The sequence below is a fragment of the Anas acuta genome, chromosome 2 (assembly GCF_963932015.1).
Source record: "Anas acuta chromosome 2, bAnaAcu1.1, whole genome shotgun sequence".
Taxonomy (NCBI): Eukaryota; Metazoa; Chordata; class Aves; order Anseriformes; family Anatidae; genus Anas; species Anas acuta.
The window spans coordinates 89,696,755-89,805,490 of NC_088980.1; the positions used below are offsets into that span (position 1 = coordinate 89,696,755).

Sequence of the window (108,736 nt, forward strand, 5' to 3'; positions counted from 1 at the left end):
TCCTCAGCTCATCAATCAAATAATATTCAGAGGAAGTACTGGTCACAAACATACTCCACCATAACTGGTAAAACAGTCACATTTACAGTATTTGTGGTTTGTGTGTTTGTTTGTTTTTAAGTGGATTAAGCAGTAACAAGCAAAGAACAACTAAGTAGTAAGACTGATCAAGACCATATATGCATCTGAATGTTTCCTTTAGCTGATTTTTCCTTGCACAAAAAAAAAAAAAAAAAAAAAAAAAAAAAAAAAAAAAAAAAAAAAGCACTAAGATTCCTGCCAATAACAAACAACATAGAGGAGCATGGGCATCATGGAAAGTAAAATGGGGAAGATAAACAGAAATTGTTTTATATCAACTCTCACATTTCAGTTCTTCTTAGGAAGCACAACAATCCCCCAGAAAGCAGAAGGTGAGGGTTTTCGTAACATTTAACTGTTTTCTGAAGTGTGGTACCTAGACAAGAAGTACGGTACAGTGGTGAAAAAAAAATAAACCATGAAGCTGGTAGCAGCTAGATAGTTCAACAGACCTGGCAAAGATTTGAGTTCAGCCAAAGCTCAGAGGGACTTAACACAATACTGGAGGCTGCTGGGTCTCCAGCCAGCACGTGGCAGCAGCACGGAGCTCCCTGCTCTCCCTGGTCCTGCATTTCTGAGGCAGCCACTGCACTTTCCTGCATTGGTTCGTGGTCTTTCACACATCTGAGAGGATGTACTTTTAAAATGTTTACAGCTACTGAAGTAGTATTACAGGACTAATAAATACCATTTGTTCCTTCCAATGATTTTCCTTAAATTTCTGTGTTCAGGACAGCAGCTGCAAGGCAGAGTGGCTATTATATTTTTTTTTTTTTTCTTGAGGAGCAAAAGAACTGAATATCTCTGCAATTACTTAAGTCCCCATCACTAGTGTTTTACATTAATTTCAGTCCATCTTAGCCACACTCAGATTTGTCATCTCCTTTCAGCACAAGAACAAGGTGTGCCCCATTTGCTGAGGAGGGAGCACACCAGCAGCGAGAAGGGGAGCAAGATGCCACGGTGGGATCAGCCATTTCATCCCCCTGAGCCCAGCCGACTCTGACCAAGGCCTCATGGCGGGTCTCAGGAGGTGAGGCCTGAGGAGCAGTGCTGCTTTTCTTCCCCCAGGGCTTCTCTGCAGGCTGGCAATCCTTCCCTGCAAGCTTCTGTGTTTGCTCCTGATAGCTGTGAGGGAAATCTGAGCAGGTGGGGCCGCTTACGGAGAGCTAGGGTATCAGCAATTTTCTGTCCTTGTGGATCAGGAAACTTTCCAAGGCCAAACCACCAGAAAGGCCATGAGCACAACTCATATCAGCCACAGAGGAACATGCCAAAAAAAGCCACATCCCCTTCATGGTGGTTGGGTTTGCAGTCTTAAAAACAGCTACCAGGCCTGGAAGGTGGCAGCAGTGCTGCCTGGATGGACCAGAAAGCATCCTGCTAAGGCCCATAAATCTGGGGAGGGAGAGCAGGTTCCTCCCTCCCAGCTCTAGGGCCCTAGCTGACCTCCCTCCCCACTCAAAAAGCCTTGGCATGAAGTCCCCTCTCCCCCACACGGCACTGTACTGCAGGTGTCTCCTTTGCTGTTATTCTCAATATTAGTTCCTCATATTAGGCCACCACATGAAACACCAAATGAGATCGTAAAAAGCAGCCATGTGTGTGCAGCACAGCTAAAGGTCACTGCTGCATGCGAATTCACTTTTTAAAAATAATTAATTGAACAACAGCCTGACATTTACCCTGCGAGGGGATTTTTGAGGGTTTGCTTGCTGAAGCCTGATGCTCGCAGGCTGCAATGTTTACTGCTGGGGGAGCGGAGGATCATTGTTATTCTAGAGCAAATAAAAGAAAACTGATCAAATTCAACTCTGAGTAAAGGGGAAAAAAACAACACTATAGGCAAACCTTGCACTGGATTCACTCAGCTTTGTTCTTTTCCCCCCTCTGTGTTTCACAGTACTAGCGACTGCCATTAAAACTGAACAAACATTTCCAATGCAAAAAGTAATTTCAGTTTGCATAAATCTTTCTTCAGAGCTAAAGCTTCAAACACCTTTTCCTACCTTAAAAAAATATTAATTAATGTTAGTTGCAGGAACATGGAGTCTAGATAATGGTCAGGCAGTTTTTTTTCAAGGATATAGAGAAAGGAGAAGTAGAAAAAAGGAAATTGTGTTCTCCTTCTTCTTTTTAATTGGTATCTCAGTTGTAAGTGTCTCATTTCTCTGTTTCACAGGTAGGTTGAGCTGGGTTGGCTTAATCAGTGTCAGCTGTGAGGTGCCAACAACCTAAAATGATTCTTTCCACATACTTGGTTTCTGCATGCCCATGGGCCACCAATTTCCAGCTGACTATGTGTGCCATTTCAAGCCCTGGGAGGAGCTGGCTACAGGCTCATTATCAGTGATGTAGAACACAGCAGTTGTTCACTCAGAATTTTGTTCAAGACAATGTTCATTAAGTATTTTGTCTCGCAGGGAAGCTAAAATGTGAATTTTCGTTGTGGACTTGGGCCAGACTCCATTTTCAAAGCCTCTGAAATGTGAATGGTGAGTGCATCAGAGCATCTCATCTTCTAAACAGCTTTTGGTATATTAAAAAAAAAAAAAAAAAAAAAAAAAGGAAAAAAAAAAGAAAAAAAGAAAAAAATAATCCTCCAGCCCCACAACAACCCAATTTCTTTAGTAAACTCTGGTGTGGAGCCTTGCATGGTGCTGCTTGGAAACCCACACACATCCCCTCTACTGGACCCTCCTTACCCATGTACTTACTGGCACTCCATGGGACTCCAGGAGGCAAGCCAAGTAGGGTTTCCCTTTAAAAAAGCTGTGCTGACTGCTTCCCACAGGCTGTGTTTATATCTATGTGCCCAATGATCTTCTTTACTATCAACTCTACCATCTTACCACTGCTGGGAGTCAGACCCACCAGGCTGTAGTTCCCAGGATGCCCTCTAAAACCTCTTTTATTGAGGGAGCTTACAACAGGGATTTCAACTCTCCTGTAAAGAAAGAAGCTCTTCATGTACAATGATACTGATTTTAAGTTTTGGCAATGAAAATCTCAGTTCTGGGGTATGTTCTTTTAGTCATCACCAAGTCTGTGATTCTCAGCATTGTAGCAACTGTAAGCAAAAGCTTTATTTTAATTCATGTACCATATATCTTGCCCAATCACCTGCTGTTTGTTGGATAACACACAGTTTTAAAGGAAATTCATACATAGACTACCACATTGTAGCAATTGGCATTAGAGTATGTATGTAGAGAAAACAACTTCTCCCAAGTGCCAATATATAGCGTTTTTCTTTAAACAGCATATGATATATTTGACATATTTGCATAATTAGCTTTTGTATGATTCATCGCATGAGTTTTAACTTCAGTCTGCTTTGTGAAGACACATCAATACACACAGTGTCTTACTACAGACTGTGCAATGCAAAGATACCAATACCAGGGCTGGAAAGTCTCGTTTGGGTATCATATGGTTACCAGGGAAGTCAGGGGTACTACTGGGACAGGGTGGTCCCTGCAGACATGAGATCTACTGGAAAATTGACCTTATTAGTTTGCAGCTAGCTCCAAAATTAATGGTGCAGCTCTTATTGCAGCCTAACAGGCCAAGTTTTAGAAGCAGGTAGATTTGCAAATGTATTGCAAGTGCTTTTAGGTCAGTTATTTTTAAAAAAATCATCCTGTTTTCTTAAAGATTCATTATGGACTGGCATGCCAGATGTGGCCTGGGACCTCTTGTATATCTTGACTTTGGATCCCTGTTCCTTTGCCTGATGGCCAGAGTCATTTGTGCTCAGCCTCTGTGCAGGTGACAAACTTGGGTGCAGTCCCCAGTCATCAGGGCTGGGGACCTTCACAGGACATTTGCTTCTCAAGCATGGCTGAGGCACTGGCATAGCTGGCAAGTTTCTCAGCCTTCAGAACTAAGATTTTGCAATCCCCTTATCTACATACTTCATCGGCAGAGCTCCTCTTGTTTATAGACTTGGATCCATCAAGTCAAGACAAGTTTACTGCCACGCATTTCTTACCGCTGGTTGTTCTGGTGGTGCTGTTTTGAACGCCAGCTGGCTGCTTTGACTGTGTCTTAGCTCAGCAGAACAAAACGCGGTGCTGATGTCCTGGTGCTTGAAAGGGCTGCACAGACCTCCTGTACAAGGGAGCTTCCAGGCTTCCTGCAGATGGTGGTGCTGACCACAGTGGTCAGACACAGCATGGGAAGCGGCACATCCCTCCCTCTATCTCAGCAGGGGAGATTGTGCTGATTACCTTCACCAGATTTCCAGATGTAATGATCCACAACAAAGCCTCCTAAAGAAAGAGAGCTCACCTGAAACTGGGAAAAAGGCTCTGGTATGAAAACAGATGAAGGGCTGGGAAGGAAAGGGTAAGTCTTTGCTGTCAGTTTTGAAGACAGAGAAAAGTCAGCAGAGAGGTTTCCCAGGAATCGGTGCTGAAAGTAGTCATAGACAACATCTTTCTCAAAAAAGGGAGCAAATAGTGGGACAGCCACCTTTTCACACAATATCGAGCTCCTTTTTCATTTGTCGATGCCAAAAAATTCAGAAGGACCCAAATAGAACTGAGCAGGCAGAAAGGCACCAGGTGAGCTTTGGTGCCAATTTAAACCAGGAAACACATCTAGGGAAAAATTAGCCTACCTGTGTCTACGTGATGCGAAACTTGGAAGAGGCAGTTACAATTCAGGAAAGATCTTAGAGTCATCACTGATAGCTCTCAGAAACTGCCAGATCAGCATGCAGAAGCAGGCAAAAAGAAAATATTAACACGCACTGAGCATCATCGTCAGGAAGGGTAATGGGAACAAGACAGAAAGGACCATTTTGCCACTACTTAAGAAGCTGACAATCTACGCCTTGAAAATGGTGTGTTGGCTTGTGTCTCTGCATCTCAAGAAGGACATAGTGAAATTAAAGAAAGCTACAGAGAAGGACAGCTAAAGTGATCAAGAGGACAGTGCGGCTGATCTATGAGAAGAGATTGTAAGAGACAGTGGCTCTTGAGCTTTCAGAGGATAAGGCTGAAGGATATCACATAACATGATCCTGATACCATGACATAATATCACAAAGGTGTTGGTCGTGCTGAATGCCAAACTGTTGTTCATCAGATCCTACGCTGCAAGGACTAGGGAATGCTCAAGTAAACTGGCTGGAAATCAGGTTAAAAATGTAAAAGAAAACAATTCCTTACATAGTAGGTAGTAAACTTCTGGGACTTGCTGCCATGGGAGACTGTGGATGTTGAAAGTATCCATAGGTTACTTACCTTAAACAAATTCACAAATAATCCAAAAATGAATTATGGTAGGACTCAACAAAGCTGTATTTGGATAATTTTGATGAATGTGATTGTGGATGCTGGAGAAGTGGTATGGACCAGCACAAATAGCAGGGCTTGTGTAATCTCCTTAAACATTACCTCCACTGATGGATGCAGACTGATGGATCAGTGGCATTGAATGTTCTGGGTGTTTCTCTTGTTCCTTGTTCTTATTCCGGATACCAAAATACCAGAGGACAAAGGACAAATGTAAGGTCTCCTATAAGGAACTGGACTCATTGGCAATTGAGTATCTGAAGACAAGTAGATTAAACTCTGGTAAGGAGGCTTACTTTCAGGCTCAATAACTTTTACAGTTTTGACTGGATAATCCAGTTCCCTCATTCACAGCACAGTGGGGGTCTCATCATATCATCTTAGGCAAAATTTGAGTGCAAATACTACTACCTACTGCTTACCAAAATGCAAGAAATATGTTGTTAACACTCCACAATGCCATTAATTGTGAGTGAATACTGCAAAGCAGCACGTTTTTCTGTCAACATCTTGAAGGTACAATGTCTTGGCCTTCACATTTTAAGATGGGTACAGGCAAAACAAACTCATCATCCAGGAAACAGCCATAAATAAACTGGGATTCCTTCAGCTGCATCAAGGTCTATCTGAGCTTGTTGTTCTCTCAATTTAGAAGATTGCTTGGGTGTGTACTGTAAGGACATTCTCAAGGTCAATGTTCTCGTTTGTAAGAATCTGTAATATATGCACCTTTATATCCACCTTTATATCACATTTTTTTAAAGAATGGGAAATCTAGACTACAATAAAAAAAAAGCTTGTGTGCTCAGTTCATCCAGGAAAACCCCAGGTCATGTTATAGCTTATTTACCTGGTTCGAGTTGAGCCTGTCACAAAGAATGAACGAATATGAAGGATGGGGCCATCCACGATGGTTTACTATATGTTTCCTAGGCAATTTTTAGTTGGAAGGATAGTACTAGTCATAGTAAACAGCCTAAATCATGCTCTGTATATCAGCCTGTGTTGTCAAAGATAACATACAAGGAAAAGTGATGCTTGCAACTAGTGGTGAGACAGAAGTCCCAGGATACTGACTGGAAGAGAGGTGTCTGGCCACTGAGAAATACCACCAGTAAAACCTCAAAGAACTTCTTGGTAACACAAATCAAAAGGACCAGGGTAAGTTATTCTCTGCTCACCAAGGTGTCTCACTCTGGTACCTGATGGGCCACTTTGAGCCTTCTGTAATTCACAGTAGTTACCTGGAAACTCCTGACTTCAATTTTGCTATCCCAGAGCCTGTAGGGGTTGCAGGTATAAACGATACGTGCTGGTCTGTAATTTGTCACCAACATATATGTATTGGTGAGAAGATCTGTGAGGAAGCTTGAAGGAAGCACGTAAGCACTGTATCTCAAGAATCAGAACTAAAATTATAAGTTTACTCCACTTATAAAGCTTGTTTCTAATTGCAACACAAATAAACAGAAATAAACACCTCCACGATCCTGTTAAATTGACTGTCCCAGTTAACATCTTGTGCCATCAAATCTGTTTAGATTCCTACAGATCAACTTTCTTTTAGAGCGGTAGCGATAACAATAGTTACTTCACAGTTATCTGACATGGTAATCACAGGTACTGAATACACGTAAAATCGTATTGATGTTTAGTTCCAGAAGCAATAACCTTTCACAAAGACACCTTTTACTCCATTTGAACTTGTGACTTCTGAAAAAAAAAAAAAAACAAAAAAAACTGTTTGCTTCATTCCAACAACCTTCTTTGCACAAGTTAATTAGCGTTAATGATTGTCTAACAAAACACCTCACCTCCATCCCACAATGATGCATTTGTGTGGGAGCAATATCGTGATTCCTCTTTAAGCTTCAAATTACACAAACTCCCCTTTACTCAGCCGCCAAAATATTTTCTGAGGAATTTCTTCAGAGATGAATGAACAGGTCAAAACAGGCTGCTGTCCAATGCTATCCGAGTTAAACCCTTCTGTACATTCTTACCTAGAAACCTAGGCAGAAAAGATCTGTTTGTATCATCACGGCTGTTTGATGTGGTTGTGCACTACAGCATCCTTAACACACTTTCTATTTCAAAGCCTCAGAAGCCGTGAGGCTGAGCTGCAACCTCCTGCTCCTTTGATGGAAATTTGGATCTACGGGTTTTGTTTGTGGCCAAAAGAGTATGAATTGTTAAATTAAAAAATAAATAAATAAATAATACATCTATAGCAACAGATATTTTCCATCTACAAACCAAGAGTCTTTTCATCATTTCACTTTCTTGAACAGATTAGCTCTGATTAACAACCTTTTTTAGCAGCCTGTATTAGCACATCACCCTCTGGAGAAACAGGACCCTTCCGAAACAAATTCTGGACTATTTGAGCTGAGAAAAGTCAAAATGCACTAATCCTGCATTAAACACTCACTTTCATCCATAAGCACATGGGGACATTTGGCTAGTGTAAATATCCACATGAGATACGAACACCAAATTACCTCCAGTGTGATGCACAGTGCTGGTTCAGAAAACATGCTGGTTTGTTTAAACAACACTGACCTCAGAGCATGGCAACTGCTCTCAAGGATGTCCATCCTTTTTTCTATTTCCACAAGCATTTTTTTGCCAGTCTGTTAAGCTTCCTTTCTCCCTTTATGCCTCTTGCCCTCTAAAGGACTTGCCCAAATACCTGGACAGGCTACATATCAGTGTGCCAGGAAAAGAAAATCCCCAAACAAGGCGAAGAATTTGCAAAATGCAGAAAAAGGCCTTGGAGAGGAGGGTAAAAGGAAGACCATGCAAAGAAGTGCCATTTTCCCTCAATAACTTACTGTTACCAACATTCAAAGAACAAAACTCATGGAGATTCGTGGATGCTGTCCAAGGAAGAGGATGGGAGAAAAGATGTGGTGGTTGAACGTTGTCTAAACAGATCCATGCTGACAGCCACATACATTCACACACACGGTCTGCACCAGGCAGATGATGTGTATTTGAGACAACTACATGCTTCACCTGCTGGCATGTGTTGACGTGCATACCCTCCTACTCACCTTCATGGAGGCGATATAACCCAAACTGCCTTTTAATAAAACAACTCCGCTCTCATAAAGCTATTGATAACCTTCAGTGCTCTTATTATTCAAAACCTGTGCCATCTCTGGACACGTTCATTTAACGGGAGGCCAGAGCTGATTGTGAAGCAACTTCATTCTCTTCATGTCAAGCCAAGATGCCTTATCTAGTTAAAAGATGATCTACCTCCAGAACTAGCCATCTGATTTCATTAAGACTTCTGAAAGCATTTAATTAAGGATTCATCCTCTTTCCACATTCCTGTGATCACAAAATATTGAAGACACCAGGTGATTCTCTCCTTTTAATTTTGTCCCCCGTAGCTTTCAACAACTGCTCGCTGAGCTGGCAGTCTTTCTGCTGGGTAATACCATAACCATGGCAATGCAATGTATGACAAGTGCACTTGTCTCTGGCACGTAACCAGAAGGAGAAACTGCAGCTCCAGGGCTTTGGGGCACAATAAATAGGAAAAGGCCATCCAGGACTAGTGCCTACCTCCAACAGGCAGCATTTCTTCTGAGGCTTTGAGAGTGATGTAAAGGAGGTAATTGGAGGAAAGGCAGCAATCAAAGGAAAGATTTGATTTTGGCTCAATGTAGTGAACATCTGAACACAAACCTATAGACAAAGAGAACAAACACAGAGAAACTAATATCCAGATGACACCTGATTTAATCCAGTAGTTTGCTTTTCCGATTTTTAAGGGCTACTTATAAATCTGACAAAGCTAACACCATTTCTGACTTAGCATTAATTCAAGAGAAACAGAAAAAAAACAAAACAAAACAAAACATGAGTTACAAGGTCCAGGACAAGGAAAAAATTAAGCCTGCAGGCTATCCCTTAGCCTTCACTCCAGGATGCTCTCACCTCCAGATTCCTTATACCCCACCAAAAAATTGTGTGGCAGCAGCTGCAAATTCCAGGGCAGGGTGAAGGGGAATAAGGGCAGGGTGAAGGCATTGGAGCAAGAAGGTTCCCAGAGCCGTTTAATGACAGGGACTACCTATGGAGTCTACCAAGAGACACACAGTTGTCCCTTGGTAAGGCAAATCAGTTATTGCCCAGTTGCACACAATCTTAAAGCGGAGATCAGGGAACACACATAGGACTTCAACACTGGAAAAAAAAAAAAAAAAAAAAAAAAAAAAAAAAGCCTGTTAATTTATGAAATCTTTCATTGTTGCTGGACCCCAGAGGACCTGCCAAACTCCCTCACCTTTTACTTCTCAGTGTCTGTGCAAAATATAGCAGATACATATATATATATAAATAGTGATATTTCAGAGCTCACCACTGACATCACACCGTCTTAACCTAAACTTTGCAAAATGAGGTTCCTGCCCCATATTCCTCAATGTACAACAGACCAAAATGTACCGACTCATTATCTTCTTGAGAAAACATAGATGTACTTGGCCAAAAAACAACAAAATCCATCAAACTTGGTATATGCTCTGGATATAAAGGTCTGTGCTGGGTGAGTCGGCCACACAATCAGAGGGCTGCTCGCTCCTCAGCCTCACTGCTGGATCTGCAGTGCCCAACCACTGACCACGGAGGACAGCTGGCTCCTCAGAGCAGCACACCTCACTCTGCCCAACGCATAAAAAGTCAGTGCTAAAACCTACAGCTGAGTCAACTATGCACACAGCATTGGTTAGCAAAGGAAACTGGCAAAGTAAATGGTGACAAGATTATGCTTGATCCATTTGCATGCATGCGTGTTCACTTGCATGTGTGTAAAGAGCAACCAAACACAGCTCCCGTTTAATCAGGGCAACAGATACAAGTGGACTAACAAGGGTTGCAACTAAACGTGTCAAATGCATTCAGTTAATAGAACAATCTGCCAGTTTGGATATACTTCATTTTACAGGCTATTAATCTACACCCTTATAATAACCCTATTTGCAAACATACAGTTCCCATCAATAAATATGAAGAGTGATTCAATTTTCTTTTTCTGCACGAAAAAGATGTTCCATGTGATACTAATCCATCTGTAAAAATACTCACCATTCACACCATATAGACACACATTATATTATTTTTTAATGTGTTTTATATATATATACACATACAAATGCTATATATATATATATATAATATGCACACAGAAAAAGCTTATACTACGTGTCCTCAAGCTGTTCACCATCACAATTACTCTTCAGGCTTTCCTGTGCACAAAATAACAGCTTCGTAACTCACACAAGAGACACTTTTCCAAGCACTTTGTGCCCCATGCTGTTCTCAAACATCAGACACTAACAAGAGCTGATGACAGGAACAGCTTGGGCTTGGACACCCTGGGAAAAATGAAGGAGTTGAATGTCCCTCTGGTGTCGGGTCCCTCTGGAACAGAAGTGTTTAAGCAGGGTTTCACCCCATATGAAACGAGAACATGCTAGCAACAAGGAAGGGCCTAATTTGGCCAAGCAAATGACATTCTTTTGTGTATGTGGGGCATTTGACCACTGTCAGATGGCTTGGGGAAAAGAATATGATAGGAAGGAAGTCTCCACAAGGAGAAGATGAGAAGAACAATGTTATGTTGAGTTTGTGACTGGTCTGGGGCTGATCTTTACCAGCCTCCCTGAAACTGCCAGGGCCTGGAAAGCAACGAGGCTGCAGCAGGAGCATCCTCCAGGAGGATGTGTTTATCCCTTGGTAGCTTGATTAAATTTTTGGAGGCTGCTCACGACCCCAAATGAAACTTAGGCTCCAGTGCTGCAATCAGGGCTGTCTGCCTCCAAAATCCTGCATCAGGAAGTCGTGCTGAGCTTAAAACAAGTCAAGCAAGCTACAGTGAGCTCCACAGGTCAAGACAATTTTACCATATGGAGGGGGGGGAGGGAAGAATAAAAAAAAAAAAAAAAGTGCATGCAAAGGCTTACTTCATTTTTTGGCAAATGCAGAGTGGACAGAAATGATCGTCTCAAGCCCTGCTAGCTAAGGGGAATTGACAATCTGTCCGTAGCCTGCTGCAAAGAAATATGAAAAGCAAGTAAGATTAACTTTCAGTTGGACACTGTTACACAATTACGAGTTGGATGCCAGAAACAACACTAGTAAGTTGCGGGGGGAAGTTTCAAGCACTGAAAATTTATCAGGGAGCCCAGGGTTTATTGTCAGGAGTCTGTCCTGTAAAAGGAGAAAGGAAACTTGACACGGTGCTGAGTGAACCACCATGAACATTAACAAAGCAGAAAATATCTGTAACTGTGCTTGGGAAAACAGTACCTTATCTTTACTGGCTTAAAGTAAGGATAGGAATGCTTGCTCATCAAGGCAAAAAGGAAGCCAAACGCCAAGTGCTTGAAGATAGAGGCCCCAAATACCTGATCGAGTTACAAAACGACGGCTACAAAATTGCATCTTACAAAGCTTTACCCTCCAAGTATTTCCCTACTAGGATGACCACTTGACTCAGTTAAAGACGTTGGAAAGCACAAGCAGTGACAATCAGCACCTCCGGAAAGAGCCAGAACACACAAAAACCAAGGCAAGTTTCATATGACAGGAACTGCATTAAATAACGAGGCAGCAACTGATAATGTGTGTTAGGCTAAACCGTGTTTGGTACAGCTAAATTTGGAGTGGATCTACGATATAACTCTGGTTTCTGGTAAGCAGAGCACTTTCAGATGAAGGTCTGTGGTGGCCGTGATGCTGGAAGCTGATACAAGAGGAAATGAGGTTTTATGGATATGTGAGAGGTAGATAAAACCTCATGGAAAGCTCTCTGATTTTTGGCTCTGGGTCCTGCCTCCGTTTTCCTGCACTGGAGATATCGGTAGCTTCAGACAGCGGTCAGCACATGAGCTTGCCACCCCAGAGAGGCAGTGAGAGGGAGCACCGTCCCCAGCTTATTTGAACACAGATGGTAGATTTAAATTCGTGGTCAGGAGCTTTTGTCGTACCACAGCAGCCTGCAGGGCTGGGTTTAGCTGGGAAGAGATGGGTGTGCTATGGGAACACTGTCCTGGGGAGCCTTGGCACCTGCTTCAGGGCCCTGAGATAACAGCGCTGTTTGCATTTCACCTCTGCATCGTACACTGCTGTCTCCACTGTAATAAAATATGGGAAATAGGGCAAGGGAGGAGAAAAGAGTCAGCAAGCGCATCCTGCCTGTTAGAAAAAGACAACTCCCTCACCAAATCCCTCATGCACAACCATCGATAGCCCGATGACAGCACTGCCTGACAGTGGGAGGCTCACGGGGAGCACACTGCTGGTATCAGCATAACACCAACAGATGAAGAAGCTAAGCAAAAGCACTGCTCGTAAACACAGGAACAAAAATGCGAGTTCATGTGGTAGCTGGTGCTAAGACCTCTTCTGGGAAGTTAGCTACTCTGAGTGGCTTGCGACCAAATACCCCAAGCACTCCCATAAGTCTTCTCTCTCTTTCTCTCTCTTTTTAAAATATTAGACATCCAGGCTTGCTTTAAAAAAAAATCCAGTAAGAGCACAGCCATTACACTCTAGATTATTTCCATATGAAAGCTTAATTTCAAACAGATGATGGTCGTTATGTGAAGCAAACAAGGGTAAAAATCCTGAGTAATGGACTCTGAAATCTAATTATTTTAAACAACCTACTTAAATAACAGCTAGCCTACTAAATCCACACATGTGAGCTTAAGGAAGGGAAGGATGAAGGCTGAACACTCACACTCCTCAGTGCGGTGGTCACACTGCCACATCCAATGCACTGGGGGCACGTGCTCTGCTCCTCACCTCTCCCGTGTGAACTTTGGCATCATACAAACGTAGGTCAGGAACTTCTTGCAACAAAAGCCATACTGAACTTAAAAAGTCCAAGTCATGATCTGGAACAGCTCCTCCTGTCTCAGCTCCTTGGCACAAATGCACCACTGACAAATGATAGCATTTACAGCCATTTAGTCTTAGCTTACGACTTCGTAGCAGTATTATTATTTCTGGGTTAGCAGTGAACCGTGCTACTTTATTCAAATCCTTCTCCCTCTCTCTCAAAATATATTCAGCATTCTTGGTTCATCAGAAATAACTGGAAACGTACTTGCCTTCAGCTCAGAGACACAAAAGGTCACGTCAATTTTAGGCCAGTTCCTGATGTACAGAAGACCAACAGTGATGCTTCTAATTTACTTATCCACACAAGCAGAGGAGAGACTGCTTGACTGCTCATCCACAGCACAAATTAAACCTGGAACCAGCTCCGCTCTTTAAATTAGGGCACTTGCCAGGCAAAATCTGCAAACTAGCTAAAAGTCAAAATTGCCATCTTGGAAGTTTTGTGTTCTCAATCAAAACACGGGGCCAGTTGCAGGCTGGTTTTGTGTAGCCAGATGCAAAGGTTTTGGTGTCACCTGGACAGCTGCAAGCTTGAAAGACCTGCTTCCTCATTGTTTGTATTCCTCTGCTTTTTGGACAGGGAATGGAGCTGAGTTCTTTGGACGACGCCGGTCCCGTACTCACCCCAGCACTTTAAGGCAGCTATGACAATGTTGACAGGACGACTGGTAGTTGCTTCTAAGCCAACAAGATCCTAAAATTTCATATCACAGAACTTACAATGTTATTAGGCACAGGAAAGAGGCTGTAATTTCTTGTGTATGTTTTTATGGCTGCCTCTGGCCTCGCATGGTTGTACTCACAGTAACAGATGCACCTGGCTACAACGACAAAAAAAAAAAAAAAAAGGGGGGGGAAGCCAAAAATCTCTCCAACACAACCCCTTCCAACCTGTTTAAAACTGTAAAATAGTTTTCTCTGAGATGGGACCACTTGTTGCTATGCAGAAGGTTTCGCTTGCGGTGCCCAGGAGTTTTCAGAAAGGTTTTCATTATACAGAGAAAAATAGAGTGTGCATCTTGGGAGAGACCCACATTTCTCTTAGGAAACTGCTAGAGACAGGGGTTTGACTGGTCCACGTTGGCCAATTTTTGAGTTTGCTCTTTACAGGCACTATTAGCTGGACAAAAAGTATGCTGCTGGTCATCAGTGAGATCACTATCACCCTCACGAGCACCAAACCAAAAGGGCACTTTTTTTTTTTTTTTCACTTGAAACTCTCTCAAGGCACATAACACCCCATCTGTATCCAGTGCTGGCCTTGACCTACCGCCCCTTTGCTGCAAGCTGTTGCTTTGGGAAGCAACATGTGCCACAGGCAGGCACAGCAGAGCCAGCTCACACCAAGAAGGAGCAGCCACGTGGCACGTGCAGGACTCCTGTGGTGGATACACGACGCTTGTTGCTGCAGCAAGGAGGAAAGGTGGGGAGCCCACGTAGGGGATGCATGGCCAGCGTAGGTGAGGTTTAGAAATGCAATGGTGCCACTGGTTCCTGGCTGGAAGTCAGAAGGAGAGGGTGGGCGGCTGCTCCGATTTGCTGAGTGCAAACCACATGAAGCAACCGTCTGTAATGGCGCAAACAGCAGGAGGCAGAATTGCCGGAGTAATTACAAGTGAGGAAAGCGCAGAGCAGTGGAAGAGCAGCAGGACACCACACCTGCTTACCTCCTGCTCTGCCCTGGGATTAATCCTCTGATGTAACCACAGAGCTACATTTTTGGCATTCAAGACAAGGGGGGAAGGGAGGAGCGGGAAGAAAAGACATGTTGCAATGCCCACAAAACTGGGCTGGACCCAAAAAGGAAAAAGTTCAGTTGTCATCATCTTCAAAATGCTTTGCTGATTCTGTACAAAATGAAGTGTTACATATTCTTCTTTAAGGGTAAACATTTCTAAATACTCAGCCATAAAGGCCTTTTTTTTTTTTTTTCTTTTAAAAAGCTGCTCTATGTATTTTTTTTCTTCCCATGCTAGATATTCATGCTGACAGCTGCAGAATCCTGACTAGCTAGGATTTCTGTCCAGATCAGTGGAGACATTTAAGACTAAACAGTGTCTCAAGACTCTCTTCTTCCCATACCTGTACCTTCCCTTCCTACACACTGTTTTTCCTTTGACTGTTAAGCAAACCTACTAACCCACTCTATGCATGAGGGGAAAAGGGATTTTATATTGGTAAACTCCATCAAGAGGAAGAAGAGCACTAGAGAAAGATGGCTTTGGGGGACATTTTCTCTTCTGCTGATGAAAATCAACTAGGAATGAGCAATGACCATAGCTGCTCTGGAGCAAATCCCTTTAGGAAATAAATGAAATACCATAACTTCAGTTCTGGAGCTTGTGTGCTTTGACCCTACTGGTACACACTCCCAGCATTGGTGTGTCCACCTCTATGAGGATAACCCACAGACACAAATGATGCCATGGGAGTGGCAAGGAGTCACAAGGAGCAAATCTTCAGTGGGATGTCTCTTCAGTTCACAGTGTTTCCTGCTCATTTCCAGTTGTCATCGTGTCCTCTCAGGACAATTACCTACCCTGGTGCCTGCAGGAGTACTCTGGGGCCCAGATGCCTGGGCTAGGCTCAGCAGCAGCCCAAAGCAAAAGTGTCCTGTGTGTGTGGCAACAACACAGAGCTGGTCTTTTTCACTGAGCGGATTATTGCTCACAGGGGTGACAGGCTTTACTTGCCTGTAAGCAGCATGTGAGCTCAGTACCCTGTTTCAGAGGAAGTGTTCAAAAGCAATAGGTTTAAGTTTAGATTAAACCTGTAAAGACAAACCTTCTTCCAGTAGTGATTCACATATGCCTTTTTTGGCTCTCCTACCTTAAAGGAAAAATAATTTGTCTTTCCTAGGACTTGGATATATCTATTGTAAGTAGCCAACAGAATGAATCCTAGGGAAGTGTAACTTGCCCCTGTGCTGAGCCTAAATATTTCCAATTTAGGGTAGTAGCATATACAACAAGAAGTGGTTAAGAAGATATTCTGTCTTGGGCTTTAAAAGAAAAAATCCTGCTTTCAGTAAGAAGAGAAACATAAAAACTAGTCTTTGAGAAATCCAGAGAAGCAACATATTTTATTGTTCATCAAGTATTTTCCTCTCCCCTAACTGTGACAAGTTGACAAGTTTTTAAAACATGATCTGGTCACTAGCAGGGCTGGTTTTTTTTGGCTGGCCTTTTTTTTTTTTTTTTTTTTTTTTTTTTTTTTTTTTGTGTGCCAGCAAGGAACAAGTCTGTTCTAAGTCATATTTACCCTATTACCTTTCGATCCAAGCCCCATCAGGTAGAACACGAGCTCCTATTCCTTCTCTCCTTGATTATATACAGCTGTCTTAAATCCATTTTAGCTAGTTAACATTCCAAGTCCAGGCACATCCTAAAAGAAACTGAGCAGAAATTTACAATCATCAAGCTACATCACAGGATGCAGGAACAATCACTTCATTAGCCTTTTGCAACAGCTTCATTTTCAATAAGCTTCATGCTCTGAATAATCAAAATGCTCAGAAGTCAAGGCTCACTTCATCAGTCTAAAAAAAAAAAAAAAGGAAAATCATACACAAGTTTGCATTAAAGTGAGATTACCTCTAACTGGAGTTACCCAAGTGGCATAGCCTATGTTAGATTTACATCCTGTTTGTACATACACCAGTTCTTTATTTCTAGTATCCATAGTGGGGAAAATAACTTTCACTCTTTGTATTTGTGGTGCAGATGTGACTAGAATCATAGAATCACAGAATATCCTGAGTTGGAAGGGAGCGACAAAGATCATCAAGCCATCAAGCCTGGTTTCACACAGGAATACCCAAAAACCAAACCCAACATCTGAGAGCGTTGCCCAACCACTTCCTGAACTCTGGTAGACCTGGTGCCATGACCACATACCCGGGGAGCCTGTCCCAGTGCCCAATCACCCTCTGGTGATTTGGCACCTTTCCCTAACCCCCAGCCTGACCCTCCCCTGTCCCAGCTCCATGCCGTTCCCTCAGGTCCTGTCGCTGTCCCCAGAGAGCAGAGCTCAGCGCCTGCCCCTCCGCTCCCCTCGTGAGGGAGCTGCAGGCCGCCATGAGGCCTCCCCTCAGCCTGCTCTGCTCGGGGCTGAGCAAACCCAGGGGGCCTCAGCTGCTCCTCAAACACCTTGCCCTCTAGGCCCTTCACTGTCTTTGTAGCACCATCTAAGATCCCTCTGAGCCACTTTGCTGATAATCACAAAACGTAAGGACTCTTATGGAAATGGAAGGACGCAAGGAACACCAGCGCACACATCTGGAGTAATTCCAGTTCTGGGTTTCTAACTGCTCTGTTATCAAAAGAGAGATGTACGGAATCATCTAGTGACTGTGTTAACACAAAGCGCTCCATGCCAATAAATTGCTTGTAGGAGGGTTTCTTCTCACAAACAGCAACTTCACAAATTCCTTACTTCCAGGTGCTGTAGTAGCCCTAGGTGCTCACATCATCTGCATGGAAGTGACAGGAAGGCTTCAGCTGTAGTGAAAACTCTGCAGAGGAGGGGGATACTTCTCACTCTCAAAACAACCAGGGGTGTGTACACCAAGGTGATCATTCCCTTAGCCTTTTCAGTTGATATTACTACCTTGGATGGGATCGTTTAAAGAGTTATATACCATTGGCAAAGACAAAACCAAAGTGGTAACACTGAAGCACAACTTCCAAGGTGGGCGGTTTAATGAAAAACCCAGGCACCTTTATCTCAAAATTATATTACTCAAATTATTACAGTAAGAAACGTAAGCTGTATTTTTATCTTCTCTACCTTTCTGGCAGAATTTGTCATTTTTATAAACAACTTCACAGACAAGTCACATCAAGGAATGGGTAGGATTCACCTAAATTCCTTGTGAAGCTTTAGTATTATGGAATGTGAACATAGCAAAGGATAGAGAAACAAAGCAAGCAAACAAACCCCCTTATAGCACCGATCTCCATGAAACTGAAGGACAAAGCAGTTCCTACAGCTTTAACAAGCAACATTAAGGACTGTAGCAGCAACAGTCTGAGAATCATACAGAGATGCACACTGTATCATCCTTTTTTCCCCATTGATGAGAGCATCCTGCAGGAGGAAGAGACGTACACCACTAAAAGAGCTGTCTTGCACCTGTGCCCAAGATCAAGCCCAAGAGAATTGCTAGGCACAGTGCACATGGTTTTCCACTAAGAAGTCTGGGAAAAGGGACATCACTGAACAGCTCTGAGAGAGCTATAAGGGCTATCAATACACTCTCCACCAAATCACATTGATTTTTAGTAGCGCCAGCATTCCTGTGAGTCTAGTTCTGTCACCTCTTCAGCAAATGCAGGGAAGTTGGACATCATTCTTCCTGGTCCTACAACCAGAATCACATCTAATGAACCTCTTATAAATTTCCCACACATCACCAACAGGATTAAAACTAATGTGTCTTCTTGATGTCCAACTCAAGCAATTAACAAGCATGCCCCTATTTCTGGGAGAAAGCCCATTCTTCTTACACGATATATGGGAACTTGAACCCAATCAGCCCACACGCCAGGATATTCAGAGCACAAAGTAAATGAACCACGAACAAATTTAAGGCTCCATGCATCAGTATCATCGGTCAATTGCTTCTGCACACAGAGCATTTTGCTGTCTTTTGGCTGTTATACCAGCTGGGTAGATTGCAGTCAGCTGCGTGTAACATCCCAGAATATACTGATGAAGAACTGTGCAAAAGCCATCACCTGTTCACCATTTGGAACAATGCAGACTCTCCTCTGCCTTCATTAATCTATGAACTGGTTCTCCTCTTTGCTATGAAGCAAACGCTTCACATGGGAGCATCTTTAACTAGCTACCCAGTCAAACATGGGACAGAGGCTCTCACTTTACCAAGTACTAAACCAGTTCAACCACAAAAGGTAACATTTGGTCATCTATTTGTGACCTTCAAAATGAAATCTTCCAGCCAAGCTATCACAAGCCAGGTCTGCAAACCTCAGGCCTCTGTCCTGGGATGAGGCAAAGGTGGGCACTGCCACATGCCCACGAATTGTTGCATGGTGGCAGCACAGTGGTGGCAGCAGCAGAGAGGCACTTGTAGGCAGGCAGCTTCCAACACCAATTACAGAGGAGACTGGGAGTGCTGGAGTGATCTGGCAGCTCTACGATCCACTCTGAGCCACTCTGAGTTCTCTCATTACAGTCCTGAGAAAGAAAAAAAAAAATAAAAATCCCTTCTTTATTGAAAAAGGGTAGTGGGTAGATTTTGGGGACCCTAAGGAAAATAATGGATTTTATTTATTTTTTATTATTTTTTTTAAGTGATATCAGGGATTACTTAAGATCAACCCTAACATTTTTCACAAATCTGTGTGAACCAAATGAGTGAATTGGATTACATAGATTACATCCAAATAGCATTTACACGTCCATGAGACTGGAAGATCACAGATCCAGAGGAATGAAGCTCCAGAGAACCACAGCTTATTTTAGGGGACAGATCTTGACACATTCAAGACGTGCAGTGGGCAAGCCCTTAGCCAGAAACAAAACAGACTTTAGGAGCCTGGTGTTTTACAAAACCCATGAATCAGACTAAAATATTACTATTTCCTTCAAGAGGTGTTTCAGCACAGTGGCACAGGGCCAAAATGCATTTTTCAAGGCAAGAAACCCACACAGAAAAGTGGAAATGTCATACAATGACTCCTAGCAGCCCAAAACCATGAAAAGGAGCTAGAACAATGAAGCATTTCAACTCAACAGGGACTTGGCTGAGCAGGCTTGAGATGGCACTGACTCCATCGTATGCACCAAGCATGACAGGCAGGGCCAAGCATGCCTGCAACAGATAATGCAGAAGTAAACCAGCCTCTTGAGTGATAGGAAGCCCACTCTCCTGCTTTGGGACTGTATTAAATACAGGGACTTCAGTATTAAATAGCTGAGCTGGTTTGGTGTCCTTTCTCTAAACTACTTCACATAAATATGCACCAGTCTGCAATTAAATAATTCTTTGCTTTTTCTTTTAGTAATTCACATTCAAGATCACAAAAAAAAGCCTAGACCAGATCAGAAGAATGATTGGCTTTGACTACAAAGGGTAATTTTTGAGAGCTGCTCCATTCAAGCAAGCCATAAATATGGTTAGTACAGAATTGGTTCCTGTGGTTTTCAGCATCTGGGAAGGAGAGAGAAAATTTGGGGTTTTAAGATTCATCTCTTGTTCATTCACCATATTAATACAGCCACATCTGAATGGAATTACTTGTGCAACTTGATCTCACTGTCTCAGGGATACATTTCTTTCATTGATTTAATTTCATTTCACATAGGGAGAGATTCTCTGCTTGGTAATGGAAATGACACTTTCCATTCCCACCACTTCCCTGACTTGAAAGGCTACAGGAGTTGTGATGAGTTCATCAGCATTCAACAGGTCATCAGTTACCATATCACAGCAGTTAACCTGTTGTGACAACTGTTATATCCTGAGATCCTAGACCCTAGAATATTTACCATCAGAACAGGTCATTTGAGCTGTGTCCATCCAACTGGCATAGAGCACTTTGCTAGTCTATCACATGGTTAGCTTCTTGAAAGCTAAGACGACCAAAAAGATCCATTAGAGACCCAGATGCCCCAATTAATCAATTCACGTACATCAAAACCATGACAAAAAACAGCAGCTAGAAAATTCCTCCCATTTTCGCAGAATTTGAAACACAATTTCTGTTCTGAAACAACCCAGATCTCCCCATTATGCAGCCAAGGCAACTACAAAGCTTGTTCTCAAATTCCTTGGTCTGAATATTTCCAGTTCTGAAGTTGCCACACCAGTGAGGACTGGGCTTCCTTCCCACTTCCCGTGGACTGGACGCAAACCCAACAGTTTTTCTTGGACCACTTAACAGCATAGGTGCCTTTCTTTGCCAAAATTAAGGTTTATTTCTAGAGGAAAAACTTATTTCTAGAGTTTAGAGGAAGCAGTGGTGGAGTTTCTTAAAAGAAAAACAATGGTTTAATCTCATTTCTATCAGTAGTTCACTTCCAGTATGCAAACCATCCATGGCCAAGTGGTTCTTGCCCAGAACCAGGGAAGTGACATAGCACACAGTATCTGAACAGTAAAGATTCATGAATAATTTGAATCATGAATTTGGGCTAGATCTGAAGCTAAAGTTGGATTCTTATAGAAAAAAGTTAGGTTGTTTTTTCTTCGCCCTCTCCTCCCCAGAGCTCTTATGAGGAAAAAAAAAAAAAAAAAAACAACGTCCCTGAAGTGGGTCCATGAATTAGTGAGTAAAGAAAAGGAAGTAGGTACTCATTTTCGTTAGAAGTTATTTGAGAAATTAGCCTGCAACGAAAAATACTGTGTGTGAAGAGATGAAGTCATTTCATAGAAGAAATGGAGCCACACTAACTGGTTGGGTAGGACAACTAGCTGGTCTTCCAGGTTTAAAGACGTAGAGAAGATTAGTTTGAAGTCCCTCTGTTTTGTTAAAAGCAGCACTCTTCAGGGGTCAATACTAGGGTCAATACCATTTAACACCTTCACTAGTGACCAAGGCAGTGGCATGGAATACACCTCCAATAAATTTGTAGATAACAACAAACTTGGGGAAAGAGTAGGAAAAATATGCTCAAGGCCAAGGTTGTCACTTAGAGATCTCAACAAGTTTGAAAAATGCCCTGATAAACTTCCTGAAATTTAACAAAAGCATGTGCAATGTCCTGTGTCCGTAATAAATCCCATGCAGCTTCAGAGGCTGGCTACAAAGTCGTTCTTCAGAGAAGTACCTGAGGGTGCAAGGGTTAAAAAATAAACCAAAGTGATACTGAGTTCTCAGAAATGAACAGTGTAACGATAAGAAGCAACAGAAATTGCAGGACAGGAGATTCCCATCAGGTATCAGGGAAAAATCTTCACCATTAGCGATGTTGAATATAAACAGGTGGGCCAGAAGCAACCTGCTCCAACTTTGAAGTCAATTTTACACAGGTGTTTGGACCAGATGACCTGCAGAGGCCCACTCCAACCACAGGTATGAGTTTCAGAGACAAGTAACAGTGGGCTCATCAGAAATCCATTAGTTAACCAGTATCGTTTAGTACTGAAGAAGTCAACATTATTTAAGATACCAAAGCTAGGTGATTAGACAGCATTGCAAGGAAATAAAGTAAAAATCTATAAATTCACCTTAATGCAAAATGGGACAATGAATTAACTCTACAGTCTAGTGTTACAAGTGGAATATTCAGAAGCCTAAAATACCACTATCACTTCATGGAAACATTTACTTAATGCACTGTCCGAGAGCATAATGGATTACAGAAATAGTGTACATCTTTAATGGCAATATATATAGCACCTTCAATGCCATCACCTAATCTCTTAAAAAACACACAAAACACTTGGAGAAAGGTGTTAATAAGGAGACAGAACTCCACGAGGTGAAATCAAGAAGTTTTGTTTGAAGAAAATACGAAGAAATAGAAAACAGAGAATGAAGAGAATACGAAGAAATAGAAAATATGAGTATCACCAAGGTTATTTGAAACTCGAAAAGACAACCATCCACTGGGGGGGAGATGATGCATTTAAGTCAGAATGAAAGGAAATACTTGTCCTTTATGAGATGCTTTAGAGGCAGAGACAAGGAAACCAGTCACAATTATTTCAGGGGCAGGTTACCATCTATATCCTGAAATGATGCTATGGCAATTATTTGGTTTATTGTCAGAAGGAGCAGCTTGCTTTCATCTCAAAGGTTGCTTTTGACATGGACTAGCACCGCCTTGCTGAACGGCTCAGCATGGTAAGGACCAGTTGATATGGCATGAATTGTATGCAGAATGCAACAGTGTAGTGAGTTAGATTTTCATCTCTATGTCTGCACTTTGAGTCTCAAGATAACTTATTAGCTCTTGTTCCCTTTTTGTTTCCCATATTATTTTTTAAACATATATAAATGCTGTTTTATTATTCAAAAGGACTGCACAACACATGTATAACCTTCACAGAATGCCAGTTATGTTTGGCCAAACAGTTCTCAATTATCAGGGTATTTAAGGGTCAGACATAAACCTAGCGACCTATTTGCCTGAAGATACTTATAAGTAATATTGTTATAGGCCTGAAAATCAACAGCACTCTGAGGATGACCATTTTAACCTCACATATTCCCGTCGGACCCTAAGTCTCTAGTATTACAATTGAAGTTAAATGAGATATGAGGTAGCCAAAGTTATTAAAAACAAAAATATTCGGTGGCTGTTAAAAATTTCCAGCATTTTTTTCCCACCACATTAACAATTCTTCCATGCTTTCAAATTAAGAAAGTTGAGCAACTATTTCGCAGTAAAAGTTATGAAGGATACTTGCCTCTCCTTACCTGGAAGGGGAAATACATCAGAAGAACACTGCCAAGGGTTTGCTCATCCCTGTGAATGAATTACATTACTTGAACAAATACAGGAACAAAGAAGCATTCTTCAGAGAGAGAATTCGAATGATTATCTTGCTTTTGCAGCTAGCTTGTAACAGAGAGTCTTTCTTTTGTTAACGATGTATGTCTCAGATTTTGTCCCCTGCTGTGATGATATGAAAAGTGACTGTTAAGCCCTTTTGTATAGTACGACCATAAAAATAAAGCCACTGAAATACAACTTAATTTCAGCCTGGAAAAACTGGCAGAATGAGGCAACTTTGGCTGACAAAAACATTCACAGCCGTATGTACATGCAGATAACTATTTTGTGACTTCCAGTATCTGAACATATTGAATACAATCTAATAAGATCTGGCACAGCACAGCTATCCAAAGGTCATACCGTAATATGCAATACATTTCAACTCAGTTAAAAGGCACTGGTGTTCCTCAATAAATGTCTTCCAAGAGCCAAATGAGAAAAGATGGAGAACAGAACACGATCTTTACAGCATACATCGAAACGTACACTAAACGCACCAAGGGCAGTACAGAAAAAGCAAAAAATAATAATTTACTGATTCTCTCCAACATCTGGCTACTGATCTTTTCACTCACTCTGTATTTGCTGTCAATGTCAAATAAGACATCAGTGGTCTTTTTTTCCTTCCATATTTGATTTCAACAAAGCCATTGTAATTGCAGAGGTGCTAGAGACCAGAGTGGAAAATCTGCCAGAAATTACCCATGTCCCTAATAACACAGGTACGTAATGCAGTAAGAACAAACACAATGCTACTTTTCAGAACAGGTTAAATACAAACAGAAGCACAGAAACATTCAGGTTGGAAAAGGCCTCTAAGATCATCTAGTTCAACCTTAAATACTTAAAGAGGTTCTAAAACTTCCCACAGGCCATTTCCTAGGCACAACCAGCCACTCACTAGTCAGCCCCACCATGGGCCTGGCAGAGCCAAGTGCTTTGAAGCAAGCGCCCAGAGGCTGCAGGTGCGCTCCAGCTGGCTGCTTCCCTCCCTGTGTTCAGCAGGGAAGCATCAGGAGGGTATAGGCTGGAAAGCAGGACTGCTCTTTCAGCTTTCCAAACATGACAGCTTGATACATGGGCTTTTTGTTGTGCAATGATTTTTTATCACAGTATTATTAACCAACACATGACTTGTTGAATTAATGAGGGTCATTTGGAACCTCTTTTCTAGCAATGTTTTTTAAAAGGGATGTGTTTTGAGCTTGGGAAATTGTTTCTGAACAAATACATAACCTCGTTTTTACACCCCTCCCATGCTCACCCCCCCAGGCTTCTTTGGTAAGATAAACTAAACTGAAATCCACAACATCACACACTAATAACACAGCAGAAGACTGCAAACAGTATTTTGGTGGGCTGTCATGCAGTCTCAGCTGAACACAAATTGTACTTCAGAAGCAGTATAAAACCATGAGGGACGACAGAGAATTTAAGGAGCAAGAAAAAGGGTCAGCTACAAGTCAGCTACCCATCCCATCCTCTTCACCAAAGGAATAAGTCCCCTCATACAACCATTACGACAGAATTTTTTGTTTTAGTCCTCTGGGCGCAGTTCAATATCTTTCTAATAACCGTACCATGCAATTACTTTCATAAATCTTCTTCTAGCTCATGACATTTGCACAGCTTTCCAAAAAGGAATTTATGAAAAATACCTATATATCTCGATGATTACCTGATTAGCTCCACATCATCTCACCCTATGGATAGATGTATCAATACAACAAAAAAAAACTGCTTTAAAAAAAAAAAAATCCCCTGCTTTGCATATGAAAACTCCTGTGTACTGCTGCAGAAATAACGGAGATAACACTGCCTAAAGCAATTTGGAGTAGCTTGGAGTAGCAAATATAAACTGGCAGTAACAGTCAAACATAATTCCACACAACTTTTGCAGGAGTCTAGATTTAATTTGCTTTACAGGACAGTTGGCCAAACAATGACATTTATCATAAAAATATCCTCTCCATTAAGTAAATCTCATTTTTCTTTCCAAAAGAAAATTCAGCATATACTCTGAGCATTCAGTAGCTCATTTTCAACATCAGCCCACACAGATTTTTCTTAACAAAACAAAACAATCCAGCTTAAAAAAATGCAGACCAATGTAATGACACAGTCATATTGCTTTTGGCTATGTTAACTTTAAAAAACATGCCAATTTAGCTATCTTTCTTTAGGTTTTATTAGAAAAAAGCAGCAGATCAACATTACAATTCAGAGTCTAATCTAAATATGCACTTGACAATGAAGCACATCTGAATATGGAGTGAAAAAGGATTCCAGAAAACCTTCAGTTTTGCCAATCTCCTGCTACCCAGATCATCCTATCTTTTCTTCTGGCTTTCTGATGACTGAAATCAAACAAGGAACAAAAGATTTATTGCTATGAAAACAAAACCATAGTACAGTAGTATGAGTTCTGGGTGCTAAGCATATTCTGTCAAGTTAACTTAAGAATTTCAAAATGTACTTAAATCTTTTGTTTGGCCATGAAAGTCCATAAGCTGACTGACCCAGGTATAAACTGAAATGTCAGGTCTGGACAAAAAGAGTTAGACAGCATGTTAACCTCCAGTTTTCAGACAGTAATAAAAAGATACAATTCCAACAGCCAAGAAATTAAAATAAAAAAACGTTGATCTGACATTCAAGAGCTAAGTTTATTCTTACGCTCATTTTATTTGCACCCAAAATAATTTTAGACCCACCAGGAAAAAAAATAGTATTTATGGACTATCACACAATTGAAAAAGAGAAACAATTGTGTTTTGACTTGGTTATTTTTCCCCCACTGAGGTATAAAATCTACATATAAATTTGATACTTCACTATAACAAATTGTACTTCTCGTAGTTCTGATTTAGTTTCCATTAAACCCTGTTTACTTTTTCCTTTTTAAACCACATAATTCTTATTTCATGTTATTGAATCCATTTTCCAGCTCTCTGTTTATTTGTGGATCTATATTTAGTAGCCTGGTTACCACTACTAACCAGGAAAAAAAAAAAAATCAGTCTTGGAACTTTCTTCATCTCAACAGCACTTTCAGCAGAGCTTACTGATGTGCAAGCAAACTACAATGATATGCAGCTCTTCAGAAAGAGTATTTCATTGATTATGTTTCCACTGTCCCAATGTTCTCTGAATTATTTGCTGGAAGAAACTCGTTCAATCCTGTAAACATCAGTGGGCGCAGTTTCACTAGTATGTGTGGTAGTTTCACATCCTTATACAGGAAGGCTGCTTCACAGCTACTGAAAAGCTGCAGGAGTTCTAACAGCTGATGAACTGTGGATTCTGCAGAGAAGTTTCCTTCTGTTGCTACTTTAACAGTGTAGCCAAAATATTAGCGGAGGTAGCCCAGTCAATCCTTTCTTTTCTTCAGAACCTCTCAGAATATTTCTGGAAGGGTGACATTGCGAAGTAGCCACTGCTGGGAGCGGCTGCCGTTGCAGTCTCTGATGCTGGGTACCTGGCTGTCCTCTTCGGTGGCTTTGTCCAGGCACTGGTTACTGTTCACATGCAACAGGGTTAATTTCTGGAAGGCAAAATAAAAAGAAATGAGTTTCAGGCAGAAGATAACCTTTTATTAATAGCTGTTATAATTCCTCTGTAAGCAAATGGGAACTAGACAAGACCCCCTTGGTTATCAGCTCCAGATCCCCATTCTAAAGAGTACGTAAATATGTTGTTCTGTACTGTGGGTACTAAACACACTAAGCTTCACAAAAAACAGAATGCCCTGAACCTTTTAAATGACATACTTTCTTAAGCAATATCCACTATTTCATAAATAGGACTGCACTGCTGGGGATTTTCAAGGAGTTTGCAATTAAAGTCTGTTAAGATGTACAACTTTGATTACTAGTTACAAAAGTAGTTTTCAAGAGATCAGAATGAATTCAACTCATGTTGAACCTTTTTTTCCTTAGTCAGGGACAAAACTAACCTAAAATTATGTTCTTTTAGAACGATGTTCCTTTTAAAAACATGTATGTGTACAAGTGTACATGTACGTACAAAATGCATATAAAGATGGATACATATCTTTTCCAGTATCTCCTGATCTTCCTTATGCAACCTTCCATACATGACCCCATCTACCTCAGTGCTGTTCTTATGGGAAAGAGGAGGTATTCTGGAAGTTGCATCTCCTGCCACTGTACTCTGTATACTCATTAGTTCATCAGCCTGTGTATGGCACTGGCTGGCATTAGTACTGGTACTGCTTCTCTCTCTCAGCAGCACAGCCAGGACACTGCACTGACAAAAAATGATAAAACATGCCCTATGTGCACAAGCAGCAAGAAGTTTAAAAAAACAGCAGTTCAGTGTGCTGCACTCATGCAGCAGCTGGGGAATGATGGGACCTGGAACACATTTAAGCAGACAAATGACTAACACACAACTTGTTTTTTTTTTCTTTTTTTTTTTTCCCTTGTAGTATAAACACCTCCTGAACAGAGGCAGAAGAAAAAAATATAGACAAATCACCCAACTACATGGGCATGTGTTCTTGTTAAGTATTCTCTAACTTATTTTTGTGCATCATTAGCTAGCTTTCAGTAAAGTTCTGAAGATTATTTTATCAGTGGAAAGCCTAGGTACAAAGAGAGAAAACGCATACAGTCACATTTATGGCTAGGGTTAGGCACAGGAGAAGTTTCTTTTATGGGCTGCAGCAATCTTTGCAAGAGAGACTACTTGGTTCCTTCAGCTGAAGGATACATACTTCTGTATTCTCTGCAGAATCTGACAAGCCCTGCTAGTTTTGTTTGGATCAAAATCTAATCTATAATCTAATAGATAAGTGTTAAAAAGCATTCCCCTCTTGAGACATGGAGAGGGAAAACAAACAAACCAAACAAACAAAAAACCCCACACCCTGACCTGGAACTCCTGGGAAATGCTAGTGATTTTTTATCGAGATACCATCTTCTCCTTCAAAAAAACGAACAATAAAAAACACTTACTCTTGGTATGCGTAGATCACTGCATATAGTAAGTAATATTACTCACCATATTTACTTAAGTCAGGTAAACTGACCACATCAAAAAAGAAGGAATGGTTTCTAAGACTCAAATTTAAGCATTACCATTAACATTTCTACCCGATCACAATACTGTAAAGAGCTTGCAGATCAAACCATTGATCAATGCCCAATGATTTCTAGATCTGGAGTGCAACATTTCAAAATCAGTTTGAATGTTATGGAAAAGATGATGAAAATAAAGCTCTTTGAAGCATCTCTACCTTAAACATACCCAGATTAGAAAAGTAAAACTTTTCTTATGATTTTAGGATGCTGACTTTTTAGTTACAACAGTATTTCTTTTTAATCTTTTGAGACACAAGATATCAGATGCCGGAATTGAAGAAAGAAAATTATTTCACGTATCTACAGGACCAATAAGAGATAGTGCTTGCTAAGGATCTTGTTACAGTGTCACCTTCAAAGAATATTGCACTAGCAGACAGTCCTTCAGAGGATCTGGAAGTGCACTGAAAATATTCTTTTTTTTTTTTTTTTTTTTAAGAGCTCCCCAAAAATTACCTAGTTACTAGGTAATTAAATTGATGCAGATTTCCATCAAGTGACCATGAATTAATGACAGAGGGAACATAATCCTGACTTATTTCCTTGCTTATTCAACTGTCAAATAGTGGTCCCACGAAGGATTTTGTTGCTGTGTAGGCTCGCATAAAAACACAAGCTATCTTATTTTAATGTCACAAGTTATTAGAAGACTTACCACTGGGTCATATTCCCAAAGCTGATTTCCTTTTAGATGATGGCACTTGAGCATTGTTACTGGGCCATTAAGTTTGGAGACATCTAAACACAAATCATCTGTTCGAATTTCTTTGTTGGCAGTATATGAGAAAACCTAGACAGAGAAAGAATGAGAGAAATTGAGAAAAAAAAAAAAGCATTCAACCAAAGAATTCCTAGGAATGGGACAGTGTAGGGGGTTGTAGTGTCAGGAGGCAGGGGGAAAGAAGTGAGGAGTGAGAGTTAAGGGGAATATTTGCACACATTACTTCATTAATAGCCACTGAACTTTTTTATATTTTAGGGGTACAAACACTATCCAAGTTCTTCAAACAAAAGTGATGTTTTCAAACTGCAGACAGGAACAATATGATCCTCAACACAGGTAAACTTTGTATACTGGAAGAGTTAATCAAGAATTAACAAAATGAAAAAACATATGTAAACAAAGCCAGAATTGGCATACAGTCATGCGCATTAAAAACAACATCTCAGGAGGAGGCATGTTGTTTTGTTTTTGTTTAACTAACAATGTGAACCAGCAGGTCTAAACAGGAGATGGTTCCAGAGAATCTACAGGAGGTAAAGTGTGGCTCACCGCGGTCTCCTCTCCTCATTTCATTTTTGACTTTGTAGTTTACCTAAAACATGTTGCAATCAGTCCTCAAAAACTTACAAATGAGAAACCAACTCATGCACTCCCTTTTACGGGCTTCTTCTTCAATAAGGTTTCCCTAAACTTTACTGTTCAAGTAAAATGTAATGATCACTACTGGAAGAACCGAGAAGATGTCCTGATGAGTAGCATTCCAAGTAACTCAATTCATTAACATCATTAAGAAAAGTCACCTGATTTCCACCCATTCCATGACAGTTAAAGATTCCAACTTTCTCATTTTCTTTTCTTGCCATGTTATCCAGACACTGGTTTGTCTCCACGTTTCTTATCTTGGATTGAAAAAGAGCACATCACAAAAAGCTGTTATTGTTAGAAAAGAACTAGGCCCATATCAAACCACACTGGCAACAATTCTCTTTTATACATGCAGGGGTTATTTGAATGAATTGTAAAATGCATGAACGGTACTACAATGAAAAACACACTATCTGAGGCTCAAATTCCCAGGCAACTGTTCAAGCTACTAGGTTAAAGATGTTTCTTTGCTTTCATTTGGGGATCTTCCCATATTGCGGACCCTACTTCCGCAAAGACTCAGCTACAACAGAATGGACACAACTCTGTCTCCAGCCCCAAACTACCAGCAGTTTCAAAACACTCTCCCAGGCACAGTAGGTTTAATTCTCTTTGAAGTCAGGGGAGATTGGGTTCAATTTCCTCACTTCTTGAGTTACAGCCTTAATCCCCATATTACTATACAGTAAACAGCATGAATATCGGTCTGCTGATATCCATGCAGAAGCCTGAACACCTGCCCTGTTTTGTTAAAAATGTTTTTCTTTTACAAACAAACACAGTATAAAATCACCCTACAAGAGGTGAAATATTTGGCTCAGTATGACTTGTAGCAGGGAGTAGGGCCTACTTATTAAGGACAGCATCATCTGTGCTACCTCTACAGTCACTGAAACTAAAGGAAGACAGAAATGTCCAGCAAAGCTTAGGGATCACTGGAATTTGCTGGTCACTGAAGAAGATTCTGGGGGTAAAGTTCAGAGTAATGTTTGATTTGTTTGTTTGTTTGTTTTTTAAACAAAGTCCTTGCTTGATCTGGTCTAGTTTTGTTAAGCAAAACTCTATGTAGAGAAATTTATACACAAAGTTATCCATAACTATGAATTTCTGAAGGACTGCTTCTAAAGGCCTTTTATGTGAAATTTAGCACTGTAATAAAGAAGGGAAAACCTTTCAATTACAGTATTGTATAACAAATTTTGGTCTTCTGTCTGAGAAGCCAGATGTATCATTTTACAGATGATGGGAATATATGTGCAATTTACTTGAACTTTGCTGGAGGTTAACTTGTTTATACTATTCCATTCAGAATACAAACAACTTGCTGTGCAACATACTTTTACAAACAGTAGACAAATATGTAGGGTAAAATCTTACCTCCCCCAGAGAAAAGTAATGGCGTGGAATTTGGGAATCAGGATAAACGTTCTCCAGGTACCAGGAAAAAGGCTTGCACTGGAGCTTGCGTCTCAGTCCAAGTCGTGATGATATGTCCCCATAATCAACTTTAGTAACTCCTAGAGATAAAGAATAAAAAGTTTTATTTAATTGTTAGCAGAGGATTTGTATATAATTCCATTTAATACAAAGGTGATCTGTATAATACATTGCTTGCAATCATCCCTAGACACAACAAAACTTTTTTTTTTTTTTTTTTTTTTTTTAAAATAAGTCTAGCATTATGCTTTTTATACTCACCGTGGACAAGTTGATCAGTACCCCTGACATTTTCTCCTGATAACTATACAAAAGGTTGAATCAGGCCATCTATAGTATACATGACAACTTCTGAGCTATGGCTTGTGAAAGAATATGAATGCAATTGCTTACTTAGTTAGAGGAAAAGGCTGAAACTGTTACATTCACTAACCCCATTCTATCCCCAGTGCCAACTGGAGTGTATATGCACTATGCAGCAATCTCCTTCTATGGAGTAAAAACTGCATTTTAATTTATTTCTCTAAGCCAGATACCACCTGCTGAACCTTTCATCATCCATCTAACTGCATAAAGAAACAGACAAAATGCAGCCATCACACAGGGAACTAAGCATTTAATAATTCAGTGTTTGTTCAATATAACGGCAGCAGTTGCAGGAACTGTGTTCACCATTAGGCCAGTTACATTTTTTGTGGTATTTTGCCTGCCTTTTTATTCTCTTTTGTTCCTTATTTATTGAAGTGCTATATTCTTCCTGGATCTTCCCACCCCTTTATGGTGGTTTTAATTTCTTCCGAACATTAAATGGTTCAAATCCCATCTGGAAATGGGATGTGAAAGATATGCACGACCAGTAGGTATTTTTAATTCACTAGAATTAAGCACTCATTAATATTCCAATAACATTAATTAAAGGTAGGATAATTTCCAGTTTTCAGGCATCACATTTTACTATCCATACTATACTTCAAATCCCATAGGCCAAAGAAATACATTACCACACGCACACATACACAAAACCCAAAAACCACTCAATTTAAATTCCCTCCACAGATAGTTCAGCTGGCCACTACAGCTAAAGACCTGCAGTTACATGCATTTTTCAGAAATCCCTGCACTTAGAGGATGGTAAGTTACTTCTAAAATTGTTCACCTTTTGAAATTGAGTTTGAGGTATTTTGAAGTTGGTATCCTGTGTTATTAAATAGAGCTGCCAGTAGATGGTGTATTTCTACTCAATTAAGACAGATGACTGCATTACTTCAGCTGTTTGTAAATATCAATAAAATCATTTGTAATTTCAATATTCTAGAACAAAAACAAATCCGACTAATATTTTTCTATATTTCTTTAAACTTTTTTGACTTTTGAAAAGCTATTCTGGAGAACTATACTAGTAAGTGAATAAAAGCAAATGAAAGCTTTTCTGTTTTGATAACATATTCAATAACGTGAATAAAAATAAATATACAACAACAACAAAACACACACACTCAAAAAAAAAAAAAAAAAAAGCAAAACCACTACCTTTTCTTCGCCAGAGCAAAGATTTATGTACATCAAAAAGAATGCTCTCTCAAGAAATGATGAAGAGAAAACAGGCTGCCTTGCTGAGCCAACCAGAGCTGAAGCACAGAGTCATGAAAATGAAGCTGATGGATAAAAGTCATCATGCCATCCTTGCAACAACCTTATGGCATTCAAAACTCATTCATCAACAGAATTTGCTACACTGACTTTCAGAAAAAGAAGAAATAGGTTTTGCCATTTTACTGAATGGCATAAGAATTGAAGTCTCAACCATACAGAATTAAATACCAAGTGACACTTAATGTTGTACAAATGTGTTATTCCTTAAAGTAGTTTTAAATGTCACCATGTACAAGAAACGTGCCAGCTGATTTTCACTCCATTACACTGAAATAAAAGGTGTACATTATATCTACTTAACCATTTTGAGCGTGACAGACCTGAAAAAACAAAACCCCTCTGAAGTCATGTCTGCTCCAAACCATATACTGGCACGCAGATTAGAGTTAGCATCAGCTTTGCAGCTGGACTGGAGAGCAGAAAGAGTACAGTTTGACTTAGTGGTGTTCTTTAACAAGGCTAAGTTACTCTGTTTTCCAGGTAAGCAAGTCAATCTCTTCACTGCTTCTGGTACCTTCTCTGTATTACTCAAAAATAGCTTGAGTATCCCTATACTTTTGCACTACACCGTGCAGGCACAGTTACTAATAGGTAACAGTTTGGGGTAGAAATAGAAGCAAACCAGGAAAACTGCAAAACAGAAATCATACAAACATTTAAAGACATTTCTGAAACATTTTCTGCACACAGTAGTAAAAAATGATGTAGGCACTGAAGTCTTAGGTATGTCTTCCAGTGTTTTTATACTTGGTTTTAAAGGTTCAGATAAAATAAATAAATAAATAAATTAGATCAGGTCTTCCTCCCAGGTAGCTATTATGCCAGATTGCACAGGTAGGTATACAACGAGGACAATCATGTCCACCAGTTATTTGTTTTAATACTTGGGTTTTGTTCATGAAAATCAGAAACTGTTTTAACAGCACTGGCTACTGTTGTCCATACTCACCCGCGTTTTTTTCCTCCCCAAAACAAAAACAGCAAAAAATACAAACCCTATTTTAATTACATTAAACACCTGCATCTTCCTGATGATTCTTCTTGTCACATGGCCTGCTGTTTGCTGTGTGACAATTGCATGCGTTTTTTAAGTGCATTTTAAAAAAAAAAAAAAAAAAGTACTCAAAATCCTGATAATGCAAACTCGTATCAAATAAACCCAGCACACCATCACCAATCTTTTGTACAAATTTAAGATTCATCTAAGATTCATCTCAGCTCTTGCTGGTAATGTCACTGTTCTTAAAGAAATCTGGCATGCAGTACCAGGCTATGCTTAACAGCAAAGACCATTACATACTAACGATCAATCAGATCTCTCGGTTATACTTACACTTCTACTCAAAAGTAATCAAATTCTTTAATTTGACAAATGCATACTTCTCGCCCAAGCAGCCATTTCTGCAATTTGGCTACTAAGCATCAGAAGAAATGTTGAGAAGATACTCAATGCTATCACTATTTTCTGAAAAAATTATTCCTCTATTTTTGAGAGATAGTTCTATTAGACTGGGAAGGAACCATTTCAAAATTACTAAATTCTCCACTCTTTTCGCTATTACAGTACAAATAGCCCACTGCTGTCACATGCAAATAATGTCTATCAGTAGAATACTCCTTCAGGGGTTTAATTATTAAATTATTATTTATTAGGCTTCCCAGTGGCCATGTTGCAACAGTTTTACTGTCCTCGAAATTTCCAAAGAGCTGAAGATTTGCTTGCCAAGTTCAGTGTGGCAATATATTTATGCTAAACTGCTTTGAAAAAGGAGAAGCATGATGTTTTCATCATGATTATAAGCCACTCAATCATTTTTCAAAAGCGCTGCATGAAAGCTGTTTCATCCAAAACTGGTCTTCTGTTAAAAAAAAAAATAATCATAGAACTTGTTTTTATTCAGTATTATGACACTCGGTAAGTAATAATCATTAAAATAAATTCAAGCAGTTATGTATTCACATCTCCAGTTAATGCTTACAGGGAGTGCTAGCTGAAACACGACTGTCTGGAATCTCTCCACATATATTTTGAGGATAGGTTTTGCTACATCGCAAGATCAACTACCACTGACTCAGTGCCTTCTCTGTCCTCCCCACCACCCAGAAATAGAAACCTTATCCCAGACTTACCATGCTTGGCTAGAGACGGGCACCTGCGGTGATAAGAACCTAGGCTTACTGATCCAGTTCTCAGGATAACACACCTCTGTCTGTCTCGGTGGTTTTTGCTTAGATAACACTACAGTGCTGTCTGTCTTTTCAGGCCTTCTACCTCTTTGGTTCAGCTCCAGTGCAATCAAAGATACATTCTGGGTAAAACTTTTGATCAACAATATAATTAATTTCCATACACACTAGATGAGGCTCTACCCAAGCTCATTAGAGCTGCTTTTTGGGATGCCTGGAGCGTACCAGCTGGGATAGGAGAGGCTGCTGACTGAGGGCCATGCAGGCTGGCCCAGGAACAGGAGGCTGCACGAAAGAGCTGCAACCCAGACTCACGTGCAGCACGAGGAAACCACAGCGTTTAAAGCATCTTTGCTTCACATTTAGATGGGAGATAGTAGAAAACGCCGCTAGGGTCAGTTTACCATTAATTAGTAGTTATAGGAAGGTGCGGGGGAGGGAGCTGTGGTAAGCCGACCTCATGCTCTGCAGCTGCTGCTGCGGAAAGGGGCAGTTTCCCTTGCTCAGCTTCAGATTCCTGCTGCGCTTCCTGTGCTGACACAGGTGCTCGCTTAACCAGTAGAAGGCCAGCCCAGAGAATAAAACATCCCCAGGAGTTTATCTCAGCTGCTTTGGCTTGATAAATGGACAGTCAACAAGTGAGGGGAGGACCCCAGCCCCTGGCATGACGGGCAGGGTGCTCTCCTTGCAGCAGACTCTTCGATTGACACCATCTCACCTCGGACAATCCCGTCGCAGTATTTTAGACTACAGAAGGAGAGGAAAGAGCTACCCTAAAAATCGTAAAGCAGCGGCAAAGCCTGCAGAACAAGCTAACAGGAGCCAGGCTATTCACCTGCCTGTGCCGGATTCCAGCAGGAAATGGTCTGGGAAACAGCACCCTGCTGAAACACACAACTGTGAGAAAAACTGTAGACTAATGCAGAAAGACGACAGCTAGTGCCATTACCATCGTGGAGAACAGCTGTTGTGTGCAATGAGATCGGTTTGATTTTGGCTGAGCACAACCTGCTGCAAAAATTGCCCTGCCCAGCTTCCTGCTGTACCTATCTATTTCTAAGCAGAACGACGGCTTCTAAAACGCATGAAAGCTTAAAAGAGACAAATAATTCCTACTAGGTTGTACTTATTAGAGGAAAAAAGGATTACAGGCTTACTTTTCAAGAGCGCGGCTTTCCATTTAACTACATTACATCGATAGTAAAACGTCTCTTGAGTTCTTATCAGTCAAACAGTAAGCCATTTTTTTCAGACAATTCAGATTATATGAAGTGGGAAAAGCTACCTGAGAATCTTAGGTTTGCTTTTCCGGACCAATCCCTCTGTAGTTCACTATCTTAGGGGAGCAGAAGAGAAAGGATATAAAGGAGGAAACAAATTTCTTGTTAGCTTGGCTCAATGACGCCTGTCAGTATATTAGCTCCTTCAAAATCCAATTTCCTCATCCATGTCAAGTAAGGAGAAAAAACATGGATGCACGGAGGATTGCCTGTTTTCCTTTCTCATCTGCACCCAGGCTTGCAAACCAGCATCAGCTTAAAAACTCTCACCTTGCTCTTTGCAAGAAGTTGTGACACTGTCACAGTAATACTGAAAGTACACACTGCACTAGTAAAGAGTTTCACAGGCTGCATGCTGTAGTCTGCCAGAGGGTCGCTACACCATCATCCTGCAAGAACTAAACATTTAATTTTTACATTAGAAGTATACTTGGAAAACCACAACATGGCTAAGTGAGTCAATGCAGCAGAGACTCACTGAGCTGGCTCAGAAAGACGTACTGAAAAGTTACAGTGATATTTGCTGTCAACAGGTAAAAATCAGCAGTTTGCACACCTCGTAAGCCTGGAGATACCAGAACGATAACAGTAAGGGATCTGGGGAATTCCCCAAATAATAATTCATTCTAGATAATACCTACTGGCTCTAATGGTTCACATGGATTTGGAGGAAAGAATGAGCAGCACGGAGTATAAGTTCATTCTCAAACAAATATTATAGATAAAACAGAACCACAGTACTAACCATTTTTTTTTCACAGCTCCCAGCAACAAGCCAGTATCAGAATAACCCAACTTATTCAGGTTCTGTATGATCCTATGGTTCTTAAAACACTTGGAAATTCTAGCATCAAACTTTAGCACAGCATCAGTATGGATATGGGTACACAGATGAGACTGTGCGCCAGTTGGCAGGTGCAGATGCTGTAAGAGCAGCTTAGAGCTCTTGGCAAGAAAACATCCATATCCACGAATGTCCAGGCTATTAGCATACAACAACCTATGCAGACGTGCATCTTTCAAAAGGGAAGAGAATGTACAGTGCAATTACAGCTAATTGCTGAAGTTACTTTCCCCGTTTCAACTTTTACTGATTTTCTAAGTGAAATTCTTACGCTCCTTTTCTCCAACAGGAGGATGCATTTATATTCCACAATGCTGCAAACCCATGAAAGCAAGCCCTATCAAAACAGTAATTCTACAAAACGAAAACACTAACTTCCTTTTGTAGCTTATGGTTACCACATGAAATGGGAGCACTACAAAGGTTATATATATATAAAGTAACACAGCCTTACCACCGTGTTGAGTAATTCAGGCTTGTTTTCAAGAGCTTATTTTTATAGTCAGGTGTTCCTAGCTGCTTAGTACATCCAAAAATCTAGCTTGACATGGATCTATAAAGGCAATCTTAGCCAAAAATAATTGCAGCTACTTATATACAACTTACCTCAACCATATATTTATACACGTGATGTTTGAACTCATAATGCTTCATTAATAAAAACACAGGGCGGTAATCATAAACTATTAAGCTTTTGATTTCACCTCAAAGGCTTTGAGTAGTACCAAGATTATTTTTTATTATTATTTAAAAAAAAAAATCTTACATGTCTTAAGTAACGTGTTCTCTTAAGAAAAAAAACAGTATAGAGAAGCATGGTCATTTGTTCTCACGAGTATTCTCAAAACCTGTAATCTAAATTTGACATTGTTCAGACTCATGCTACATGGTATTATAGGTTTTAAATTTCAACATTTATGCAGGTTTAATAAGCAAGTCGTAAGGCAATACTAGTTTTTAGAAGTACTTATTTGAAAAGCAGATTCAGCATATAAAACTACTGCATAGTGTTTGAAGTGGAAAGTCTCTACATATCTCAGGTAGTTATGGGTGTCTGCTGCTCCCCAAAGTTTGTCTCTCGTTTGCTGGCTTTCTAAACAACAAAATATAACGTGTAGAGGAAGGTAATAATTCAGTATTTCCCAGGCTTCCTTTCCTTTACTGAAACTTTCTTTGCACAAAGTTTGAGTTTATGGGAAATCTGCTTTCATATATTCCATTTTCATGTTTTGTTAACATCCATTTTCCAGAAACATCATAAATAACACCACAGTCAAATATATTGGCAACTATCCTATGCTCTGGATAGCGAAGCGCAAACGCTACCAAGCAAATGACGTTAAGTTTTGCCACTCCTGCTACAGCAATTCACTTAAATCATTTCTGATCGATTCAGCCTCGAATGCCTACAACACAGAAGCCAGAGGCCAAACACCAGCACATTATGAGATGCATTCGGATGGCTAGCTTTCAGCACCACAATTGAACTCTTTGACGTTCTACTGAGCTTTAATTCCCTTGCACAGGAAGCTCATTCATAAGTCATGTTCATATTTAAAAAATAAAAAAAAAAAAAAGACTTCAAAGACTTCAGGGCACATCTCTGGTTAGGCTAACAAAATTATTTTTTAATTAAGGTCTTCCTTTTTGTACATCTTACATGAGCTTTGTCTTACAAACTTCAAAGCGATAACATTTTTATCTAAATGCTCATAATACTCATGTTCTTTCCCAGTAGTAATTCTCTTAAATTCTTAATAGATTATTTCTCATAACCAAGGGTTTTCTCACCTGGGGAAATGATATAAAAAAAGTTTTTGAATTCATCCATCCAAACTTCTGCAAGCCGTCTGTTATTTTTGTTGATTATTTGCCCCGTACCTCCTGGAAAAGTGTACGGTGTTGCTTTTCTGAACACATGCCCAACATGTGAACAAGTTACAATTTCCAAAGTGCCACCACACTGCCAAATCTGAAAGTGAAAGAACAGTTACTGCATAGCTGCAAGTGGATAAAAGATAGATATTTAAAATTGTAATTATTTGCTTTTGTTCAAATTGGAGAAATATTAGGTAACGTCTAAAACATATACATACTGCATGGAAGAGGAAAAATAAGTCTGTTTCCTGCTCCACAGGTAAGAATGCTCACAAGTGTGAGTAGGACAGCATAAGAAATAGTTTATCAGGCCTCACAGCATGGAATTACTTTAGAGAACTGGGCAAGCTGACAGCAAAGGAAGGAAAAGGCTCGCATGAATCACAGGGAAGCAACAGGTAGTAATTTGTCCACGCTGTCTACAATAAAATAGAGTCTCCATGTAAAAAGAAGATACATTCTGAAAAATTTTACTTGGAAAGTATTTTCAGTTTTATTTTGGACCTCAGATTCAGAAATGGCAGATTCAGAAACTTTTACAGAAGTGCCTATCTATATACTCTGAGATGACAAGCAAAACAAAAGGAAACAGTTCTATTTGGTAGCAATGAAAGTGAAACAACAGCGGTTAGGTCCACATCCAAATGAAAACATGAAATCACTAAGGTAGAGCACAACGAGAAGAGAATAACAAAGCTGCTGCACTGATGTGCTAAACATCACTGACAATATTATTCTTAACTTATGCTTGCCAAGTGGATTTTCTAAGTGAATTCCTTCTTGAAAAAAAAGCACATGTATTTATTCAGGATGAACACTCTGATTCCATTTCTGTCATAAGCCTTTCAACTGCTCATCATACATTTTTCCTCACTGATGGGTACAGTTTTTGCCCATCTCCACTGGAGGAACTTGACAGAAGCATACCACTAACAGCAAAATGAAAGAACCATGTTGCAGGCATCATATCTGTATTTTGCAGAACTCGAGATGCCCTGAAAGTAATAAAACACTGAACAGAGATGAATTTTTACCTACCCTGAAAGAAATTTCTAAGTTTTCTCCACCCCAAATATCCATTCCAGCATCATATGTTCCAATTTCCTGAAAGTAATCTCTGTCTATTGAAAAAAGACCTCCTGCCATTGTTGGTGTCCTGAAAGAAAGACAAAAAAAAAAAAAAAAAAAATAAGCATCAGTCACTATGAAGACATAATTAAATACATTTCATGCTTACACTGACAAAATGGCTTTTTATTTCTCCAGTAGGTAATTTGTTCCTTCTCAGTAGGTTTCTGTCCAAATTCAGTTACCATTGATGCATTTGCTAGCTCAAAATTTTCCAGAGGAGGAACAGCTAGTGACAGTTGTTCTTGTTTTCTCACTTAGGTTTGACTCTGTATAGAGAAACAGCCCCAGTAAGCTGCTACCGTTCCTGGAAAAGGAGACTTCTGCCTCCAATGATGGTAACTCTCATAAAAGGGAAAAGTTTCTTACAGGAAATTTGTACTTCTGTCAACTACTCTTGAAAAATTACAAAAGGCCGTGAAGTGGCCTGCTTGCTTTCACTATTATTGCTTAACACAAGAAAATTGTACAATCGGAGTTACAACCAGATTTTCTTCACAACTTCCTTACTGGTAGGAAGTAAAGTAAGACTGTGCTAGTTTCTCCTAACTAGCAACACCTAGTTTCTCACAGCAACACCTCCCAAATTCACTTAAAAAAAACAAACAAACAACGAACTACAAATTCATCTGTTGATATAATTTTGTATTTCATGTCTACAAACTGTTTTTCCAACTTTTTTCTTTTTTAATGACCAACCATTTTTCTGAAACACTTTAAGCTTTTCCTGGAAAAATGTAATATATAAGCTAGAGTGGTAACAGTCTTTAACTAAAAACCTGTGCGTTTTTTCCCTAAAATGGATACTGGAAAATAATACTCCTTTAAGCACCATCCTGAGAATGTGCTTAACTTCTTAACCCCTCAATTTCAATCTCCATAATGGAAAAACAAATAAACAATAATACTGAACCACATCCTCACCTTTTTCGTTAGTATCTTTCTTTTCAGAAAGGTAAGGCCAGAAAAATGTACATTTGGGATTGTTAAAGAGTACATATTACAGACAACTTACCTGCGTTTCTCATTATATTCGTTATAACATCTACATGACATGCTAAAATAAATTTGCCTCCCATCCATGCATTTTGAAGACATTAAGTTTATGTATGCACACAGAAATATATATATACACACACGCAAAAAAAATGACTCATATTCAAAATAGTGTTTACTTTCTTAGAACAAAAAATAAAAATGAGGCATGCTTCAGTAAAAATCTGTGCATCCTATAAAAACTAGCAAAGAGCTAGCAGCTAGCTGGTAACTAGCATAACACACAGAAATATTTCCACAGTGACATACTGCTAGCTTCCTTCCCTGTTTCCAGAAGTTACCAGCAACTAATCCATGTAAAATAATCTTTGTGCTATTTCTTCACACAGACCAAAATAATGCTACAATGCAATTCATTAATTACTTATAGACAAGAGTAACCTAGAAAAGACGTGTAAACACCAGGTGAACATTTCACCCAATTTAATCATTACCTAACAGGAAGGGTTCGATCTCCTTTCCGTCGATCCATCTCTCTCTGAGGAACTGGATACCAACGAAAATTCAACTTCCAGTTGAACCCACCATAGGTCATATCAGAACCTGCCATGTATTCAAAGGTGTCATCGCTAATTACGTCGATGATGGGACACACTACTGTTCTCCTAGAAAGAGGAAAGAACCAAATCTTATTAATTCAAGTGTTAGGAAAAAAGAAATAAATGTTATTTTCCATTTTTAACAAGTACAGAGTTTAAAATTTCAAATGCTATCTTTTAACAACCTTACTCAACATGCACTCAGACTGTTACCACAAAAGATATCAAGCTCTATCTTGCTAATTAGAAATAATAAAATGTCTTTTTCTGACCCAATTTTGGCACTACTACTTTTTTTTTTTTAAACAGTATTTGAACTATTATCAGTAATAAATAATCATCCTCCTGCAGATGGAAAATGTGATCATAGCATATCTCAATGTCACGCAGTAATTGAATGTAAAAGAGAAGAGATTTTATTTTCTATTTAAGTGCTCAAAGTAAATTTTTGAAGTAACATTTTGAAATTAAGATGCTGACATTAGCCCAGGGGAAGTACTCCAACATGCCATCAGGACTAAGAGACGATGGCCATCACTAACAAAGTATAGCTGCTGCAGCAAGGAAGAGGTTTCCTTGTTCACTGTCCTGACATCATTAAGGCATATACTCAGAGATAATAATTCTAATCATCTTAAAGACACTTAAATAACTGTCCTCAAGCAGGCTTCCTCTCACGGAAAGCTCAATAAAGATTCAAGGATTGAAACTAAATTCAAAGGTTTTATTTTGTTGGGTTATTTGCAGGAATTGGAACAATAATTTACAGTGTCTGACAAAAAATTCTACTGATGATAACAACTTAAAGGTTACCATTGTGTCTTTGCACAATTCTGTACAGATTCATTAGCTGCAACTTTGTCATAATGTTGCATTTCATAACGTTAGCATGTAAGTGATTTTCACCTATAGCCCCAAGAACAAAACAGATCTGTAACACTGTGCTTAGCAGCCAGCCTACTTAATATACTGCTTATTAACAGACTAGTCTGCAACTACAGAATTACTGCTCAGATATATGACTGTTTTATAAAGCAAACCAATTCTATTTTTTTTTTCTCAAAACTCTGAATACAGTTTCCATCATGCTAACATGGACGTAAGTGTTGTGAGTATAGACTTTAGAAATACAAAGCTATGTTAGTGCAGTGTACGTCAGTGTGAGTCCAGTAACTACTCTTTTTCTAACTTTGGAAAACACAACCTTGAGGACCAAAGTCATATCATAGAAATCCACCCATTGACAAGTAATCCACAACATGAATATATTACAAAATAAAGAAATCACACGGAAAACCTGAAAACAGTAAAATTTGACCGTTCTTGTTTACCTTATTTATTTTTGAGATAAGGGCTCCATTTATTTCTTAAGGATATCTTCCCAATTTCATGAAGGAGATCAGGCAGAAGAGCTCTAATTCCTCAGCTCTTAACCCCATTCTTACTCAGCTCTCTTGTGCATTCTAATATAGGTTTAATTTTAAATTATTTACTTTTTAAAAACTGTACTGACTTAGCCTTTTATCCTTACACCAATGAGAAGTACAGTACTTATCTATCCCTTCAGAAAGTAGATGCCTTCCTTGTAGGCTACATCGTAATACTTAGAAACTTCTCAACAACCTTAAATAAGAAGAACACGGACCAATAGATAATTACCTGTCAGCTTTGATCCTTGCCAGCAGAGGTTCAAGCCAGCCTACCGTACATTCACAATGAGCATCTAAGAAGGTGATGACCTGGCCTTTAGAAGCAGCAGCCCCCTTTAATCTGGCTCTGATCAATCCAGAACGCTGTTCCATTCGAATCACATGAACAGGAACTTTTAATTTTTTCACATAACTCTCCAGTGGTCTTTTCAAAAAGTCTGCAAAGAAGGATCAAATGCGTGGAAACTCTCAGTTACAAAATACAGCTTTTGTGTTTGGTGAGGAGACTTGAATTAAAAGATAATTCCTTGCTTTTCTACCTCTTTCCTCTTTTCTCAGCTAGTTTCCTCTACTGCTTATTCTTCATTTCATACTATGCCCTTTTACACCTCTGTGTTTCTCTTGCTAGAGGAGAAGTTCTTCCTTCTCCTCTACATTTCTTCATTAGGGAAACAAAAATGAAGAGTGTAGGATGCTTACATAGAAACTTGATGAGATAAGACAAGATTTTATTATGGAGTAGATATGACTCTTACTTTCAAAAACCTATGCATAAACATTCTTGGGCATATAATTATCTGCTATGAAAGTAATGATAATGAGCTGACTAGCTGAACAGAATGAATTAACTCCTACAGTAATGTAACTTACAGATAATTTCTTTGCAAGCAGAGTTTAAAACCTGACCAAATCCATTTTTCAATTCTGATTTCTCTACATTTGTCTGGCTAAGATCTTTCTTATTAAGTTATCACTATAACACCCAAAACCAAAAATAGACATAATCAGCTTTATGTAAAATAACACCTGTATCACAAACAAACCTGCTTATTTGATGATCAAGTTAATCAAAGTATGATACCAAAACTAATGACTACCAAATGCCTATACTCATAATTAGTTTCAGTACAAACAGATGACAATTAACAAACTTTCCAATCACTTAGTACGGCCTTCGTCCATCACAAAAAAATGTAACACTAAATGAAGAACAATTGAGAGTGAATGCAACTGACGCAATTGATATTGTGTATGTTTATATAAGCTTGTCACATCAGCTTGTGTAATAACATAGTACAGATTTGAAATCAGTAATCATAAAGGCAAAATAAATACTCTTATAAACACAGCTACTGAATGTATTACACGATACGCTCAAAGCACACAAGAGTTGTACAACAGCGCACAGCCTATAGTAGGATTTAATCTAAGAATAAGTCCCTCTTGCAAGAAAATGTATGACACCACAGGGAAAGAAGCATGGCATGAACTCTTAGTGGCTGTCTTGTAAATCTCAAGAGGCAGAGCTGACCTGAGGGTGATTACCATTCCTTACTATTGCTCTGGTTGAACAAGCTAATTCCCCCCTCATTTTTAACTCTGCATTCTTGGGCTGTCAGTAAAACCCACAGAAATAAGTTGTGACACATCTTGGAAGCTGAACTGTGCTGAAAGAGCCTAACAGTTTGATAGATCTTAAATGTTTGTTTCCAGAGAAACTCAAAACGAGTTAATTTTTGTTGTGCATATTAGCACAGTCACAAACAAATGGTTAGTAGTACAAACCAATTTTCTTGCCTGAAAATTTTGCAGGCCTTCAGGGGTTTAGCAGAGTGCATTTGGTTGACTGAGTCTGCAGCAAATATAGCCTCACCTGTTTATTACACAGCTTTCCAAAGTCCCCTGTTTAAAAGAACTAGCATCATGGTAATGTTTGTAGCTTAATGTGTATGGCCTCCGTGATTGCACTGAATACAAAGGTGAAGCTTTTCTCTCTGTGCTAACCTCACCAAGTCACAGAGATCTACATGTTCCTCTGCACACCTCAGGTGTAGTACTGCATATTTTAAAACAGTCTCGGCTTGAAGATGAATGAGTATGAGCTGTGACATTGGTCCTTGAACACAGTTACATTAACGGAACAATGGTAACATTCTGCCAGGAGGAAGAGAGAGATTTCAGCAATACAACTGCTGTCAATCAAGAACAAGCATGAAAAAAAAATGTTTTAATTACACCACTGGAAGTCATGCTCAACACAATGCATATAAAAGTCTTCAGTCCTACCTACATTTTTTTCTGTAGAGCAGAAGTATTTAATGCTTTTATTAATCCTTTCAAGTACTTCTCAGAAAATTTTCTTTCAAAAGCAATCAGGAAAATGTGTGAAGCGTACTAACTATGGTGGAAATAGGTTTAAGAACAGTCCATGCCCAATTTTTACCCATGTCCATAGAAAGATTATGAACTAGCACCTTGTTCAAAGCAGTTCTGTTAATAAGATCACCCATTTAAACTGATAAGTTTCTTTTAAGGGAAGACTTGTTTTTGTTTGTTTTTCTTTTTTTTTTTTTTTTTTTTTTTGCTTATCAAAAAAGTATTTAGAGTCTTTTAATGCATGTAACAGTTTGGCCTACTAGAAATGCCAGAATTAAGCTTTAGAGATTATTTTCCATGCAAAGCAACTGGCTATATTTATACTAAATCCTATGTTAAATGCTTAAATGAAAAGTTTTATGCATGACAGTGTCAGATGTTTGAAAGTGGCCTTTCAGTGCCAGCTGAGTGTCTAAGTAAGTTTTTAGCATTGCCTCACGCACTTCAGAGAGCAAAATTCTGATAATTCTGATAAAACTTGAAAAAAAAAGAAAAAAGCCTTCTACTTCCATAACAATTCATATATTTTCAGAGAAATAGCTTTCATTTAACTCTTTCTGCTGGTTATTCCTTTCATAAACTTTCAAATACATCCAGTAAAAGTCAAGTAAGCGTGTAAGTTGAAAAATAACTGGACAATTCTATTCCTGAGTCGCACTTGCATTATTAGAAATGAAACATTAAGTTTCAAAGCATTTTTATTAAGCTGCAATAAAATACAGATTTACTATATATAACCATGCAAATACATATATAAGAAATGTGAATTGTTTAGGAAGTCATTACTTTCAGAAACTGAGTTTTATATATATTGTTTTGACATGCATCTGTATAACTAACTTCTTTGGGTATATTCTGTCCTGAAGTGATCTGCCTACCACACTTGGCCATTCGATGCTTGACCTAGTTCGAAGTCCTGACTAATTCTGATTTCTTCCTTTAACCTTCTTTTATGAAGTAGCTAACAGATTAACATTTGAAAACAAAACATGCAAACCTGATCAGTAACTAGAGAAGAAATGTTAGAGTCATGCCTTGTTTCTCCAAAGCTTTTCTTTGCAGTGTAAATAAGTGTGTGATATTATGTAAATTCACTCTTCTAAGAGCATGACACTGGCAGGTACAAAGTGTGCTTCAGGCAGACTGAATGCTTACTTTATTCCAATTAAATCCACTCTGATGCTGGAATTCAAAATACACTACTCAGGCTGAACATTTTATTTTTCTGCAAAAAAAAAAAAGTCTGCTGTTTTAATTCAACACAAACAGAATACTTAAGTAGCATATGCTAAAGCCTTCATATTTTCAGGCATCACACCCTTCAGTTCTGTTTAATGTAAAAGCACGTTTACTGGAAACATAAGTTTTTGGAAAACAAAGCATAAAAAAACAGCTTTCAAGTAACTGATGAAAATAACTACAAGTAAAAGATGCCTGAGTGATCACAGCCTTCAAAACTAAATATAAGAATGCATTCAATAATACCAACAAGAAGAAAATCTAAAATGTTATGGCTTTCAGTTTAGAATACAGCTACCTTAATTTTATTACCTACCTCAAACCAGAAACAGAAAATATATCTTTAAAAAGCCACACATATTTTTAAGTGGACTATAATTCTACTTCATAATGACGACATAACTAGTCCTATGATAAAGCCATTTGATTTTATTTTTAAAAAGAAATTGAAGATTCAAAACATTAGAAATATTTCCCTACATTATTTGAATATTAGCTTATTCTATTTCTAGATCACATTGAAAGCTGACCTGTCACAATTAATCATTAGCGGTGATCTGAATCAACTGCCAAGGACTCTAGAAAAATGAAACAGAGCAGACTTGCAATAAGCTTTGTTTTCCTAGCAAAAAAATAAAAATAAAAATCTGTACACAAAAGCTTACCAATCAAAACAAATGTGCAACCTCTATTTTATTAAGGAAATCTACACCTTTGCAATAACCTGATGTGGGTACTCAGAATCCAAATATCTGCATCTGTGTTAAAAATAGGATTGTTCCCCAGGAACAACTAAGAGAGGTGAGCAGTTTCACATGTATTAGAAGCGAAGAAATCTAGAACTTTTACATAAGGGTTGATTAACTACAAGAAATTGAAGGGCATGGTTGCAAATTTCCCACAAATGAAAACAGTGGAAATTTGACCTTTCTAAAAAAAGCTAATCACAACTCTCATCTCATCCGGAACACATTCATGGGGTACCTTGCCCTTTGCATGGGCATTCCTCTCCTTCCACCAGATTGCAATTGCTTTACAGGCCCCTGCTCCTTTTTCCAAATGGCACTGATATTGGCTAAAGAGGTTAAAGTTAGTATCAGGTGAGAGACCAAGAGTGAGTGTGAGTGAGAAGAAAGGAACATGTGCTAATACAAGTGCAAACACAACCTGAGTGTATGAGCTCCTTAGGTAAACAGTTTGGTCACAGGTCAGTTAACTGGTATGATCTTTCTTTGCTCAGCTCCACAACCAGTTCGACTCTAGAGCTACGTGGCCTGGAATAGGTCAGTCAATATGCTAAGGCATCGTACATACTTAAATAAATGCAACCTGAAGAAGAAACTCATAGTAGAAAGTATATCAGGTAAGAAGTGCCAAACTCCAGCCCATAAATTCTTCCTAATTTATTAAGTTCTTCAGCTAAACATGCACTAAAACCCTCATTAACTATTGCAATCCATGCACCATAATGCTACTCAGACCGTATGACCTGCAATCCAGTGCCTCTTTTCATACATAGATCATTTGGACACGTGTTCAGACAGTCACCCATCTTTTTATAAAGTTGCAATTAACATAATAAGCAGAACATGGATTTTGCAGTATCGGAATCAGAAGCATCAAGCTGAGATGTCAGCATATGGGGTGCAAAACACCTCGAAGTTCTCCAACGAAGGCAGGGGAATTATTGCTGATACAGGTAACAGCCTATAACTGGTGGCTGCCGAGATTTTTCTAGGGGTCTAACATGGAAATTTATTTGAAAACGATGGCTTTAACATATAAATTTAGAAATACTTTCGATAAGAAAGACATAATACCCTCTCATTCCCATATGTTAACACAAGAAAACAATATCCCTCAAGTTACACTTTATAGTCCACCCCGAGAAAAATCAATCAAGAAACAAAACAACTATAAAACAAGATGAACTATCAAGTAACGTCTAGAACATTCGTTTCATTTCTACTATACTGGAATTTACAAAAATAATTGAAAAGCAAAATCTAAATGAAGCTATTGTAAGAAAATCAGCTTCAAGTTTCGTCCATTAATTTCATTAACATATGTAAAGTTCTATTCTGCATGGAGTTTTCAATAGCCAGTGCTGCAGATGAAAAGTGAAATCTCTCATAGCCTAGAAACTGAAATGCAGTTTCCCACGAACCGAAAAATCAAGATTGATCACTCTGAGCACCAAGTTTGATGGTGGTACTGATAGGAAATCTGGGTACGTGTGAAGAATACAATTGTCTTTGCTATTATTCATCCGGTGACTCAAGTTTTCAATGCCCTCCAGCCTTAGGAATGTGTTAAAAGTCCAAATGCAAAACATGGAAGCTGTAAATGGGACAAACCCACTGGAAACCACAAACTCTACAATGCCAACAGAAAAGATAACAGACAGATAAATTTGCATTAGTTTTCAGAGCAGAATGACTCCCCTACAACTGAGAATGGGCATGGCTTATCATCCCTCCACCCCGTCTCACCTCACTATAGTGTTTTGCTGAGCAGAGGTAAGCCCGTAGAAAGCCAGCTTCAATTTTTGAAGTAAAAGGAACTGCAAGCTACAATATCTGTAAGGTATCAACATTTGTCCTTACCTCTTTCACTGGCATCATCGACAAGTACAATTTCTTCCAGCATGTGCCGCGGTGACCGGTTTATCACACTATGAACAGTTCGTAAAAGTGTGCTCCAAGCCTCATTGTGAAAAACAATGACAACACTTGTTGTGGGAAGGTTGTCTGCGTACACCTTTGTTTTACACCTGTAAGCCAAAAAAAAAAATGTATATTTTGTAAAGGTCAAGCCTTCAGTTAGAACTGCAAGTTTGATGTTAACTTCTAAGTAACAACAATAACATTATGCATGCAAAGTGTGACAAAGGAAGAAGTGGTACACAAATTAATATTTACACATTAAAAACCCCTTTATTTATTTATGTCTATACATTTATGTATTCCATCCTATCACTCAGAAAAGAGAACCTTCATACAATAACCGATACTGGAAATGAAAGGGATATCCATACTACTAACACACACAGATGACAGCAAAGTATTTATTTCCTACTACTTATTTCCACTACCTCTATTTTGTGAAGAGTAGCATGTCCAAATGCCAATTCAGGTCACTAATTTAGGCCTGCATTCCCTTAGAGGGCAAGAGGGAAACTCTAGTACTATTACAGGGATAGAAGCGAAAAGGGAGAGAAATACACGAGATGAGAAATGTCAAACTTAAGAAATTATGAAAGAAATAGTAGATATTGAACAAAACGCAAGTGATTCGTAACTAAAAGAGGTAAAGAATTGTGGACACGCTCGCTGTTTGGGAAAAGCCAAGAGTACATGCATGCTACCTATAATACTGGTGACTGAAGTATATTATGTGATTTAATGGGTACATATATATACATATATATATATAACACAAAGAGTGCTTTTTTTCCCTTCCCCTTCTTACACGTTAAGAATGCTATAAAGGTTGATGAAATTAAAGAATTATATTCACGTTGTAAAGTTAGCAAGGGAGACCACACGTTGAACTCTCCTAAAAGCATACACAGGACGTGCAAAACATACACACTCAAGGTAACCTCACATGCAGTCAGTATTTTACACACTGCAACACTACTCTAAGGGATATTTTCAGTATCTCATAGAAAAAAACAATTTGAACATAAAGTGCTTGTAACAATTCTGGAGGCATGATTCTGCTCTACAAAATAACCACACCAATTTGTGGGTTCTTTGCACAGACCTGTTCTCCACGCCTATTCAAAATCAGACAGACACTCAAGATGCGATGCTACTGACTCCTTTAAGATTCAAAGTTAGAGAAGCATACAGATCTCCAACTGAAGGAGCAGCCTGTCAACACAGGATCACAGTATCAGCATCTATTCCCACCCTTTGGAAAAACCGGTGACACCATGAATGTCAGCCAAAAGCAAGCTCCCAGCATTAATATTTTATTTGCTGGATAACTTCGTTAGCCAGAGAGCTCTAAGCAAGAGCAGCTTTCGTAACACACAGGCATTTCAGCTCTGAGGTACTGACAAAACCCCAACGTAAGCCAAGATCCCAGAAAAGATTAATAAGTCCAGGTGTAATTTTGAAAGTATCTGGAAGATCCTCTGTGGAATTACGCTTCCCTTCTGAGAACAGAAACAGCAGTATCTTTGAAACAGCCACTGTCCTCAATATTATACTTGTCTACAATCACCGCCGAATTTAATTATTCATCACACTGAAGTGAGTGTCAAAATCTTTAGAGAAAGCGCTCTCAGATCCCTGTGATTCTCAATTTAATTCATGTATTAAGAAAATTTGTGAAGTACTGGGACAGATAAAGTATTATTTCTTTAGTATCACTTGAGAAGTACAATAGCTTTTGGCAAAGATGCTATAACTTTCAGATGAAAAATTCAATACATAGGACTTTTTTTTTTTTTTTTGTCTTTTTCACTTCTTCACCCTATTTCGCTACTCTAAAACCAAATTCTCAATATTTTATTCCTTCTGCAGCATTGTTCCCTAGACCAGAAAATTAAGTTTCCCATTGTAGACCTTCAGCCTCAGTAGAAATGCAAATCTGCCAGTTGTTCCTGTAGCTTTTGACAGAATATTTGTAGAAAAGTTGAGAGAAATCTGTTGGCTGTTCTCTTTGAAAAAGCATAACAATGTCTCATTCAACAGGACTACCCTCCCGGGGTGGGCACAGGATCTGCCATTGCAATACTAATATTAAATCTCAAATCTTCAGCCTTGCCTAATTTGCTTTTACAGAAGATTTTATTTTACTGAGCTCCAGACCAATGAATTCGTATAATAGAAACTAGCCGAGTGATGAGGCATTACCATGCTAATAAGCCACTCCATCATTTTTTCAGAATAAATGTATTGAAACATTTAAGAGCCATCCTTGAAGGGAAACCTTTTAGCACTAACAGGCCTGAAAGGTGTGGAGGAGGTTTACAAGAACACGCTCTCAGGCAGCCCCATTGCCCGAGAAGTGCAGAAGGCGAACACCCTCGCTGCCCCTATCCTCAGCCAGAGATCAGCCCTTTCTGGATAACACTTTCAGAGTGACCTAGACTGCTTTGTCTACCAATAGTTAAAAAGACTAGCACAGGTGGCAACACAAGCATGTTTCATAAAAACTGGTTTGGAAAAAAATAGTTTAAATAAATTGTGTTTGGGTTAAAGCTATTCTGAGATGATTCATTAACGCGAGTAGGATAAAGGAAAGAAGAAATAGCCTGGCATCTGGTTTTTAATACTTCTTTCGCCCACTTTCCTATATATATGCTTTTTCTATATATTTGTACGTATTTGTATGTATTCAGAACAATTAAAGCCTGCTTTTAATTTTGAAAATATTGTCATACACTGCTTCCCTGCGGGAACATCTTGCTGCAGAACATAAGACAGAAATAGAACAGTTGACACCTGTGATTAGAGCATTAGCCTTCTATGCAAAACTCACATCTTCTCCTTACTAACATTTAAATTAAGAATCCCTTTTGTCTCTCATTTAAAAACAAATTACCCCAGAAAGGGATTACTACAGATTTTAAAGTACAGCGTTAGTTTCAACCAACTGTTAAGCAATATTACTAACCATCAAGGGTGTGACACATAGGGAATGAAACAAGGGAAATCTGAATTTTAATTCACTACTAATACATTACATTCCTTTCGTCAGATCATTCCTCAAATAATTTTAAAATTGAGTGCATAATGTTAGGAAGGCATGCCATCTCCAGCAATTTAATGAAGAATTCAAACAGCAGCTGAGAATGTCTACTTCATATGAAACGCATCCTCCTTTCCTTAATCTATGGCATGCACCATGCAAGCTCCTGGCTAATGCAACTCCATACATTATTTAGGTTGTGGAAACTCCCTCAAAATGCCAGATATTTTAAATGCAAGCAGTGACTTACCGCCGTATCACCCAAAACCACAAAAAGAGTAGGCCAGACTACTACAACATGATCAAGACGAATATCCTGATCAATCTCATTTGTTGACATACACATTCCAACGCTCAAAATAGTAAAGATGTTCTTTATTCCACATCTAGGCTCTTTCTCAGAGCTAGAATCCCCAACTTCAGCTGCACTAGGTCTCATATTCCTCCCCAATGTTTGGTTTGTTGCTCTTGTGTAATTAGTAAAAAGGAGAAAATTTATTAGAAAACAAAATGAGAATTATCCAAGGTCTTTAATGTCCACATCAAAATCAGATTTGAAATAATAACAATAATAATAATAATAAAGCTTACAAGCTACACTTTTGAAAGTTGTTTTTACAAAGAAGCCACAGGACAATACTAGACATGACTCTGCTCTGACCCCTGAAAGATGCATACACATAAGCATTGTTCATTGAACTTTTTGCAATTTTGTGCCATATATTAGAATTCTTTGGTCTGGTCCCTTTTAATTAGTTGGTTACTCTTAGGTCTGTATCTCCTCAAGAGCACAAGGCAGTGCAACAGATCCATCTCCCTCGTTAACTTGAAGTTTAACATACTAAAAGCAAAGGAAGGAAGACAGACCATCGTGCATGTGTGTACAACATTGCTAAAGAGCAAGAATGACAGAGAAATAAAGGTTGTCCCTAACACCCTGTAGCATGATTTCAAAAATTTTAAACCCATTATGCAAGTTTTCATAGTGGAAGACTGAACACAACTATCAGTTGTGTTATTCTTCTCTATTGCCACAACTTTTTGTGAAGGTGTTGAGTCATACATAGATACATGCTTTAGATAGGGAGATGTATCTAAAAAAAATCCTAGAAAATGTTTATTTAATATATTGTGTGTAGCCACTTGATAACAACCTGATACTATTCCAAATGCATCTGAAGAGCTTCTGAATATGCCGCTTTCCTCTTTTCGCTTTCAGTTCAAGCTACAAATAGTCTGCAGGAGACATGACAAAAATAGCCTCAAAGTGCCATCAATTTTATTTGGAAAGAATTGCCTCACTTTAGTTGTTAAATCTCAGAACTTAAAGGCTGTTTTGGCATAATCTTCCAAGGAAAGAAAAGACAAGTCCTATTAATTGAAATAAATTTCCCGTTCCACCTGCCAAAAGAACTTTGGTCAAGGACTAAGTGTCCATCACAACACTTTGAGAAACTGTATAACCCAGGACTACAATTGAAACGTCTACTTGATGGTTAAAAATAACAGCCAACGAGGACATTTCTGTTAAAAAGTATCAATGGTGCAAAGCTTTGGAAGATTTTTGTTTGTTTTAGCTTTTCACTCTATACTAACAAATATTCAGTATACTAAATCTACAGTTTACTAACTTCTAATCCAGCAACAAAAACATCCTCTCAACTCAGAGAAGTATTTGTGTGCTCCATGCCCACTTCTGTGGGATAAAAGGTAAGACAAACAAACAAACAAACACAAAAAAAAAAAAACACAACTTATTTCTACCTTCAATTAAATGTAAAAAGGACTATTCAGAATAGTTCAAGACCTTATAAAATGCAGGTTTTCCACAGTATCCAATCTGCGCCTGTCAGATTACAGACTGAAGCATCTCATCGTTACCTCTTCTCTGATGCCACTGAATAAATGAGGAGAACATACTTCACCACTGGGACAGAAGAAATCTGCTAGAGGATTTTAAACAATCCTTCATTAGCATTCCTAGGAAGATGAAATTCCTCTGATAACTATATCCTGCGCTGCTCAGTGCCTGACCCCAAGATCAACAAGGCCTGTGCTGTCCTAATGCCACCTCTTTCATGTTACTGTTCGGACTTTCACAAATACTTCAAATATTATCTTAGCAATGCAACTCTGCAACCATCTCCTTATGCGATAATGCTTGGCATTTTATCAATACTATAAAATTGGACAATTTATCTAGAAATTATCCCTAAACCTCAAGATTGAGTTCTAAATGTGCTATACTGTCATATCTCAAAAGACAAATATTTACGACATTAGCAATGATCTGCTTGTATACCCTTGAAAGTCATGCCAAATCTTTTCAGAAAGTAATGCAATAAAAAGGAATTTAATATCCTAATTGAACTTATGTGTTTGTGTTTCATAGACTAAAGAACTGCAGCCAAAAAAAAAAGCTACAAACATGGTCTTTTATGGAATCAGTTATGTACTACTATGACGGATTAAGAGGCAATGAAGAAAGCCTCCTTCAGAGAGGCAAAACATTACAGTTTTTGGTCATTTTCTAGACAGATGTCATACCTCTATTCTCATTAGAAATGCATGTTAAATACTACAGGTCAGATCTCTACCTCTTCTGACCTGCCAATATGCTATTCTCCACAGAAGAGCAAAGAGAGGGCAAATAACAACAGAATATATATTTTTTTAAATTTGGAATTGTCAAAAATTAACTAAAAACAAAGAAGGTCATAGACTCAGATGTTACTCAAGCTGCTATTCACTATACCTGGCATCAATTTTATGCCCAGATTTCACCATCTTTCTGTTAGAAAAAGACATGACCAATAAGATAATTTTCAGTAGGTCAGAAACATTAACAGCAGTTAAAACACTTGTGCAATCCTCGTTTTCCAAACCCAGCACACATAACCAGAGCACACTGACGAAGGACAGAGATGGGATGCAAGCAAAAGTATCTGTTGCACACTGAGCAGCCCCTACTAGAGCTCTGAGCAGAGCTCTCACCTGCACTATGCTAAGGCAGCGCCGAAGCATTTTTGAAAGCTGCACTGGAAACAAAAGAGGGAATTAGGGGGAGATGTATTTAGTCATCCTACGGACTTAGTGCAATCTTTTATCTTGCACACTACAAGTAACAGTTATGAATAAAAACTGTGGTTTGAAACCAATTGTCTCTCAGAACTTAAATTTGACAAAAGAACAGAATCGCACAATCATCTGAGTTGGAAAATACCTTCAAGATCACCAAGTCCAACCATCAACCTGGCCTACTAAGTCACTAAACCGTACCCCTTACTGACACGTCCCCAGATCCCTTAAATACCTCCAGGGATGGGGATTCCACCTTATATTCCCTGGGCAGCCCATTCCAATGCCTGACCAAATGGTAAGCCTTATGGTAAAGGTCAAAATTTGCAAACATCTTGTGCTGAAAATCACGTTAGAGCAGAGTTTTTGAGGAAATGCTACACAATACAGCCCCTAGAATAAATCTATTTATTATTACTGCTGCAGTATGAAGAGCATAATCTTTAGTATTGAAATAAACTGGAATCTCTGGGAAGTAAACATCAGTATCCTTAGGCTTTAAAATGCATTTCTTTTCTATTGAGGTTACCAAAGTTAACGACAGATCACTAGAGAAGAAAATATGAGTTCCTGTCATAAAACCCCGGGCTTTAATTAATATCCACCCCATCTTGCTGCAGTGCCATAAAAATATCAACGCTCAGTTGTTTATCGGTCCATTTGCCTTAAGTTATGCTCTGCAACAAGTTAAGGTAACAAAGCTGAGGCACAGCTCTGCACAATGCAAAGAATACCTGCTTAAATCACAGGTGAAAACCGGTTTGAAAAAAGATTCGGCCTCACCCTGAAGCTGCTGATACTGACCTACATTTCCAGCAGAGAATAACACCCCTGCAAGCAGAGGCAGCAGCAGAAGTGCCAAAACACTACAGAGATCGAGAGTCCTGTTTCTGGTAAACAATGACTTAGTCTTTCCTGAATATAAGCAGCAGCCTCATGACATCACCAAAAACAAAGGCATTAATAAATCTGCTTCCAACATAAATTTTACGAATACCCCAAGTCCCCAGACTACAGACAACTGAGTTGGATAAAGGTCTGATTTTTACACAGAGGCAACACAGCTAGAAGGGTTAAAAGAAATCACTATCAGAAGATACCACACCTCTTTTCAACATAGAGTTTGCATATAACCACAGCTTTAACTTGTGGCTGCACAAAGAAAAAGCACTGCAGACAGGCTTGCAACAAATCTTCTCACTTCTCCCGAAGAAAGCTGCTTCTTCCAATTAAATCAGAACAATTTGTTTTAAAATTAGATCGTTAATTTCTGTAATTCATATCACGACTCCAATTAGTCTCTCTTAATAGGTGCCTTGAATGCAGGCAAATCCCTTACTCTTATTTAAGCATTTCTATCCAGCCTGCTTAAGTGTCTGCCTTCAATAGTATTACATAATTTACCTGACATCAAGAGTATGAAATTTTCCTTTCTTCTGATTTCAAAGATTTGGATATAAGAAAGGTCGCATTATCTCATGATTCAAGTAGAAATCTTCTTTAGACCCTGGAAACAAAATCCAAAATGGTCCTTAAAACCATTGTGGTTACAGAATTCAAGCAGAAGTTAATAAAAAGAATTACCTGCAAGTGACTATTTTTTTCTGATCTTGAAGTGACCACAGGAAAGCACTTTTTCAAATAAGAAAAAAAAAAAGAGTTCTGTCCTCAAAGACTGAAATTAAACCTTAAATTCCCTAGCCAAGTTATTTTTTGTACTTAACCTATCCACTGGCATAAAGCTCACAATTGTAATCCACAAATGGAAGACACCTGTAACTATGAATGAGATTGTCAAGTTTGCATAGATAAGCATGCACCTGCATAAATGTGTGTGCATATGTATATGTCTATGGATATAAACAAGAGTTCACACAATGCAAGCACATTTTTAGCATTTTTTTTTAAACTTCATCTAAGAAAAAGATTTATAGGTAATTTGTCCAATTAACTCATTAAGACAATGTGAACAAGAACATTTCCAAATGTTGATTCTGCACTAGGCCAGTAACAAACTAACAGCAACGCAAGAGCCAGATGAAAATTGTCCCTGCTTTGAAAGACAACTGTTAAGTCTTTAATGCCTCACATGCTTTCAGAGTTTCAGCATCACTTTGCTGAAACTTACACAGTTTTTCGACAGATCAGCAGATTTCCTTTGCAGACGCCAGGTTAATTAACAGTCCGGATTTCTAGCTTGTAACAAAACATAGGGCAAGTTTCTGAAGTTTTCCACCACCCATCTTCACAACTTTGCTCTTTTTGATTCCCTTTTATGTCAGTATTACCTGAGTTAAACGAATACCGAAAATTCACAAAGCATATATTTTATGAGCCTACTTAAATCCCCATTTTAATACACATTTTTTAATTTTATTTCCTCCGTGTTCCGCCTAAAAAGGTGGAACTGTAGGCTGCAGCTAAAGCAGTAATCCCCCTTTTCTTCATCACAGCTCCATCCCATCCCCTTCTTTGCAAGGGATCTGGCAACCCTACAGGGGCTGGGCGTGTTGCTGCAGTTTGCTGACCAACAAACACACACGCACACACACCACCCCCGCTGGAGTGCAGGCCTCCATTCAGTCAGTGAATTGTTAGGCCACACAATTGCTGGATCGGTATCAAGAGAAGCAGTGAGAAGACTTCTTTTGGCCACAATCCACGTTTACACCCGATTGTATAGAATATAAAGCTACTCCCTTAGCTCTCCTCCTCAACTGAAATAATTGAAAGAGAGCACACCTTCACAAGCCTCACATAGTCGATTCTCAAACACAAAAAACTTAAATACACGTGACTTCCAAGAACATACTATTGCATGTGTGCCTTTACTAGTTTTACCAGAAATAGGTGTAATCAAATAAACTGTTTTCCTCTCACGATGATTGTGTAAGTTTAAGAACTTGTGTCCTGCTATGAGTCAACTAGAGCAACTTGAAGTATACAGCAAAGCCCTGTAGTCAGGCCAATTCGTGTTTTGAGAAGTTAAAAAACTAAGCACTGGTATATTCTCAAATGTCTGTTTCAGCCTGCAAATCGACAAATTTTTAAAGCATATGTATGAAAACCAGACCGCAGTCTCATAACTGAAAGCATTATATGTTGCATCACACAATAACCAGGACCTGATGCACCCAAAAGCCTAGATCCTATAAGACCTATAGAGGTCTTTCCAGGCAGAGAGATGAAGGACGAGAATTAGCTGTAAGAGTGACTTGCTCAGAAGTGAGCCCAGAATAATTGCTATGAACTCCACAACATTCATGAAAGTTAGATTTAGAAGAGCAGTTTTTAACTACAGTGGAAAAAAAGAGTCAACTTCCTCCAGTTTGTAAAAGTAAAGCTTGAAAGCAGGAACTGAGCAGGGTAGTTTGAGCAAAAACGGCCTTCAATAGTAACTTACTCACTACGTAAGTGTACTAATTAAACATTACGGTCTTAAGGGATCTGCATCTTAATTTTTAAAAATAAATTACTAAAGACAAATTTTGTATGAAAGGGCACTAAGGTGCCCAAAGCTATCCACACTCCTCTCCTTGCTGCTGGTGTGCCTGAGGGAGCCCATCATCTTTCCAGGAAACCTCAAGCTGCACAATATGACACCCTTCTAGCACCGCAGTGTCATCTCCAGGGGGACCAGAGCTTAATGACACTACACAACATCGTTCTGCCCAGCTATGCCTCCACTGCTGCCAGCCTGGACCACTTGTACCTGGAAAAGAAGGGAGTTTTATGGATGCACATTTCTAGAGCAAAGAGGTCAGAATTGGGATTAAACTCTCAAGCCAGGGACACAAGTGTCTCCGTAAAAGCTTTATACACTCCACAAACCTTTAAATAAACGACTACAGGCCTGGAAACCTCAGCCTTAGAACACAGTACTCATTTTTCAGTTTACAAAGCAGCTTCAAAACCACCTCAAACAGAACTGAGACCAAAACCGAGTCACAGGACACACACTGCATGCATCTAACCGCACCGCTTTCCAGCCAGAACACCCATCTAAAGCACGCAGGCACAGCTGAACGCCTGCTTTAGTCATCGCCACCTATTTTAGCTGTTGCCTCCCTAATCTGCAGCAAAACCAAGGCAAGGCTCCGGTGTTCCTCATCACCCATCATTTCGCTCTTTGCTGTCATGTCAAGCCCACAGCTGCGTGATTTCCTGGCAAGTGTGAACCAACTCCCACTTTGATGACTGATTCACAGACCCGAATAAGACATGCTTACAAGAAATATTCTATTAACTTAAAACCAATCTGCCCACCCCAGCTGCTTGTTCCCCCACAACATCCCTCCAGAGGCTGCGGCCCTGCTGGTTACATCAGTTCGTCAAACTAACATGCTCCGGTGCAGAGTCATGGAAATACCCAGGTTAATAAAGATGACTTTTCATTTACCTCCTGCCCCCTTCACCAACTCCTTTAGTTGGGTCAACGAGAAGAATAAGTAGAAAAACGTTCCCTCTTGCAGACATAAGACGACTACTGATTCAGGCATATCTTAATTATCTTATAATTTAATGATTTTATCTATGCGCCTCAGTAATTTGGGGCCAAGTAGTAAAAGTAAATATCAGCCTATTAATATGACTGGGGCGCAGCTCAGCAGAACACAGATTTTAATTTCTGTAGGCATCTGATACCGAGGAGTTCCCTTGAGCTGGCTGAGTGCCTAGACGTTATTAAGGGAGCCCACATTTTCTCTCTTCAAAATGTCTTTGCCAAAACACAAACAAGGTGCCCCCAGTGGGTCCTGTACAGAGATGAAACGATCAACACCCAGACGCAGAATTGCAAGACAGAACACGGAGCCCATTTGGGTACGAGATGCCTCAAGGCACCAGGGGACAGGGCAGGTATAGATATAGGGATATATAGATATATATAAGCCATGCTTGCCTTTGTACACAGTACAGGGGGGCTGGCAGAACTAGAAATTAATGTAAATGCTAATGTAGATTTGTGCAGAAGCTGCTCTCTGGCTGATAGGTTAAGCTGTGCTCTGGCTGATAGGGTACGCCATTAAATTCATACAGTAAATTGGTCGCGGCACACCTAATCTCACCAGCTTTTCAATGATTAACTGTTAGGCAATCCTTTAGAGATTTCTGTATTTCAGAAGAACTGACATGGCCAGAGAATTATAGGACTTGAAATGGTCGCATCTTCCCATATACCACATTAAAGGAAGCAACCCACAAAACCTGTGAATAAGCAAATTACATGAACAGCTCAATTTGAACATATCCCACATTTCCAAAACCTTGATTAAAAGTATTATTAACAGCTGTTCTGTAAGCACACAAATGTGGCAAGGCATGGTTAGAAATTACACTCTTTCCTTCTCCCCGAACTATCTCCGTAATAGCAGGGATATAGACAGAACGAGTTACAGCAGAAGCAACTCCACCAACACAGCAGAAAGCATTCCTAACCATGTAAATGTTCTGATTGAACAGATAAACACTTTTATAAGACAAATACTTTTACAAGACATACATGTAACATCTGTGCATAGTTATAGGTTTCTCAATTCTGGAAGTGGCTAGTGATCTTGAAAAGAAGTATTACACACACACGCGGATTAAGATGCCCTTGCACTGCAAACACAATGTTCCAAACTTTGCTCAAAAAATTTGAACACTCCCCAACTTCTTATCTAGCATGACCTTGTAGAGTACGTGCTGAAAAGATCACAAAAGGAAGAGTTTTGAGGGACCATTTTTCTGTCAAAAGCTACTCACACATCAAGTGAATATTAGCAATTTATGAAAACAGAAAAGTACAGCTCTGTTCTGAGACCTTGCCTACTAAGATTTCACCCTCACACACAAAGTGTTGCAGTAGAGTGTGGGGTTTTTTTTTGACCATCAAAATGTAAAAGGTGAACAAATGACCAGGCAACATGACTAAGTTTATAATGCATATCTTACTGCAAAACACTGTAACTACAGAGCATGGCCAAGCATATAAAAACCACTTTTATAGCTGAACTTGATTTTAAAATTGTAATTTTACTTCTCTGCAAAAGGTTGAATGATGCTTATGTAAGAAGCAGAAGGTACCATATTAGTTTATTCACAATTTCTCTTTCCATTTTTTGTTAATTTGAAATCTAGACTTCAAAACTTACAATCAAGTCACTTCTTTTTAGATCCACATGGAAGGGATTTTTTTCTTCACTTTGTACTTACACTATAAAAATGGTAGAATATATATAAGCAAGTTTTCCAATTTGAATCCTGATAACAGAAGATGTTGCTGAATTTTCTCCTTAATTCCATGGTAGTAATGCTAAAATTGCCAATGTTTAACTTCTAAATTAACCAACTGGTTTTTTATTTCCCCAAAGTTTTGTTAATTCCTTCTATTCTGTTCTTCCAGAAAAAAACAGTAAAACCAAAAACATACTGAAGTCACACCAAACTAGCATTCCAGCTGTGACAAAAATCTCCAGAGAAACTCATGATTTTCCTTGCAGCTAAAATCAGTTTAGAATGTTAACCAGGAGTTCTTAACCAGAGCTAGTTACTGCTTCACAAAGAGACAATGTCTTTTCTGATAAGAGGTGTGATATAAGGCTCATACACCACATATGAAACTGTGTGAACACCAAGAGAGATCCACTGGCAAGTTCAAACCATGATTAGAGCAATAAAGTGACAAAAGAAACGGATATCACCCCCACAAATAAAGAAAGAAAGAAAGAAAAAGCCAGTTTCAAAAGGAGAACCTGCAAGTTCATGCTTTGCATTCTTCCGCTGTACTGAGAAACAGACAATTGATGACCATAAAACCTGACCAATAATATAATTGAAAATCAATTGAAAAGTTAGGTAAGTTCAAACTTAGGAAATCTTATTTAAAAATAGCTTAATTAATAAAATCATCAGTACTACCAGTAACTCGTATGCTACACAGAACCACATTCATTACTATAGGTGAAAGTACATACAACACAGCTATTTATCACCCATTAAAAATGAGAATCAGTTAGAGCTTCAAGTCACTCCCAGTATCACCTTGCAAGGCAGGAAATGATAAACAAATTAATCCAGCAGTTTGGTTTTGTGCACACAGAAGCAAGAGCTGAGCTTCTACAGAAAAAGAGTTTCTCTAGCATCTGATTTTTGCAGAAGACTACAGATAATTGATTGGGAAAATCGTATTTATGAGCTCTATTTACCTTGAGAGTTCCTTTCCTAACTAAGGCAGGTTAGAGGTGGGGGGAAGTCATCAGCTACCCGTAGAGAGTATCCCCAGGAGAGTAAAGCAATCTTAGCTTTATTTAAAACAAGGCTACAATTTTCTTTTTAATTACTCAAATAGCTTTGAAAGAATCAATATTTCAGATGCAAGATCAAAAATAAACCAGATGGATATGAGAAAACATTATAATGCAATCTAAATGAGGCTTTGCACATTTCATTAGGTAAGAAATGTTTAAAGTACTTATTTCTCATCATTAGATCTTTTCAATTTCATATAATGCAGAATTTTAGTCTGCCTCATTAAAAGCAAAGCATGAATTTTTCAAATAAGTCATTTTTTCCTTGAAACACCAAATCTTAAACTAATCTGGTTGAGGGAAAACAAAGTTAGTTTCTATTACCTGAATGGGGTTGATACTTGTAATCAGATTCATACTTAAATAACACTGGAAAAAAACTGGTCTCTGCTGTTCAAACTTATTTTGCAACTAAGTACCATACACACAGGAAATCCTCCTACTTTTCAGTGTTAATATCTTACAGAACTGAAATCTTGGTTTGGATCACTTGTTTGCACCTTCTCCATTACAGCAGAGTATATTTTTAACATAACATAAAGCACTTACCCTTCTAACCGGACATCAGGTAAAGATCTGTTGAGTGCAATCATTTCACTTGCCATTAAGTTAAATTGATTTATTTTAAACATTTCTTTCATTTTTTCTTGCTCCTCTTTTGGAATGACCACAGGCTTCCCCATCTCTCCAGGTCCTTCATGTGGTTTTTGTATGGGTTCTGGAACTAAAAACAAACAAAACACTGGTAGCTACTTTTATATTTCTTTACATTTTTTATTCCACACTGTAGACTGTTCTTGTTTTGAAATGGAGTTGTAAAAACACCAGGTTTTGAAAGTGAAAACAAATCTTTGTGTATGGGAGTTTAACAGATGGAGTTAGATGCAACTCAGAAACCACAATTAATTAAAAAAAAAAAAAAGTAAGGGTTTATGTCAATCTATCAACATATTCTGGAACAACAGACATTTATGGAAGTAAGTATTCAATCTTCAGAGTCTATAACACTTGACATGTTTAAAACATAGAAAATTTAATATCAAACATCTGACCAAGCTGGAAGAAAGGGAGGAGGAGGAAAGGAAACCAAACTTTTAAAATACATTGTTTTATTGTTTTTGTTTGGTTTGTCTTTTTTTTTTTTTCTAATTAAAAAACCACCAACAAACATTTAAAACAACTATTTGTTAATTTTTCTTTTTAAGTATTCATTCACTTTTCTCATGAACTAAAATGCTTTAAATGTTCAAATACTGGATTTGAGATATATTGCTACCTTACAAGTTCAGCACAAGCTTTAATTTAAAAAATAGTAAGTTAAAACCTAAACAGAAGAGCAGGAAATATTTTAAAAATTAAGTCACCCAAGCCATCAGTAATGGGCCTAGCTTGAAATTATCTTCAATTAGTTGCTAGGACAGCACACTAAAATTATACCTTATGCCAAGAGCAAACAAGCATGTAAAGGATAAAAATATAAAAAATAATAAATAAAGTAAAAGCCCAAGGCTTCCATCCTTGCTGAAACACTGAAGAATTGAAATATAAACATGCCAATAGTTAAAACATGCACACACACTAGTGAAACACGTTGCTGGTTTGCATTTAGCATTAATCAGTTAAGCCATAATGTGTTCCATATGAGAAATTTTCAAGTCTCTTAAGCAACTACACTGAAGCAGTAGCATTTAGCAGAGAAAGTCCTCTGACCGCAATGGTGATTTTTTTCTACCATACTCCCTTTGACTGTGAGTTGAGCTATACAGCACTGGAAGTTGCCAGCCATCCAGTTGTACACTGAAAATTGATGGAGTCAGTATGTCCGAGTATATCCTGAGAAGACTGGATTTAGGCATGGGCTTTAACCATGGTCTAACCTGAACAAGCAGCTTGTTTTGTCTTGTTACTTCTTAAGAAAGTACAGGTTTAACTTCATTGCTTCAAAAACATCTAAACTTGCTCATTTGCAATTGTATAAACTTTTAAACTAGAATTTATGCTTTCTTAGGTGGCAATTAAGATAAAATAATATACAATTAGGCAATTAGTTGGACTTAAGTTTATGTACTCAGCTTTTTTATTATGTAAATATTAGGCAATTATGTTGTCATAATTGTATTTTTATTAACTCTACAGAACTTTATTTCCTGTTCAGATGAACCTATATACTGAGTGCTTAACACACCCTGTTAGCTTTTGTTTAATCATTTTAAGTACTGTTACATAAAAATATGTTTTAAAGTACCAACAGTATCGTTCAGCATTCTCAGGAGTGAACCTTATCTTAGCACATCTGTGATTTAGTATTAGAAAAATAAAAATAAAACAAAATCTTGTTTCATTTACACTTTCACTTGTTTCTTAACTTTGACTAAACCAGCACAACTGAGCAGCTAGCTTAACTGAGACCTCTGATCTCTCACATCTGCAGATCTTGCAGTCAGATGCTAATTTAACACTTCAGTGACCTGGATCCAGTCGCACAAATCTGTCAAATTCTTCAGTCCAATTCTTAAGTTTCATTAGCGAATACATACAACTGAACGACACATTTTACCTAAAAATTTTTCCCTTTTCTTTCCCTGGAGAAAAAGCCAGCACCACGGTGTGCAAGCATGGAGATGACTTTCCAAGGAGAGCTCGCCATGGGCTCTTTCATGTTTCTGCATTTACAGTCACCCATTTTCTTACAAAAGCATGCAGTACGTATAAATACAAGCCAGCAACGTTCCCCCACAATGACTAACAGGTGTTGTTAAAAAAAAAATCCAAACTGAAGGGCTCTTTTGTCAGTTAACGATGAAAAAAGCCTTTCCTTCAAAAGAATACAGACACATACTAATGACATACTGCCAACAGACCATTAAGTTTCAGCCATGGTGGAGGGGATGAGCAAAGGCTTAAACCTACGACTAAGTCATCCCACCCTATTCCAGTCATAGATGCCCTCCTGCAGGAGCGAAGTAGCTCCCAGTACACCCCAGACCCACCCCAGCTCCCCTTCCCCTCAGCATCTCCACACGCCCCTCTCACAGCCTGGCAAGGGCCCGTCCCCTTTGGGCTTCGCCTTTTGGGCCCTCATCTCCACATCGGCACCATTTCAACTACCAGCCCTTTGTGTCTCCAGTCACGTAGACCACTACATGGTCTACAGCCACCTTGCAGGTCCCCGTAACCATCTGCACTGACTTTCCACAGACCCGCCAGCCAGCACCCCAGAGCCCAAGGCGATATATCCAGCGACATACAGACACGTTCTCGGTCGCCCTTTGACTCTGACAGACTGAGAAGGAAAGCAGGCAGGGCCCTCTCACTAAATCACCTCAATTCATCTGCTCTTCTGACCAGCAACAACTGCAGTTACCGACAAAAATACCCACGTTCATTTACTGGTTCTTATTTTGAGCAGATTGCAGATTTGAGCATATGACCCAGTATTAGACACATCAGGTGAAGCTCATAATTTAAGATGCTAATATCTTATGCCATCAGTACCAAGGGGAAAGTTTGTTCCTCAATGACAACTTAGAGCGTGTTTTTAAGCCTTATTCAGGAAAATAAACTCTTTCAATTTTCTGCATTAGAAACCTAAGGAAAACATCCTTCTAACTTCTTGAAAGCCTGAGCTGGCCAAAATTATCCTCAAAATCCCCTGCTCCTTCTGAAATATCTAAAGATTAAATTTTCCAACGAAGCAAGCACAGCTTAAAATAAACCTACGCTCTCTTCAGAAGAACTTACTCATATGTTCTGTAGGTTCATTAAATGCCATACAATTCTTCCACAAACTGCTAAAAGAAACTATGTCGTAGGCATAAACAACAAGACTATCAAATTCAGAACACTTCAGTAATTTATGCTGAATCAAGAAAACTAAATCCACTATGGAAATTAATAGGATAAAAAAAAATAGTGAGAAAGTAGATTTTTATAAAAACTTCACAGAAGAAGTAGTTCTAGCATTATTCGAGGATCTTCTAGGCATTGAGTGAGAATAAATCCACTAGACTCTAAGTCAGTAACCTACTGGAACATAAGAGTATCAAAGATCAAGCATGCAAGTAGGTAAAATAGAAGTGTCACAATATCAACTGCAACCACCATTTCCAGCAGACTTATTTCTGCACATAACTTAGTAAAATTTAGTTGTTAAAAAAAAAGAAAAAGAAAAAGAAAAATGAAAAAAAAAAAAAAAAACAAACATTTTTTTCACAAGGCAATCTAAGAAAATACAAAGATATGAAGAACTCTAACATACGAAAGTTAGGGAAAGGCCAGAATGAAGACTTTACTCAACTAAGTAAAATTAACATTGCATAGGTAAAGTCGCTTTAAAAACTGCAGATTTTTCCCTCATCTGATGGATTCCTTTTAATTCACTGGTAGAAAAATATGCTCTGGAATTGTTAGATTCTCAGTGTGTCATCTGGTGCATACTGCTCAAACCTAGCTCAGGATTCACTAGATGTTTAACCTGAAGCCAAGGTATCTTTATTTTACTACTGATGATGGAATACTTACTGGAAGACTTGAATTTATATTATATACATATAGCCCCAATGGATAAACTCATCTGAACTTTCATCATCATCAATATATCAAAAACAAGTCTGATGATATACATCAACTTCAACTGCTGCTGGTCAACAGACAGAAAAAATCCTGTTTGCATGACAACTCTAAAGAACCCTGGTAAAATTTATATGCTTAGCATCACATAGAAACTGTGTGTGAATCCAAGATGTGGATCAATTCCTTAAAAACACAGTATCAGTCTTGTTCTCAAGAAAATTTCCCAACTTCCCAAAGCAATGACTGAGTTCCGAAAAAGGACATGCTTTCTACATATCCCTAATTCATTTACTGAAAAAGAAATCCAAAAGATACAGCATAAGCAGTTAGTCCCTTCTGCAAAAGCTGGATGAACTAAAACCTCTGAAATGTTTGCATACAGTTGTGGAAACAACAGTTCAGTGTTACTAAGCACAGAAATTCTACATTCCTATACATTACTATTCTCTGTGGACATTTACCAGCCTCTTTTGAACGTGGGAGAGTAGGGAGGAAGAACATTTCCTTAACATTTCCCTAATGTTATTCTGTAATAGAAAAACATTGTATTTAAAATATTTCAGAAAATTTCACAGGGAGGTCAAAGTTGTCCATACCAGACGACAACGGTGGAAAAAGCTTTTGTGGCAGAAATCACTAATTAATCTTTAATACACTTGGCTGACTAGACTAAATATTCAGCATCACCGTATCAGTTCCTATAGCTGCGGTGAGACATACAGACATAGCCTTTCCAGTGGAAGAGAGACCATACTACAAATGCAGATGTTTCACAAATAAACTGGAGGTGGTAGCTGCCTGCAGTTCTAAATGGCTATGCTAAGACATTGCAGAGGTGAAATCTGCCTGCACAAACCCTTTTACCCTACATAATCAACAGTAACATCCCTAAAATAAAGTTGGCAAGATGAATGGCACTGGTATTCAAAACAAAACAAAACAAAACACACAGCTGGTACCTGAAAACCAAGATGACAGGCACAAAACAGAAAACTGATATGAAGAGCTTTAGTAGTGAGTAACACAGCTCACTTCCAAAAAAAAAAAAAAAAGCATGAATGTACGTTTGTACATGCATATATACACACACAAGCTCCCCTCATATTTATCACTTTTATATCAACTTTTATTCTAGTTTCGTAATAAATTCTTTTTCATTACAACATAATTTGGTCAGAGGATCACTGTCCTTTATTACTACCTTTACTGACCATATTTTTATTTTTTTTCTGTGTGTTTTTGTTTTGTTCATTTGCTTTTGAGGTGGGGAAGGTGATTTGTTTTATTGGTTTACCACCAAGTCTAGTGCAGTTAACAAAGCTTTGTTTCACTCATAGAAATGTGGAACATGCTTTTTATTATGTTAACATTAGCAGGTATTCCTGAACTGCTTGTTGCTTAGTTTCATTATTACTTTTCACGTACCTTTATGCTTAAAATTTTACATCTTAAGTAAGAATTTGAGTCTGCAATCTAAACCTGAGACAGAATGTGCTTGTTTCCCCAGTCATTAGAAAAACACTGAACGTTCTGCAACACCTGAATGCTTATGATACTATATCGGTGAGACAAACATAAAATGTTTAAAATGAATGTAACAACCATATTTTAAAGATTACTTCAGCAGAAAACTTACCATCTCCAGCAGGCAGCCCTCGTTCTTTTTTCTCATCACATTTGTTGCATTCACTGAAGTAGAGCAATAGGAACATATCCAGAAGGACCCAAACCAAAGAGGTGGCAAGGACCACCTTGCAATATGCAAATTTTTTCATGGCACTTTAAGTCAAATACAAAAATTTTAAAAAAAAAAAAAAAAGTATAAATAAAAATATCAACAGGTTGCTTTAATCCAGTTTGAGAGACCACGTTCTATATCTGGAAAGAAAAAAAAAAGAAAAAAAAGAAGTAAGTCACAAAATGTTACCTGAGGACAGAAGCTAAAAGCAGAAATTTAAACTACATTTTAGAGGTAACCTAAGTTAATTACCAAATGCTGTATGTATCAAAATGAATGCTTTGGGACAACAAAGGCAATAATGCTCCAGTCTTTTACTATGGCAACACTCAGAGCACAAACCATTAAAATGAGTATTCAAAACAAAGTGCTCTGCTGAGTCACTGAAAAGGAGAGTAACCATCCAAAGAAAATTAAAATGAACCCTCTGGACCCTTCAGAAATCTGAACAAGATGAATGAATGAAAACTAGGCACACCTTAGGAAGCAACGTACCAATCAGGGCTGAGCTAAAATCTCTGGTGCTTCCCTAATGTAGTACGTGCTGACTTTCTGTGCCCTTAACTAGGAATTCTTGTCTACAAACGTCAGTATTTTACATACAGCCCCATGGCACATTGGACCTTAAATGTGAAGACAAATGCTTTGCTTTCAGCAAGCCAAAAATAAACCTCCTTTTTAGTAAAATGAACAGTAAGCAAAGTGAAGAGAGTACCCACCAGCTGCTGTGTTCACTTACTAGATGTTCAAAGCTAAAGACTTCATTTGGTAGTTTTGACAATTAAAATTACTTTAATGCTCAAGTATAGACCAAACTGCTATGCATTTTTCAAGACATTAAAATTTTAGAATTCAACCTCGGAAATTGCTTTGTCCAACTTGAATTACAACAATATTTTGTTACAAAAAACTGCTAATTTCCATAAGTGACTTTTCTGGGAGGAAAATAAAGAACAACTTTATACATGATTTCTATTTATGTAAGTGAATAAGTATGTTTTTTTTATTATGATTGTTTTTTTCAATCAACATTGTTATTGTTTTTTAAACTGGGAGGTTCCATATTGGTGCTGAGATGTTTCAGTATAAAGTACTCCCGAAGTTATTTCCACTGGGAATACTTTACTAGTTAAACCCTGAATTACAGATATTCTTAACTTGTGGAATAATAAACTGAAAGTAAGTCTTCAAAAATAGACTAGAAGTTAAGCTTATTAACATAAGCACATAGTTTCTCATATTCTTTCAGCATAAACTGAATAATTTATCAGAAAGAAGAACTTTAAATGTAAGCCATAATCATGGAAATACCTCACCAAAAAATCTGTATCAAGAATACCCTTCCTTTAGTATTTCATGATCATGATTTGGTTCCTGTTCCCTCCCACCCCCTCTTCTTCCTCATGTCAGTGCTATGATAACTCTTTTCTAAATCATTTATATTCTCCTTTTATGGGCTGCATACATATCCATGTCTACATCCATCCCTATACTCTTAAATGGCATAAATTTCAATGTCATAGCAATGTAGGAGCATCTAGTCTTTTGCACGAGTACAAGGGCATATATCCCTTTTCTTCCTGCACAGATGTGCAAACACCAAGAAAGGGTTTTGTTTGGGATAATCTCAATTGTTTGGGATAATCTTCATTTACATCTACACAGTTTTGGTAATATTAGATGACCACTTAACATGAAGAACTGTGAATGTATCTGCAAGTAATAACTTGATGATAAATAGCAGATGAAATATTTAATGTTTTGGTTACGTTAAGAAAAAAAAAAAAAAACAACGCATACTTTTTGGACGATTCAAAGATGGGCCTAAACTGGATTACAGAGTTGCACTATCAAGTTCTATAAAATCATCAGCATGGTGATTAGCAGCAGTGAAATCAAAATTGTTCTGTTAGTAAGAAAGCAGAACCCAAAACCATCATGCCATTATATAGTCTCTGCCTTGTCATCTTGAGCACTGTATGAACATCCAGTCTTGTAAAATCAAAAAGAATATAGAAAAGACAAACAAGAAGAGCAAAAAGGCAACGACCACAAGAAATAGTTGCATTACAAGATGTAAGTGGAGAGACCTGGATGGAAAAGAGGTAAACCTAAACAGGTAACAAGCCTATAAAATCCAAAGCTGTATAGAGATGGTACACAGAGAAATCTGTTACCCATTTCTTTGAGTACAAGGAGGAGGATGAGTCAGGTGAGTTTAGCAGTAAGAGGCTAAAAACCAAGAAGGTATCCAGTGGAACTCCCTGCAGCAGTTCCCTGCCAATGCTGCAAGTCTATTCATCAGCTGATAAATACCAAATCTTCACTCCTAGTTGAGGGGCTCCCTGACTTTACATCACTGCACACTAGGAGACTGCAGTGAGGAAATAACAGTACAAGTTCCCCTGTTTCTTCCCTAGACAAACACTATCAATCACTGTCAGAAACAAAATACTGTATATAGAGACAAATCTGTCTGACATGATATGACTGCAGCTAAACTCTCCATGGGACGGGTTTCTTCTTTAGCTCTAATTTGGGACACCATAGAAATAGTCTGGAAGAAGAATCAAGTTATACTATTACCCTACTTACACCTAAAGAAAAAAATGCTAATTAAACTAACACGCTTTAAAGAAAATACATTCTTATAGTCCCAGACTATCAAAAGATATTAGGCTACAAAGGAAAAGTATAAAATGGGCAAGAGCACAGTGCTTATGGGTCCTCATTTTGGACACGTGGCACCAGATGGGTGGTATCTGGGAACGCTGAAGGAGCAGGCTGAAGCCTGACCTGAAGAAGCAGACTGTCAGGTGGCTGAACTGCAGGCCGGACCACCAGGCCTTGGGGGTTTTGACCAGCAGTATGAAGTCCAGATGACAAACACTCACTCCTGGCATCCTTCAAGGATCAGAACTGGAGCTAAGACTGGTTAACACCTTCACCACAAGGCTTTGAGGTGGGACAGTGTCCCCTCAGCAAGGCCGCTGGTGACACCCAACAGGGTGTCCTGGTACCCCAGCAGACAGCAACTTTAACACAGATCAGCATTGCACCCTTACAGCAAAGGTAGCCAACTGCATCGATGGCTATTTTAAGCAAGAATAAAACTAGCAGGTTGGGAAAAGTGCCTCCTCCCCTCTGTTTGGCACGTGTGAGCTGGAAGCGAAGTACTGTGCCCATCTGGGGCTCCCCAGGCAATCCTGCAGTGTAATTTACCTCTCTGGTAAGTTTGGCAGTGAGCCACGGAGACTATTAGATGGGGTTAAATGATGTAGTAGAAGGTTGATAGAGCGAGTTTTCTTTTTTTATACTTTTAAAGGAGAAGACTAAAGCAGGTATTTAAAGGTTCTGAAGGTCCACAGCTACCCAGCAGGAGGATGCAGAGAAAATGAATGCAGACTTCATGAAACTGCAGACAATGACCACAAGCTGGAACATGGGAAATACAGAAAAAGTCTTTTTCAAGGGAAAGGGAAGATGCCTGATCCCACTGGACCTGCTTTAAGCAGAAGGCTGGACAAGATAACCTCCAGTCATCCCTTCCAAACCCAATTATTCCATGATTCTAACGAGGTTAATCAGGGTCATAAAGGCATGAAAACCCCCAGAGAAGCAGGGTCGATAGCTTCTCTGCATAACTTTCCAGTGTTTGACCGACCTTGTGGTGAAACATTGGTCCTTTAGGACAAGGTGGAACCTCCCTTGTTTTAGTTTATAATTACTGTCTCATTCCCCTGCCACACACCTCAGAGAAGTGCTAGGCTGTGCCTTCCCAACACCCTTCTAATACCTAAGAGAAGATTAAGTCCTCCTGAAATGAGCTCTTCTCCAGACTAAAAAAGCCCAATTCCCTCAAACTCTGCTCAGCACCCTCAGTCCAAGCCTCAGCCATCTCAGCGGCCTTTGCCTGAATCCCTTTATGTTAAGAATAGCTGGGGGAAGGGGAGGGTGGACACAGGATTTAAGATGTAGCTGGTGGAAAAAATTGTGCTATCATATGACAAAGTGGATTGAGGAACTGAAGTGGATTAAATATAATCTCCCCCCCAGAATAGTTTTAAGTTTCCTGAAGTTTTTAACTTTTTACTTTGTTGGGTTCACTATGCACTCTACACAGCAATTCTGTCAAGAAGTGACAGGGAAATGATTTACAAGCTTAATAACTCAAAATCGTTCTTTTTGTCAAAAAAAAAATAAAAAAAATGCTGGCTTAAACAATTTAAACAAATTACCACATCAATAATACCAAACTGTTTAAGTTTAATAACTGCATTTGCTACTGTGTGATCCAATAAATGGAAGAATTTTGCAAAAGCAGGTATTTTTCCTCCCTTCGAAACATTGGATAATGTTCACATGAAGTGCATTGTTTCACATTGCCACCTATTTTTTTCCAACACAGTTGGCATGAGAGGAAATGCTTACTCTTTTCAGTATAATGACTGCTGCATAGTCATGTATTTTTAGCTTCAGACCATCTTCATTTTTGTTTATACTAGCGATCAGTCTTCAACACTACTCTTGGTAACAAAGACTTGACAAAGGACTTCATTGCCTTTATTGAACTAAGTCAGGATTCTGCACTAGATGCAGCATCTAAGCCAAAACAAAGCTGATCTAAAGTTTGTATTCCAAACTTTCAGACACGAATAAACAGAAGTTGGCACAAAGTAAGGGCTCGTCAAAATTGTGACACAATATTTGATATTTCAAATCACATAAGGCATCAGTATTGATTCAAACCACATGGAAAGTGATTAACTGAAATAATTTTCCTTATAAGATTGATAGCTACACAAAACCGAATGCTCAGTTTTTAAATATATTTAGTAATGTGGTTGAAAAGACTGACATACTCTAGGTAACATATAGTAGGCTTATGTACAGGTTTTTAAGCAAAATTTGAAAAATGAACCAAGTGCAAATTGGCAGCATGACTGTCTAAAATTCCATGCATCTGAACTATTAATGAGGTCTATCCACTTGAGTGCATCTATATTTGGAAACAGAAGCGATGCCAACAAGAGCCTCAAGTTTTAGAATTTTATCTCCCGTGCCAATACATTTTTTTCTTTGTTACTGTTCCATGCACAAAGTGTTAGTGGCAATACTATAAAAAGCAAAGGTAAAAAACATTCAGATCAAAGGGGCAGCCCATCACCTGTGGAAAACAGGTGTATTTACTTGAAGTGTCATCTTCACAGAAACATAAGTGAATTTAATCAGAAAATAAAAAAAAAAAATGATAGTGTATGCCAGAACTCCCTTCTGCTCATACAAAGAGCTACTGATCAGTGGGCTATACTCATTTGATGGATTTTGAAAGCTTTTAGTATTCAAGTCATCTGTTCTGTACAATTCGGCAACAGCAAGTTTTGAAGAAGTGATGAGAGAAAACAGATCATACTAGTCTGAGCAGTAAGAGAAACATTCTTTAAAAACAAACCTAGTCTTCAGAAAAGTCTGAGAAACGTAGGTCTGCGTAAAATCAATTTGTCTTTGCTTTGTGTAGAAAGATTACATTTAATTCAGACAAGAATTTTCAATTCAGAAGTCAGTTTTTTTAAATTAGCCATTTGCATAAAAACAGTTTCTAAAACTGGCAGTGCTTGGACTGAAGGAAGAATAAAAAGGAAACATAGGAGTAGGTGATTACGCTTTTGCCAAGAATGAACTTAATACACAAAGGCAGAAGTTACTATTTCAAAAAGGCTTTCCTACAAATAAATTAGAAGGTACTAATATGCTTATAAAAATAGATGCTCTTAAGAGATGAAGATCCAACTCATCACATAGAAAAGCAATGTCATAAATGTAGCAACAGATAATGCACGCAATCCACAGTTTGTCAAAGTTTGCAACTAAGTCACTGTGTACTTGAACTCTAATTCTCTAAATTATCTAAAGAGTCTTTACCTCACCTCTAAACCTTTATGATTAGTTCAAAAGGCTTCCAGAAATATATATATGGAAATAACATTCCTAGACTGAATAGAAAGTTTTCAAAACCAAGCTCTTTCAGTTACAAGAAAAATCATTTAAAAGACATAACTATTGTGGTACTTATCCTTTTCAGAAATGTCTTACAATTATTTTCCTTCTGAAAAGAGTTTATGGTTTTGCAAATTAGAGCACTTAACAGTTTCTCAGATAAGTTTGTAAGCAGCACATATTATCTTGATTAAAGCTCGGTATTTGAGAAATCAAGCAAGCATTTGGTCAACACTTCCAAGTAGCTCACAGCACTATAACAGATCCTCCTGATTCTCTTCCTAATCAGTGCTATTCAAGTAAAAATACCATTTGCAGATTAGGAATAATATGGTATAGCCTAAATATTAATTATGCAAGAAATATAGTTCACCTATTTAAGAAAGATGAAATACGTGAAAATTAATTTCCAACAAGGGTAGGGAAATAGAAGTGATCAAATGCCAAATGGAATAAGAACAACTGTGATTACCTAACCTAATAAAGCCAGGATGGCCTCTGTAATCCCTTCTGTAGCATTCTGAGACAACCACTTCGTGAAATTTTAAAGCACGATAGCAGAAAAGTCTCATAGTACGTGAATATAAGATGTAATAACCAAATGATCTGAAACAGGCATAAATGCAAGAATATCCAAAAGGACAGCAAGTTGTCCAGGCATACAGTTTAATAACATACAGTGTATATTAATACTGCATTAACAATTTTCTTTCTGAGAGATAATTCTATTTAAGGTGAGGATGGTGAGGATTAATAAAGGAACTGATATAGATAAGGTGTTCACAAGAAAAGCTGTAAAGGTTTATAAAAGGACTTATTAGGCTGATGAGAATGTTGCTCAGACAATCTGGGGAAAAACTATTGAGTAACCTTGGTCCTAGATCTAGATGGACAGTCTTGACACTTGCTACTGTTAAAAATGACAAGTGATAAGGTAGTAAGAAAGAGATGATCTTGTGAATTGGAGTAAATGAATCAAGATGACATTTAATAAAACGTGTGTAATAAAATAGCATGCATTTGTGTATGGACCACAGTAACTCTGCTTTCAGCTGTAGTTTCAATAAAGGTAAGAGTCAAGAGGGACACTGTGAACTGCCACTGTCACCCAGCCTCATATAAAAGAGAAAAAAAGATTCCTGCATGTATCATGTAAATTATTCTCTTTCAATAAAAAAAATAAACAAACAAACCAAACTTGACCAAACCACTGTATAAGCACCAGTATTTTGAAAGGGAAGAGAAGGAGAATTATGAAGTAGATGTTGCAAAGTAGAGCCCAGTGGCTCTATAAGAGACCACTGCAGGGACTGGACACAGTGAACCAGGCAATTCTTTCCCCTTCCAGTCTTCCAGCCTGGAATTCACAGAACAATTATGAACAGAAATGAAAAGGCCTGTATCAATTGCTGGCAGTAGCAAAGCAGATGCTGGATCTTTGTCATAAGGCTCTTCCATACCAGATCATTGTTTCTGGGGCGTTTATTTTTTTCTCAGTCACTTAAAATGGAAAAAAAAAAAAACAGCACGCTCCCACATAACCACACTCGTGTATTCCCCTAATACCAGATGATCCCAATAGATGGGTTTTTTTGAGCATAAAAGGTTGTTTACAGAACTCCTCAAACTAAAGTCTTTGAAAGGCTTTCTTAAAGTTACTTCTTTTCCCCATGCCAACAGATATTTGTTAGACTGACTTCAAGAAAGCTCCATCTTGCTTACAGAAAGAAAGTGCAACAGGCAAGGTTTCAAAGGACTGCACGAACAATATTTTAATCAGATAAAGGTTCATAACCAATTTATTCAACTTTTGGAGTTGCATTCTCTTCTACAACAAACTTTGCTACACCAGAAAAAAAAGAATAGAACCCAATGGGGAGACAAAATATTCCCTATCAGAACATCACTGTAAATATTACAAGAGCTCAAGAGGATTGCTAGAATTTGGAAATCAAGAATGCAATAAAAGTACAAAGACTACTGCTGTCATACGAACAGCTGAGATTCACTAGACTCCTATGATTTTAAAGTAGCTTTCAAATGACTGAGCCAACAATTGCTCTAATTTTTCTGTCTGCTCTCCAGGTTGAAGGAAAATTAACTAAAAATAGACAGATTTATTCAGGAACCCTTCAGACATTTCCATTCTCTCCTCAACTGCTTTGTGATTTAAAATGTGCTTCTATTATGCCCAGTGAACAATCAGTATACATTACTTCATATGCCAATCCTACACACAAAAAAAAATTACACATATAAATCTTTTTACAGTACAGCTTCAAGCATCAGGAGCACATAATTAGTCCAATTTAATTACAACACATAACAACTTGAATACAAAGATCTGTAATACCTTGAGGCTAATAACAGTAACTTTTTGCACAGGCGTTCAGCTCTTAGGTATTACAGGACTGGCAGGTAAATTCAAACCACCATCATTCAAAGCTTTTCCTTCCTAGGTCGAACACAGCCTGTCCTGACAGCTACAGAATAGGCAATCCTTTTAGGAAAGCAGATTTATAAGCCAACAGACAGTTGTTTCCTTTCCCTGCAACAACCACAGTCTTAAATTGGGCTACTGACAGCTCAGATGCTAACAGAGAGGCAATGTGCCTCGTCAGAGCCAGAGCTCCTTCGCATGCACGCTCTGGGAGGGCTACTGAGTGCGCTTGACTTGGAGTAACAGCCAGCCAGAGAATACGGGCAGTGTCTTCATCAGTGAGTACCGCAGGCAGCACGAAGACAATAAGTAATTCACGAGTGAAAAGCTTTTGTTAGCAGCAGCAGCAAGTGAGGATTTTCACGTCAGCGCTAGGAAGGCACAGAGCTCATAAATCCCTGGCACACACCAGTCAGTGCCTGAAGATGTATCAGTGAGATTTATCTACCTGTCCGAGCCTTCTGCTCCCCTTTACCTCGTACTTGGCTTTTCCACTAAAGCAACACCCCTCCTGATCAGCATCCCAGAGCTATAAACTGACTCCAGCCTTTGAGAAATCCCTAGAGAGCTGCAGTGGATGGTATTCCAACCCTAAAACTGCAGAACTAACAGAGGAAAATCCAGTTCCCATCACCTCAGGTGTTACAGGTGACCACCTCCATTTCCTCAAGAAAATGAATCTTGTCTGTGGGGTACAGACCTTGCAAGTTTACCATTAGTCAGAAGACAGATTACTTAAAAGAAAGTAATTTTAGTTTCACTATCAGTGTCCCTGGAGGTCTTCAAAAGATGTTTAGATGTAGAGTTTAGTGATACGGTTTAGTGGAGGACTGGTTAGTGTTAGGTCAGAGGTTGGACTCGATGATCTTGGAGGGCTCTTCCAATCTAGATGATTCTGTGATTCTCTGACAAATGCAGGCTTCAAGGTTCTTTGAAGATAAAAGCTTCACTATCCAGAATTGATCGTACAAAGCTGTAGTCTCACAGTAGTAGGTAGAGATGAGGCCATTAGTATATTCACCATTTGCTGTCTGCTACAAAAGTTTGTAAATCCTTCTACCTATTTTAGATCCTCAGACTTGTGACACAATGTAATCACAGCATGAAGGCTTCTAGCCAAAAGAAGCATCACTTGGCCTTACAGAGTGTATGTTCACTAAGACCAAATGTATGCAAGCACTCGGGGATTTCTAAGAATCGAGAAGTCGAGTCACACATTCCAAAGAAACTATTTTAAATCATCCGACAGGTGCACGATGAGCTATAAAGTAGAACTAGCTAGCTGACAGGACTTTTTTTAAAAGTTGAAATTCCTGCTTTAAAAATGAGATTTTCTATTGAAAACAACCTTCTTTAAGAAGTCACATGCACAAGATTAGACTATGTAGCAGGAAAAAACACAGAAAGCTGTTCCGCATTCTCAATGCTCATATCTTCCATTTTCCTTTACAGTGGTTCTGCAGTCTGGAAAAATCAAATTGTATTCAAAAATTTTTTTAAAGTTCTACGTTAAAGCGTCAATCTGAAAATTCATTTTTTTACCAGCCGGGACTGAGCTAAAGTGAATACTCTCCTCTTCAATAGATCACTCTTCGTACAGATGTGTCAAATACTCAACAATTTTCTGCAGATGATTTTCTTCAGTCTGCGGATGTCAACAGTTACAAATGTCAGGTAATATTCGCTTCTGAAGTATTTTGAGGAAATACACGGAATTCTTCTCGACACTGACAAACACAAAGCAGGGTGTTATTTATTCTATATTCTGCTATTAAGGTAGAAGTTGTAAGGGAAGAAAACTAAAACACCCAACTCAGCCGTTAGCAGTGAAGAATCACAAATTTCAAGGGGAAATTTTTGACTACTCTCAGGTCAGAGCTCACTGTCAACCAAGCTAGCTATACATGTTTAAAAGATGGTCAAAGACCTAAGCAGACTATGAAAAATCAAGTGAGCAAAGCTTTTACAAGACCTTGAAATCACCCTCGCATGTTAAGAGAAAGTGTTAAATCTTACAAGTCTCAAATGGTTTAAAATATCCAGCCTCTATAAGGCTTACGATTATTTAGATATGTATCGAAAACAAAGCTAGAGTGGAATAAAATTGTTCATTAATTCTTCAAAAGCTTTTAAAGATAGCATAAAATTACATTGGCAAATAGTCATTAAGGATGAATCACTAATGGCCAAGAATTTGAGTGAAAGAAAAGCAGAGTCAGCTGATTAGAAGAAAAGATTATCGAGGAGATTTCTGGAAAGATAGGGTAAAATGCAGAGAACAGAACCAAGTGCCTTTATGTGACTAACTATAGAAACCTTTAACCCTGAAAAGTTTCTATTGTAGACTAATAATCCTGAAGGGGAACCTGAAAAAATACAAAACATACTTGAACATTTTCGCTCTGCACACAATATTTGTGGAAAATAAACAAAAATCTGCAAGTATTATAAAATAAATGAAGATTTGAAAACAACACAGATAAATAAAAATTGATATTACACATGGGGTCAACAGTGTTCATCCTAGAGAAGCTAGCTGAATTCTGCTTAGAGTAACTGCAGAACTTACTAACAAATCACATGCATGCAGATATCAAGTTAATAAGTGATGAATAGTATGATGCAAGTGACTAGGCATCAGGATTTAAAGAATTAGGAGATATAATTTGCCAAAAACCAATCATTTAAAATACAGTAGATTAGATTATCTTAAATAAAATGAAGAATGGTACAAAATTCAAATGTTTTGTTAACATTTTACTTCCCACCCTTTTAACAGTGACGCCAGAGATACTCTAACAAAAAAACCCTACACATTTACGCCTAGAAAAAACACCAGAGTTCTAATAAAGTAGTTCAGCAGTATTGCAGGGCTGAACATTTTTTGAAATATAGAGAAAACAGTTCTCCATACCAAAGAAAAAATCTGAAGAAAAATTTTTAAAGATTTTTTTTCTCTCCAGAGACAAAGCCTGATCGCACATGGCAAAAAAAAAAAAAAAAAAAAAAAAAGCATTTTTCATCAATGATTTTCAATCATTTTCCAGTTTCATGATAGATTCATGCAATCCTTGCAGTGTTTCTCACTAAGCCTGTTATCCTTTGCTACATCCACATGCAAATGTAAATTCTACATAGAAAGCAAATGGCTGCACTTATGCAGACAGGCCATACAGCTTTTAAGCATATATTAACACGTGGAAATCAATTTTCACATCATAAAGCTGTCCACTCAGCAGGTAACTTCTGCTGACAACAACTATTTTATAATTTTATACTTTTTTTTTACAAGCACAGTATTGCACTAAGGTCAAGGTTCTTCTCATCTGCCCTTCTCTTTCCCTCTTATTCATAGTGGCTTTAGATTTAATTTCTCCTAATTCTGTCTTCCCAGGCATCTCTGGCAAAACACAGCATGATATTCCTCCGGATTAAGTTCTTCATTTCGTCTGTCAACCCAAGAGGACGTGCACGTGGTATAAAAAGAACAGCCACAAGATTTTCTTCAAGGACTCCTGAAATTGTCCACAGAAAGTCTGTCTCTGAGGTCGACAGTCTTTGTATCAAGGGGTTTTACCTTGGATAGTTAAACAAGGAAAGAACTGTCAGATGAAAAGCAAAACAGGCAGATTGATAAAGCAGAGTTATGGAAGTCCTTTAAAATTTAGAATCGTTTGTAAATTTGGACAAGCAAAAAAAAAAGAAACTGAAAGGGAGAAGTAGCTAGAATAGTTTGCAAACAGCCTGATACAGCAATGGGTTGTGTTCAGGACTAGAGTCCTGGATACTTTTTTGTCCCCATGACACCCTGGTCTTCAGCACAGGGACTGACATTTCTACAGGACCAGAGCTCAAACTCCAGAACTCAGACTCAGGTGAGCAAAACGGGATTACATGCTGAAGCACTTGTGATCCCTAACAGTACAAAGGACTTTACAGAAGTATCAGCATCATTTTGAACAGTTGCAAAGGCTACTTTGAAGTTTGGGGACATTCACAACGAGTCTACTTTTCCTTTCCATTCCCGAGCATTTTCTCCTTGGACATTCAAGATAAGATAACAGGCAAAGTAGAGTCCAGATGAAAAAGTCGCCTTCTGTTGCTGCCAGAATCAGGACTGTTTAACATGAGAAAGAGGAAGGGAGAATGGGAAGAAAGGAGTTTAGACGCCACCCATCTAAGAAATATACAGCTTCCCATGTGATTCAAAAAGCCCTAACCACGCAGTATTCACCTATCCACTGAATATGCCTTTCTGTAAGGGCTTAAAGAGGTAATTTTAAATGATGGAAGACCATAAATTACCAGCAGACATAGCTTCCGTGTTCCCTTAAGCGGAAGGGAGAGAACTTGCTTTAGGCCAGGTCATATGCTAATCTTAATAAATCAACCAGTTTTTACATCAGTAGTCCCTACAAACATGAACATGTGAAGAGCTGAACTGGTAGACAAAAAAAAAAAGCCCAACAGAATAGCCACGAAGGCTGGCAGAGGCTTGATGGCAAATAAGAGGCGATGTGTGGCCAGCCAGCAGCAGCAAACCACTTTTAACTGGAGAATACAGAGACTACATGGGAAAAAAACTCAAACTAAGGAGGACAAGAAATCCAGCCTGCTAATTTCATCGTGAACTGCTTTGTCTTTCCTCCTCCGATCAGCCTGATTTATTAGATAACCTCAGGAAAAAAAAAAAAAAAGACAGCAAGATTTCATTTGCTGGTCTTTCCAGACAAGCTAAATGCTGGCTACACTGAAGACTCTTCTTAGACATCTCCAATACCACAGTAAATATTTTAAACCTCTTTATATTCATTAGAGCAGTGTTTCCAAATAATTAATCAAAAACATCCACCAGTTAAACTTGATTTGCTGAAATTTAAAAACATGAAGGATTAACATTGAGAACAAGAGCATGCCGCATTTAAAAATCAGACAAGTATGACAAAAAATGCATTTTTTCATTGTCAGAATGTGCAGAACGTTCTTCTGCACTCTGGACACCCCACCATAAAAAGCATACCTTTGTTGATAAGGGAAAATGGAACAAGAAGGAAAGAGGTCTACATAAAAAGTGGATGTTATATTTAAAGAAACTCTTGGGTAGCATGACTAAGTCATTGCAATTGCGTTTGTGGAGGGAATTCCAGTTTGGAAATCCAAAGGTTAAACTGATCCACTGAGCAGACTTTCCGACTTTTATTTCATCAAAAAATACAAAAAGTTAGCGTTCAAGGTCACAATTGATTGAAAGCAGTAGCATGGAAATGTTGAGTTTTAAGGAAAATAGCAAATCTGATTTGTTAACTGCTTCAAAAACATGTTTTTTTGTTGTTGTTTTTAAACAGGAACAAACCCCTCACATTTTGAACTCCTTTGAGAAAGGAAGTGCAGAAAAATTTTTGCCAGTGCAAAATATTAATTTGGACATAAATCTGGGGAAGTATTTAATCAAAGCCATTTTCAGAGGCTTTGAAGACAACTACATCTTCAGCATTCTGTAATAAACATTTTTCTAATATTTCTGGATATTTTTTTTAGTCTTAATTGTCCAGAATAAAAAGAGCAGATTCACTCACATGTTAAATTTCAAGACTTATTTCAAGTAAGTTGTTGCTACTCCGTCTTCTCTCATCATAGCATGCCGGCCAACAAACACACATGCAGCAATGCAACAAAGTCAATCAAGGAACTGACACAGCAGAAGAATGACCAAGGAACACAGACTGATCGAGTATCTCCCACCAGCAGCAACTTCCACTCATTCCTGTTACCCAACTGAACACACCATTAGAGCCAACAACCACAGAACAAGTGGCTAGGCTACAGGGAAAGAAACAGCAGTGGAGATGCCTCTTGAGACACAATAAGCAATAAATCCAGAGATAAGAAACGTACTCTGCTTTTTTATTTTTTATGCTAAATTTTTATTCTATGTAGCTACTAATATTCAACAGTGTCAGGAAGTAACTTTGGACAAATTTTTCCCTCTCTTCTAAAGTGATGCCTGTTCAAGAGATACTTGTTAAGCATTAAGAGCACATGTCGGATCATGGTATTTTGAAGTTGTCTGGAAAAGACCTGAGACAGGACTTTTCCTTTTTGCCCCCACTGAACCTGAACTTCAAAGTTGGCCCAGATAAGTTCTTCAGGCTAAGTCGGTGAAAATTACCCTTATGAAAAACGCTGACAAGTTTGCAAGAAGAAAAAAAAAAAATCAAGGCGAAACGAATAAATACAAAACTTTAATACCAAGGATAGCAATGGGATTCATATGATGCACTAAATCCAAGTCAACTAGTTCATTTTTTCTGCCAAGGAAACAGAGCTGTCTCATCACAGTTTTGCCTGTTTGCTCTTTTAAATTTTGGTTCTTCATCTTGTTTCAATCGAGATTAAAAAAGCAGTAGCAAGAGGGAAATGCACACAGACAGAAGGATTGGCAAGAACGTCGCTGTTAAACGCCGCATCGGGCAGGCAGCAACTGCACAGCTGTACTTTAATAACTCATCTCTTGTACAACAAGGATGCTTTAAGGAAAACTGTGCTTATGTAGAAAAAAAAAAAAAACACGACAACAAACAAACAAAAACAGGTTTAGTTGCCGTTCCCAGAGAAGTATGTTTCTGTTAGAAGCTACAGCACAGTTCTCTGTCTGGAGGACTGATCTGAATGCTGGCTCACTGGCCTAGATTGCTTTTCAAGATGATACCATACTGTGGGAGTAGAGTTTAGGAGAGCTAAAAATGGGGTGCTTGGACTCACTTGGACATGGAATTTTCCTCTACCAGCAGACACCTGCAGTAACCGATAAATTAGTTTTGTGCAATTATCTAATTATCTATTATCTAGGTTCAGACAACTGAACGGGTCCACCAGGACCCTGAATTAACAGAACTACGGAATATGGAACAGCAAACCAGCAGCATACATGTGTTCTCTAAGTGCCTCCTTCACTCTAAGGGTCATCCAAAGCAGAAAAACCTGACCAAAGTATAAAAAAAAATAAAAATCCTGGATTACATTTTGCACTAACCTCCTCTGCAGATTTACAGCCATCTGGATGGTCCACAAGCACTGGTGGTGAAATCCCACTGCATTGCTGTAGAGCACCCGTGGTAGGAACCATAGAGCAACAGACTGGTCTAGGCCATTCTGCTATCAACAGAGAAGCCACAGAGGTCTTCCATCCACAATGTCTTAAGGCTGTCCTAAAAGAAGAACAGAAATTCAGATAAGTTCCAAATTCAACTCTGGCAAAGCTTGAGGTGAAAGGGGAAGGTCGGGAAAGTTTCCCAACTATTTAAGACTGCAAAATCCTGACTACTGTGCAAGGGAGAAGGAGCCAAAAGACTGCTGCTAAAAAGAGCCTGTGAGGAAAACAACATATGCAGGGTAGAGTAGAGAGGTAGAACAAGTCATCAACATTTTGTAGCCTTTCAGATTATATGATTTGAGTAGGAGGACTGCCTGTCCTCCTAAATAAGCAGTTATCTATTTTTGAGTTCTATATATGTCGCCCTCTATCCAATCATGAGCACTTAGCACAACAAACTGGGAACTGTTCCCCATAAGGCTAGAAAACAGCCTCTTCATGGCACACATGCACACGAGCAGCTCTCTAGAAGATCATTCTTTTGGGCTACATTTTTCCATATGTATTGTAGTCTGCAGATGTATTTTCCCACGTTCTTTCAACTCTCACCCACAGCTTAAACATTAGCATTCATAATGGCAGCTCGGGGGGAAAGCGTTATTAAACTAACCCCGACGTGATGCTTAAGAGCTGATGATTTTTCAAATCTAAAAATGTGACACCTGAAAAATGATCTCTGAGGCTCTCCAAGTGTAAGCTGTTAAAATTTTAGCAACATCGCATGGAGCAATTCTTTCTAATCTCTTCCTTTGCTCGGTTAATGCGCCAACACCTGAAGGAAATTCTAAGCAGCTGAAAAGGAAACAAAACATCTTAACAGAGGCAAGAAAGCAGATTTTTCAATTTTTAATACAAGCGTAACTTGCCTACACTTAGGTAATACTAGCCATGTGTTATGAGCTTATCTGTGTTTGTTGTATATGTGAACATAGAAAAATAAACTTGAATAACTTAATATCTGTTTAAACTGATAATTTTCTGTATTCCCAGCCAGATAAAAAAAACAGGTACGACGGGAAAAAAAAATAAAGATGCTGTAAGCACTATGATAACATAACAGCATGGATGAAATACATGGTAAGGAAAGGTTAAGATTGGCAGTGAAAGAAAAGGTGTTTGTCAACTGCTTATTCCAAAACAAATTATTACTTTACCTGCCTCAGTATAGGGACAACTATAATACTTGACAGTTTCCTATTTTTTTGCGTATCAAAGAAGAAAAGGCAAATGTATCAACTCAAATTTTTGCTGCATTTCAGAATAAATTACCCCAATATCGGTACTATTCCTATTCTATCTGCATGCATTAAGCAGATCTACATTCACAGAAGTAGCTTGCAGTCCGAGTTTTAAAAGAACTGATTCCAGATCTTCTGGGAGTAAAAAGAATATCAACAATCCTTTAAAGAAAAATAATAATTCAAAGAGCCAGAAGAATAAGCTTCCCAAGATGGCACAAGGCGCACCCAACAGGACAATCAATAACAACTGGTACCTTTCTGAAAGCGTTTGCTTTAAGAGATCATGACATAAATCCAAAGAGACTTAACCATCTTTGTTAAAGCAAATTAGTCACAGCCTTCAAGAAGGTTAAATACAAAGACTAGGTTCTATACATCACTATAATTTACACCCTGCTTTCAGCTAGGTTGGAGTTAATTTTCCTCTTAGTAGCTGGTAGGGTGCTATGTTTGGGATTTAGGATGAGAAGAGTGCTGATAACACCCTGATGTTTTAATTGTTGCAGAGCAGTGCTTACACCAAGCCAAGGACGTTTCAGCTTCTTGCTCTGTCCTGCCAGCGGGCAGGCTGGGGGTGCAGTAAGAGCTGGGAGGGGACAGACCCAGGACAGGTGACCCAAACTAGCCAAAGGGGTATTCCATGCCATATGGGGTCATCCTAAACAAGATATGGGGGTGGCTAGCCGGGGGAGGGGGCCAGACTGCTCGGGGTTAGGCTGGGCATTGGTCAGCGGGTGGTGAGCAATTGCACTGTGCATCACTTGTTTTGTGCACATTATTAGTAGTAGTACTATTATCATTATTATTATTATATTCTTTTCTGTCCTAATAAACTGCCTCTATCTCAACCCACAGGCTTCATTTTCCTGATTCTCTCCCCCATCCCAGAGAGGGAGGGAGGAGGCTGAGCGAACAGCTGTGTGGTGCTTTGCCGCCAGCCAGGTTAAGCCACAACACATACAATACAAAAATCAGTGTAATTCACAAGAAGTTAGCTTTTTTATATCACTTTTCGCATTAAAACTTAGGTGCCTTACACAGGTGGAGAATACGATCCATCCTTAGAGATGGGGAAACTGGGAAGAGATATTAGCTGCTGTCCATTACAGGATAAGCCACTGGCCGTGCTGGGATCAAGCTTTCTCTCTGGTCAAAAGTTTTAACCTAAGTATTTATCTATATGTCTATCCGGTTAGATAAATATTCATCTTTTAGGGACATGGCTGATTTATATATTTCTTCAGAGGATCTGGAGATGACACACTCTTTGTTCAGTGCTGTCCGGTGTCAGCCCATCAATAACTGGACAGAAACAGCTCTTACAAAACAAGCAAGCACACAAGAAGCTAGCAAGGAGAGCAGAACACACAAAGGAAGGGTTGTGTCGGCATTACCAAGCACGGCACACCTACCAGGGCAAATGTTTGCCTTCTTGCAGTGAACTTCCACGTGCTTAAAGGCTTAGTTTCCCTTGATCTTCTCCTTGAGTTACAAAAATACCAGTTCAATCATTCCTTCCGCACGCTATCTTTTCTAAATCTCCAGTCATTAGCTTTGGTCTCCTGAGGCAAATTAACCGTGCCTCCAACCTTCCTCAAGTACAATGGCCCAAACTCATACAGCACTTTAACCTTGCAATAAACTACAGAGCAGAAGATCCAGCTACACGTGTCCTACGGATTATACCACCCTATATTCGTACTAATACACACACACACACCTCTCCTCCTGAGCAACACTGCATTGTTAACACTCCTTAATTCTTAATCCACGGGTTGTCCTAGGCTGGGGTAGATGATGTAGTGGCAGGAACTACTTCAACAGTTGTTTCCCATCTTCTACTTTTATGTTATTTTTACCTAAAACTGAAACAGTTCACTTATTCTACTAAACCACATCCTATTCTTTCAGGCCATCTTTCCAACACTCGAGATTCTTCTGAATTGTCATCTTGACTTCAGATGTACCCAAATTTATTCCCAAAGGCCAGTTCTCAAGTTTCGTTACCCAGTTCAATGAACTGCAAGAGCTACACAACCCCCCACAGAAAATCCTTTCCCCCCTCTGAAAGCGAACCACTGAGAAAGAACCCCGGCTACTGCTAACCGAACGATTTTGCACACATCCTAAAATAGTGTGTTTTTTTTTTTTTTTATCTAGGCCATGTTTCCTTAGCTTGCCCTGTAAGAGCATCACATGTGGCTTTCTCCAGTCCACAAGCTTCCTGCTGTGGAGGAAGTCAGATTGGTTTGATCATGTGTCTCTGAGACTCACAATAAGGCTTCCAAGTTTGCTTCCCCAAACTGCACAGTCAAGGAGAAGACTGTCTTACCTGCCACTACGCCTCTTCCCTATCTCTCTGGATTTTCCAATACATTCTGCCAAGAACAAAAATTAAGGCACAGTAGAACTAGCTGATGATTTTCTCGTGGTTCAGGCTTGAAACAAAAGCAATCTCAACCAGAAACGGGTAAAAAGAAACCAGTCTGAAGAAGCTGCACTGTGACTTTCCATTTCTTTGATGTAAAACTTAAGTAACCCAGAAAATAGTCACAACCTATACCCACTGTTGATGTAGGCAGGCAAGTGGCTTAGGAGACCTGGAAGCGAGAATATACAGGTGAGCAAAAAGAATAAAGCTCCTACTGCCACAGCAGTCACGAGTACTTACGCTAGGGTTACCCGTAAGCACAAGTTTTCAATGCTCTGTACCATGTTACACTGCTGCACCATTCAAAGTGAAGACTTCTTGCTCTTCAAACTGTGCTTAAAAGCAGTCTACAGAATATAACCAAGTTTTTGGAGCTGGGATGTTAGAATCTGGAAAGATGGCACCCGAGCAGCTTCTGCTCATAAGAAGTTCCCACATGACGTCCAAGTGCTTGGCAGAATGAAAATTAGATAAGGATGACTCGTGGCAGTGATCTCCTTTACCAGTCACATTTACTGCCCTGTTTTATATCCCATTACTACCAGCTAAACCTTCTGCCAGCCCATGCACAAGCCCCTCTGCAGAACAGCTGGGGCACCCATCGCTGAAGAAAAGTTATTTTGGGCAACGAGAATTGGTGTGTCAGGGAATCCAGTACTTGGAGCTTTTATTTAAGCCTCAACAAATTTCAGCCAGACATTTCAATGCGCTGGCCTGATGCAGACAGCAGAAGGCACGGTGTTTGCAGACCACAAGAAATAATTGTCTCCCATTCAAGCCTCTATACTACACAGCCTCAATATTTGCATTGCTATTATTCAGAAAACATTAACCGTGCCAGAAGGAAGTTAATAACAGCAACAATCATGCCGAGCTACTTCTGCACAACGAGATGTCTGTTCCTAACCATCCCTCGTTATCCCACTTTCACCTCTGCCTAAACACAATACGCATCACTAAAAAACACAGGCACTCCATTATCCTTGCAGTCAGTACAGTCAATTTACGTTTATTCAATGACATTTCTCTCCCCCCCAAAAAAAATAATCACACAGCTGCCATAAAGAACGTAACCAAGTCTATTTTGTCAGCTTATTTTTCTACAGGCTCAGGCCAGTGGCACTGCCCTGCACAGTCCGAAATACCAGAGCAAGGGAGTGAAAAGGAAAGTACGAAAAGAGAAAAATTATTAGCCTGCCATGAAACTCCAGAGAGGGACCAGATTTATAACGCTGAGAAAATTGCATCTTCTACCTGTTGGTCTAGAAGTGACCGACAATACAAATAAAAGCAGAACGTACAGGGCAAACAGCGTGGTTTAGTTCCATAATTCTCCGTGGTTTCATCTTATATAGAAAGAGGGCAAGGAAAATAATCAGCTGAGTAAGCCTTTCTTAGCGGAGACAACACAAGCACTTATTTTGCATACAGTTTGTCAGGAAAAAAAAAAAAAGTAAAGATTCAGAGGCATCGTTTAAATTACAATCAACAAATCATAAATACTGGTGTGTTTTTTAGGAGATGTAAAGTACATGCTGCTATTGCGCTACCTCCCCCAAACTTGTACGAAATTGTCAAGGTAACAGTCATTTTAATCAGGCTGATATGTGAAGAGTATGCCCTTCTCTTGGCCATCCTCAGTAGGTTGGTCACCAAGAAAGCAAGAATTTGGGCAAGCAGAGCCGCGCAGAGCGCAGCAGCGCCTTCCTCTCACAGGCCTCCTGCCTTCTCCTGTTGTCTGGGGACACTGACTCAAAGCAACACAAGCCAACCCACAGATTCCTCTGTAAGTAAATATTATTTTTTAGAAGTCAACTGTAAAATACTCCCCCATCCCCAATCAGGACTAGAGCAAAGCTCATTTTCACGCTGCTGAGAGTACTACGCTCCTGGAAAGCGCAAGAAAGAAAAAAAAAAAAAAACACACCAGACAATCTACTGTTCTCAGCATTAAGGCATCTGCTATCACATTCACCATCATTACTAGCAAATCTCTTGGGAAATACCTATTTTCTTAACTGCAACAGTACGCAGGCAGAATTGCACAACAATTAAAATGATAAAAGGTATCTTTCCAAACCCCACAACCGCTCTCCAAAAAAAAAATCCGAATTATTTGCAGGTCAGGAGAGGCTTTCTCAACTCTCAGGACACAAAAAGGCGAGCAAAGCAATGAGCATAACCAGTTTGTTTTGATAGCACTAACGTATATGAGCCTGAAGCACGAGCCTGGAGCATCGAGGGCCCCGGCCTGCCTGCTCTCAGCAGGGCCATCAACAAAGAGCTGTGTGTTGGCTGCCGGGAGCTGGCAGACACCCCCTGCACCTTTTCTTCAGCCACCAGGAAACACTGCCCGCATTGTTCCGCCAGCAGGCAAAACAACCAGCCCGGATTCATATGGAGGACGTGAGCCACAGAGCAAAACTCAACCGGCACCTCTCGGCCCCTCCAGCTGACACAGCGGCCGCGAGGACAGGCCGGAGGAGTGAGGAAGTAAGCAAGAAGTCCCCTTCCAGCAGGGGGGGGGAAGAAAAGCCAGAAAAGCCAGAATGGCAACGGCATTAAACCAAGCAGCAGCAACCAGGGAGAACCTCAACCCCTTCCTGCATGCCAGCTGTATTAAAATCACTTGTGGCCGACCTCGCAAAATTGCGTGTCCTGTGGTGATCGGTGCTTTGTGCAACGCCCAGCAGAGCTTCAGGAAAGCCATGTGCTCTCTTCTCAGGTTGAATAAGCAACCAAATAATTTGTAACGTCTTGTATTCCTATCCGATCCAAGTGAAGAACACACAAACAAAACCCACAGAATAAAAACCTACAGGGGAATGATGTGGGAGAACAGCTTTGGGGAAAAAAAAATGTACTCTAGTTGTTGTCATACCCAAGTTCTCCATTCCCACTGATGATTTTTTTTTTTAAATTGAACTAGAGAGAATGAGGTAACTACAAACATTTCCTGTTACGTCAGGGATGACCAAGGGGATGCAAAATTACAGAAGTTCAACCAACTGTGTCACAACATGCTGCCTGGAAGATCACAGCCTCAGCCTTCCACAGACCAAGAAGTCATCTTGCATTAGCAACAGGCAATAATGGGATAATAAAATGGTATCAACTCTGTCTTATCAGTAGGGAAAGGGAACAACTGAGCTGTTCTACTTCTAACCAAAAGCTTATTTTTCCAAAATCCCCCCCAATCCAATTTTAGTGTAGACTACAGCACACTAATGAAAGCAAAAAAGAGTGGGAGGGAGAGATACCTAAGCAAGACCCTAAGACTCACAACAATCAGCACTTGAGATAAATCGACTGCTCATCTTGAACAAGCAAATGTCAGATTTACACAACGCTTCTCAACATTTACAAAGGATCTCAACAACATAATATTTTGTCATGAAGATCATAAACGGAGCGCTAAGTGGTATAAAGTCCCCAGTGTAAAGCCACTGCTCCACACATCTAATTGTCTGCTTAGATGCTGAGAAATCATTTCCCCCAGCACACGGGCATAAAAGTCACTACTTTCTATTCAGCTCTCTACCTTAATTGCGAAAGAAATATTAATAGCAGAGAGTGCTCATTCCAAACTATATAATTTATGGCTGTGTACAGAGCTAAGAAAGGCTGCTTACATATTTACTAACTTAGGAACTAAATCTAACCATAAAAGACTCGTATATAAAATAGGAAGTATTCTCTTGGAAGGTATAATTAGCAGTTGTTAATCAAGAGGAAAAGGAGAAAATAGTATTCTTGTCCAGAAGCTTTTATGAAGCCCTAAATTATCACAGGTTGGAGCATTAATATTTCCATTACATACTGGGGGACTAGAGTCAGCTGTCCAAGAGGTGAACAAGCAGATCATAATTCCGAAGTCCAAAATCACTTACTGTTTATTAGAAGGACTTTAACTCAGAGAATGGTAAGCTTACAGAACATGAAAGTAAACCTCAAAAAAAAATAAAACTTGGCACAGAACACAAAAATAATATCTAGAATCTCCACTACCAAAAAAAAGTCTGGGCTATGGATCCAGCTCTTTGAAAAGATTGATGCTTCAGCGAAACAATTTGTGGGAGGGAAATCCATGGGAGTGGAGAAGGAATGGTTTGCTGCCTTCTGTCGGATTTTAAAAATTTCAGTAGGGCCGTCTGTCAGTGTCAACAGCAGCCTGCATGCCCTAAAACAACAAACTGCTTAAGCGAGCATATGTCTTCAGACACATAAATACTAACCCTCCCACAGAAACTCTAGTTTGGGATATCTTCATCTGTCTCCCGGCAAAGCCCTGCTGCCTGCGACGGGATGGGAAATTTGGCTGAGCTGACAAATGGCTATCATTTCTCATTTGCGAGAGCAGGGAGATCACTTTAAAAACGCTCCTCCGTTCCTCTAAGTGCAGGCAGGCAGGCAAACGCGTTCTGGCTTCAGGTGAGATAATGGTCCCTATGTCAGGAAGCTGTGTTTGCTGCAAAGGAACACAGGAAGCGTTACGTTATCAAGTTCCAGAAACAATGGATTCGCTCGGTAATACCCATCCCAGCTCCTTTCTCGCCCTTTTCTATAAAATCAGGAGCAGGCAGTTGAAACAGAAGACTTGGAGCTATTAGCGCTGTCATAACAAGGATGAGGAAACTGTAACAACAAAGCAGTGAATTAGCTCTCCTACAAAAAAGAAGAAAGAAAAAAAAATCCCTGCTGTTTGAACGTAGCCTTTGGCAACGCAGCAATGCAGGCTATAGTTTCCCAAATCATGCTTCAAATCTTAAGGTTTCTTCCTAGAAATACCCTATTTTCACTTAGCTTACTAGTTGCTGAGACAGGCAGCCAGCTGTTCGCAGTGCATTTCTATTTCACACACACAAACCCGAAAGATATTTCAGTATCCAGGAAGGAAGGCGTGCAGTTTATATACACATCATGCCTAAAATTAAGTTTAAAAAAAAAAAAGAAAATCAGCAGTGCGGCTCAAGGAAAGCACTGTAACGTCCCGCAGCCCCTCAGCATTTGTTTATTGTCCCCACAATGCTTCCTCCTTTCTGGAAACGCCCCCTCTGGATACAGGTTAAAGGTAGTTTAACATGGAAATGACCTCTAATCCAGAAACCCCCACCATCTCTGTCACCATACAGGCTTTGGGAAGCGAAAGAGTGGCCACGTCCATTTCTCTGTTCACTTGGGACGGGTTGCCCAGGGAGGTGGTGGAGTCACCGTCCCTGGGGGTGCTCAAGGAGAGGTTGGACGTGGTGCTTGGGGACATGGCTTAGTGGGTGACACTGGTGGTAGGGATGGCTGGACCAGGCGATCTTGGAGGTCTCTTCCAACCTGACTGATTCTGTGATTCAGCAGCAGTGCCCAAGTGACATGCTCACGAAGCAACATCTTCAATTTTGTGATCTCCCACTGTTTCTTTCACTAAATTTCAACACACTTGTTGCTTGGTGATTCTTCTCTAAAAGTTTCTTTCTTCAGTTATTCTGTATCTGAGCTCATCTTCTTTCAGATGCTCTTCAGCGGCTGCTGTGGGCGAGGCAGGCTGTGAATTAGATCCTAACAGTGAGAGGGAAGCACCATTAATCTGATACCTGGTAGGCTGCTTCAGGCTCTGAGAAACTTCCCCTGTTGGCAATCCTCATCAACTATTCTGACAACTCCAACCATTTAGCATTTTCCACAGCTGGAAAGACGCCAGTTTTATCAACGCCCACTTCACCAAAACACCTGGGCTTGTTCAAGGGTAAGGAATGATTTGGGTTTGAATGCTCTAGAAAGGGATTAAACAGGCTCCTTCCATACAGAAACCTGTCCTAAGGTACAGCAAAAGTTAAGTTGTAATGTGAATGCAGAACGTTTAAGTTTCAAATCAACCCCTAAAAATAAAGATACTAAAGCTAAAAGAACCAGCGTCTCAGCTAGGATAGGTACCTGCTATTTTGTAAGGAGAGACAAGGACAGTGAGAACTACCACAAAATAAGATCTGAACGTTTTATTTGATAAGTAGGTATTTCTGCTACACAACACTTCAGCTTCCAGAAACTAAGTTATAAACAAACTCTAAATAAAAAGATGAATTAAATATAATCCTTTCAGCAATACCCTTGAGCATCTTTCATACTCATGGGAAAACGGCGCACAGACTAGAAATTTCCATTCTGTTTTTCATACTATTTTAACAATATTCTGCTTATCAAGAAGGAACACAGCAAATAAGATCGCAAAAGGCTGAAATTCAGTGATATCTTCAGCACGTGTATGAGACAGAAAACTCCAATTATTTAGAGAGCACGAACGTTTCACTTCTTACATAATTACCTTGTCTGTCTGGTTGGGACTAAGATGTAATTTTTTGCTAAGGAGGCATCATCTCTTATCCAAACAGATCACCTCTCTCACCCATCTCCTCAAAGACTACTCCAACCTACCCCAGGGCTATAACGATGTGCCCCATGCTGTAAATGAAGGCAGACGGTATGATCCCTGTACCACTTTTCACTGGAGTGTACAAGTTCCTCCCATTTTTTGCAAAGATCCCGCTGATATTTTCCTCAATATCACAGCTCACCATCTTGGGCTGGAATTATATCAAATTCTCTAGCATTTAGAGTAATTACCTCTACTTTTTGTTGCATTTCCAGAAAGCACGAGCAAGCACTAAAAGGAAACCAAGTCCTCCAGCTAGTAAATTTTGGACTTTTGTCAGTGAGTCAGGAGGGGTGAGAAAGGAGGTCAAAGTGATTTTTTTTCTACCTGACATTGTCCAGACAGGTTAATTATACCAGACAAAACTTTCATCTGCCAACGGGGAGATTCTCCCCACTGCTTACAGTCTCTTAATAGTTTGGAGATTTGCAAATTCTCTTTTACTAATTAGTTTGCTATACAACGATAGCTGTTGCTCTTTGACAAAACAGCTATTGACATCCTATTTAGCCATTTAAGTACTTGTGGTATCCTCTAGAGCAGGAGATTTACATTTTATTTCCTTTCAGTTCTTCTGTTTCCTCCTCTGCCTGGTTTTCTGCTGCCTGCCTCCTGTTCAGTTGCAGCTGGAGCCTGCAACTTCAGACGACGAGAAGCGAGATGTCATTGCTCCTTTCACATTGCTCACTGCAGTCATCCAAGGAAGCCTGGAGATCATGGTTTTAGTCTCATCAGTGCAATCTTACTTTTTTTTTTTTTTTTTTTGACCGGAGTTCCAGCATTTGACCATTTACAGCTTGAGGAGCCAACATCAGTATTCCAGTATCCCGTGACCATGTCATATACTTTACAAGGCCCCAAAAAGCGTGTTAACAACCCACAAACACTACCAGAATGAAGAGAAGTTTGAACGTAACAGAATGTATGAACACCTTAGGACAACCTATGCTTTTCCTTATTATTTGCTTATTTCATGGCTTGAAACTACCAGCTCCTTTGGTGATAAGCTTTTTGACAACAAGGAAGTTATGTTATGTAGTATATGTAGAAATAGCAGAGAATTCAGGTAAAAACAGAAAGTAAGGGTAAGAACACTTAAAAATATGCCCGCTCTTATGTTAACATTGGGTTTCTCAATACCAAAGAAGCCCCTAAAAATCACATCATTTAGCCACACTCTTTCAGGAAAGTGAGAGAACATTATAAACAGTTAAATTTATTTGTAATATGGGACGTAAAAGTGTTCCCTAATAGTTTCTGGGACACTGATGTGCAATTCACCCACCAGAGAAACTAGTTCATAATTAAATATCTAATAATTGAATTTAAAGAAAGCCCAAGCAGTTTCTTTATTCATTTTCTCATGCCTCCTTTCTGTGCAAGTAGCTCCCCCAGTTAAAAAGTCAACCTCAGTTCTCCTAATGCTGTAAGGTACCCCGTTTACTCTTAATGAAGGAAACACTAGTACAAAGATGGTGAATTGAGCTTCAAACATTTCTTTTCCTCATGGTATTCAGAAAGTAAATAATCTAGGTTATCACGATCCCTAACTGCATCACCTTATGTTCACTCACATATGAACAGTACATTAATCTTGTCTTCATCTTGCTACAGTCTGCTTTCCTGCCTTTTTTTTTCCCCTCTCAAAAGCAGAACAGGAGATAGTGTACCCACCAAATAGCCAGATTATACACCAATTACCTCTTCAAAGAGCAAACTATTCCCATTTAAACATGTATGTCTGCAGTAAATTCAGGTTTAAAGGTTCATAAGCAAACTATGGAAGCTTTGTGTTGGGGAGAAGAAACAGGACCAACTATTCATTAAACCAAGCAGTGCGTTAACTTGTAGCACTGTGATCTTCTAAAAAAGTTCCCTGTAGCAACAGCTGGCTGGCCCTTTTTAAAAAAAAAAATAATTTAAAAGGACCAGCTGCAAAAAGAGCAGCAGCATGCTGAAAAGTATCTTGTGGAATGCTGATGCTCAGAAATAAATTAGTGTATCCACAAACAGCCCTTGCTAAAAAAAAAAAAAAAAAAAAAAAAAAAAGCTATCCTGCCTTGTGAAACACAGAATCAGTGACCTGATCTCCCACAGACCGCAGCCTCCAATGATAACCTCAGCCCCTTGTGAGCTCTTCCACCACTCCTCAGCTCCCCAGACCTCCGTTCCCCACGTGATGCTGTCATCTCTCTCATGTGTCGCTTAATTACCAGCTCGGCAGGAGGTACCGCATGCTATGGTTTGTTCCAAGGTTTACGTGTGCCATCTGGTCAGTCAAAACAAAACAATATGAAACAAAATTGGTGAACTTGCAGACCAGAAGAGAACAGGCAACTGTTGAGCTCACCCTACGGCCTCTATAGAGAGTGTGAGATGTGGTTTTCTTATGCTGAAGCACCAATTTTCTCCAGACCTCTGGCAACTTAATATTTTTGTCACGTAACATGACTAAAAGCATCCTAACAAACTGGGGGTGAGGGGACAGCCCATGGGGAAGAGTGATGGAGGACCAAAGGTGAACAGAGGAGATCGCACTGTATCAAATGGCTTTGGCACAAGAAGAGTTGCCATTTTAATGCCTTCAAGTTTTCCCAAACATCCTTTAAAACTCTCTGTATAAAGTTCTTCTTCTGCAATTCTGCTCTCTCCTGAAAGTACCAATGTACTTTCTCCAGAAAGCTTCATGTACAGCAGATAAAGATTTTCAGACGCAGAGTTTTAAGACAGTCAGAAGCCCCTTCAGATTTATTTTCCTAACCTGTACGCATTTGACTCCCTAAATTTTGAGTTTTTTCAGTAGTGTTCTTCTATAAGCATTCAAGCTTTTATTTATAAATACTTCACTCCCCCTCTCCCTTGGAACAAATATCCCTTTTGGAAAAGGAAGATCATTATTCAACAACTATTTGCGTAAGACTGGCTAAACTTTCTCCTTCTTGTGCCTGAAAGAGACTGCTCAGCCCACAACAAGTTTCATGATGCCAAAGCAGCAGTCGCAGTTGATTTCAATTTACTTCAAGTGATACTGGTCATCACTTCTCCCTTAAGTGAGTATTGGCTTCCTCCCCTGGCATATCTTTGTTTATCTTTTATGTAATGGCTTAATACATTGTTAAGACACAAAAGAACTCATTAAGTCATTCAAATTACACTGAAATATCTCCAGTAAATTAAATCATGTCAAGAACTCGTATACAAAGGAAAATGTAAGGCATTTTCTGAATACTCTCCAAGGGCGACCAGCATAGTAAGATGGACATTCTCCCTAACCTGACTGTAAGGTAATTTCCTTTCTTTCTCCCCAGTGAAAACCTCAAGTCATTCTAAAAAAGTGATGGTTTTTCCAAAAAATGGATGATCTCAGTTTCAGATAGCCAGGTCTAAGATGCATAAAACTAGATATATATATATATAAAACACCATTTTTATTATTTTGACTTCTTTTCAGATGCATTTCTCCGCTGCCAATCTTGAATCCACATCTTTCTGAATAAAAACTAGTGACACATCCAACCACACATTACAGACCCATACAAACGGAAGAAGTGGAGAAATAACAACTTATGGGAATCTAAAACTGTTAAGCTGGCATGCCACAACAGTAATTGATAAGAGCTGTTTTAAACTACCAATTAGCCAGCATGGGTTACAAGTGTTGGACGCAGCAGCAAGCAGTCTCTTAGAATAACAAGAAATTGTTCTCGTTTCTGCTCCATAGAAATAGATTGCACAGCTCATCCCTGCAAACGCAAGTGGTGGTGAATCATAATTTCATTAGCCTCCACAACAAAAGATGGTTTGATTATAAGAAATTAGGCATCAAACATATTTACAGCCTCCATGTTGCAAATTCGGCTCAGAAGATCCCAAGGTCAAACATTTGATTTAGAAATCAGTGCCTGACTCACATGCTATTGAAGTCTGAGCTCTTCTGCATGGAAGTGGCAATACAGAAAGCCTGTTCGTTTAAATAAACATCCCATTGTGGTTTCTTTGTTTAAAAACACTAGTAATCCAAACTAGTGGATTAGCAAAGACTAGCGACTGCAGCTCCGCGCTACTCATTAACTCCAATAACATGAGGTATGCTGCAAAAAAAAAAAATAAAATAAAAGGCATTGTTTTCCCAGCAGAAGTTGCGATGTTTTATGGCATTTTCAACAAAGAGGAAAATGTGGTTAAAACAAAAGTCTCTAGATGTCTTTCAAATATACATAACACTCATGAAATGTAGAGAAACCATTGTTTCAGCCCTGAGTTCTTACTGTGTTTGGAAAAGCACAATTTGGGGGAAAAAAGGAATAGTCATGAAAGTCTAACGCTGTGTAAGAAAGCTTTGATATAATCCAGAGCAAGAAAATTACACATTATTGTACTTCTGTGAATCAGATCACAGCTGAGACTGGGACAATTGGTTTCTCTCACACAGCAGATTTCAAGCATCAACTGGTTGCAGCAAAGTGATTAGTTTTCCTGGACATGGGAAGACAAAATAGAGGATGTGATTTGACAACTCTGCAAAATTCAAAAGCAACTAAAAGAAAGAAACATTATGGGGTTGCTTTCTAAAAAGACTTCACAAATTTTCTGTGGTAGTCTGCTGGCGCTGCTGGACAGTCTCAGTACAAATTCGGTCTCACTCTTTAAGCTAACATTTTTCTGCAAGTACTTCAACTAGAAACATACAAATGGTTTTAGAACTGATAAAATATTAATGCAGTTCCCAGCAATTCAATGAATCTATTCACAGCTGAACATCAAACACAGATTTTAGAGCATGTAAAACCCCTAATGAACACTAGTTTTTCTAACGCCATATGACCAATGCTCCTTCAGCCCTGAGCCCATCAGAATTACTCCGTAGGCTAGATTACCAGCCATTCGCTTTGGGACTCTGCTCAGTCACAGGAGCCCTGAAGTGGATCTATACTCTGTCAAAATATTTAAGCCCAACATTCATAAGATCACTGATGTAATGTTAAAATTTATTTAAAGATGGGGGAAAAAAAAAAAAAAAAAGCATTTCTGATGAGTATGCTGTCTCATGTGTCAGCAGCTATTCCATTTCGTGGTGCTTTAGCATGGAGCCTGAGCTCTTATAATGAATCAAGAAGTCCTGAGTATCCTTCCTACCACGTTGCTCTCCCTGTTCACTCCAGTGCCCAAATACACCGCAGCAGAAGTTGAAGAAGAGACCACGGAGCAGCTTGGAGCTGCTTTCCTCAGCCTGTTCTTTAAAGAGGCCACAAACAGGCAGAATAAAGCCGAATCCCAAGCAAATGCAAGCTTTACGTAGTGTACTTCTCTATCCCACCTGTAACCCTTTTTACACATGAAATGGTAACGTAGAAAGTGCTTAGCACCGGAGCAAATTGTGACAAGAACCTAAAGGTTTGCTAAAGTTTGGAGAAAGATACAAAGCACACACCATTTCGGCCCACATTAGGGCTCCTGAAGGTAGCATTGTCCCTTCCCACTCCCTAACGTTACCCAGCTGCATGACTTAGCCCTTCGCACGCTGTTCCCAAGAGCTTCACTTCAGGAAATTTTCCACAAAATCAAACGCTCAGAAATGTCAGTCTGACAAAGGGCTCCAACTTCAGAGCTTTTCTTTGCGGGCAAAGAGCTTTCAGTGGCAGATCCATTTTTCCTCAAAACGTTTGTTTCAAATAAATGTACTTAAACTGTAGTACCTCTGCTGCACTTTAAGGAGCTTAATATCTTCTAGCGTGGACATGCGTACATCGTACTATCTCTAGAATTTGGAAACTGAAAATAAAAGAGGTTTACTAAGCTATTAAAAAATGCAGGTACTTCAATTAGTAAACTTAAGGTCTGGGAGCTCTTTAAGAAAAAAGTGTAAGAGTGTATTGGAAAAGGCATGAACAAAGACAACGGTTTCCATCAGGTTTTTTGGCTATTCTACATCTATCTATTATTTCAAACACTTCTTTGGTACAGAACTGTTGTGGTATGCAGCCTTCAGCCATTTTTAAGAGATAAAGATAGCAGACATTCACTTCCCTCACATGACATTAGTTTAAAACCACTAAATGGCCTTTTTTTTAAAAAAGTTCTGTGGACGCGTGCCCTTAATATCTTAACAACAATCACTACCTCACAAACTGGACACGCAAAGCAGCATTCCAGTCAGCACAAATTGCAGTAATTTCTTGCAGAAGTACTGTCTGGAGACAGGAGTCAAAGCTGAGCTTTGCGCTTCGAATTAGGATTCAGCTTCTGCGTTTGAGAAGTGTATCAATCCCAATTACTCTGAGTACATAATGAAAAGAAAATTAAATAAATCCATTAGCTTAATCTTAACCTAAATGAGTCCTTAAAGATGCTTAAAAAATGCCTCTATACTGAATGCTCGCTCTTTGATGTATTTAATCCAAAAGTGTCACGAGCAAGATATGGGCGTAAGATCCCAGGTTGTTCTGAAAGCTAAATTATTCATCATGGCAATCAAACCCTTGAACATCAGAGTGAAAGCACAACTCTGACCAATCACAACTAATTTGCACTTGAACCCTCGCAAGACTCAGAAGTCTATCGTACTTGTAAAAAGAAAAAAGAAAAACAAAACGCATGCACCATTATCTAGCAAAGCTAAGAAATGACCAGATGAGATTGCATCAGCTTCTCATCCACTTTTGGCAGGGGTGGGAGATGACTTTCTGGTCAGTCTTAGTCATTGCGCATCCTGGCCACTATGGGTATACTCATTTCAGAATCCTTTGTGGAGACACCTGATTAAGACCAGTAATAGATACCTCTTTCTCTTCGTATAGCTCCGTGGACATTTGATTAATTTTTCATTCTGCTTCTCAGTCAGCCCCTTCGCTCATGAGCGCTTCCAAACCTCTCTTTACCTGCTGGCAGTCAAATCCAACCTGTTGCCAATACTCTCCTCCCCAGTTTGCTCCTCACAGGACCTTCCAAAAAACCTAAGCCTTGCTTCCCTCTCCCTGCGAGAAGCCTGGTATTAACACACCCTTTCTAATTCTCCGTGTAATTCTGGTTGTCATTTACAGCCTGCACCACGGTATTGCTAGCATGCATGCAATCTCAGATGGCATGAAGAAAGATAAGATAATGAAGACCTGTGGCTGTGGAAAAGTAAACAGACTCGGATTCAAATTCTGCAGGCTCTGCTGGCCTCAACCACGCTGTGCCTGTAAAATGAGGCTAGCATTGCCTTCTCTTGTAGCAGTCCTTAACACGAGGTATTTATGCGCTGTGATATTCCCATAACTCCCGCGGCTGCTGGGAGGCACCAGCTGAAGCTCCGGAGCCTTTTCTGATGCAGCACAAGAAGAATCAAAGACCAGGACACAGCCTCTCGCTTGCCTGCAACAAGTTTTCCACGGGGAACTCGGATGCTGTGTATCATCCCGATTCGGTTGTTCCACAAAACTGTGATGACAAACTTTGTCGTGTGACTTCAGCGGCAATTCGGGAGCTGCTGGAACTTAGCGTGAAAACAGCACTGCATCCTGTTACAGAGGAATACTGAGTAAGTTTTCTAACTCAGCGAGGTTTCTGAGAGTTGATGCCAGCATGGCAGAGGAAAACATGGGAAAACACTTCCCTCCTTACCTAGGGATGAGTTTCCCATCAGCTGATCCTACAGCCTGAACTTCCACAGCAGCACACTGTCTGCTGCTGCTGCTTTATCTGCTCTTCACTGACCTTAACTTCTCACGGAGGAATAAGCACAGGCTTGAGGAGCATCAGATTAGGCAGGACAGCAGCCTGCAACACAGATAGCGCTCAAAACCCCTACCTGCGTATATCTTCAAAGTGCTGGAAGAGAGCTGATAGCAAAGGAAGAATACACAAGCTGAAACCATCAATGAGAGTTGCAGTGGTCATTAAACTCGAATTTCAGTGAGAAAGCACCATTATAGAGCTCTGACTATTCAGGATAACTTTCATTTCCCCAGAAATAAAGCGAAACACTCTACTACCAAAATCAAATACCTTGGCAAAAAAAAGTTTTGAAGCCACTTCACAGTCATGTTGGATTAACATAGTTCCATACCTACCATTTAAAGGCAGAAAAGAAAACAAAAATATTCTTTTAATGCTTCAAAATAAAGCTCTGGGTAACAGGAGCAATGGTGGCAGGTGACACCAGGAGACCCCCTTTGGAGATGGCCTTGCCTAGGGTGCCTTTTCTTAACCAGCCAGGTCAAACCTCCCTGCACGCTTGCTTTCAGTGACACCTGAGGTTTTATCAGCTAAATGCAACTTCTTACACTGGCTCCACAGGCCCTTCAGACAAAGGCACAAAAACCCGAGTCACATTTCCCACAAGAAAGTAGGAACCACCGCTGGGTGATCCGCAGAGCTTTAACAATTCAAGTTCCTTCTCCTTGGCGGATCACGCCTCGAGGAGCTGGGGGGTTGTTAGCACAACACACACGCGAGGTATTTATGCAGTGCTCAAAGTCACAAGCCTCTAATTCAACTGAAAGTAAATGCCCCTTAAGAGTATCCGTATTTCATGGCGCAAAAACGTATTTAAGCGATCAAAAAGTGAATAATAGAGCAGTTAGCCAGCTCTTTAATACATTAGCTAAAAGTATATCAATTGCATTGATTTTTATGATGGGCTGATTTCACATAATGGACTAAGCTGGCTAGAAAGACTGTAAAAGGGGAAAAATGCTTTGCTAGAATTAGTGGGAGGTGGCGTCAAAATGCTTTTAAGACACGCATACAGTTAAAACATTTTATTTGGGGATGTTAAATTTAGAATACTACTGTCAAGAACAGGTTTGGTGCTCAAGTCGAGTAAAAGCCACGATCCCAACTCTGCAGAGATAAAGCAAAATATCATGGAAATCTGGAAATTAAGTTTTATCTTTATTCTTTTATTCCTAGCTACGAAGCAGAAAGCTTGGACTACGAGCACATCGTCAAAGCTCAGCACAGCAAAAGGTTAACAGGATGCCTCAAGGATCCATAAAGCAAGCTGCACGTAAAGGCAGTTATTAATGACCTGAGAAGTTAAAAACGTTCACAGTGATGGGAGCTCAGGCAAGCACAGAAGAACGAAAATGTAACTAACTGGGAGCTAATCAACCACAATGTACAAGCAACACAGCAGCAGATAAAACTCGGTGGTAATAAATGCAGAAGAAGTGGCCCTGAAAATTGAAGACGGAATAACCAGTATGGTCAGCAACTTATAAATTAAGTAGACCTAGCATAAACAAGAGGATTATGAGCATCCCTGTGGAAAGCGAGAAAGACCTGTGCTCAATATTAGAGTGGAGCTGTTGGAAATGAAAAACGTCAGGACTCCAGAGGAGCTAGCAAGTGCTAGCAAAACTGGGATATCTTCAGAAAAGTAGTGGGTCAGCCTCAGTGTCTCAGAAAGGCTGCTCCAGTTTTAGATTGTGTGGCTGAAGAAAACTTTTATGAAGAGATTAGAAATTAGTACTGGTAATATAAAGAATAATGAAGCAAGACATGAAAGTATAAGTAGTTATTAGCAGACTAAGCAACAAACAGACTGGAAATTTACACCTGAAAGACCAAGAGGCAGGTCAGAGCTATGATTCTGGGATAGACAATGCCTAAGTTTCCGAAGTGATTTCTACAGCGTGCCTTTGTAACCCAGAATCTGCCAGCAGGGAAAGAAGGGCACTAAGGTGTGGGGAGCACCAAGTAAGGATTCACCTCTGCTGCTGTCAGGTATCGGTGTAAGGCCCTACCACAACAGAAGTGCTCAGCACTGCTCCCGACTTCAGTTCATAGCTTAACACAAATAAAATAAAATTAAAAAAAAAAAAAAAAACACACTCAGGAATTCTTGTTCAAAGCAAATGGCTTATAAGCGTGAAAGAGCCCCATGCCCAGCAGCAACACTCCAGGTGCTAAAAGGTGTTTTCATGTAACCTGCACCCCCGAAAAAGTGCCTTCAGTTTTGTAGGCCACACTGAAAGAAACAGGCTGAGGATGGCAGCAGCACCAAGACCATAACATTTCAGTCCGGTGAATCAAACTTCTGTCCCAGGTGGATATTCTGGGACTTACCACGTGCACTTGAGATCTCTAAAAATACAAAATGCAAGATCTTGCAAGAATCTCTTGTCTCTTGAGCTACACTTAATTTAAATTACATTCAACCGAGCTAAGTGTTTGGAAGGATCCTATTTTTAGGCGAGTGTCCCTGGAGCTACTTTTTGTTCTCAACCCAAAGATAAACACCACGCTATTTCTGTGACAGAAGAAAGAAAAATATTTCGCGAGTTTACAGCCGGCGTGCAGCTTGACCAACACGCATGCAACAAAGAAAGGACGGCAGCAGAGACGAGGAAGGAAGTTCTTCCAGCAAGAAGACAGCAGGGCACTATTTTACCCAGGCAGCAGCTTGGCACTCAAATTCATGCTGAAGCACCTCCGTTCTTCCCCCGTATAGCTGATATACAGCTGATTGCTGAACGAGCTCGAACAAACCCAGCCCGCGATGACTGAGGGCAGGGGGAAGAAGGGAGCTCGATGTTTGTCCGGGAGCAGCACCAGGCAGGCAATGGCTGTCACATGCTGCTTGTAAAACATTTCCACGCCAGTTTTTGAACCGGCACGCTCCAAATTAAGGAAGAAGGCGTCTTCCTTCACAGAGCCACAGTTGGGAAAAGCCAGGCAGCGTCCTGTAACAGCCCGGGTGTTATCACCTTGATCTCAAGGGTGGCTCGTCTGCGGCGTCCTTGCCAGGTGCCAGCTGGATCACCTCCTGGAGACGCTCACAGCGCACCAGCTCCCTCCCGACACTCACCTCAGGGAGATTTCTCCCCGACGTGCTCCCACCACCACGGTGGGAAGCCTGAGGAGACGCAGCGAGCTCGGCGCTGCCCGTACCACTCCGGGGAGGACAGGAACCTAATTCCAAGCCACGGAAAGCGACGAGGCTGGCACCAGCAAAGCCCAAGGCTTTCTCCAGCATAAGCAGCCCTTTGTATCTGGCAGAAAGACGAGTCCTGAGGTGCTCCAGGCGTGCACGGTCCCCCCCGCCGCTGCAGCGGGCGCACGGCTCGGGTTTTGCACAGCTCCTGCGGTGCCAGCACCGCTCCCACAGGCACCAGGTGCCGGCTCGCTCGCCATAAAAGTTATTTCTCCCGGCAGCTGCCGCCCCAAACCCGCTTTGTGCTCCCACACCCGCACTCCACAAGCCCACAGCCTGACAGCTCCTGGGGCACGACCCCAGGCAGGGAGGGAGGGGGCCGGGGGCATACCCCGGGGGATGCGGGACCCGGTGGGGATAGCGGAGGGCTTTTAGGGTGTTTTTGGGGCAGGAACTCACCTCGGCGAGGCGGGAGGGACGCGGGTTGCCCGGCGCTGCCCTGCCTGCGGGCAGCAGCAGCAGCAGCGGCGGCGGCGGCGGCGGCGGCGGCGTGGGGGAGGCGCCGCCGCCGCCGTGGCGCAGCCGGGGCTGGGGCTGGAGCTGGGGCTGGGGCCGCCTCGGCCCCGCTCTTCCTGCGGCGCGGTCAGACGGAGCCCGGCGGAGCAGCAGCAGCAGCAGAAGGAGGAGGAGAAGAAGCAGCAGCAGCCGCCGCCTCCTCCTCGTCCTCCCTCAGCACCCCGGAGCCGGCAGCTGCGGTCCCCCGGCGGCGCCCGCTCCGCATCCCCCGAGCCCTGCGCGCAGCAGAAGCAGCAGCAGCGGCGGCGGTGCCCGTGGCCGAGCCCCGCTCAGCGCCGCGCCTCCATCACCGGCGGCAGGGAAGGGGGCGGCCGGCAGGAGGAGCCCGCCCGGCCCCGCTCCGCCCCGCCGCCGGGCCCGGATGTGGCGGAGGGAGAGGGAGGGAGGGAGGGAGGCAGGAGCCCCGCGGGGCCATGAGGCGCCGGGCCCCGTGTGGGGGGAGCACCCGTTCCCCCCCCCCCGGGTGTGTAATGCCGCTGGGAGGCGGCTTTGGAAACGGCAGTAATAAAATCTTTTGAGGCTGGAGTTGTGTGGGGTGTGTTGTCGCTAATCGTAAGGTTTATAGGTCAAAGTTGGTGTGCCCTGGCCGGCAAGAGTTTCCGCTGGGTCTCCTCCACAAGCAAACTCCATCTCTGAGGTGTCACTGTCACATCCTTAAAGACTTGCTCACAGAGCCCAGGAACCACGCTGTGCTCCTCACAAACAAACCCGACCCTGTGTTTTAGGTACAATTTAAACCTAGAAAGGAAAAAAGCGAAGGTGTGCAGGCAAACACATAGCTGAGAGCTGAACACTGCCGCGCTGCTGCCATGGCCCTGCAGGGAACGGGGCTGATGCCCTCACTGATTGCTCCCCTTTGGGATCCTTCTCTTCAGCTACTGACCGGTTCTCGTCCTTCACCCAACAAGCATTTACAGCAGCCACCATGCATACAGGATTTTTTATATCTAACCATAAGATTTAATACCAACTCTCCTTGAATACAAGCTACTTGCTCTCGCCACCCCTGAAAACACCTTCACAGAATCACAGAATTTCTAGGTTGGAAGAGACCTCAAGATCATCAAGTCCAACCTCTGACCTAACACTAACCAGTCCTCCACTAAACCATATCCCTAAGCTCTACATCTAAACATCTTTTAAAGACCTCCAGGGATGGTGACTCCACCACTTCCCTGAGCAGCCTGTTCCAATGCCTGACAACCCTTTCAGTAAAGAAGTTCTTCCTAATATCCAGATCTAAAACTCCCCTGGCTTGATAAAGGCTTAAGCCTTTATAAAGGCACTCAGACTTCCCAGGCACCCATCTGGGGTACTCTTTCTCCAAGACAAAACCAGTGACACAATTCTTCAGAGACAGACACAGACGGAGGGTTCCTGGGGAGGGGAAATGGGGGAAATGTCTTGCCCAGATAAGCCAGGCATTACACCAGGAGCGGCTTTGCCGAACGTTGGTTGAAATAGTTGCCCATTTGTGGTAAGATAAAGTGTGTTTCGACAAATGCTTAAAACTGCAGTCAGGTGACAGAGGCAACACGCATGTAGAAAATACCAAGCAGGACGAAGAGGCACACACATCCACTGGGGATCATGCATTATGACAGGCCGCTTCCCCCGCAGAGGGAATGCACACCCGTGCAAGAGCCATAGAGCTGCCTTCATTTAGCATTTATAGGCTGAGGGATGAGCCTGCGTGTGTTTATACACAGCCGGATAATATAAGAAGTATCAGGCTTTCCTGTGCCAAAACTGCGTGTTTCCAATTTACGCTCACAGTTTTAGCAAGAATGATTTATTGTATGCAAGCAGTTTACCATATGCAAGCAGCTTAACACTTGTTCCTTGATGGCTGCTGATGCCGTAGGATGTAGCCCAAATCCCTCTGGTGGAATGTCTTTATGCCACCCTGATTATCTGTGCTATTGCACTGCGACC

At 39.7% G+C, this 108,736-nt stretch overlaps 1 protein-coding gene across 4 annotated transcripts; it reads right to left on the reverse strand.

Moving 5' to 3' along the window:
• Nucleotides 1–25,947: 25,947 nt before the first annotated feature.
• On the reverse strand, nt 25,948–107,135 carry GALNT1 (polypeptide N-acetylgalactosaminyltransferase 1). 4 transcript variants are annotated; one of them, XM_068671128.1, is made up of 13 exons: nt 106,685–107,135; nt 85,152–85,321; nt 69,580–69,821; nt 63,921–64,095; nt 49,905–50,071; nt 43,913–44,120; nt 42,149–42,319; nt 40,569–40,686; nt 39,444–39,624; nt 31,629–31,768; nt 30,407–30,505; nt 29,538–29,672; nt 25,948–27,321 (listed from the first exon to the last, which is right to left on the reverse strand). In XM_068671128.1, the coding sequence occupies exons 3-13, from the start codon at nt 69,716–69,718 to the stop codon at nt 27,175–27,177; spliced, it is 1,680 nt and encodes a 559-aa protein (XP_068527229.1). In that variant the 5' UTR covers nt 69,719–69,821; nt 85,152–85,321; nt 106,685–107,135; the 3' UTR covers nt 25,948–27,174. The 4 variants fall into 4 exon arrangements, with proteins under 4 accessions (XP_068527229.1, XP_068527228.1, XP_068527230.1 ...); XM_068671127.1 differs by having other exon boundaries at nt 85,152–85,326; XM_068671129.1 differs by lacking the exon at nt 85,152–85,321.
• Between the last annotated feature and the right edge of the window lie 1,601 nt (nt 107,136–108,736).

Bases quoted from the DNA above. Each gene is read 5' to 3' on its own strand.
- GALNT1 (XM_068671129.1), bottom strand. From the start codon at position 69,718: ATGAAAAAATTTGCATATTGCAAGGTGGTCCTTGCCACCTCTTTGGTT. The intron at 50,072-63,920 runs GTAAGTGCTTTA...TTTGGCTTACAG, and splicing joins CCTGATGTCCGGTTAGAAGG to GTGTAAAACAAAGGTGTACG. The intron at 42,320-43,912 runs GTAATTATCTAT...TCCTCTTTCTAG, and splicing joins GCAAGGATCAAAGCTGACAG to GAGAACAGTAGTGTGTCCCA.